A 135910-nucleotide genomic window follows, 5' to 3' on the forward strand; every position below is an offset into this window, starting at 1 on the left:
AGACCCTTCATCATTTTTGTTGCCCTTCGCTGAACCTGCTCCAGCAAATCCACATCCTTTTTATACTGGGGGGCCCAAAACTGGACACAATATTCCAGATGTGGCCTCACCAGTGCCGAATAAAGAGGTATAACTACTTCTCTAGATCTGCTCGAAATGCTCCTCCTAACACACCCCCATGTGCCATTAGCTTTCTTGGCTACGAGGGCACAGTGTTTACTCACATCCAGCCTTTCATCCACCATAACCCCTAGGTCCCTTTCCATCGTACTGCTGCTGAGCCAGTCGGTCCCCAGCCTGTAACAATATGTGTACTCGTGTTTGAGTATTAGTGTGTGCGTGTGTTTGTGTGTGTGCTTGTGTTTGAGCATGTTTGTGTGTGAGTGTACATGTTTGTGTGTTTCTAGGAGTATGCATGCTTGTGTGTGTGCTTGTGTTTGAGTGTATGCGTGTGCGAGTGTGCGTCTGTGTGTTTGAGCATTAGTGAGTGTATTTGTGTTTAAATAGTAGTGTTTGTTGATGCGTCTTTATGTGTGTGCCTGTGTTTGGGTGTGTTTGCTTGTGTGTTTGTGTCTGCATGTTTGTGTGTGTTTGAATGTAAGCGTGTGAGTGCGTGTATGTGTTTGAATGTACATGGTTGTGTATGTTTGTGTGTGTTTAAATGTACATGTTTGTGTGTGTTTGTGGGTGTGGGTGTGTTTGAATGTACAAGTTTGTGTGTGTTTGTGTGTATGAGGGTGTGTGTTTGAATGTACGTTTGTGTGTGCATGTTTGTGTATGTTTGAATTGACAGATTTGTGTGTGTGTTTGAGGGCATTTGTGTGTATGCTTCTGTGTTCCATAAAAATAAAACTTCAAAATAATTTTCTTTCCAAACCTGTTCTTGGTAACAGTGTGTGTGTGTTTGTGTGTGTTTGAATGTACATGGTTGTGTGTGTTTGTGTGTGTGTGTTTGTGTACGTTTGAATTGACAGGTTTGTGAGTGTGTGTGCGTGCCTGCACGCGTATTTGAGGGCATTAGTGTGTGTGCTTCTGTGTTCTGTAAAAATAAAACTTCAAAATAAGTTTCTTTCCAAACCTGTTCTTGGTAATTATGTTCGGTTACTGGGAAAAACACTCAGCCTTTAAGGGGGAAATAACTTCTGTTTCAAACAGCTTCTGGAATCAAACATTTCCGTTTTTGCTAAAGGCACTGGTCGTTTGGTAAAAATGTTCCCTTTCGAAACAGTGTCTGCAGTGAAATGTTTCCGGTTTTGGTTAAAATGTCCACTTTGGGCTCAAAAATGCCCAGTGTTCAGTAACAATGCTGGAGGCTCAGCATCTTGATCCTTTCCTGGATCGGGAATTGGTTAAAAGACAGAAAACAAAGGGTGGGAATAAATGGTAAATTTTCACAATGGAAGGGGGTAACTAGTGGTGTTCCCCAGGGGTCAGTCCTGGGACCGAGCCTGTTCAACTTGTTCATCAATGATCTAGAAAATGAGGTAAGCAGTGAGGTGGCAAAGTTTGCAGATGACACCAAGTTGTTCAGGACAGTCAAAAGCAAAAGGGATTGTGAAGAACTACAAAAAGATCTCAGCAAACTGAGTGATTGGGCAGCAAAATGGCAAATGAAATTTAATGTGGGTAAGTGTAAGGTAACGCACATTGGAAAAAATAACCCAGATTACACGTACAACATGATGGGGTCAAATTTAGCTACGACAGATCAGGAAAGGGATCTTGGAGTTATAGTAGATAGTTCTCTGCAGACATCCACGCAGTGTGCAGCGGCAGTTAGTAAAGCAAATAGGATGTTAGGAATTATTAAAAAAGGGATCGATAATAAGACAAAAGATATCATACTTCCTCTATACAAAACTATGGTACGCCCACATCTTGAGTACTGCGTGCAGATGTGGTCTCCTCACCTCAAAAAAGATATATTGGCATTAGAAAAGGTTCAGAAAAGGGAGACTAAGATGATTAGGGGTTTGGAATGGATCCCATATGGGGAGAGGCTAGAGAGACTGGGACTTTTCAGTCTGGAAAAGAGGCGATTGAGGGGCGATATGATAGAGGTATATAAAATCATGAATGGTGTGGAGAAAGTGAATACAGAAAAATTATTTACCTTTTCCCATAATACAAGAACTAGGGGACACCAAATGAAATTGATGGGTAGTAGGTTCAAAACTAATAAAAGGAAATTTTTCTTCACACAGCGCACAATCAACCTGTGGAACTCCTTGCCGGAGGAGGCGGTGAAGGCCAGGACTCTATTAGGGTTTAAAAAAGAGCTTGATAAATTTTTGCAGGTTAGGTCCATAAATGGCTATTAGCCAGGGGTGAAGTATGGTGCCCTAGCCTTTGGTACAAGGGCAGGAGATGGATGGCAGGAGATAAATCACTTGATCATTGTCTTCTGTTCTCCTTCTCTGGGGCACCTGGCATTGGCCACTGTCGGCAGACGGGATACTGGGCTGGATGGACCTTTGGTCTGACCCATTATGGCCATTCTTAGCTGCGTCTACACGTGCACGCTACTTCGAAGTAGCGGCAGTAACTTCGAAATAGCGCCCGTCGCGGCTACACGTGTTGGGCGCTATTTCGAAGTTGAAATCGACGTTAGGCGGTGAGACGTCGAAGTCGCTAACCCCATGAGGGGATGGGAATAGCGCCCTACTTCGACGTTCAACATCGAAGTAGGGACGTGTAGACGATCCGCGTCCCGCAACATCGAAATAGCGGGGTCCTCCATGGCGGCCATCAGCTGGGGGGTTGAGAGATACTCTCTCTCCAGCCCTTGCGGGGCTCTGTGGTCACCGTGTGCAGCAGCCCTTAGCCCAGGGCTTCTGGCTGCTGCTGCTGCAGCTGGGGGTCCGTGCTGCATATACAGGGTCTGCAACTAGTTGTTGGCTCTGTGTATCTTGCACTGTTTAATGAAAGTGTGTCTGGGAGGGGCCCTTTAAGGGAGCGACTTGCTGTTGAGTCCGCCCCGTGACCCTGTCTGCAGCTGTGCCTGGCTCCCTTATTTCGATGTGTGCTACTTTGGCGTGTAGACGTTCCCTCGCTGCGCCTATTTCGATGTTGGGCTGAGCAACGTCGAAGTTGAACATCGACGTTGCCGGCCCTGGAGGACGTGTAGACGTTATTCATCGAAATAGGCTATTTCGATGTCGCTACTTCGAAATTAGCTATTTCGATGTAGCGTGCACGTGTAGACGTAGCCCTTATGTTCTTATGTTCTTGTAGGATAAAAGCACCACTTTTGAAACTGGAACGGTTTAAAGAGGTGTTTTTCCCAAAACTGAGAAATGTTCAGCTTCTGTATTTCCACGGGGAAACTGGAAATTGTTCACTCACAATAGGGTATTGTCCTGCAGCCATTCCTGAGCTGGTTAAAGAGCTGGTTGAGAGTAGGTCATTTCCATTGTTAATTATTGCTTATTGGCTTGGCTCTTCCCCTGTGAAGCAGAGTCAGACTGTGCTGAGTGTTGTACAGATATGACAGAAGAAAGATTCCTGCCCCCAGAAGGGTGAGTGTGTCCCCTGCCCATTGCCTGCAATGACTCTCTGGGTTCACCTGTTGCAAGGGTCTTGACCTTGTAATTGTGGGGAGGGTTTGCCCCGGACCATTGCACAATGAACCCTAAAAAACCCCCTTGGGATGGAGATCCCACCCCCTCTTGGCTAACCCCTGTTACAGCATCACCATCTTCCCAGGGAAATAGCTTTTCCTCATACCCGACCTAGACCTCCCTCTCCCCTTCTGTCTCCCTGCACAGGCCCTCCACCAGCCCGTCCGCCAGCGCCACCGGGGTGAGGAGGAGGAAGCAGGGGACCTGCCCACACCGCAGCACTGGGGGACCTTTCCAGCGTGCTGCAGGAACGGCTGGCCATGGAGTGGCAGGCCTGGGACCGGGCGGTGGCCAGCCTAGATGCCCTGACCCAGGCCATAGCCAGCAACCTGGCCCTGACTACCACCCCATCGCCACCCACTCCCCCATCCGCCCTTTACCCAGCTGCCCTCCACCCTCCCCTCCTCCCTGGTCCACCCCCCAGCCCCATCCCCGGCAGGGAACACCCCCCACCCAAAAGGCCAACCTCGCTGCACTGGTCCCGACCCACCTGCCCCTGGCTGACCTCGTCCAGCTGGCCCACATGCTGCTGGCCAGGGCCGGCCAGGAGGAGGCTGCACCCCCCCCCGTCCCCCACACTGACCCCCGGAGAGCCCAGAGGGACCTCACACCAGCTGCACCCCTCCCTGCCCATGCTGCCAGCCCCAGCCCGGCCCTGACGGGACCCCCACACGGGCGACAGGGATCCCACCTATCGAGCCCCCTGGAGGGCTAATGCCGCCCCCCTCCATGGAGGCCCCCAAGGGCTCCCAGGAAGCCCACTTGAGATCATGCCACCCTAAATGGTTACCCCAGCTCCCCTTACCTGTTCCACCCTGCCCATAAATAGTTGCTGCAAAAACAGGGTGATGCACAGTTTTGTTCAGTAAGGAGTTTTTGTTTTCTGTCCCATGTCCCCTGTGCATACGTGTGTGTGTGTGTGCGCGTGCGCATGCGCACAGGGTGGTGGTTTGTGTGTGCAGGGTGGGGGGTCACAGTGGCCCATGCTTGAAGGTCTGGGACAGGGCCTCCTGGATGCATACCCCATCCTGGTGGGCCTGGAGGCACAGGGCGGCAAGGGGCTGGTCAGACCCATGCCCTGCCTCGGCGGCCCACCCATGCACAAATGGCTCTTGCTTGGCCTCAGCGAGGTTGTGCAGGGCGCAGAAGGCCCCGACCACTGCCAGGACATTGGCCAGGCCCTCCTCCCGCCTCGTGTGGAAGCACGTAAAGCGGCCGACTGCTCGGTTCAGCCGCTCGTTAAACAGGTCCTGGCTCGGCTAGGTGTGCCGTGTATGGCCTCATGAGCCAGGCCTGCAGGGGGCAGGCCGCGTCCACCACAATGCAGGGTGGCATTGTGCTGATTAGCAAAGCCGGCCAGGTGGGTTTCTACTGGTGGTACCCATCACGCAGGCCTCGGTGCACATAAAAAAATTATTCTGCCCACGGATGTCAAAACATCGACGCCTCCGCCAAATCAAAACCACCCCAAGAAAGTAATCAACCCACCGGGGCGTCTGGCAGCGGCTGTACAAAGGATGCCGCAGGCGGTATCATGTTAAGCCGTCGGGGTCGGCCCAATGCAGTTCCCCAGCTGGACGGCGAGCGCGGCCCCGGCTCGGAAAGTTGTGTGGGGAACACGCCCGCCTGCACCCCCAGCCCCTGCGAGGGGGCAGGGCCAGGACAGGGAGGCTGGTGGGGAGCAGGAGAAAGAGGAACTGGGGCAGCCCACCAGAGCTGTGGGCCGGGAGACTCGGGGCTCGGCAGTGGATGGGGGATTCTGGGAGGGAAAGGTCTGAGGGGCTGGGTCGCTGGAGATGTGGGCTGAGGAGTGGGGCATTGGGCTTACGCAGCATAGGGCACTGCCTAAGTCGGGGTGGCCCAGCAGCACCCCAAACATAGCAGCGCCCGGCACCGGAGTGTGCGTGAAGACACCCCTGACCTTGTGTGGTCCCTTGTCCGGCCCGGCCGGACTTTTTCCGTGTTGTCCTGCTTTTCGTCCCCCCCACACAGCCGTGTAGGCTCCCCCCGGCGACAGAAATGTCGCTTACGTTCACATGACAAACCCCCTCCCGGCGCGGGGAAGAAAACCAGGCCGGAGCGCCCCACATCGTCCCCCGTCGGCCTCGCACTGCGCTGGCCAGACAGAAAACCGGTCGCAGCTTTCCCCCTTGGCGAGGGAAGGGTTGCGCCCCAGCAGCCGATCTTGCCGCGCCCCCGTTCGGGGATTTCACCCCCACCCCGCTACTTAGTGCGCTTCTGACCGAGAGAGTCGCCCCTCCCCAGGGGTGTCACCCCGGGGTCCATCTCCTGGGCCAGAGAGGGGAAGCGGGGGGAGCTCTGAACTCCTGTGCGCGTGAGGCTGACAGACCCCACGCGGTGGCAGGAGGGGCTGAACCTGTGACCTGCAGGGCTACAGCCATGGGCTCGACAGCACGAGCAACGTGGCTGCACAGCTGGGACTTCCCTCTCCCTGTTGCGGCCTCCGGGTTCCTCCCAGGGACCTGCACCAAGCAGCCGGGGCTACAAGGGCTCTGCCCTGCAAGCCCCTGAAGTGGCATTCCCGGGGGGGCAGGCCAGCTGGGGCTCTGGGCTGCTGCAGGTCACCTCTCTGCGCATACACCAAGCTTCTCTAACGGGGGCTATTGAAGAGCTGGTCGGACAGACGCCGAGCGGGATGACCTAGGTGGCACTGCCGCGAGGGCAGGGAGCTGGGCTCAGTGGCCTCCCGAGGTCCCCTCCTGTTCTGGTGTGCGAAGCAGCAGCCCTGGGGCACCCCAGCGACGACCACATTTCTTAGGGCAGGAGCCTTCTCAGCCACTTCCCCTGGGACCTCGGCTCTGCCAAGGGCCCTTCCTCTGGGCAGCTGGGGCGGGGCGGGTTAGTTTGCTCAAAGGCGAGGCCAGAGCTGGGCTCGCAGCCCCAGAGCCTGGATTCATCAAAGCAAAGGCAAGCACAGCCTGGGCTGGGATGCGGCTGGAGCCTGCGCGAACCAGGAACAGGTCTAAAGTCGGAGGTGCCTTTCAGTCCCTGGCTCCAGGCAGCCCAACGCTGCTTGGCCAAGCCTGACTATGCCAGGGAGCCGGGGGTGGAGCCCGCTGGTCCGGGACTGAAGAGAGACCCAGCACGGGCCGTCAAGGAGCACCTCAAAGGCTGATGGAAAATGCAGTCGTGGAGAAATGAGATAGCACCAAACGGTCCTGGGATAGATAGATAGATAGATAGATAGATAGATACGGTGTACAGGGATAGATAGATAGATAGATAGATAGATACGGTGTACAGGGATAGATAGATAAATAGGTAGATTGATAAATACGGTGTATGGGGATAGATAGATAGATAGATAGATAGATAGGTACGGTGTATGAGGATGGATAAATAGATAGATACGGTGTATGGGCATAGATAGATAGATACGGTGTATGGGGATAGATAGATATGGTGTATGAGGCTGGATAGATAGATAGATAGATAGAAAACCAATGATTCCAAGTACCGGAGGCTCAAATTCATCCCCAGCTGGGCCATATCCCATGAAGACCAAGATGGTAAGTTTGCTATTTTCAATTAAATATGCTGGCACATGACTGTGCAGGGCTGGTTTGAGACCATTGATGTGAAGTTTGCTGGTCACTCCTCACGGCTTTCAGGCTCAGGTCAGTGAAACCTCTGGTGCCCGTTGGATTTTATTTTAGATGGGGGGTGCAGAGCCATAGAGCCTTTTACCAGGTGGGGAAAAGCTGACCAGCATGGAGGAGAAGTGATGCAGGCTGAGGCGTTCCTGACACAGCCCTCCAGCACCAGGGGTGAAACTAGATGCTGGGCTCTGGTGACGAGAATCGCGTGCTAGGGAGATAGTCCCGACGCCAGCCCGGGCCAGTGGTAGTGACTGTGAAATGCTCAGGGAGGTTAGTGAGGCTATCAAAATAACAACCTCAGTAATCATGGGGGATTTCAGACATCCCCATATTGACCGGTTAGACGTCACCTTGCTAAGCGAGGGGGACAGGCAGATACACGGGGGGGTGGATGTACGTCTAGTTGGCAGTTGGTTTCAAGCGGAGTGCCCCAAGAATCATTTCTAGGGCTGGCATTGTTCAGTCTCTTTATTAATGACCTGGATGAGGGGATGGATTGCACCCTCAGCAAATATGCAGATGACAGTGAGCTAGGGGGACAGGTAGGTACTTTGGAGGGTGGGGACAGGGTCCAGAGTGACCTACATAAATTGCAGGATTGGGCCAGAAGAAATCTGATGAGGTTCAGCAAGGAGGCGTGCGGAGTCCTGCCCTCGGGATGGAAGAATCCCGAGCACTGTTACAGGCTGGGGACCGACTGGTTAAGCAGCAGTGCAGCAGAAAGGGACCTGGGGACTATAGTGGGTAAGAGGCTGGATATGAGCCAACAGTGTGTCCTTGTAGCCAAGAAGGCTAACAGCATATTGGGGTGTATTAGGAGGAGCATTTCCAGCACCGCTAGAGAAGTTATTAGTCCCTCTACTCAGCACTGGTGAAGCCTCTTCTGGAGTATTGCGTCCAGTTCTGGGTCCCCCAGTTGGAGAGGGTTCAGCAGAGAACAATGAAAATGATTCAGGGTCTGGAGCACATGACCTGAGGAAAGGCTGAGAGAGTTGGGCTGATTTAGTCTGCATTAGAGAAGATCAAGGGGTGATTTAATAGCAGCCTTCAACTTCCTGAAGGGGGGGGCTCTAAAGAGGATGGAGAGAGGCTGTTCTCAGTGGTGACGGACGGCAGAACAAGGAGCAATGGTCTGAAGTTGAAGAGGGGGAGGTGTAGGTTAGATGTTAGGAAAAACTACTTCACCAGGCGGTTGGTGAAGCACTGGAATGTGCTGCCTAGAGAGGTGGTGGATTCTCCATCCCTTGAGGTTTTTAAGTCCCGGCTGGACAAGGTCCTGGCTGGGATGACTTAGTGGGGGTCGATCCTGCTTGAAGCAGGGGGCTGTGTGATGGGGTTCTGGGGTCCCCCAAGCTCTGCACCTGTCCGCAGGCAGGAGAGTCTCTCACTCAGCAGGAGAACAGCGGGTTTATTAGCCGACAGGACACAGCATCGTACAGAGGAGTCAGTGCAGCCGGCAGAGACAGCCAGTCCAATTCATGTTGGGGAGAGGAGGCCCCTCGGGGCCCCCAGAGCTGGGGCCTGGCCCCCTCCTTTGTCTCTCTCTCCCCCAGCCCAGACTAACTGCTTCCAACTCCCAGTTCCAATTCAAACCCCTCAGGCTCCACCTCCTCCTTTGTCTGCAGTACAAAGGTGTTACCTGGTCGTCAGGGTTACCCTCAGCAGGAGCCCCCCACCCTCTGTGAGCCACTCACACACACGCAGGTATCCCCCACTCCATCACATCTCTCCCCCCTTCCAGACCGAACTGAGCGGGGTCACTCAGCCAGTGACCTGGGGAAGTTCGGGGCCCTCCCCTCGTGATCGGGCATCAGCTGTACCCTCTGTTCTTCCCTCGATGTGCACCACCTCCATGTCATAATCCTGCTGGGGGAGGCTCCAACTCAGGAGCTTGGTATTGGCCCTTTTCATGTGATGCAGCCGGACAAGTCCCTTTAGTTCCCTCGGGCTGGTCGGTCTCCCTGCTTCAGCCCCGGTCCGTCAGCCACGTTCTCAAGTCGGGCAGGCAGAGCCCATACAGATGCTGCAGCACCAACAAATCAAATAGTTCTTTTCTGGTCTGGGCCGTGCCCTGTCTGACCACCAGCCCATACAGCTGCTCCGGCCAATGTCTGGAATTCAGTTACAGTCCAGTAAAAGAGGGTACAAATGCTTCCACCCTTGGCATTTAGCCAGACCACCACAATGGCTGTGTGCCTCAGTTTCCCCTTCCATGCCACACAATAGGTTTGGAATGTTCCTCCTCATGTGAGAGGTTGCAAGACTAGTTACAGGGAACAATGGTGACATTTCAGAGTTACAGACTCCTTCAACATACAATTCATGCTTCTACATCAATGTCATCATGTCACATGGCTCTTTCCAAACCTTCAGTACATGGTACAATTCTACAGCTTTTGGTAGCAGCACCCCTTGGTTACAGCAGTCAGCGTGAGTAACAGAACAAACCCATTGCAACTGCACATTTACGTTGCTCTTTGGTAGACCACAACCTTTGTGCAACATCCTCGAGAATCTGGTATTTTGGGGATAAATGGCTGAGGCCTTTCTTAGCACCATCAAGTTCTAATCTTCTCTCTTGCCCCCTGGGGTGGAAATTTGATCTCTCTGGCTGTGCCCTCCCTTCTAACAAGAGCTGGGCCATTGATGATCTCAGGGAGACGGCCCCCTTCCAGCCAGTCTGGAAATTTGCAAACCAAACTGCTTTTTGAGAGTTGTTTTGTGATTCCCAGACGCAGAATCCACATGAAGGAATCCCTGTTTATCCCTTACTGGCCCACCAGGCCCACAGCTCCTTCATCCTTCCACCTCCAACTATTGCCTCCCCATGGAATTAGAAGTTGAATCCAGTATGAGAATATAAGTGTTTTCACCATCTGGAGATGGGGAATTGCTGGTGCTCTCCTGCATCCTACAGAGATTGGCTGTGCAGCTGTTTTACTTGGTTCTCACAGGGCTGTTCACATTCCCTGATAGTTTTTACTTTACTTGCACCAGCTTCCAATTCCTGAGAAACTTTTACACTGTCTGCTTTGGACCCTTGCAGAGCACAGCCAGTGGTTTCACACTCAGGCAGGTCCTGGCCATCAGGGGCTGAAACAAACTTCTCCCCAGGCAAAGGGCTGCTCTGGCTCTTACAGACATGCACCTTTCCTGTTCACTCTCCTTCACCTTACTCCCATTTTCTGCAGTCCCCACAGACGGGTCAGGAAAAGTTTCAGGGAAATTCTCTTCCTTAAGAGCTTCCCCAAACAATAACTCACCCCTGTCTGCCTCCACGGGGGCACTGCTCCCTTGAGCCACAACCAGCTCCTGGGGTTCACCTACACCCAGGATCACTTCTGGCCCATTAGGCAGATTCCCACGTAATCCCCCTCCAGGCAGACAGCCAGTACCACCGGACAGAAGGTTAGGGTCCCTTTCCTCCCTTCTGCTACCAGCTCCTTTATCTTCATCAGTCAGCGTAACTCCATTGCCCGTCTGTTCTTGTGTCCTGGCTAGAGGATGACTCTGGTAGGACAGAGTCCTCTCACCCCCTCCCAATAACACCTCAGCATCAGGCAAAGAACAAGTACCAGAATCGTCTGGTCTCTGGGATTCCCTGATGATACTAACTGGATCAGACCGAGTTAAAGCATCATCCCCCCTGAGAGACACAGAGGTAGGCCCACTTCCCATCTGGGCTTCAGCTGCTCTCAGATCCAGCTCTGGGATCTTGGCTCCATCTGGAGCCCCCACAGGCTCAGGCAAAGGATTCACTTCCCCAGAAGCAGAAGCACTTTTCTTGCACCAAGGACCAGTGTCCTTAGCAGGGATACCACTGCCCATCCCAGAGCCATTTCCTCTGCTCCAGCCCCCATGGCTGGATTCAGAGTCACACCTGGAATGCTCTTTCCTGGTGGATCCTTCTCCAGCCACCCCAGGCTGGGGAATCTTCCTCAGACAATGGGCTAGTTTCCTCATTGGCACCTTTTCCAAACGCAGGCTTTGCGCTCTCCCCAGGCTGCTGCTGCTGCTGTTTAACACAGACAGACAATGGGAGACACTTTCTCCTTTGTCCCAGCCCCCCGGCTGGTCTCCACACACACACAGAAGGTGAAGCAGCTTCTCTCACAGACAACTTGCCATTCCCAGTGGACAAGCTGTTTTCCTGCACAGACACACAGGCACCTTCCTCGGCCCAGGCCTGGAAAACTCTTCGCAGGTCTGTCTTGGCCACTAGTAGATGATGGGTTGGAATCGCTCCTTCCCTCCTTGAGCTGTGGCAGGCCACTCGGTTCAGAGCTCCAGGCAGTCCAGGGTTCCCTGCCCCGATCCGGGCTCACCTCTGCAGGATTTTCCTTAACCCTCAGCTCCGCCACTGCACATCCACGCTGCCTTGTCCAGCTTTTTTAATCTCGATTCGGTTTCCAGGTGCTGCCACTTCACAGCGGAGTTGCTCAGCGTGGTTGCAGGCTCTCAGGTTGATGCCCTCTGCACCCCACGATTCCTGGAAGAATCCCTTCAGTGTGCCAGGCTTCTTGCGGGTCACAAGCTGCCCGGGGTTAGGCCATAGGCCCCTCTGCCCTCTGGGACCGACTCCAACAGACTCCCAGAGGAACCCCTTCTTCAGTGCGACACCCGCTCTCAGGGACCATGAGCACCCTGTCTTGGGAAGAACTCATTCAGCGTCAGCCTCCTCAGGGGTCACTTGTTCCTGGGGGTTGGGCTCTCGGCCCCTCCACCTTCTGGGACCGACTCCAACAGATTCCCAGGAGTAACCCCTCCTCGGGTGTGACACCCCCTCTCGAGGACCACAACCGCAGTTGCTTGGGTTCGGCCGCAGGCCCCTCCGCCTTGGGGAACTGCACCTCACTGCCCTTTAGCACACCTGGGTCTCGCAGGCCCCACTTCTTCCGGGGCCCCGGTCACTTACTGCTGGATGCTCCATCCTCGGGGTGCAGAACATCCCACTTCTGACACCAGTGTGATGGGGTTCTGGGGTCCCCCAAGCTCTGCACCTGTCCGCAGGCAGGAGAGTCTCTCACTCAGCAGGAGAACAGCAGGTTTATTAGCCGACAGGACACAGCATCGTACAGAGGAGTCAGTGCAGCAGGCAGAGACAGCCAGTCCCATCCATGCTGGGGAGAGGAGGCCCCGAGGGGCCCCCAGAGCTGGGGCCTTGCCCCCTTCTTTGTCTCTCTCTCCCTCAGCCCAGACTAACTGCTTCCAACTCCCAGTTCCAATTCAAACCCCTCAGGCTCCACCTCCTCCTTTGTCTGCAGTACAAAGGTGTTACCTGGTCGTCAGGGTTACCCTCAGCAGGAGCCCCACACCCTCTGTGAGCCATACACACACGCAGGTATCCCCCACTCCATCACAGGCTGGGCTAGATGACCTCCTGAGGTCCCTTCCAGCCCTAGGAGTCTAGGATTCTATCACAGAATCAAAGGGCTGGAAGGGACCTCGGGAGGTCATTGAGTCCAGCCCCCTGCTTCAAGCAGGATCGACCCCCACTAAGTCATCCCAGCCAGGGCCTCGTCCAGCCGGGACTTCAAAACCTCAAGAGATGGAGAATCCACCACCTCTCTAGGCAACGCATTCCAGTGCTTCACCAACCGCCTGGTGAAGTAGTTTTTCCTAATATCCAACCTACCCCTCTCCCTCTTCAACTTCTGACCATTGCTCCTTGTTCTGCCATCTGACACCACTGAGAACAGTTTCTCTCCATCCTCTTTAGAGCTCCCCTTCAGGAAGTTGAAGGCTGCTATTAAATCACCTCTCAGTCTTCTCTTCTGTAAACTAAACAAACCCAAATCCCTCAGCCTCTCCTCATAGGTCTTGTGCTCCAGACCCTTCGTCATTTTTGTTGCCCTTCGCTGAACCTGCTCCAGCAAATCCACATCCTTTTTATACTGGGGGGCCCAAAACTGGACACAATATTCCAGATGTGGCCTCACCAGTGCCGAATAAAGAGGTATAACTACTTCCCTAGATCTGCTCGAAATGCTCCTCCTAACGCACCCCAGTATGCCGTTAACCTTCTTGGCTACGAGGGCACAGTGTTTACTCACATCCAGCCTTTCATCCACCATAACCCCTAGGTCCCTTTCCATCGTACTGCTGCTGAGCCAGTCGGTCCCCAGCCTGTAACAATGCTTGGGATTCTTCTGCCCCAGGTGCAGGACTCTACACTTCTTATTGAACCGCATCAGATTTCTTTTGGCCCAGCCCTCCACTTTATCTATGATGAGCAAAGTTGCTCAACACCAGAAACGCTCGCTTCTTGGAGCAGCTAGGTCTGGCACCCACAGGGGGGAGAGGCAATGCTTGACTGAGTCCTCAGCAGAGTGCAGGATCTGGCCCAAGAGATGCCTGTAGCTGGGCTGCTTGGAAACAGCAGCCACAACAGAGTTATATCTCATGTCCCTGTGGTGGGGAAAGCACCCCGGCAGCCCCCCGGGGTAGGGCTGTATTCCAGGAAAGGGAACTGCCATGAAACGAGGAACTTAGGGAGACAACGCAGGAGGGGGAATTCACTCACTGTCTTATGTACCCTGTGGGTTGTTCTGGCCAATAGAAACCCCGCGTGTGCCTAGGTTTCCCTGGCACTACACCAGAGCGTAGACAGTGACGGGATGGTGGAGCGTGACTTCCACTGAGAGAGAGACGACCCCAGCCGTGGGCCGCGGCCCTTGTTAACCAGATCCCGGGGAGGTGAGGGGGGGAACCAGGTGAGAGCTCTCTCCCAGGAAGCAGGATGAGTCTGGCTGAGGGCTGGGACCAGGCGGTGGGGAGGGGGGTCAGTCTGACCTGGCTGGGGGCTCTCCCCAGGATGGATTGTCTTGACGGCTTCTGGTTTCTCTGCTGGCAAGTCTGATTGGACATTAGCTGCGGCCCTCTCACCTAATAACTCTCCGGTTTTTCAGCTCAGTGAGAGTGACCTCTGCCTGCAGCTGGTGGGGGGGGTTGCACGTCCTGGTACCCCCCCACTTTGGTGACAGTTAGTTACATGGAAATGCAAAGGTACAGCAGATAGTTCTCTGAAAGCAGCCATGGGCACCGGCCATGAGAAAAGCGACCAAAGAGCTGGGAATCATTATGAACAGGCAGAGAACCAGACGGAAAATATCAGAGCAGTCAGGCTGGAAGGACATAACAAGTGGGGCTCTGCGGGGGTTGGTTTGGGAGCCAGTTCTGTTCAGTATCTTCACCACCGATTCAGCTAATGGCCTAGGGAGTGTGTTGATCAAGTTGACGGATGATGCTCAGCTGGGTGGGGTGGGAAGTGCACTGGAGGACAGGATTAAAATTCAGAATGATCTGGACAAACTGGAGGGAAACAGAATGAAGTTCAGTAGGAACAAATGCAAAGTGCTCCATGTCGGGAGGAACAAAGTTTCATGCGTTAAGCATGGGAAGGGACTCCCGCTGCAGAAAGGGATCTGGGGTCGTAGTGGACCATCAGCTGACTTTGAGTCAACATCGGGACACGGCTGCGAAAGAAAACAATTATTCTGGGTTGCATTGACAGGAGTGGGGTGAACAGAACACGAGAAGTCATTCTTCTGCCCTGATTAAGCCAAAAACTGGAGTCTTGTGTCCAGTTCTGGGCGCCACGTTTCCAACATCATGTGGAGAAATTGAGAAGTCCAGAGAGGAGCCATGAAAATGATGAACGGTCTGGAGAACACGAGCTCTGAGGGAGGGTGGAAGGAACTGGGTTTATTGAGGCTGGGAAAGAGAAGGCAGAGAGGCGACATGATAGCAGCTTTCAAGGACCTAAAAGGGTGTAACAAGGAGGAGGGAGAAAAACTATTCTCCTTAGCATCTGAGGATAGGACCGGACGCAGTGGGGTTGAACTGCAGCAAGGGAGGTTTAGGTTGGACGTTAGCAGACGGCTTATTTCAAATTCTGCAAACCTCATTCGAGGAGGAAGAGCGCCTGCTCGGAAACAGCAGGACGGCCTGTGGCCCCTTAGAGACTAACAGATTGTTTAGAGCATGAGCTTTCGCTGGCAAAGAGCCGCTTCGTCTAGACAAAGCGGGTCTTTGCCCGTGACGGCTTCTACTCCAAAATATGTTAGTCTATCGGGGGCCACAGGACGTCTTGCTGTTCTCGAAGCTACAGACTGACGCAGCCCTGTTATGGCTCCTTCCCCACTCTAGCAAGATAAATGCAGAAGTGGGGGCCAGCAAAAGTGTGATGGAGTTGGGGGAGTGCATGTGTGAGACTCAGGCTGGATGCGTGTGTGACAGGCAGAGCAGCTCCCAGCGGCTAAGGATGACCCCTGGGCTGTACCCCAGGCTGGCAGGTAACACCTCTGCCCTGAGCACAGAGCAGGGAGGAGCCGAGCTGGGTTGGAATCGGAGGCAGCAGTTGGAAGCTGGGGGAGAGGGAGCTGGAGGGCAGCCAGCCTGGCGAGGGAGGAAGCTGCACCCCAGAGGGGCCCCCCTCGGGCTCCTCTCCCCAGGACGGGTTGGAATGACTGTCTCTGCCGGCTGCACTGACCCCTCTGTGCTGAGCTGGGCTCTGTCGCCTCACAAACCTCCTGTTCTACCTGCTGGGTGAGAGTCACTCCTGCCTGCAGGCGGGGGGGCAGCGCTTGGGGACCCCTAAACCCCATCACACAAAGTACCTCCAAAACCTTATTTACCAGGTTCTGGTATAAACTTTCCCCCAGAAATCCTAAAAACCTTAGATTTGATTTCTGATGCTCGGAAATAGACTCTCGGGAACAGGGGCTGTGTAAACAGCAGGGAGGGGCTATTTCGAAATCAGCTGTTCCACAATAGCTTTTCCTGAAATAACGCTGCTGGGTGGCATAGGGCACTGGTGGCTCCCTTTTATGTGCTTCCAGGGGCTCTGATCCGGCAGAGGCTGCACGGTGTGGGGACTCACTATGTCGGCATAAGTTTTGCTGATTCCTGGACTTCTCTGCAGTGTGGACTTGTTATTCCGGACTAGCTCGTTTTGGAATAACACCTCTGAAACAAGCTATTCCGCAATAACTCTGATGTGCGGACATGCCCCGGCTGCGCTGGTTCCAGTCCCTCTGGTCATCAGCGTGCCAGCTTGGTTAGTCCGTGCCTGGAGCATTACGGTCCTGCCAAGGTCCAGCCGAGTTTGGCTCCTACCGTTAGGGATGCATTGGGTGCTCCAGCCAGGTCTAGGCTGACAGCAGCTGACCCTTGAGCCCCGTCTTTGTCCTTCTGCCCACAGGCAATGCACAATGCACCATGGAAGGAAATGTCCAACGGCACCTCGGTGACTGAGTTCCTTCTCCTGGCATTCCCTGAGGTTCGGGAACTGCAGATTCTGTACTTTGTGGGCTTCCTAGCCGCTTACCTGGCAGCCCTGGTGGGGAACCTCCTCATTATGAGCGCCATCACCCTCGACCGCCGCCTCCACACCCCCATGTACTTCTTCCTGGCAAACCTGTCCCTCCTGGACCTCGGCTCCATATCTGTCATCGTCCTCAAGTCCATGGCCAACGCCCTCACCAACACCAGGCGCATTTCCTACCACAGCTGCATGGGCCAGGTCTTCTTCTTCCTTCTCTTTGCTACCACCGAGCTTCCCTTGCTGACTGTCATGGCCTACGACCGGTACGTGGCCATCTGCCGGCCGCTGAACTACACGAGGGTGATGAACAGCAGGGCGTGTGCCCAGATGGCGGCCGGTACCTGGCTCAGCGGGGTTCTCAACTCTGCCCTCCACACCGGGAACACGTTCGCCATCATCTTCTGTGGAGACAATGAGTTAGGCCAGTTCTTCTGTGAAATCCCCCAGCTCCTCAGGCTGGCCTGCTACGACTCCTACCTCGGCGAAACGGGGGCGATTGTGGTTAGCGTCTGCTTTGCTTTAACCTGTTTTGCTTTCATAATTGTGTCATACGTTCTGATCTTCAGAACGGTGCTGGGAATCCCCTCGGAGCACGGCCGGCGTAAGGCCTTCTCCACCTGCCTGCCTCACCTCGCGGTGGTCTCCTTGTTCGTTTGCACTGCTAGTATCGCCTACATCAAACCCACTTCCAGCTCTGGCTCAGAGCTGGATCTCGTGGTGGCAGTCCTGTACTCGGTGGTGCCTCCCATGATGAATCCCATCATCTACAGCATGAGGAACAAAGACATCAAAGCTGCCTTGCGGAAGATGTTTGGGCCAAGGCTATTCTCCAGCTAATAACACGGCCGTCTCTCTCCCATGGCCGGCGTCTCATTCTGTGCTCCTTTGTGAATGAAATCGACTGACTGCTCGTTTATGCACAGAAGTATTTACACAGGTAAAGGGCGAGAAAAACTCCACTGAGGTCAATGGAGTTGCTGTAAATTGTGTTGAGCGAATTGGGTGTTTCCGTTGAGTAACTCCTGCTGCCCACAGAATAACGTTAACGATTGCGAGCGTCGCCTGTCTTCTGTGGCGTCATTGCCTGGTCTCTAGGGGGTAGCTCTGTAGCACGATCGAGCAATTCCTGAGTGATTTGGCAGCATCAGTAGAATGGTCCCAAACCATCTGCTGAAGCACTTCAATCATTTCATATCAACAGAGCAACTCGCGAGCATCAATTTGGGAAGGCCAGAGTCCTCCCAGGAGCAACCGAGAACCAAAGTTGTCTCCAAGTCTTTCATTCATTTCCTGAGAGTCATCCAGTAATTAAAAGTGAGAAAGACTCTTGGCAGTTCATTGTACAGGCTGAACCCCTCTAATCTGGATCACTCTCCGGCAACATCCATACTCTGGCATGGTTTTAGTTAGCCGGATGACCACTGATCATGGGCGTGTCCAAGTTTCCTGCGGTCCCAGAAAGTTTGTTTCCAGCCAGCAGTCCTGGCTCTCAGGGTCCTGTGCTGTTATTTTTCTGTAATTTACCCTTATATTTCTTCTAAGAACACAGTGAGCAGTGGAACTTGGTAATGCTGCTTGACAATATTGACCTCCCATGGTCCAGCAAATTCTCTTGTCCAACACCGGTCAGGTCCCGACTGTGCTGGATTGGAGAGGCTCAGCCTGTAGGTAAAGCACCAAAGGAAACATGGGGCCAGACCTTCAGTCCTTGCACTTATACTGAGTCTTAATGACACTGGCCAAGCTTGCAGATGGGCATCAGCCGACGAGAAAAACTACAAAACTTAAGTAAAACTGACCAATTGTCATCCCAGTCGAGCGAAATGTAAAACCCGGATACAATAGAAATTAGACGTTTTAAATTGTTTCATTTTAATCGTGGAAAGCAGCGTTAGTCCTTTAACACAAGTTTCACACTGACATCCCATTAAATACCTCTTTTGTTATAAAGCGCAGAATGTTCATGTAAATCCGAGCAGAGGTTCATACAAGTGCTTGTAATGTTCATACAGATCTCAGCCGACAAGCCCGGAGCGGCGAAATGGCTTACATGAGGCCAGTAGGGATGGCTTAATGGAACTAGGCGTGATAGAAGGCAGTTCTCCGGGGCTCTAGTCCAAGGTGTTATCCAACGGGTTACCCTTTTTGCTGAGGGACGGGTCGGTGGTTTGAGCATTGGCTTGCTGAACCCAGGGTTGTGAGTTCAACCCTTGAGGGGGCCATTTAGGGATCTGGGGCAAAACAGCCTTGCTGTGAGGGCAGAAGATGGCTTGGTGGCCTCTGAAGGTCCCTTCCGGCTCTACGAGATAGGTCACGCAGACACTTGGCCCTTGGGGTCATGCACCTGAACTGCACAGGGGGGCTGGAAGAAAGTTTCACAAGGGGTGGCTTACCTTGGAACCGCTGGGTTTGTCACTCCTTCTCTGAACCAGCTGGCACAAGCTAAGGGCAGAGACCAGGCTCCGGACTAGAGGGCCTGGAAGGACTCCAGATCCTGTGTGATGGGGTTCAGGGGTTCCCAGGCTCTGCACCCCGTCCCCAGGCAGGAGTGACTCTCACTGGCAGGAGAACAGCGGGTTTATGAGCCGACAGGACACAGCGTCGTACAGAGGAGTCAGTGCAGCCGGCAGAGACAGCCAGTCCCATCCATGCTGGGGAGAGAGGGGCCCCCGGAGCTGGGGTCTTGCCCCCTCCTTTGTCTCTCTCTCCCAGCCCAGACTCACTGCTTCCAACTCCCAGTTCCAATTTAACCCCCTCGGGCTCCACCTCCCCCTTTGTCGGCAGCCCAGAGGTGTCACCTGGGCGCCAGGTTACCCCCAGCAGGAGCCCCCCACCCTCTGTGAGCCCCCCACATACACACAAGTATCCCCCACTCCATCACATCCTGTTTCTTGCCCTCTGAGTCAACCAGTCCCCAAGCCTGAGGCCAGAGCAGCGCTGGCCCCCAGCTAGAGGGGAAAGACCCCATCGTCCCTATGGTCGCGTGCGGGGTACTACGTGAAGCACACCAGAAGGCAGGCTCCGTGTCCACGTGGCTTCTCGCACACATCCATGACTCCTCGCACGTGGCCAGCATGTTCCCAGGCGACTGGAGATTCTGGGGCTCCCCCGTTTTTCGGCACCTCCCCCCAGGCCAGAGTGGTGGTGGTAGCCCTTCACAAGGTGGGCTCAGCCTCCCCTCCCCCCCGATGGGAAAATAACCCAGGGCGATGACCCAGGGCCGAGAGTTTTAGCCAGAACTTTTGGCCATTGTGAGCAGGTTTCCCCAGCTTCTATCTTTACTCTCCGGGGGTGTGGGGGGCGGGGTTTGGCCTCTGTAATGGAGTGTGGGGGGTGCATGTGTGAGTCAGGCTGGATGTCCGAGGCAAGCAGCAGCTCCCAGTGGCTAAGGATGACCCTGGGGCTACAACTGGCAGGTGACACCTCTGCCTGAACAAAGAGCAGGGAGGAGCTGAGCTGGGTTTTGAATCGGGGGCTGCAGTTAGAGGCGAGGGAAAGGGAGAGCTGGAAGGCAGCCAGCCTGAGGAGGGGGAAGCTACACCCCAGAGGGGCTCCCCTCGGGGTCTTCTCCCCAGGATGGGTTGGAAGGACTGTCCCTGGCTGCTGTGCTGTCGCTTCTGTGAGAAACTGGGCATCTGTTGCCTAATAAACCTGCTGTTGTACCTGCTGAGTGAGAGTCTCTCCTGCCAGCGGACGGGGTGCAGTGCAGGGGGACCCCTGAACCCCATCACAGCCTCTGCAAAGGGAAGCCGCATCCCTGAGCAAATCCAGGCTGTCTCAAGCTGAGCACCCAAAACTAGAGGACCAAACCCAGGGGAAACCCTTATACGCATACATCCTGACCCAGGAGCCTGCAGCCCCACAACTGGGGTTAATCCCTTGTCTTTCACCCTTGCCCTGGGGTTTTAAGCCCACTGTTCTCACGCGAGGGACCTTAGCCCACTTAGGCTACATCTACACTTACTAAAAACTGCAAAATGGCCATGCTCGTGGCCACATGGAAGAATAATAATGAGGCACTGAAATGCATATTCAGCACCTCATTAGTATTCTTCGACTTGGCCATTAGCATGGCCATTTCAAAGTTTTTGGTAGGTGTAGCCACGGCTCTAAAATTACAACATGGCCTGATTTTTACCAGGACAATCTCAGATTAATGTACCATTTCCCAGTATCATCAAAGTTTGTCTTATGATGTCTCAATGTCTCTAGGTGGTTGGTTGTTTCATCGATTGCTTCATTAGTTGGTTAGATGGTTGGTTTCTTAGTTGATTAGTTGGATGGTTGGCTGGTTAGATGTCTGATTAGCTAGTTGGTGAGATGGGTGGTTTGTCAGTTGATTAGATGGTTGGTTGGTTTGTTAGTTGATTAGTTGGATGGTTGATTGGTTAGATATCTGATTAGCTAGTTGGTTGGTAGGTTAGATGGTTGGTTTGTTAGTTGATTAGATGGTTGGTTGGTTAGATGGTTAGTTTGTTAGTTGATTAGTTAGATGGTTGGTTGGTTAGATGGTTGGCTTGTTAGTTGATTAGTTAGGTGGTTGGTTGGTTAGTTGGTTGGTTTGTTAGTTGATTAGTTGGATGGTTGATTAGCTAGTTAGTTGGTTGATTGGCTAGATGGTTGGTTGGTTGGTTTGTTATTGATTAGTTGGATGGTTGGTTAGTTGGATGGTTGATTAGCTAGTTAGTTGGTTGATTGGCTAGATGGCTGGTTGGTTAATTAGTTGGTAAGACAAATGCTGTTTTTTCATTTCATCCTTCAACCCATTTGGGCTAAGACTTTCTAAACCCATAAAAGATTGGTGTACCTGTTTCCCATTGCAATCACTTTCTATTGGCCACCCATAGCCCCCAGCATCTCAGCTTTGCCAGGTGTTCATAGAGCTACACGATGTTTGGTCAGGACATGGCTCTTTCACCACGTAGAACTTGCCGAAGTGAAGCAAGACAGAAAGTTTGAAGTGAGTGAAGACAAAAATGATCACCACCATAATAAAGGTTCATCTTTTGCCCCAAAGTTAGTAGCTAGTTCTGGTTGGAAAATGGAGTTCCCCATGGGTGGGAAATTCATAGAGTTCAACACTCCTTTTCATGTTGAATGAGGACAAAGAGGATGTTTGTTTTGATTCTCCCGGCAGGAATTTTTAAAACGAGTCGGACCTGACAGTCGCAGAGATAACGTCTGACTATTGTACACTCAGCGCACAGGCACGGCCCTTGACTGAGCAGCAGTCACGTGGCTGGGACAATTGGAGATGGTTGGGACAGGAAAAAGGAGCTCCCTTTGGTGATTTGTTTCTGTGAGAGTCACAAGGACCAACCCCAGACAACAGTCATTGGCCTGTGGTGCTAGGTGTTGGACAAGCCATCGGGAGCCATTTAGCTGACCAAGACTGGACTGAGTGGTGCGGTCTTAGGCCATTCTCATCCTTCTCCAATCTAGCGTCACTATCAACGTGCGACGCACGCGGACCGAGACGCTCCTGAGCACACAGCCTTGTGTGTCCCATGTGTTGTGTAAGAGTCACAGGCCAGGGTGTGATCAGCCAGGCAGCTAGCATGCCTGCCAATGTCAGCGCGCTCGTTATCAACAGAGCCGTTCCTCCAGCCGACTGGGGCGTGCTTACAGTTCACTTGCTTGTCAACGTACTACGCGTGGCCAACAGTTTTTGGGCTAATTATCTGGGAAAGCGATCAATCCAACTGATGTACTGCTCCGGTTCCCAAAAGCCCCCCACCCCAGAGCCCCTCCAAAAATGGGGCTGAGGGTGTCCGTGCCCAGCTCACCCCACCAAGCAGCCCAGGTTCCTCCACACTGTGACAAGGTGCCTCTCCTTACCTCCCGCAGCCAAGGCTAGGGCTGCAGAGGCCAGCCCAGCCAAAGCCTTCTCCCCAGAGACCCTGGCACTGGGAGCCACAGCATGGACCCCCACCCTGCAGCCCCAGAGGAGATGCCAGGGCCGAGCAGCAGAGCCCTGACCCCATCACGGACCAGCTCAACCTTCTCCTCTGCGGCCGACCCAAGTGACCTCCTGGGACCTCCCATCCCCCTGTCCTGCCACCCCCATCCTCCAGCTGGATCCCCACATGCACACCCCGAAGCCTCCACCCTGACGCCCCCACACCAAAGCCTGCTGCGACATCCCCACTCCCGCCCGCTGCCAGGGCCTCCGCACACCAAACTCTGTGCCAACGTTTCAGGCACTTGAGCCTGAGGGCCACGGAGAAACTCGAAGGACGAACTCGCTGGTGTTTCTCACAGCAAACGCCTTTACTCCCTCATTTCCCAAAAGTACAATCATTGACAGAAACCAGACATGTTTTCCGGACGTGGAAAAAAACCCACCACCCCACCTGGCTCACGCCCACGAGCAGCGCGGGGGAGATTGGCTCGTGAGACAATGAATGCAGAGGAGCAGAGCCACCTTCATCGCCCCGGCAGACAGCGAGGGAGACGGGCCGGGAACGGTGCCATACGTCCCAGCGTCTTCTCCTGCTCGCCGGTGGGGAATGGCACGAGGAACACCCTTGTTTCCTCTTTGGCAGCTTGGTGCGAGGACGGGCTGAGGTGCGGTCCTGGGGAACAGACTTGGGCCTGGGCGGTGGAGCCGTGGAACATTAAACCGTGGCCTTCTACGGGCGTAGGCTGCTGGAGCTGGAAGAGACCTTGGGAGGCCATCAGGTCCAGGTCCAAGCAGGACCAACCCCAACTAAATCATCCCAGCCAGGGCTGTGTCCAGCCGGGACTTAAAGACCTCCAGGGATGGAGATCCCACCACCTCTCTAGGTAACACATCCCAGTGCTTCCCCTCCTGCCTGGGGACAGAGTTTTTCCTAATATCCAACCTACACCTCCCCCTTGGTAACTTCAGACCATGGCTCCTTGTTCTGCCGTCTGCCACCCCTGAGAACAGCCTCTCTCCAGCCCCATGTCAGGAGGTTGAAGGTGGCTATCAAATCGCCCCTCGGTCTCTTCTTCTGCAAACTAAACAAGCCCAAATCCCCCAGCCTCTCCTCATAGGCCATGTGCGCCAGCCCCCTCATCAGCTTGGTTGCCCCCCAACGCACCCACCTCCTTCCTGCAGTGGGGGGCCCAGGACTGGACGCACCGCTCCAGCTGTGGCCTTCTCTGCCAAAGGGGCCGGAGCGCTCTCGGCTCACGCGGCCATGGGGTGGTTTGGTATGTGCCTTTGCGATGGGGGGGCCTGCCTGCCCGGCGAGTCACAGCCATGCAGAGGGTTGCAGTGCCAGCCCTGCCCTCGCCGGGGTCTGGGAGCCGCGCACAGGCACAGCCTGACGTCTGCTCAGCTCCTGGCTCCAGAAAGGCCTTAGCTTGGGCCTCACCCCGTGCCCTTGAGACAAGGCCCCCTTTTCGGGGCTCTCTTTGTGTGACCCCTGGGATGCCTGGTTCCCGGCCCTCCTGCTCTAACCTCTGCACCCCACTGCCCTCCCACAGTCACAGAGAGCACCCAGGAGTCCTGGCTCCCGCCCGCTGCTCTAACCACCAGCCCCCACTGCCCTCCCAGAGCTGGGAGAGCCCAGGAGCCCTGGCTCCCGCCCGCTGCTCTAACCACCAGCCCCCACTGCCCACCCAGAGCTGGGAGAACCCAGGAGTCCTGGCTCCCTCCCCCTGCTCTAACCACCAGCCCCCACTGCCCAGACAGAACCCAGGAGTCCTGGATCCCGGCCCCCTGCTCTAACCACCAGCCCCCACTGCCCACCCAGAGCTGGGAGAACCCAGGAGTCCTGGCTCCCTCCCCCTGCTCTAACCACCAGCCCCCACTGCCCAGACAGAACCCAGGAGTCCTGGATCCCAGCTCCCTGCTCTAACCACCAGCCCCCACTGCCCTCCCAGAGCTGGGAGAACCCAGGAGTCCTGGCTCCCGCCCCCTGCTCTAACCACCAGCCCCCACTGCCCTCCCAGAGCTGGGAGAACCCAGGAGCCCTGGCTCCCGCCCGCTGCTCTAACCACCAGCCCCCACTGCCCTCCCACAGTCACAGAGAGCACCCAGGAGTCCTGGCTCCCAGCCCTCCTGCTCTAACCACCAGCCCCCACTGCCCTCCCAGAGCTGGGAGAACCCAGGAGTCCTGGCTCCCTCCCCCTGCTCTAACCACCAGCCCCCACTGCCCAGACAGAACCCAGGAGTCCTGGATCCCGGCCCCCTGCTCTAACCACCAGCCCCCACTGCCCAGAGAGAACCCAGGAGTCCTGGCTCCCAGCTCCCTGCTCTAACCACCAGCCCCCACTGCCCAGAGAGAACCCAGGAGTCCTGGCTCCCAGCTCCCTGCTCTAACCACCAGCCCCCACTGCCCAGACAGAACCCAGGAGTCCTGGATCCCGGCCCCCTGCTCTAACCACCAGCCCCCACTGCCCAGAGAGAACCCAGGAGTCCTGGCTCCCAGCTCCCCCTAGCTTTGCCCCACCAGGGTCTAGTCTTTAGAAGGGAGCTGAGAGCCAGGGGGTGGCCGGAGCTCCCAGGATGGGTCCTTCCCCAGCTCCCCCCACCCCCAGTGTTGCAACCCTGGAGCGTGGCTGGAGCTCTTACAGTGACAGGACCTGCTTTCTGTGGGCCCCTCACCCGCTGAGCGCCAACCAGCCCAGGCTGCAGGTCCGAGGCACGCAGGGCCAGCCACGGTCTGCCCGGGCCGGCTGGCACTCAGTGGGCCGAGGGCTTTGGGGCTCTGACGTTTGCATGTGTCCGCAGGAGCCTGGCTCAGAGCCGTGCAAGCTGTTCCGGGCGGGCCTTTCTCTCCCTGCCCCAGGCTCAGCAGCCGCCCCATGACCCCAGTCCGTGGGGCCGGGCCGCTGAGGGCACCCAGGAACCCCGCCCAACGATGCCCCAGACACGCTGCGTCGCCGACTGCAGAGCCACGGAAGGACGGGGCTGAAACCTGGCTCTGGGGGTGGTCCCTGCGGCGCCCACGTAACCCACGCACCTGGGGGGGCACTGAGCGAGCCTGAGTCTGCTCTGCTGCCCTTGCTGGGAGCCGGCCCAGCCGTCAGCTCATGGGCGCCCAGAACCACGTTCCCGAGGTCCCCGGTTTGAGGCCACCCGTCAGCTCAGGGGCCCAGCGCCACGTTCCAGAGGTCCCTGGTTTGAGGCCACCCGTCAGCTCAGGGGCCCAGCGCCACGTTCCAGAGGTCCCTGGTTCGAGGCCACTGAGGCACAGTTACATAGGAGCAAGCTGACCCTTCAGCTCGCTCGCTCTGAGCTGCGGGGGGATCTCGGAGCCTGGCCAATCCCCTGCCCCTGGGGGCTCCAGGCCCCATGGCTGCCTGTTAGCGAAAGGAGCCTCGTTTCCCACGGCCGTGGGGCTCCTCACAGCCCCCCTGGACTTCCCAAGCACAAGGCCCCAGGCTGGGTCTGGCCCTGGCCCTGGGCTGCCCAGGTGGTGGGGGGGCAGCTCTGTGATCCCACCAGGCAGGGGGCAGGGGAGAAAATACCTCCCCCAGGAGCCATGGTGGGCTGGAGGGTGGCAGCTGGGAGTAGACAGGCGGGTCCCTGGGGCATGAACGAGCCCTGGACACTTGTGTCACATGTGCTGGGGGCTGATGCTAGGTGCCCCAGCCCTGCCCCGGGCTGGGGGGAGCTGGCACCCCTAGAGGGGCCAGACCCTGCCCCACAGCCAGCCAGTCCTGCCCTGGGCTGGGGGCAGTCGGTGCCCCTAGATGGGCCAGGCCCTGCCCCATTCCCTGCCCCACAGCCAGCCAGTCCTGCCCCGGGCCGGTGGCAGTTGGCGCCCCTAGATGGGCCAGGCCCTGCCCCATTCCCTGCCCCACAGCCAGTCCTGCCCCGGGCGGGGGAAGCCGGAGGCCCTAGGCCGTGGCGGTCAGTCGAGGGGGCCCCGGCCCCAGCCCCTCAGGCCCAGACTGCGATGACGGCCATGACGGCGAAGCCCAGGGCCACGCAGGAGAACTTGGCCAGGGGCGGCTCGGGGGCGCTCAGCTCGTGGGGCAGGATCTCCAGGAAGGTGATGTAGAGGAAGGTGCCGGCGGCCAGCCCCTCCAGCAGCGCCACGGCCAGCCCCCCGCCGCCGGTCGTGCTGCCCGACAGCGAGAGCCCGATGCCCACCGCCAGGCCGGCGGGAGACATGAGGGCGAAGACGGCCAGGTAGAGCAGACGCCAGCGCGGGCCGACCCCACCCTGGGCCAGCCGCAGCCCCAGGCCGAAGGCGATCACGGCCTTGTGGGCCAGCACGGCCAGGCAGAGCTGCAGGGCGCCCTCCTCCGCCGGCTGCACGCCCACCGCCAGCCCCTCGAAGACGGCGTGCAGCGCCAGCGTGGCAAAGAGTGCCAGGGCCCGGAAGGAGCCGGCCGAGGGGTCGCCGGGCGCCGGGGCCCCGTGGGAGTGCAGGTCGGGGTCCGGCTCCTTGCCCGGGGACCCCGCCGGCCGGCACTGCAGCACCAGGCTCTCCGTCAGGAACACCAGGAAGAAGCCCAGGGCGATGACGAGCTCGGGCAAGGGGTAAGCCAGCTGTGGGGAGAGACGAGACGGGGGTGAGAGGGAGTCGGGCACCCCCAGGCAGCAGCCCCCCCCCGCCACCAGCACAGCGTGACCTGATGGCAGGAGAGAGAGTGGGGGGCCAGGAGCCAGGACTCCTGGGTTCTCCCCGGCACTGGGAGGGCAGGGGGGGCTGGTGGTTAGAGCTGGGGGCCGGGAGCCAGGACTCCTGGGTTCTCCCCGGCACTGGGAGGGCAGGGGGGGCTGGTGGTTAGAGATGGGGGCCGGGAGCCAGGACTCCTGGGTTCTCCCCGGCACTGGGAGGGCAGTGGGGGCTGGTGGTTAGAGCAGGGGCTGGGAGCCAGGACTCCTGGGTTCTCTCCGGCACTGGGAGGGCAGTGGGGGCTGGTGGTTAGAGCAGGGGCCGGGAGCCAGGACTCCTGGGTTCTCCCCGGCACTGGGAGGGCAGTGGGGGCTGGTGGTTAGAGCAGGGGCCGGGAGCCAGGACTCCTGGGTTCTCTCCCTGGCTCTGGGAGGGCAGTGGGGGGCTGGTGGTTAGAGCTGGGGGCCGGGAGCCAGGACTCCTGGGTTCTCTCCCTGGCTCTGGGAGGGCAGTGGGGGGCTGGTGGTTAGAGCAGGGGGCCGGGAGCCAGGACTCCTGGGTTCTCCCCCAGCTTGGGGAGGGGAGGCCAGACAAGGGCCAGTCGCTCTCGCAGCCCTCAGGCCACAGCTGCACTCTTCCCGGGGGGTGGGGGGCTCTCACCTCAGCCACACAGGCGCCGGCCCTGGACGAGTTGTTCTGGGACCCTGTCAGGTTCTGCCCCAGGCCGGCCTGCCAGGAGACAAGGGGTTAGAAGCCATGCGGGGTAGCAGGCGCTGCGCCAGCCCCTTGACAGCTGGGGTCCCCACACCCCCAGTGCTGTAGGGGGGTGCGTGCTGCCCCCCATGGCAAACTGGGTGTGGGGGGGGCAGGGCTTGCACCCAGCGACTGGTGCCCGACACAGCCAGCCAGGGGGCACCGGCCCAGCTCCTTCCCGCCGGGGTGCAGGGGAGAGGCGCTGCTGGGGGTTGCTGGGGGCTTGGACCCCGGTGGGGATGTGCCCCTGGGTGTCCTGCGCCCCCTACTGGTGGGGATGGGCCCAGCTCTGTGTGTGTGTGTGTGTGTGTGTGTGTGTGTGTGTGTGTGTCCTGTACCTCCTACTGGCGGGGATGGGCCCTGCTCTGTGTGTGTCCTGCACCCCCTACTGGTGGGGATGGGCCCTGCTCTGTGTGTGTGTCCCGCACCCCCTACTGGCGGGGATGGGCCCTGCTCTGTGTGTGTGTGTGTGTGTGTGTGTGTGTGTGTGTGTGTGTGTGTCCTGTACCCCCTACTGGTGGGGATGGACCCTGCTCTGTGTGTGTGTGTGTGTGTCCTACGCCCCCTACTGGTGGGGATGGGCCCTGCTCTGTGTGTGTGTGTGTGTGTGTGTGTCCTACGCCCCCTACTGGTGGGGATGGGCCCTGCTCTGTGTGTTTGTGTGTGTGTCCTACGCCCCCTACTGGTGGGGATGGGCCCTGCTCTGTGTGTTTGTGTGTGTGTCCTACGCCCCCTACTGGTGGGGATGGGCCCTGCTGTGTGTGTGTGTGTCCTGCGCCCCCTTGTGATGGAGTGCGGGATACCCGTGTGTGTGTGTGTGTGTGTGTGTGTGTGTGAGGGGCTCACAGAGGGTGGGGGGCTCCTGCTGAGGGTAACCTGGCGCCCAGGTAACACCTTTGTACTGCAGACAAAGGGGGAGGTGGAGCCGGAGGGCTTTGAATGGGAACTGGGAGTGGGAAGCAGTGAGTCTGGGCTGGGGGAAGAGAGAGAGACAAAGGAGGGGGCCAGGCCCCAGCTCTGGGGGCCCCTCAGGGCCTCCTCTCCCCACGTGGATGGGACTGGCTGTCTCTGCCGGCTGCACTGACTCCTCTGTACGACGCTGTGTCCTGTCGGCTCATAAACCTGCTGTTCTCCTGCTGAGTGAGAGTCACTCCTGCCTGCGGATGGGTGCAGAGCTTGGGGGACCCCGAACCCCATCACCCTGGTCTCAGCAGTGGGATGTTCTGAACCCTGAGGATGGAGCATCCAGCAGTAAGTGACGGGGGCCCCAGAAGAAGAAGGGGGGCCTGTGAGACCCAGGTGTGCTGAAGGGCAGTGAGGTGCAGCACCCCCAGGCGGAGGGGCCTACGGCCAAACACGAGAAACTGCGGTCGTGGTCCTCGAGAGGGGGTGTCACACCCGTGGAGGGGTTACTCCTGGGAGTCTGTTGGAGTCGGTCCCAGAGAGCGGAGGGGCCCACGGCCTAACCCTGGGCAGCTTGTGACCCGCAAGAAGCCTGGCACACTGAAGGGATTCTTCCAGGAATCGTGGGGTGCAGAGGGCATCAGCCTGAGAGCCTGCAACCACGCTGAGCAACTCCGCTGTGAAGTGGCAGCACCTGGAAACTGAATCGAGATTAAAGAAGCTGGACAAGGCAGCGTGGATGTGCAGTGGCAGAGCTGAGGGTTAAGGAAACTCCTGCAGGGGTGAGCCCAGATCGGGGCAGGGAACCCTGGACTGCCTGGAGCTCTGAACCGAGGGGCCTGCCACAGCTCAAGGAGGGAAGGAGCGATTCCAACCCATCATCTACTAGTGGCCAAGACAGACCTGCGAAGAGTTTTCCAGGCCTGGGCCGAGGAAGGTGCCTGTGTGTCTGTGCAGGAAAGCAGCTTGTCCACTGGGAATGGCAAGTTGTCTGTGAGAGAAGCTGCTTCACCTTCTGTGTGTGTGTGGAGACCAGCCGGGGGGCTGGGACAAAGGAGAAAGTGTCTCCCATTGTCTGTCTGTGTTAAACAGCAGCAGCAGCCTGGGGAGAGAGCAGAGCCTGCGTTTGGAAAAGATGCCAATGAGGAAACTAGCCCATTGTCTAAGGAAGATTCCCCAGCCTGGGGTGGCTGGAGAAGGAACCACCAGAAAAGAGCATTCCAGGTGTGACTCTGAATCCAGCCATGGGGGCTGGAGTAGAGGGAATGGCTCTGGGATGGGCAGTGGTGTCCCTGCTAAGGACACTGGTCCTTGGTGCAAGAAAAGTGCTTCTGCTTCTGGGGAAGTGAATCCTTTGCCTGAGCCTGTGAGGGCTCGAGATGGAGCCAAGATCCCAGAGCTGGATCTGAGGGCAGCTGAAGCCCAGATGGGAAGTGGGCCTACCTCTGTGTCTCTCAGGGGGGGTGATGCTTTAACTTGGTCTGATCCAGTTAGTATCATCAGGGAATCCCAGAGACCAGACGATTCTGGTACTTGTTCTTTGCCTGATGCTGAGGCGTTACTGGGAGGGGTGAGAGGACTCTGTCCTACCACAGTCATCCTCTCGCCAGGACACAGGAAGAGCAGACTGGCAATGCAGTTACGCTAACTGATAAAGATAAAGGAGCTGGTAGCAGAAGGGACGAAAGGGATCCTGACCTTCATTCCGGTGGTACTGGCTGTCTGCCTGGAGGGGGATTACGTGGGAATCTGCCTGATTGGCCAGAAGTGATCCTGGGTGTAGGTGGAACCCAGGAGCTGGTTGTGGCTCGAGGGAGCAGTGCCCCTGGGGAGCCAGACAGGGCTGAGTTGTTGTTTGGGGAAGCTCTAGAGGAAGAGAATTTCCCTGAAACTTTTCCTGACCCGTCTGTGGGGACTGCAGAAAATGGGAGTGAGGTGAAGGAGAGTGAACAGGAAAGGTGCTTGTCTGTCTGTAAGCGCCAGAGCAGCCCTTTGCCTGGGGAGAAGTTTGTTTCAGCCCCTGATGGCCAGGACCTGCCTGAGTGTGAAACCACTGGCTGTGCTCTGCAAGGGTCCAAAGCAGGCAGTGTAAAAGTTTCTCAGGAACTGGAAGTTGGTGCAAGTAAAGTGAAAACTATCGGGGAATGTGAGCAGCCCTGTGAGAACCAAGTGAAACAGCTGCACAGTCAGTCTCTGTAGGATGCAGGAGAGGTTCAGCAATTCCCCATCTCCAGATGCTGGAAACACTTATATGCTCACACTGGACTCCACTTCTGATTCCATGGGGAGGCAGTAGTTGGAGGTGGAAGGACGAAGGAGCTGTGGGCCTGGTGGGCCAGTAAGGGATAAACAGGGATTCCTCCATGTGGATTCTGCGTCTGTTACTCACAAAACAACTCTCAGAAAGCAGTTTGGTTTGCAAATTTCCAGGCTGGCAGGGAGGGGGCCGTCTCCCTGAGATCATCAATGGCCGAGCTCTTGTTAGAAGGGAGGGCACAGCCAGAGAGATCAGATTTCCACCCCAGGGGGCAAGGGAGAAGATTAGAACTTGATGGTGCTAAGAAAGGCCTCAGCCATTTATCCCCAAAATACCAGATTCTCAAGGATGTTGCACAAAGGTTGTGGTCTACCAAAGAGCAACGTAAATGTACAGTTGCAATGGGTTTGTTCTGTAACTCACACTGACTGCTGTAACCAAGGGGTGCTGCTACCAGAAGCTGTAGAATTGTACCATGTACTGAATGTTTGGGAAGAGCCGTGTGACATGACGACATGGATGTAGAAGCATGAGTTGTATGTTGAAGGAGTCTGTAACTCTGAAATGTCACCATTGTTCCCTGTAACTAGTCTTGCAACCTCTCACATGAGGAGGAACATTCCAAACCTATTGTGTGGCATGGAAGGGGAAACTGAGGCACACAACCATTTGCGTGGTCTGGCTAAATGCCAAGGGTGGAAGCATTTGTAGCTTCCCTTACTGGACTGTAACTGAATTCCAGACATGTGCCAGAGCAGCTGTATGGGCTGGTGGGCAGACGGGGCAGGGCCCAGACCAGAGAAGACCTGTTTGATCTGCTGGTGCTGCTGCATCTGTATGGGCTCTGCCTGCCCGACTTGAGAACGTGGCTGATGGACCAGAGACAGAAGCAGGGAGACCAACCAGCCTGAGGGAACTAAAGGGACTTGTCCGGCTGCATCACATGAAAAGGGCCAATGCCAAGCTCCTGAGTTGGAGCCTCCCCCAGCAGGATTATGACATGGAGGTGGTGCACATCAAGGGGAGCACTGAGGGTGCAGCCGATGCCCGATCACGAAGGGAGGGCCCCGAACTTCCCCAGGTCAGCAGCTGAGTGACCCCGCTCAGTTCGGTCTGGAAGGGGGGAGAGATGTGATGGAGTGGGGGATACCTGTATGTGTGGGGGGGGCTCACAGAGGGTGGGGGGGCTCCTGCTGGGGGTAACCTGGCGCCCAGGTGACACTCTGGGCTGCAGACAAAGGGGGAGGTGGAGCCCGAGGGGGTTAAATTGGAACTGGGAGTGGGAAGCAGTGAGTCTGGGCTGGGGGACAGAGAGACAAAGGAGGGGGCCAGGCCCCGGCTCTGGGGGCCCCTCGGGGCCTCCTCTCCCCAGCATGGATGGGACTGGCTGTCTCTGCCGGCTGTACTGACTCCTCTGTACGACGCTGCGTCCTGTCGGCTAATAAACCCGCTGTTCTCCTGCCGAGTGAGAGACTCTCCTGCCTGGGAATGGGGGCACAGCCTGGGGGACCCTGAACCCCATCACACTCCTGCCTGCAGACTGGGGCAGATCCTGGGGACCCCAAACTCCATCACACCCCTACTGCCACGGATGGGCCCTGCTCTGTGTGTGTGTGTGTGTGTGTGTGTGTGTGTGTCCTGCACCCCCTACAGGCGGGGATGGGTCCTGCCCCCTGCCCCAGCCGGGGAACGGGATTTTAAAGGGAAGACACCCCTCTCCGCGCTGGCCGGCCTGGCGTCGCCCCACCTGCTGGGGCCCGGGCGGCGTGTGGAGCCTGGGCCTTTGGCAGCTGGGTTTGTGCTGCTCGTAGGCCTGGCCCGGGCTGCAGGCGCTGTTACGCTTCTCGGCTGCAGGCTCGTGCGGCCGGTTTCATTCCTGGGAGGCCCATGGGAGCCGAGGCCACCTCCTGGGAAAGGGGAGTTGGATCCCCAGCCAAGGCCCCAGGCTGTGAGGCTTCAGCCAGCAGCCGTAACGGCTCAGCCGGGTGCCGTGGGACAGGCTGCAGCTCGGAGGTGCACCCGCCAAGCCACAACATGAATTCCCACCACCCGCCGGGGACCCTCCCTCCTGGCCTGCAAACAGCCTGAGCGTCTCTGCTCCAGCCACAGCCTGGCTCCCGGAGCCGGCTGGGCAGGCACGGAGGCCAGGGCCGAGCCGGCCGGGCAGGGGGGACGCCAGGGCCGAGCCGGCCGGGCAGGGGGGACGCCAGGGCCGAGCCGGCCGGGCAGGGGGGACGCCAGGGCCGAGCCGGCCGGGCGGGGGGACGCCAGGGCCTTTCCACCTGCTGCAGCCCGGGCCAGGAGCTGTGTGCCGGCGGAGGGCAGCTTGACGCCAGCCTTGGGCTGCAGGCTCCCGGCAGCCTGGCCAGGCGCTCTGGGCACCGGGGGGTTTTCCTATGCTGCCGTCTGGGCTGATGCCCAGCACAGGCCCCCCGGCTGGGTTGCGATTCGCCCCCGTGGGGCCGGCTCAGCAGCGCCCAGGAGCATCCCCTGTCTCCCTCCCCAGCACCGTCTCACCGGCTGCAGCCACTGGGCCACCTGCTCCTGGAGGTCCGTCAGCGCGTTGGCCACCGTGTGCATGAGGCAGGCACCCAGGAAGATCCCCCCGGCCATGCAGCCGATGAAGCTGAGCAGGCGCCGGTGCCATCCTGCGGGAGAAGAGGGCCGGGGTGAGGCCATGGGGCGGGGGGCAGTGGGACAGGGACAAGGGGCCACCTGAGCTGGCGGACGGACAGGGTGAGGGCATTTGGGAAAGGCCGGGAATGCTCCCGCCCCCACCGCAGGAAGGGCTGGGCACAGACAGGAAGGAAAAGGGGGGACAGGCAGTGCCTCGGTTTCCCCAGCCTGCGCGGGGCTGTCACCTGTCTTACAAAGAGGGATGGCCTGGCCCTGGGGACAAGGAAAGGAGAGAAAGGACAGACAGACGGAAGGAGGGGTGCAGGGGGCAGACGGACAGAAAGGGGGCGGGTGGAGACGGAAAGCCAGAGGAGCGCATGGTGACAGAGGGCTGTAGGGACAGACACACAGATTGGTGGGGGGATAGACAGATGGACAGAGCATGGCTGGGGCAATAAAGATGGACGGAGGTTGCGGAGACAGATGAGGTGGCTGGGCAGATGGATACGGGAGGGGTGGGACAGACAGACGAAGGGGTGTGGGGACAGACCCATGGACAGAGGAGGGGCTGGGTAGATAGATACAGGGTGGATGGTGTGATGCGGGGGGTACATGTGAGACTCAGGCTGGATGTATGTGAAAAGCAGAGCAGCTCCCAGGGCTAAGGATGACCCCTGGGCTGTACCCCAGGCTGGCAGGTAACACCTCTGCCCTGAGCACAGAGCAGGGAGGAGCTGAGCTGGGTTTGAATCGGGGGCGGAAGTTAGAGGCTGGGGGAGAGGGCGCTGGAAGGCAGCCAGCCTGAGGAGGGGGAAAGCTGCACCCCAGAGGGGCCCCCCTCGGGCTCCTCTCCCCAGGACGGGTTGGAAGGACTGTCTCTGACTGCTGTATTGTCGCTTATGTGAGAAACTGGGCATCTGTTGCCTAATAAACATCCTGTTGTACCTGCTGAGTGTCACTCCTGCTAGTGGACGGGGTGCAGTGCAGGGGGACCCCTGAACCCCATCACACTGGTGTCAGCAGTGGGATGCACTGCACCCACGGATGAGCTCCCAGCAAGGGCTGACTGAGCGCAGGAGGAGGGAGGAGCCTCACAAGAGCCAGAGCGGGAACAGAGCAATTCCTGCAGCTGCTGCTGGTGAGTGGATACCCCAGGAGATAGCGGGGAGATGGATTATACCCGACTCCTGAACGCAGAGCTAGTGGGGCTGTGCAGAGAGAGGGGCCTGACCGTGGGGAAGGCGACCAAGGCCCAGCTGATTGCCCAGCTGGAAGAGAGTGACCGATCCGGGGGGGCAGAGCCTGTCCCGGCAGAAAGTGGCCGGTCAGCCTCGGGAAGCATTTTGGATTCTCCGACAGGAGCCGGGGCTCAACGCCATCAGACACACATGGTGCCCGCCAGGTCGCGCTCAGCTAGCGGTGGTCCATTGCGGGCAGAGTCCCCCACCGCAGAGCTGCGACAGCTGGAGCTCGAGGTGAGATTAAAGGAACTGGAAGCCCAGGAACGGCACAGGGAGAACTTGGTGCTGGCCGTGTGCAGACACTGGGAGGGGCAGGGGGATGATCCCTTGGTGGATTTACTCACAAGGACTGGAGCCGGCTCCTTGCTGGAGTCTATTCCCCTCTCAGACCAGCTGACCCCTGCCCAGCAGACGGAGATCAAGGAGGTGCTGCATTCGCACCAACAGCTGTTCTCGGACAGACCCGGACGCACTGACCTGGCTGTCCACCGGATAGAGACAGGCACCCACGCCCCTATCAAGTGTGTGCCATTCAGAGCCACAGGGAGGACGGCTCAGGACATAGAGCGGGAGGTTGAAGACATGCTGGCTCTGGGGGTGATCCAACCCTCGTCCAGCCCCTGGGCCTCTCCCGTGGTGTTAGTCCCTAAAAAAGATGGGTCTGTTCGGTTTTGTGTGGACTATCGCAAGCTTAACGCCATCACTGTCTCGGACGCCTACCCCATGCCCAGGCCTGATGACCTTTTAGACAAGCTGGGGGGAGCCCGTTACCTCACCACCATAGACCTCACCAAGGGGTACTGGCAAGTGCCATTAGACCAGGATGCCCGGCTGAAGTCAGCTTTCATCACTCCTGTGGGGCTCTACGAGTTCCTGGTCCTGCCCTTCGGGGAGAGATGTGATTGAGTGGGGGGATGGATGTAGGGATGGGCCTGGAATGGGAGTCCCAGATCTTTGTTCCCCAGGAAAGACGAAGGAGGGAGCTGGAGCCGGGCTGGTGTGAAGTGGAAGCTGGGTGGCTGGAGGGGGGTTCGTCTTCAGGCTGGAGCGGAACAAGGGAGTCAGGCCTCCGGGGTCAGGGCCGCCCCCGTGGCCCCGCTCCCCCAGGGGGATGGTACCGACGAGTCCTGGTTCCCGAGCTGACCAGTCTGTTCTGCGCTGTGTCCATCGCCCCCTCTCCCTCCTGTTCTCCCGGCTGCGTGAGAGTCACGTCTGCCCACGTCCAGGGGAACAACAACACCACAGCCGGTGCCCTGTTACGCAGGGAGGGCCCCCAACTTCCCCAGGTCACTGGCTAAGGGACCCTGCTCAGTTCGGTCTGGAAGGGGGGAGAGATGTGATGGGGTCGGGGATGCGTGTGAGACTCAGGCTGGATGTGTGAGACGGGCAGAGCAGCTCCCAGCGGCTAAGGATGACCCCTGGGCTGTACCCCAGGCTGGCAGGTAACACCTCTGCCCTGAGCGCAGAGCAGGGAGGAGCCGAGCAGGGTTGGAATCGGAGGCGGCAGTGAGAAGCTGGGGGAGAGGGAGCTGGAGGGCAGCCAGCCTGGCGAGGGGGGAAGCTGCACCCCAGAGGGGCCCCCCTCGGGCTCCTCTCCCCAGGACGGGTTGGAATGACTGTCTCTGCCGGCTGCACTGACCCCTCTGTGCTGAGCTGGGCTCTGGCGCCTCATAAACCTCCTGTTCTACCTGCCGGGTGAGAGTCGCTCCTGCCTGCGGGGGGCAACCCCATCACACTGGGTAGATGGACACAGGCTGGACGAGGACAGACGGACAGACAGGTGAGTGAGACAGACCCACGGACAGAGGAGGGGCTGGGTAGATGGGCACGGGGTGGATGAGGACAGACGGGTGAGAGACAGACCCACGGACAGAGGAGGGGCTGGGTAGATGGACACGGGGTAGACGAGGACAGACGGGTGAGAGACAGACCCACAGACAGAGGAGGGGCTGGGCAGATGGGCACAGGGTGGACGAGGACAGACAGACGGACAGAGGGGTGTGAGACAGACCCACAGACAGAGGAGGGGCTGGGCAGATGGGCACAGGGTGGATGAAGACAGACGGACAGAGGGGTGTGAGACAGACCCACAGACAGAGGAGGGGCTGGGCAGATGGGCACAGGGTGGATGAAGACAGACGGACAGAGGGGTGTGAGACAGACCCACAGACAGAGGAGGGGCTGGGCAGATGGGCACAGGGTGGATGAAGACAGACGGACAGACAGGTGCGTGAGACAGACCCACGGACAGAGGAGGGGCTGGGTAGATGGGCACGGGGTGGACGAGGACAGACGGACAGACAGGTGTGTGAGACAGACCCACGGACAGAGGAGGGGCTGGGTAGATGGGCACAGGGTGGACGAGGACAGACGGACGGACAGAGGGGTGTGAGACAGACCCACGGACAGAGGAGGGGCTGGGTAGATGGGCACGGGGTGGACGAGGACAGACGGACAGACAGGTGCGTGAGACAGACCCACGGACAGAGGAGGGGCTGGGTAGATGGGCACGGGGTGGATGAGGACAGACGGACAGAGGGGTGTGAGACAGACCCACGGACAGAGGAGGGGCTGGGCAGATGGGCACGGGGTGGATGAAGACAGACGGACAGACAGGTGCGTGAGACAGACCCACGGACAGAGGAGGGGCTGGGTAGACGGGCACGGGGTGGATGAGGACAGACGGACAGACGGGTGAGAGACAGACCCACGGACAGAGGAGGGGCTGGGCAGATGGGCACAGGGTGGATGAAGACAGACGGACAGACAGGGGTGAGAGACAGACCCACGGACAGAGGAGGGGCTGGGTAGATGGGCACGGGGTGGATGAAGACAGACGGACAGACAGGGGTGAGAGACAGACCCACGGACAGAGGAGGGGCTGGGTAGATGGGCACGGGGTGGATGAGGACAGACGGACAGACAGGTGCGTGAGACAGACCCACGGACAGAGGAGGGGCTGGGTAGATGGGCACGGGGTGGATGAGGACAGACGGACAGACAGGTGCGTGAGACAGACCCACGGACAGAGGAGGGGCTGGGCAGACGGGCACGGGGTGGACGAGGACAGATGGACAGACAGGTGCGTGAGACAGACCCACGGACAGAGGAGGGGCTGGGTAGATGGGCACGGGGTGGATGAGGACAGACGGACAGACAGGTGCGTGAGACAGACCCACGGACAGAGGAGGGGCTGGGTAGATGGGCACGGGGTGGACGAGGACAGACGGACAGACGGGTGAGAGACAGACCCACGGACAGAGGAGGGGCTGGGCAGATGGGCACGGGGTGGATGAGGACAGACGGACAGACAGGTGCGTGAGACAGACCCACGGACAGAGGAGGGGTGTGGGGACAGACCGATGTGTGGGAAACAGCTCAAGAGGAAAGCTGGGGACAGCCAGACAGCGGAGGGGAGGGGACAGCCCAGGGGACCACGGGGACAGGCGGACAGAGGGGCGGGCACAGCCCCGGGGTCCGTGGGGAGCCGGATGGGGGGCGGGCACAGCCCCGGGGTCCGTGGGGAGCCGGATGGGGGGCGGGCACAGCCCCGGGGTCCGTGGGGAGCGGGATGGGGGGCGGGCACAGCCCCAGGGTCCATGGGGAGCCGGATGGGGGGCGGGCACAGCCCCGGGGTCCGTGGGGAGCCGGATGGGGGGCGGGCACAGCCCCAGGGTCTGTGGGGAGCCGGATGGGGGGCGGGCACAGCCCCGGGGTCTGTGGGGAGCTGGATGGGGGGCGGGCACAGCCCCAGGGTCCGTGGGGAGCCGGATGGGGGGCGGGCACAGCCCCGGGGTCCGTGGGGAGCCGGATGGGGGGCGGGCACAGCCCCGGGGTCCGTGGGGAGCCGGATGGGGGGCGGGCACAGCCCCGGGGTCTGTGGGGAGCGGGATGGGGGGCGGGCACAGCCCCAGGGTCCGTGGGGAGCTGGATGGGGGGCGGGCACAGCCCCGGGGTCCGTGGGGAGCTGGACAAGGCAGGGCTGGGCACAGCCCCGGGGTCCGTGGGGAGCTGGATGGGGGGCGGGCACAGCCCCGGGGTCCGTGGGGAGCTGGACAAGGCAGGGCTGGGCACAGCCCCGGGGTCCGTGGGGAGCTGGATGGGGGGCGGGCACAGCCCCGGGGTCCGTGGGGAGCCGGATGGGGGGCGGGCACAGCCCTGGGGTCCGTGGGGAGCCGGATGGGGGGCGGGCACAGCCCCGGGGTCCGTGGGGAGCTGGACAAGGCAGGGCTGGGCACAGCCCGGGGTCCGTGGGACAGTGGGGAGCTGGCACAGCCCCGGGGTCCATGGGGAGCCGGATGGGGGGCGGGCACAGCCCCGGGGTCCGTGGGGAGCCGGATGGGGGGCGGGCACAGCCCCAGGGTCTGTGGGGAGCTGGATGGGGGGCGGGCACAGCCCCAGGGTCCGTGGGGAGCTGGACAAGGCAGGGCTGGGCACAGCCCGGGGTCCGTGGGACAGTGGGGAGCTGGCACAGCCCCGGGGTCCATGGGGCGCCCTGGGGCCGTCCCCCCTACCTGTGGCGGCGGCCCGGTGGAACCAGCGGAGCTGGACGGGCAGGAGGCCGCAGAGGAGGGTGAGCAGCAGGAGGGCCAGCAGGCAGCCGACCTTCACTGCCAGCAGCGGCTCCATGGGCGCCTGGCGGGTGCCCCCCCCGTGCGGCTCCGGCCTCCCACTCACTCCGTGGCCGCTGCAGCGGCTGCTTCCCCCACCAGCCTGGAGTGAGCTGCTGCCAGGCTGAGCCAGCCCCACACCTGGCCCTGCCCTGCCCTGCCCTGCCCGGCGGGGCCCCACCCTCCTAATTACACCCCACTCAAGGCTGGCCTGGCCAGGCACGTGGGCCCCGCGCCCGGCACTGGATACGGGGCACCAGCCGGGGCAGATCTCGGCACGGACCCTCTGCCCGGCCCCACGGGACAGACACCCCAGCCAGCAGCCCCCACCACCTGCTGCAGCCACAGCCCTGCCTCAGTGTCCCCCAGCAGGCAGCGGGGGGGCCGCCCCTGGTAGGGGCCTGGGCCGGGGGTGGACAAGGCTGCAGGGTGGGGGCTCCCAGGGAGCAGGGGGACATGCAGTGCCGCATGGGGGCAGTCCCACTGAGAGCCCAGCCCCACCCAAGGGGCCGGGGGCCGAGGGGGTCCCGGCCCGGGGCTCCAGGGAAACGGTGGAGCCAGTTCCCAGCCTGCGTAGGCAGGAACCATCACTGCCCCAGGCACACGCAGGGCAGGCGGCCATCAAGGGGAAACTGAGGCAAGCGGGGGAGGGAGACCGTGACAGAGCAGAACACCGACATCCTGGCTCCCAGCCCTGCCTGACCACTGCCTACGCCCTCCCCAGAGCTGGGGAGAACCCAGGAGTCCTGGCTCCCGGCCCCCTGCTCTAACCACCAGCCCCCACTGCCCTCCCGGAGCCGGGGAGAGAACCCAGGAGTCCTGGCTCCCGGCCCCCTGCTCTACCCACCAGCCCCCACTGCCCTCCCGGAGCCGGGGAGAGAACCCAGGAGTCCTGGCTCCCGGCCCCCTGCTCTACCCACCAGCCCCCACTGCCCTCCCGGAGCCGGGGAGAGAACCCAGGAGTCCTGGCTCCCGGCCCCCTGCTCTAACCACCAGCCCCCACTGCCCTCCCGGAGCCGGGGAGAGAACCCAGGAGTCCTGGCTCCCGGCCCCCTGCTCTAACCACCAGCCCCCCCTGCCCTCCCGGAGCCGGGGAGAGAACCCAGGAGTCCTGGCTCCCGGCCCCTGCTCTAACCAGCAGCCCCCCCTGCCCTCCCGGAGCCGGGGAGAACCCAGGAGTCCTGGCTCCCGGCCCCCTGCTCTAACCACCAGCCCCCACTGCCCTCCCAGAGCCGGGGAGAGAACCCAGGAGTCCTGGCTCCCGGCCCCTGCTCTAACCACCAGCCCCCCCTGCCCTCCCAGAGCCGGGGAGAGAACCCAGGAGTCCTGGCTCCCGGCCCCCTGCTCTACCCACCAGCCCCCCCTGCCCTCCCAGAGCCGGGGAGAGAACCCAGGAGTCCTGGCTCCCGGCCCCCTGCTCTACCCACCAGCCCCCCCTGCCCTCCCGGAGCTGGGGAGAGAACCCAGGAGTCCTGGCTCCCGGCCCCCTGCTCTACCCACCAGCCCCCCCTGCCCTCCCAGAGCCGGGGAGAGAACCCAGGAGTCCTGGCTCCCGGCCCCCTGCTCTACCCACCAGCCCCCCCTGCCCTCCCAGAGCCGGGGAGAGAACCCAGGAGTCCTGGCTCCCGGCCCCCTGCTCTAACCACCAGCCCCCCACTGCCCTCCCGGAGCCGGGGAGAGAACCCAGGAGTCCTGGCTCCCGGCCCCTGCTCTAACCAGCAGCCCCCCCTGCCCTCCCGGAGCCGGGGAGAACCCAGGAGTCCTGGCTCCCGGCCCCTGCTCTAACCAGCAGCCCCCCCTGCCCTCCCGGAGCCAGGGAGAGAACCCAGGAGTCCTGGCTCCCGGCCCCCTGCTCTAACCACCAGCCCCCCCCCCCCCCCGCCCTCCCAGAGCCAGGGAGAGAACCCAGAAGTCCTGGCTCCCAGCCCCCCTGCTCTAACCACCAGCCCCCACTGCCCTCCCGGAGCCGGGGAGAACCCAAGCGTCCTGGCTCCCGGCCCCTGCTCTAACCACCAGCCCCCACTGCCCTCCCAGAGCCAGGGAGAACCCAGGAGTCCTGGCTCCCAGCCCCTGCTCTACGCACCAGCCCCACTGCGTGCGGAGAACCCAGGCGTCCCGCCGTGGCGAAGTCCAGTAGGACACAACCCGAGTGATCTCTGCGAGGTCGGGCTTCCAGAGCGGCCGAATGGCTGCGCCGGGCTCGGGGGGGGCACCCCACAGACGGGCTCCCAGGCGCCCGCGGGAACAGGCACGGCCAGGTCCTCCAGGCTCTTTATTGCACACAGGTGGGGAGGGACCCAGGAGTCCGGCTCGCTCCCTCGCGGTCACCCTGTGGGGGCAGCCGACCCGGCCCCGATCCCTGGGGGGCCCCTCCGGCAGCCCCCCCCGTGGCCTCCTCTGCAGGCGTCGTCACAGGCAGCCGGTCGCCCCAGTGGCTCAGCCGGGCACAGCGATACAGATCCCTGCGGGGAGACACGAGTGAGGGGTCGGCCCCGAACCACAGCCAGTCCCCTCTGCCTGCCCCACAGCCAGCTGGTCCTGCCTGGGCTGGGGGAAGGCGGCGCCCCTAGGGGGGACGGGCTCTGCCCCATTCCATGCCCACAGCCAGTCCTGCCCTGGGCCAGGGAGCCAGCGCCCCCAGAGGGCCGAGGCCCTGCCCCGCTCCCTGCCCCGGGCCGGGGGGAACCGGCGCCCCCGGAGGGCCCAGGCCCTGCCCCGCTCCCTGCCCCGGGCGGAACCCCCGAAGGGCCCAGGCCCTGCCCCGCTCCCTGCCCCGGGCCGGGGGGAACCGGCGCCCCCGGAGGGCCCAGGCCCTGCCCCGCTCCCTGCCCCGGGCCGGGGGGAGCCCTGCGGCGGGAGCGGCCCGTACCTGCCGTGCCGGCGGGCGGTGACGAGGGCGTGCTGGAGCTGCCCGTCGGGACAGCAGAGGTGACAGTGGACGTGGCGGGCACGGGCCAGCACGGTCTGGGTGATGCGGGGCCAGGGCTCCCCGCCAGGCCCCCGGCCCCGCCGCAGCACCAGGAACGAGAACAGCTCCCCCCGGGGCGCCGGCGGGTTCTGCAACCAGAGGGGTCAGCTGGGGGGCAGGCTCCCCGTGGGGCCCAGTGGGGGGGGTCCCAGGTTCCCTGCAGGGCCCAGCTGGGGCGGGGGGCGGGCTCCCAAGTTCCCCGTGGTGCCGGGGGGGGGGCCCCAGACTCCTCATAGGGCCCAGTGGGGGGGTCCCAGGTTTCCCGTGGTGCCGGGGGGGGGTCCCCAGACTCCTCATAGGGCCCAGTGGGGGGGGGTCCCAGGTTTCCTGTGGTGCCGGGGGGGGGGGTCCCAGACTCCTCATAGGGCCCAGTGGGGGGGTCCCAGGTTTCCCGTGGTGCCGGGGGGGGTCCCCAGACTCCTCATAGGGCCCAGTGGGGGGGGTCCCAGGTTTCCCGTGGTGCCGGGGGGAGGGTCCCAGACTCCTCATAGGGCCCAGTGGGGGGGTCCCAGGTTTCCCGTGGTGCCGGGAGGGGGGGTGTCCCAGGTTTCCCATAGGGCCCTGTGGGGGGAGGGGGGTCCCAGACTCCTCATAGGGCCCGGTGGGGGGGTTCCCAGGTTTCCCGTGGTGCCCGGGGGGGGCTGGCAGGCGGCACTCACCCAGCGGAAGGGCAGCGGGTGGTACTTCTGGAGGTAATTGCAGGGCAGGGGGCGCTCGGGGTTCAGCCGTGGGCAGGGCAGGTGGTGCGGGCACTAGCGGGCACAGACCAGCGTCAGGGGACCCTGCGTGGCCCCCTCCCAGCCCCCTGGCCAGGCGCCCCCTGGCCTTGGCCTGACCCCAGTGGCCTCAGCCACCCACTGGTACTCACTGGGGCGAAGACGTGAGCCTCCCGCGGGTCGTGGGTCACCTTGTCGCCCCCCTGCGGCCAAGGGGAGAGTTACAGCCAGGCGACGGGGCTGCTCCCCCACGCGGCCGGCCCGGATGCCTGGGTCCCGTCCCATCCCCTCCCACCTGAGCCCTCCCCCTGGGGGCACAGCCCCGCACGGCCAGCCCGGACGCCTGGGTCCCCTCCCACCCGAGCCCTCCCCCCGGGGTCACAGCTCCACGCGCGGCCGGCCCGGACGCCTGGGTCCCTTCCCGCCTGAGCCGTCTCTCTGGGGGCACAGCCCCACATGGCCGTCCCAGATGCCTGGGTCCCGCTGTCCCTCCCGGGGAGCTGGGGGCCCTGGCACTGTGGCTGGGGAGAGATGGGGGGCAAAGGGGGCTGGCACCCCAGCCCAAAGAAGGAGCAGGGTCCACGCACCCCCAGGACGATCTCTCGGGCTTCCATGAGGATCTGGTGCCCCTCCTTGGTCCCGTTCTCCACCAGCACCTGCACAGGACAGGGGCTGAGAGCGGCCACGCTGGGGAAGGCGGGGGGGGGGGTCGCTGGCCGGGCTGGGGGCAGAGGGTTGCAGGCTGGGCTGGGGGACTGACCCGGCACAGGGGGAGCCGACCCAGCACAGAGGGAGACCCGGGATGGGCAGGGGGGGCCGACCCAGCACAGGGGCAGATCCGGGCGGGCAGGGGGTCGCTGGCCGGGCTGGGGGCAGAGGGTTGCAGGCTGGGCTGGGGGACTGACCCGGCACTGGGGGAGACCCGGGCGGGCAGGGGGTCGCTGGTTGGGCAGGGGGACCGGCCCGCAGGGGAGGGGGAAGGTGTGGGTTGTGGGTGCGGGGTCCCTCACCAGGAAACCATCCGTCTTCCTCCACAGGGTGCGTACGGTGTCCCGGCGCTCGGCCAGGCTGGGCAGCTCTTGCAGGGAGAAGGCCGAGACCACCAAGTCGAACCGCACCTGCCGCGCCGGGGGGAGACCCGGGAAGTCGGCAGGGAGCAGCCGGGCTTGGCCCCTCGCCGTGCTGTCCTCGTGGGGCCAAAGCGACGGACCAGAGCCAGCCGCACCGACTCCGCCACCCCCCAGAGCCAGCCGCACCCACGTCTACCCTCACACGGCCACCGCATCGCCCCAGAGCCAGCCGCATCCACGTCTACCCTCACACGGCCACTGCATCGCCCCAGAGCCAGCTGCACCGACTCTGCCACCCCCCAGAGCCAGCCGCATCCACGTCTACCCTCACACGACCACCGCGCCCAGAGCCAGCCGCACTCCGGCTCTGGCCCCAACACAGCCACAAGGCAGGGTGGAAGGGTGCCAGGCAGGTAGCCCAAGCCCTCCCCCAGGTCCCCGGACCCTGAGTGCCTGCAGCCCCTCACCTTGGGGGAGACGGGCAGGAACTGCCGGAAGTGGACGCCCCCGAAAAGCGGCGCCTGCGACTTGGAGCCACCTGCAGCGCAGAGGGACAGACACACGGACGTCAGGGCAGGCGGATCGGCCAGGCCCATGAAGTGGCAGCCCGGACTCCTAGGATCTCTTCCAGGTGAGAGAGGGGGGATGGCGTGATGGGGTTCAGGGGTCCCTGAGCGCTGCCCCCTCCCCCCCCCACAGGCAGGAGTGTGATAGAGTTCAGGGGTCCCCAAGCTCTGCCCCCCACCCCCACCCGCAGGCAGGAGCGACTCTCACCCAGCAGGTAGAACAGGAGGTTTGTGAGGCGACAGAGCCCAGCTCAGCACAGAGGGGTCAGTACAGCCGGCAGAGACAGTCATTCCAACCCGTCCTGGGGAGAGGAGCCCGAGGGGGGCCCCTCTGGGGTGCAGCTTCCCCCCTGGCCAGGCTGGCTGCCCTCCAGCTCCCTCTCCCCCAGCTCCTAACTGCCACCTCCGATTCCAACCCCGCTCGGCTCCTCCCTGCTCTGTGCTCAGGGCAGAGGTGTTACCTGCCAGCCTGGGGTACAGCCCAGGGGTCATCCTTAGCCGCTGGGAGCTGCTCCGCCTGTCACACACATCCAGCCTGAGTCTCACACGCACCCCCCCATCACAGGTGGCAGAGACCTCCACTGGTTAGAGCAGAGGGTGGGGACTCCTGGGTTCCCCGCGGGCGGCAGAGGGGAGCAGTGGTTAGTGCGGGGGCCGGGCGCCAGGACTCCTGGGTTCCCCGCGGGTGGCAGAGGGGAGCAGTGGTTAGTGCGGGGGCCGGGCGCCAGGACTCCTGGGTTCCCCACGGGCGGCAGAGGGGAGCAGTGGTTAGAGCAGGGGCCAGGTGCCAGGACTCCTGGGTTCCCCACGGGCAGCAGAGGGGAGCTGTGGTTAGCGCGGGGGCCGGGCGCCAGGACTCCTGGGTTCCCCACGGGCGGCAGAGGGGAGCTGTGGTTAGCGCGGGGGCCGGGCGCCAGGACTCCTGGGTTCCCCACGGGCGGCAGAGGGGAGCTGTGGTTAGCGCGGGGGCCGGGCGCCAGGACTCCTGGGTTCCCCGCGGGCGGCAGAGGGGAGCTGTGGTTAGCGCGGGGGCTGGGCGCCAGGACTCCTGGGTTCCCCGCGGGCGGCAGAGGGGAGCTGTGGTTAGCGCGGGGGCCGGGCGCCAGGACTCCTGGGTTCCCCACGGGCGGCAGAGGGGAGCTGTGGTTAGCGCGGGGGCCGGGCGCCAGGACTCCTGGGTTCCCCGCGGGCGGCAGAGGGGAGCTGTGGTTAGAGCAGGGGCCAGGCGCCAAGACTCCTGGGTTCCCCGCGGGCGGCAGAGGGGAGCTGTGGTTAGCGCGGGGGCTGGGCGCCAGGACTCCTGGGTTCCCCGCGGGCGGCAGAGGGGAGCAGTGGTTGGAGAGGGGGCCTTACCTTGTAGCAGCCTCTCGGCAAGCGCCAGCATGGGAGCCGAGGTGTCCACACACACGTACTCTCGCAGGCTCTGGCCCCAGATCTCACGCGCCGACCTGTGGGGATGGCAGGGTGAGCCAGCCACAAGGCCAGGCCCCCTGGCCCCCAGGAAACCCCCCACTCACCAGCTGACGGAGCCCGTCCCCGAGCCAAAATCCAGCAGCGTGCGCGGGGCGAAGGCCGGCTCCCGCTTCCGGATCTGGGGCAGAGAGAGACCATCAGCCCCCTGCAGAGCCCGGACGCCTGGGTTCTCTGCCAGGGCAGTGGAGCTGGTGGTTGGAGTGGGGCAGGGCTGGGGGACCGGGGAGCAGTGGTTAGAGCAGGGGCCGGGCACCAGGACTTCTGGGTTCCCCGCAGGTGGCAGAGGGGACCAGTGGTTAGAGCAGGGGCCGGGCACCAGGACTTCTGGGTTCCCCGCGGGCGGCAGAGGGGACCAGTGGTTAGAGCAGGGGCCGGGCACCAGGACTCCTGGGTTCCCCGCAGGCGGCAGAGGGGACCAGTGGTTAGAGCAGGGGCCGGGCACCAGGACTCCTGGGTTCCCCGCAGGCGGCAGAGGGGACCAGTGGTTAGAGCAGGGGCCGGGCGCCAAGACTCCTGGGTTCCCCGCGGGCGGCAGAGGGGACCACTGGTTAGCGCGGGGGCCGGGCGCCAGGACTCCTGGGTTCCCCGCGGGCAGCAGAGGGGAGCAGTGGTTAGAGCAGGGGCCGGGCGCCAGGACTCCTGGGTTCCCTGTGGGCAGCAGAGGGGAGCAGTGGTTAGAGCAGGGGCCGGGCACCAGGACTCCTGGGTTCCCCACAGGCGGCAGAGGGGAGCAGTGGTTAGCGCGGGGGCTCAGGGACAGGAGTGAGGCCTAGTGGTTAGAGCAGAAGCAGCTGGTTAACCAATTAAAGTGGGGGCGCCTGGGCTGCTGCAGATGTGGGCCCCATGGGGCTGGAGCAGCGCCCCCCAGGCAGCCGGCCCACGGTTCCCAAGCCAGGCGCTGAGTGGGCGGCTCACCTCATGCAAGGCTCTGGACACCGCCGCAAAGCCCCCGGCCAGCCGAGCGGCCATGTACACCAGGCTCAGCTCCTCCGTGTACCTGGGAGGGGAGGGACAGGTCAGCCGGGGGGCAGCGCTGACCTCCTTCACTGCCTGCCTAGAACTGGGGCCTTGCGCCCCACCCCAGAGCTGGCTGCACCTTCCTCCCTCGGGCAGCAGCGCTGCCCGGCCATTCCCCAGCGGCCCCACCCCAGAGCTGGCTGCATCTCGGCGCCAGCTGAGCCACTCCTGTGACCTCCTCCCTGTCTGCCAAGGGCCAGGGCTGGTAAATAGCCGCTCCACCCCTCCCCAGAAGTGGTTGCATCTTGGCGCTGGGTGAGACATAAGTGGGTGGCTGTCCCCAGCTGTCCCTCCCCAGAGCTGGCCGCATCTCAGCGCTGGCTGAGCCAGTCCTGCGACCTCATTGCTGTCTGCAAACGTTCTGGGCTGGTAAACAGCCGCTCCACCCCTCCCCAGAGCTGGCTGCATCTTCGCGCTGGGTGAGACATAACTGGGTGGCTGTCCCCAGCTGTCCCTCCGCAGAGCTGGCTGCATCTCAGCGCTGGCTGAGCCAGTCCTGTGACCTCGTTGCTGTCTGCAAACGTCCTGGGCTGGTAAACAGCCGCTCCACCCCTCCCCAGAGCTGGCTGCATCTTCGCGCTGGGCGAGACATAAGTGGGTGGCTGTCCCCAGCTGTCCCTCCCCAGAGCTGGCTGCATCTCCGCACTGGGCGAGACATAACTGGGTGGCTGTCCCCAGCTGTCCCTCCCCAGAGCTGGCTGCATCTCCGCACTGGGCGAGACATAACTGGGTGGCTGTCCCCAGCTGTCCCTCCGCAGAGCTGGCTGCATCTCAGCGCTGGCTGAGCCAGTCCTGCGACCTCATTGCTGTCTGCAAACTTGCTGGGCTGGTAAACAGCCGCTCCACCCCTCCCCAGAGCTGGCTGCATCTTCGCGCTGGGCGAGACATAACTGGGTGGCTGTCCCCACCTGTCCCTCCCCACAGCTGGCTGCATCTCCGCGCTGGCTGAGCCTCTCCTGTGACCTACTCCCTGTCTGCCAAAGTCCAGGGCTGGGAAACAGCTGTTCCACCCAACCCCAGAGCTGGCTGCATCTCGGCGCTGGGCGAGACATCACTGCCTGGCTGTCCTCAGCTGTCCCTCCCCAGAGCTGGCTGCATCTCCCAGCCCACGAGGGCCTCACCTCAGCGCCTCCCAGTGGTAGGTGGTTTTTCGGAGCCTGCTCAGCACCTTCTGCTGCAGCCGCTGCTCTTTGCTGTCGGTCCAGGGGCTGCGGAGGTCTGAGGGAGGGAAAGGGAGAGTCGGCTGGCGCACCATGGAGCAGAGCCCCGCCACCGCCTGCCCCCCGCGCACTCACCTGCAGCCTGGGCTTGGATTTCCTCCCTCAGCCGCTGCTCCAGGTCCTGCCCCCTCTGCTGCAGCTCCCGGGCCTCCGGGGGGCGCTTCCGGCTCCACAAGTAGTTGGTCAGGGCCACAACCTGCTCCTTCAGCCCGCGCACCGAGGACTCTGGTAGCAGGGAAGGAGGAGACACAATGGGCCCAGAGAGGAGTCCCTCACACTGAATAGAGCGGGGGTTACCTGGTGCTGCGATGCAGCCAGCTCTGGTGCGCAGCCGCTGGGTAACAGCCACACATAACACCACCTGAGAATGGCTCTCCTGGCCCTGAGATGCAGCCAGCTCTGGGGCAGAGCCGCTGGGTAACAGCAACACACAACGCCACATAGGGACAGCTCTCGTGGCCCTGAGATGCAGCCAGCTCTGGGGCACAGCCACTGGGTACCAGCCACACAACACACCACATACGGACAGCTCTCCTGGCCCTGACATGCAGCCAGTTCTGGGGCACAGCCGCTGGGTAACAGCCCCATCTAACGTCACATAGGGATGGCTCTCCTGACCCTGAGATGCAGCCAACTCTGGGGCAGAGCCACTGGGTAACAGCCACACATAATGCCACATAGGGCGGCTCTCCTGGCCCTGAGATGCAGCCAGCTCTGGAGGTGCAGCATCTGGGTAACAGCCACATATAACATCAGATGGGGATGGCTCTCCTAGTGCTGAGATGCAGCCAGCTCTGGGGCACAGCCACTGGGTAACAGCCGCACATAACATCACATGGGGATGGCTCTCCTAGTGCTGAGATGCAGCCAGCTCTGGGGCACAGCCACTGGGTAACAGCCACATGTAACATCAGATGGGGATGGCTCTCCTGGCCCTGAGATGCAGCCAGCTCTGGAGGTGCAGCATCTGGGTAACAGCCGCACATAACATCACATGGGGATGGCTCTCCTAGTGCTGAGATGCAGCCAGCTCTGGGGCACAGCCACTGGGTAACAGCCGCACATAACATCACATGGGGATGGCTCTCCTCGCGCTGAGATGCAGCCAGCTCTGAGGCAGGACTGCCGAATAACAGCCATGCATAACTCCACATGGGGCCTGGCAGCAGTTACTTACGCTCCACCAGCAGCTGGGCAGCCTTCACCAGCTCAGCCGGGAGCTGGACGCTCTTGAGATGCAGCACTCCAGGGTGCCGGCGGTGGGGGACATTGCCCAGAAAGTCAGAGGAGTTGTCCACCTGGGAAACCTTTGGGATGATGGTGGCGAAGGCCTGAGCAGGGAGAAAGCTGTCATGAGAGCAGGGCCCGACAACCAGTCCATACAGCCCCGTATGGCCTAGGTGGGAGGGCCCATACAGGGCTGTATAGCCCAGCAACTAGCCAGGGAGGCGGCAGGGACATAGGGGGCTGTGGCCCTGGCAGGATGCACAGCCATGCAGCCTGCATTGGGGCTGGGCGTTCTCAGGTGATGGGGGCAGCGTGCTCTGAGGGAGAGGGGGCGGATCGGAGCAGGGTTACGCCCTACGAAGAGGGCCGGCCCCACAGCACTGCTCTGGTCCGTATAGGGCTGTACGGCCCAGGAGAGGCCAGTCATAGGGGCAGGGCCATGCAGCCTGCGGGGCTGTGTCGCTGGGGTCAGAGCCCGTCGACGGCTGGTTTCACAAAGAGGCAGTGGAAGGACTGAGAACAGCCTGTACCTCCCCGGGCCATCGCGGGGACCAGTCTGCAGCAGGCGTATGGCCCAGCGGGGTCCCCCCAGCCCGCTGGCACAACTCTCTCTCCCTCCCTCGCAGCTCACGGCCCAGCTTATCTTATCAGGCGCTCCCTTCTCTCGGCCGGCCCCGACTCGGCTCCCAGCCCCAAATGGGACCAAGGTCCGCTGGGCGCGTGCTCTTGACTGCCACCGCCACATCCTTCCCAAGCCCCGGCTTGCCCACCGCCCCTTGCGTGGCTGCTGGCCCCCACAGGGCGGCCACAGCCCGGGGAGGAAGAGCCCTCTCCACGGGCCCTGCGGGACCCAGCGCCCGCCTGCTCCACAGGGGGTGGTCGGCCCCTCCAAGCGGGCTGGTCAGATGGCGGGCGGGAGGGGCTGGTCCACACGCAGAAACAGACCCGCGACGACACAGGCCCAGCCAGAGACGCTCAGACCGAACCCAACCCAGCATCCCGCCTTCTGACGGGGCCCAGAGGGAGTCAACAGCCCGAGGAATCTGCCACCCATCTCCAGCCGCGGACCAACACGGCCCAGGGACCCGTTCCTACCCGGCTGACGAGCCATGCATTTAGCGAGCTCTTTTCCGGACCCTGGTAAAGTCCTGCTCTCTGCCCGGGAGCCACACAGGCCGCCCACGCACTGCGTGAAGGACAGCCTCCCCGGTCAGCTCTCACCCCGCTGCCCCGTCGCTGCATTCGGCAACACCCCCAGGTCTCCTCGGAGGAGGAGCACACAGCCCCTCCTTAGCCCGTCTCCCCACCAGGCCTGGCCTCGCCGACCCCCACAAGGCCTCCTCGGCCACCTCTGTTCCACGCCCACAAGGCCCCCCTCTTCGGACGGATCCTGCCCCAAGCCCCGAATCTCTTCTCATCCTCAACCGAGCTCTGCCCAAGGCCAAGCGCCCCTTGCGCAGATGAGGCGACCGCATCTGGACGCAGCTGTAATACTCTGGGCACAGCTGGAGAAATCGATCCACGGTCACTTCGCTTAAATCCGGGCCGCTCGCAGCCCCAGGCTGGGATTTCCTGCTCACCACGGCCGATCCAACCAGCCACCACAGCGCCTCCACCAGCCCCACTGGCCGGCCAGAGCCACACAAGCAAACCACAGACTGCCCAGCTGCTCTGCCAGCCCAGAGCAACAACCCCCAACTTCAGGTGAACAACAAAAAGTCCTGGGGCACCTCACAGACCAACAGATATTTTGAAGCATGAGCTTTGGTGGGCAAAGCCCCCTTCGTCAGATGCAGGAGTCTTTGCGCCCACAAAAGCTCATGCTCTAAAATATCTGTCAGCCTACAAGGTGCCACAGGACTTCTTGTTGTTCTCGAAGACACAGACTAACTCGGCTCCCTCTCTGATACTAACTCAGGTGAGAGGCTCTTCAGCCTGTTTCACCAAACACCGCACAGACTCTTCCAGACCCCGCAGGGCCCAGCCCCAGACCCCGGTCAATATAGACTTGGATCTTCCCCAAACAACCCGCTCACCAGTTCTTTCGCTCTAACAGCTAAGGGTTTAGTAATACCAAGGGAAGAACAGGGCCGGCGATGCTATTTGCTGATTCTTGAAAAATCTTTGGAAGTTCATTTCAGGTTTGAAGCGCTGTGGATCCGGCCCGCTGGGGTCCACGTGCTGGACACGGACCCTTGGAGGCCACAAGACAAAGGATCCCAGATGGACCCTGCTAAATCCACATCATTCCTCTGAGGGACAGGCCCCCACAGCTATCTCTGTTACTTTCCATCGGCGGAGGGAAAACCCCATTACCCCCCACAGGCCGTGGCCCACCGCCTACCCGTTAGGTCTCTGGGCTGAGTTTCCATTTGTCGCAGTCCCAATAGGAAAACCTCCCATCACACAGTGGGTGTTGGCCGTCCAGGCCTTTGCTCAGTCCGTCTTCCTGGCTGGGGTGGAGCCTCCCCTCCGTCTGTGAACCTCAGCGTTGGAACCTTTCTCACCCCGCTGCAGAGCTAAACCTCTATAACTCCACCTACACGCATGATACAGACACCCAAGTAACCCACATAGACCCAGGGCATCGTCAGCGCCCCTTGACACCTCACAGGGCACACCAGCACACCACTTGGGGCCAATCGCCCCACTGGCCACAGGAACGGTTTCCGGACCCAATATAAAAGTCCAGCCCTGCGACAGCAGTATTCAAGCTGGGGCGCAGCACGCAGTTACCCAGAGGCAATAAGATATTCTCGGTCTTAGTCTCCACCTCTTTCGGGATGAGCCCTAACGTCATGTTGGTGTTTCCGGCTGCTGCGGCGCATTGAGGGGATGTTCTCGGAGAACTCTCTCCCATGACTCCAAGATCTCTCTGGAGTGCAGACAGGTAGTTCAGGGCCTGTCACTTCGGGCGTGATCTTTTTTAACGCACGTTACTTTACATCTATCCAGGCTCAAGTCCATCTGCCAGTTGGTTGCCCAGTGGCCCAGCTTGGAGAGATCCTTTGCAGCTCTTTGCCCCATGCCTGGGACCGCTCTCTTGGGTGCTTTGGTATCACCTGCAAATGTTGCCACCTCACTGTCTAAACTTTGCTCTAGACCAGTTATAAATGGTTGAATAGGATTGGTCCCAGTACAGACCCTTAAGGGACACCACTAGTTACCTCTCTCCTTTGTGAGCCTCACCATTTTATTCCTACCCTTTGTTTCCTGCCGTTTAACCAGTTACCGATCCCGGAGTGGTTTATCCCAGGACAATGGACTTTACTTAAGAGCCTTGTTATATCTAGGTACACAAGAGTCACTGGCTCCCCCATTCGCCACATGCTTATTGACCCCGGCAGAGAACTCTAGTAGATTGGCGAGGCATGATTTCCCTTTACAAACAACATGTTGAATCTTGCTCAGCAAATTATGCTTTTAAAAATCGATATGCCATTAGTTATCAGGTACCGACTGAAAGGGCAAACTACAAACCACAGGTTGTAGTTCTGCAGTTTCACACGCGAGTTCCTGCAGGACTCTTGGGTGAGTGCCATCTGCTCCCGGTGAGTCATTAAACAAAACAACCTGAAATTGATAAATGTATTAATCTGTTGCAAAACCACGTCAATCTGGGGCACCTCCTCAGATTTGTCATCTACAACAGCAGGTCGGGTTTGGGGATCTCCCTGGCACCCTCAGCCATGAAGACCGAGGCAAAGAATCGATTTACGGCTAGATCATGTTTGAAGTCTCCAGGACCGGACGGCATTCACCCAAGGGTTCTGAAAGAACTCAAATGTGAAATTGCGGAGTTATTAACAGTGGTTTGTAACCTATCCTTTAAATCCACTTCGGTACCCAATGACTGGAAGACGGCCAATATAACACCAATATTTAAAAAAGGCTCTAGAGGAGACCCTGGCAATTATAGACCGATAAGTTTAACATCAGTACCAGGCAAATTAGTAGAAACACTAGTAAAGAATAAAATTGCAAGGCACGTAGAAGAGCACGAATTGTTGGGCAAAAGTCAGCATGGTTTCTGCAGAGGGAAGTCGTGTCTAACTAATCTATTAGAATTCTTTGAAGGGGTTAATAAACATGCGGACAAGGGGCACCCAGTGGACATAATATACCTAGATTTCCAGAAAGCCTTTGACACGGTCCCACACCAAAGGCTTTTATGTAAATTAGGTGGTCATGGGATAGGAGGAAAGATCCTTTCATGGATCGGGAATTGGTTAAAAGACAGAAAACAAAGGGTGGGAATAAATGGTAAATTTTCACAATGGAGGAGGGTAACTAGTGGTGTTCCCCAGGGGTCAGTCCTGGGACCGATCCTGTTCAACTTGTTCATCAATGATCTAGAAAATGAGGTAAGCAGTGAGGTGGCCAAGTTTGCAGATGACACCAAGTTGTTCAGGACAGTCAAAATCAAAAGGGATTGTGAAGAATTACAAAAAGATCTCAGCAAACTGAGTGATTGGGCAGCAAAATGGCAAATGAAATTTAATGTGGGTAAGTGTAAGGTAATGCATGTGTGATGGGGTTCAGGGGTCCCCCTGCACTGCACCCCGTCCGCTGGCAGGAGAGACTCTCACTCAGCAGGTACAACAGCAGGTTTATTAGGCAACAGATGTCCAGTTTCTCACACAAGCAACAGCACAGCAGCCAGAGACAGTCCTTCCAACCCGTCCTGGGGGGAAGACCCCGAGGGGTGCCCCTCTGGGGTGTAGCTTCCCCCTCCTCAGGCTGGCTGCCTTCCAGCTCTCCCTTTTCCTAGCCTCTAACTACCACCCCCGATTCAAACCCGTCTCAGCTCCTCCCTGCTCTTTGTTCAGGCAGAGGTGTCACCTGCCAGTTGTAGCCCCAGGGTCATCCTTAGCCACTGGGAGCTGCTGCTTGCCTCGGACATCCAGCCTGACTCACACATGCACCCCCCCCCCATTCCATCACATCTCTCCCCGCTTCCAGACCGCACTGAGCGGGGTCACTCGGCCAGTGACCTGGGGAAGTTCGGGGCCCTCCCTGCGTGACAGGGCATCGGCTATGGTGTTGTTGCTCCCCTTGACGTGGACCACCTCCATGTCGTAGTCCTGCAGGAGCAGACTCCACCGCAGGAGCTTGGCGTTGGCCCCTTTCATGTGATGCAGCCAGGTCAGGGGTGAGTGATCGGTGTACACGGTGAAACGCCATCCAAACAGGTACGGCTGCAGCTTCCCCAGCGCCCACACCATGGCCAGACATTCCTTCTCTATGGCCGCGTAGTTCTGCTCCCGGGGCAGCAGCTTCTTACTCAGGTACACAATGGGGTGTTTCTCCCCTTTGTCAGTCACCTGCATTAGCACCGCCCCCAGCCCCATGTCTGAGGCATCGGTGAACACCAGGAAGGGCTTGTTGAAGTCTGGATTTGCCAGCACTGGGGCCCTGACCAGAGCCTCCTTCAGCGCGCAGAGGGCCTCTTGGCACTGCTCGGTCCAGACCACCTTGTCAGGCTTTCCCTTTTTACACAGCTCCGTGAGGGGGGCTGCGATGGAGCTAAAGTGGGGCACAAACCTCCGGTAGTACCCCACCATCCCAATGAAGGCCTGGACCTGCTTCTTAGTCTGGGGTGTGGGCCAATCTCTGACAGCCTCCACTTTAGCTGGCTCCGGCTTTAAGCAGCCGCTGCCCACCTTGTGGCCCAGGTAGGTCACCTCAGCCATTCCCACCTTGCACTTCCCTGCCTTGATAGTCAGACCGGCCTTCTGGAGTCGGTCCAGCACCTGCTCGAGTTGGGACACATGGTCCTCCCACGTCTGACTGAAGATGCAAATGTCGTCCATGTAAGCCAGGGCAAAGCTCTCCATCCCTTTCAGTAGCTGGTCCACCAGACGCTGGAAGGTAGCAGGTGCCCCCTTGAGGCCAAAGGGCAGGACCAGGAACTCGTAGAGCCCCACAGGGGTGATGAAAGCCGACTTCAGCCGGGCATCTTGGTCTAATGGCACTTGCCAGTACCCCTTGGTGAGGTCTATGGTGGTGAGGTAACGGGCTCCCCCTAGCTTGTCTAAAAGGTCATCAGGCCTGGGCATGGGGTAGTCGTCCGATACAGTGATGGCGTTAAGCTTGCGATAGTCCACACAAAACCGAACAGACCCATCTTTTTTAGGGACTAACACCACGGGAGAGGCCCAGGGGCTGGACGAGGGTTGGATCACCCCCAGAGCCAGCATGTCTTCAACCTCCCGCTCTATGTCCTGAGCCGTCCTCCCTGTGGCTCTGAATGGCACACACTTGATAGGGCCGTGGGTGCCTGTCTCTATTCGGTGGACAGCCAGGTCAGTGCGTCCGGGTCTGTCCGAGAACAGCTGTTGATGCGAATGCAGCACCTCCTTGATCTCCGTCTGCTGGGCAGAGGTCAGCTGGTCTGAGAGGGGAATAGACTCCAGCAAGGAGCCGGCTCCAGTCCTCGTGAGTAAATCCACCAAGGGATCATCCCCCTGCCCCTCCCAGTGTCTGCACACGGCCAGCACCAAGTTCTGTCTGTCCCAGTAAGGTTTCATCATGTTCACATGATAGACCCGGTGGCTGTGGGCCCGGTTCGACAGTTCCACCACATAATTCACGTCATTTAGCTGTTTGACGACCCTGAAGGGCCCATCCCAGGCCGCTTGCAGCTTGTTCCGCCGCACAGGTATAAGGACCATCACTTGATCCCCGGTGGCATAGGCTCGGGCCCTGGCGTTACGGTCATACCAGACCTTTTGCTTCCTTTGGGCCATGGAGAGGTTCTCCCTGGCCAGGCCCATGAGCTCGGTGAGTTTTTCCCGGAAGGTCAGTACATACTGTACCACTGACTCCCCTTCAGGAGAGGCCGTCCCCTCCCACTCTTCTCTGAGCAAGTCCAAGGGTCCCCGTACCCTCCTTCCATACAGCAGCTCAAACGGGGAGAACCCCGTGGATTCCTGGGGCACCTCCCTGTATGCAAACAGCAGGTGGGGTAAGTACTTGTCCCAGTCATGGGGGTATTGATTCATGAAGGTTCTCAGCATCTGCTTCAGAGTCCCATTGAACCTCTCCACCAGCCCATTGGTCTGCGGGTGGTAGGCTGTGGCCCAGGTGTGCCGGACCCCACACTTGTCCCACAAGCTTTGCAGTAGGGCCGACATGAAGTTGGACCCCTGATCTGTGAGGACCTCCTTGGGGAACCCCACTCTGCTGAAAATGGACAGCAGTGCATCCGCCACGGTGTCAGCGTCGATAGAGGTCAAGGCCACTGCTTCTGGGTATCACGTGGCAAAATCTACCACCACCAAAATATATTTCTTCCCCGAACGCGTTGCCTTGCTGAAGGGGCCCACTATGTCTATAGCCACTTTCTGGAAAGGCTCCTCTATGATGGGCAGTGGCCTCAGGGCAGCTTTCCCCTTATCTTGGGTCTTCCCCACCCTCTGGCAGGGATCGCAGGACAGGCAATACAGACGGACAGCTGCAAAGATCCCTGGCCAGAAAACGTTCTGTAACAACCTTCTCCTGGTGCGGTGGATCCCCTGGTGTCCTGCGAGCGGGACATCATGAGCTAGGTACAGCAGCCTGCGCTGGTACTTTTGGGGAACCACCAGTTGCCTCTGGACCTTCCATGGCTCCGCTTTGCGTCTGGGAGCCCATTCCCGGTACAGGAATCCCTTTTCCCACAGGAATCTCTCCCTGCAGCCCTCCCCCAGCTGTGGAGCTGGGCTGAGACTGGCCAGTTCCCTCAGCTTCTGCAAGGAGGGGTCTCTCTGCTGCTCTGCCTGGAATTCTTCCGCTCGGGCAGGAGCGGAGGCTACTTCCCCATCCCTGCCTGGCTCCAGCACTCCTGGCCTGTGAGATCTGGTTTTTGGGGGCCCCCTTTCTCTCAGGGTTGGCCCCTGTGGCTTTGGCTGGGCCTGTACCCCTGAATCTGGGGAGCGCACCCCTCGTTTTCTTTGGCTACGGGTCAGGACCAGGGCACGAGGGCGTTCACCTTGCCAGTTCTTCAGGTCAGCCCCCATCAGTACATCCGCCGGCAAATGGCTGTGCACGCCCACTTCCCTGGGGCCTTCCTTATCCCCCCATTTCAGGTGCACCCTCGCCATGGGCACCTTGAAAGGGGTCCCATCAATTCCTGTTATCGTCAGGTGGGAATCGGGTATCATGCAGCCCGGTGCCACCACCCCGGGTCGGGCCAGCGTCACGTCAGCTCCTGTGTCTCAGAACCCCGTGACCTTTTTCCCGTCTACCTCGAGGTGTTTGAGACACTTGCTCCACAGAGGTAGCGCTGCCCCCACTCTGTAAACTGGCCTCTGAGCATTTGGTCCCCCTGAGGAGCTGGTCTGTGGGGCGGACTTGGCCCAATCCGAGTGCCCATTGTCAGCACCACCCGCCTTAGCCGCCAGCCCCTCTGGCTTCTGGGACCCCACCCAGTTGACTCCATGACCCCCCGGCCTGCTCAACCTGTCTGGGAGCCTGGGGCACTGGGTTGCTCTATGCCCCTTTCGTCCACAGCGGTAACAGCCTGGGTCTTGTTGTGTCCCTCGGGCCGGCTGCTTTGTCCGGGTTCTGTTTGGCTCTCTGGGGGGTGGGTGGCTGGCCCCTCTTTCCTGGGCTTGCCCAAGAGGTGGTCCCCTCTGTCGTACAGTTAGGGACCGGTCTCTCTGAGATTCTCGGTTTCTCCAGGACTCCCTCTCCCTCCGGGACTCCCTCTCTCTCCGAGACTCCCTCTCTCTCTGAGACTCCCTCTCTTTGTGGGGCTCACTTTCAAACCTGGCCCGGCTGTTTGTGAAGTCATCTGCCAGTTTCCCTGCATCATGTGAGTCCCCCGGCTTCCGGTCCACGAGCCACACCCTCAGGTCAGGTGCGCACATCTCGTAGAATCGCTCCACGACCGCCAGCTCGATCAGGTCCTCTACGGACTGGGCTCCCATTCCGAATGCCCACTTCTGGTAGTATTGCTTCAGGCGGGCGGTTGTATCTACGTGGGTTTCCTCTGGCCTCTTCTGCGCCTCCTGGAACTTCTTCTTGTACATCTCCGGAGTCAGCCCGAACTTATGCAGCAGGGCCTGTTTGAACCGTTCATAGTCCCCAGGCTGCAGCCCCACCAGCTGGCTGAGCACCGCTGCGCCCTTCCGGCCCAGCAAGGGGGTGAGGTGCCGGAGCCACTCATCTGGGGGAACCTCATGCAACTCACAGGCTCGCTCGAAAGCGGTAAGGAACTCGTCCATGTCCCCTGGGTCCTGACACTGGGCCAGCACACGCGTCTCCAAGTGACTGGCCACCCCGAGCCGTCTGGCCCTCTCCCCGCTTACCGCAGCTGGGGCTTCTTGGCGTCTCGCCTCTGCCATGGCCCGCTCATGCTCCCGCTCTCGCTCTCGCTCTCTCTCCTTCCGTTCTCGTTCTTTCTCCTCCCGCTGTGTCTCTTGTAGCTGGCGCTCGTGCTCACGCTCTCTTTCCCGTTCCTGGCGCTCGTGCTCACGCTCTCTTTCCCATTCCTGGCGCTCACGCTCTCTTTCCCGTTCCTGGTGCTCCAGTTCCTTTAATTTCACCTCGAGTTCCAGCCGTTGCAGCTCTGCGGTGGGGGACTCTGCCCGCGATGGACCACCGCTAGCTGAGCGCGACCTGGCGGGCACCGCGTCTGTCTGACGGCGTCGAGCCCCCGCTCGTGTCGGAGAATCCGAAATGCTTCCCGAGGCTGACCGGCCACTTTCTGCCGGGACAGGCTCTGCCCCCCCGGATCGGTCATTCTCTTCCAGCTGTGCAATCAGCTGGGCCTTGGTCGCCTTCCCCACGGTCAGGCCCCTCTCTCTGCACAGCCCCGCTAGCTCTGCCTTCAGGAGTCGGGTATAATCCATCTCCCCGCTATCTCCCGGGGTATCCACTCACCAGCAGCAGCTGCAGGAATGGCTCTGTTCCCCCTCTGACTCTTGTGAGACTCCTTCCTTCTCTGGTGCTCAGTCAGCCACTGCTGGGAGCTCATCCGTGGGTGCAGTGCATCCCACTTCTGACACCAGTGTGATGGGGTTCAGGGGTCCCCCTGCACTGCACCCCGCCCGCTGGCAGGAGAGACTCTCACTCAGCAGGCACAACAGCAGGTTTATTAGGCAACAGATGTCCAGTTTCTCACAGAAGCAACAGCATAGCCGCCAGAGACAGTCCTTCCAACCCGTCCTGGGGGGAAGACCCCGAGGGGTGCCCCTCTGGGGTGTAGCTTTCCCCCTCCTCAGGCTGGCTGCCTTCCAGCTCTCCCTTTTCCTCGCCTCTAACTGCCGCCCCCGATTCAAAACCCAGCTCAGCTCCTCCCTGCTCTTTGTTTAGGCAGAGGTGTTATCTGCCAGTTGTAGCCCCAGGGTCATCCTTAGCCACTGGGAGCTGCTGCTTGCCTCGGACATCCAGCCTGACTCACACATGCACCCCCCCCACTCCAATTACACGTACTACATGATGGGGTCAAATTTAGCTACGACAGATCAGGAAAGGGATCTTGGAGTTATAGTGGATAGTTCTCTGAAGACATCCACGCAGTGTGCAGCGGCAGTTAGTAAGGCAAATAGGATGTTAGGAATTATTAAAAAAGGGATCGATAATAAGACAAAAGATATCATACTTCCCCTATATAAAACTATGGTACGCCCACATCTCGAGTACTGCGTGCAGATGTGGTCTCCTCACCTCAAAAAAGATATATTGGCATTAGAAAAGGTTCAGAAAAGGGCGACTAAGATGATTAGGGGCTTGGAAAGGGTCCCATATGGGGAGAGGCTAGAGAGACTGGGACTTTTCAGTTTGGAAAAGAGGCGATTGAGGGGCGATATGATAGAGGTATATAAAATCATGAATGGTGTGGAGAAAGTGAATATAGAAAAATTATTTACCTTTTCCCATAATACAAGAACTAGGGGACACCAAATGAAATTGATGGGTAGTAGGTTCAAAACTAATAAAAGGAAATTTTTCTTCACACAGCGCACAGTCAACCTGTGGAACTCCTTGCCAGAGGAGGCTGTGAAGGCCAGGACTCTATTAGGGTTTAAAAAAGAGCTTGATAAATTTTTGCAGGTTAGGTCCATAAATGGCTATTAGCCAGGGGTAAAGTATGGTGCCCCAGCCTTCAGAACAAGGGCAGGAGATGGATGGCAGGAGATAAATCACTTGATCATTGTCTTCTGTTCTCCTTCTCTGGGGCACCTGGCATTGGCCACCGTCGGCAGATGGGATGCTGGGCTGGATGGACCTTTGGTCTGACCCAGTATGGCCATTCTTATGAATGCTCCTTGAGTGCCTTGATCATCCAGTGGCCCCTCTCTGCCTCACTCTTCCTTTCACCTGGTTGTTCGGCTCTTGTCTGGTTTTCGTTGTGCGCTTTTCAACTTGGGGTACATACGTAAGTCGAGTCTCTGTGATCAGGTCTGCGAAAAGTTTCTGTGCAGCTCACAGGGATTTTACTCTTGACAACGCACCTTTTCGTTTCTGTCTAGCAGACCTCCTCAGTTTTGTGGGGTTCCCCTTTTGGGAATGAAATGCCATGGGGCTGGGCGGCTGTACCACATTTTCTGCCACAGGCATGTTAAATTTAATTCTGTTCTGGTCATGAGTTCCAAGCGGTCCAGCTGCACTCACCTCTTCAACCCCATCCTGTGCTCCACTTAGAACTAAAGCCAGAATTTCCTCTCCCCCCGGTGGGCTCCAGAACCCGGTGCTCGAAAAAGCCGACATTTCAGGTACCGAGAGGCGTTCTCTCTATCTCCCATCCTGAGGGGACGTGTCCCCAGTCAGTACGGGGACAGCTCAAAGCCCCCAGCATTACTGAGTTTTGTGTTTTCGTAACGTCTCGAATCTCCCTGAGCAGTTCACAACCGCTGGTCCTGTCCCGGGCAGATGGTCGGTAACGTGCCCTCCTGCTATCCTCTCACAAGAGCGTGGAATTTCTCGCCACTGAGCTGCTCTGGAACGTTCTGGTTCACTGAGATCTTTACGCCATTCGATCCTCCCTAGCCCAGCCCAGCCCAGGTAAATAAGCACTTAAAACCCGGGTCCCTTTCCAGCAGCCTAAGAAATCGTTTCTGTTCTGACACGGCCTGTAAGGTTCCCTTTCCCACGCTGCCCTCTTTACTAGGCTGCAGAGAGTCTCTGGGAACGTCCAGGACCGGGCCTCGGGGGGCGCCAAGCCACACGGCTTGGGTCTGGCGGGCGGGAGAGGCTGGCACTAGAGCACAGCACCGATAGGGCGTATCCATCATCCTTCCTCCGCAAACCAGACCTGGCTACTTGCTCCGGGGGTCTCTGGTCAGTACAGGGTTATATGGCCAGAGTCCATAGGGGGCTTTAGGACTGCCTGGGGGAGGTCTGACCCATACAGGGTTATATGGCTAGGGGGTCCACAGGGATCTTTATGGCCCAGGAGTGACTGGTCCCTACAGGGTTATATGGCCTGGGGGGGCATATGGGATTATACAGCCCAGCAGTCTCTGGTCCTTATGGGGTTATACGGCCCAGGGGGAGGCTGGTGCCTGTGGAGTTATACGGCCTGGGGGTGTCTAGTCCCTATGTGGTTATAGTGCCGGGGGGTGTCTAGTCCCTATGGGGTTATAGCGTCTGGGGGGTGGGGCATACGGGATTATACAGGCCAGGAGTCTCTGGTCTACACAGGGTTGTATGGCACAGGGGAGGGGTCCATACAGGTTACATGGCCCAGAAGGCAGGGTCCCTGCAGGGTTATATGGCCTGGGGGGTGGCGCATATGAGGTTAAGAGGCCAGGAATCTTTGACTCATATAGGGTTATACAACCCAGGGGAGACCAGTCTCTAGGAGGTTATAGGTCTAGGTGTGTCTGGTCCCTACGGTGTTATATGGCCTGGGGGGTGGTGCATATGGGACTATACAGCCCAGGAGTCACTGGTCCCTACGGGGTTATATGGCCCAGGGGAGTCTGGTCTCTAGGGGGCTATAGGGCCCAGGAGTCACTGGTCCCTACAGGGCTATATGGTCTGGGGGGAGCATATGGGGTTATACAGCCCAAGGGTCACTGGTCCCTATGGGGTTATATGGCCTGGGGGTCACTGGAACCTATGGGGTTATAAGGACTGGGGGAGAGGCCCATACAAGTTACATCTCTCAGGGGTCACTGATCATACAGGTTATACAGCCCTGGGGTCACTGTTTCCTATGGGATTACATGGTCTGGGGAGGGGTCCAGGCAGGTTATAGAGCCCGGGGGTCACTGGTCCCTATGGGGTTACAAGGCCCAGGGAAGGAGTCCATACAGGTTATAGGGTCTGGGGGCCTCTGGTCCCTAGAGGGTTATACGGCCCAGGGGAGGGGCCCATACAGGTTACAGGGCCTGGGGGTCTCTGGTTCCTATGGGGTTACAAGGCCCGGGGGAAGGGCCCATACAGGTTATAGGGCCCAGGAGTCTCTGGTTCCTATGGGGGTATATGGCCCGGGGGTAGGGGCTCGTACAGGTTATAGGGCCCTGGGGGGGTCTCTGGTCCCTATGGGGGTATATGGCCCAGGGGGAGGGGCCCGTACAGGTTATAGGGCCCGGGGGGGGGGGGAGTCTCTGGTCCCTATGGGGGGTATATGGCCCGGGGGAGGGGCCCATACAGGTTATAGGGCGCGGGGGGTCTCTGGTCTCTATGGGGGTATATGGCCCGGGGGGGAGGGGCCCGTACAGGTTATAGGGCCCGGGGGGGGGCCTCTGGCCCCTGTGGGGGTATATGGCCCGGGGGGAGGGGCCCATACAGGTTATAGGGCCCGAGGGGGGGATCTCTGGTCCCTATGGGGATATATGGCCCGGGGGGAGGGGCCCGTACAGGTTATAGGGCCCGGGGAGGTCTCTGGTCCCTATGGGGGTATATGGCCTGGGGGGGTCCTCGGGTCCCTGTGGGGGGTATATGGCACGAGGAGGGGGTCTCTGGTCCCTGCGGGGGGTATATGGCCCCGGGGGAGGGGCCCGTACAGGTTATAGAGCCCCCGGGGGGGGTCTCTGGTCCCTGTGGGGTCACATGGCCCGGGGAAGGGGCGGGGCCATGTCGGGGGGTTCCCAAGAGCGGGGCTCGCGGCGGTCACGTGCTCTCCCCCACTCACCCGGAGGGGGGACGGGCCGCCGCGAGGGTCCCAAAACCTCCGCCCGCGCCGCGCCGCCACGGAGGCCGCCATCTTGGAGCGTCCTCGGCCCCGCCTCCGGCGCCCAGCCAATCGGGGGCGACCACGCAAATTACGTACGTTCGAACCGGGCGGCGGGAGCGCCGATTGGGCCAGGCCCGTCCCGCTCTCCCTCTCCTCTGATTGGTCCGATCTCCGCTCGTCCCGCCCCCACGCCGGCGTTCCACGGCTAATTTGCATACTCGCCTGCCATTGGCCGCGCGGCTCAGTCGTCCCCGGGGTGGGGGGAGAGGGAGGCTTGAGGAGGAGCTCGCCCGCGCGGTGTCGGGACATTCGCCTCCAGTCCCGATAGTCGCGATTATTTTTGCGCCGGAGGGGGGGTTCCCGGCGGCCGTGTCCCGCCTGGGGGGGCGGAGTCCAGCCCCGTGCTACACCGACCTGCTGGGGGGCGGGGATAATCCGGACCCAGGTGTGGAGGGGCTAGTCCGGATTAAGGAATGAATCCGGATTAAGGCTGGGGTCTGTGGGGGTTCTGGTGGGCGGGGGGTGCTGGGGGGGCGGGGTGGAATGAATCTGGATTAAGGCTGGGGGCACCTGGGGGGTGCATCACCGGCTGCTTTTGGTGATCCCCCTTGCAAAGACTAACTTGGGGGCCCCCCTTGGGGCAGGGGGTGGGGCCGAGTTCCAGCTCTGCCCCCCTACACCTTTCCCCAGGCGGGGGCATAGCTACGCACGCTGGTGCAATGCTTCGGGGGCCTCTTGCTGCGCCCCGGTGACTGAGAAACTGAGGCAGGGCCCCAGGGAGAAAGGGGGATCTCTGGGCTCCACCCCCTGGGGCCCTGGCCATGGCACAGGCTCCTTTCAGTGGGGCTGGGTGTGCAGGACTGAGTTCTACCCCACAGCAGTGGGGCCCAGCCCCAGTCGCTGCAAATTCACCCCAGCGGGCAAAGAACCCGAGGGGCACATGGCCTGCAGCTGCCCCACGGCCCCTCTGAAATTCAGCCTCCAGACCCCCTGGTGGACAGCACCTAACTCCCCTGCAGGCGCCTCCGGTGGGGCGCCCGCGGCTGTGCCCTGGAGCAGCTCAGCTGGCAAAGCCCCTCGGGGGTTCGGGCCCCAGACTGGAGCAGCTGGTCCAGCCCCGCCACAGTTGTGGTCGGTGCCAAGTCAAACCTGTTCCAGACTTGGCCGCGTGTTACATCAGCACTTTTGTGGGCAAGACCTGTGCCCGAGCTCGTTAAGAACCCGTGCCGTTGGCAGGGCCTAGTTTCAGCTAAATCGGGCTAATTATGGGACTGTTTGTAAGTGATCAATCAGATCTGTTATCAGCTCTTTCAGGATCTTGCTCTGGATCAAGGTCAGGCTGATGGGCCTCTCATTACCATGGGCGTCCTCTTTACCCTTTGCTAAAATCGGCACACCCTTCGTTTTCTGCCAGACTCCCGAAACGTCGCCCGTCTTCCACGAGTTATTGAAAAGCAACAGGAATGGGTTGGCTGGCCCCTGAGGCAGCTCTTTTAAAACTCTTGGAAGCAAGTTGTCTAGACTGGCTGATTTAAAAATACCGGCCCCCCCCATGACCCCCCGAAGCAGATGCCTGCCTCCAAAGGAAGGCGTCGAGGGAATGCAAGAAATGTCGGGCTGGATGGGACTCTGGGAAGCCATTGAGTCCAGCCTGACAGTGGAGAGGAGGGAGGACAGAGGCTCAGGTCTCTCCCCCAGGCCAGATTAACTCTTCTGGGGATGGGGGGGTTCACTAGATTTTGAGCCCCCCCCAGACTCTGGGGGAGACCATAGATTAAGGGTGCAGGAGCTGGCTGGGGTGGCTCTGGGCAGGAGGGGTGCAGGAGCAGGCTGGGGGTGCAGGGGCTGGGTAGGGGGAGGAGGAGTGTGGGGATGCAGGAGGGGTTGGGGGTGTGGGTCTGGGTGGGAGGGGCACAAGAGGGGGCTGCATGTGGGTGCAGGCTCACTGCAGGGGCTGGGTAGAGGACACAGGGCCTGGGTGGGGTGGGTCTGGGCGGGAAGGGTACGATAGGGTCCTGGGTGGGGGTGCAGGAGGGAGCCAGGATGCAAGCTCTCTGCGGGGGGCATGTGGGTCTGGGGGGCAGGGGTGCAAGAGGAGGCTGGGTGGGAGAGCGGGAGGGGGCCGGGCCGCAGGCTGTCTGTGGGAGGGGGTGTCTGGGCGGAAGGGGGCTGGGTGGGTTTGCCAGTGGGGGCTGGGGCGCAGGCTCTCTGCTGGGGGGCCGGACGGTAGGTCACTGTCGGGCGATTCTCTGGCCAGCTCCCTGGGGCACAGGCGCCCCCCACCCAGCCACGGGGAGCAGCCCCCAGGCCCACGGGCCCGAGCCCGATCCGGCCAAGGGCTCCCCTCTGCCCCACTCCCTGCCCCGCAGCGCCCCCTCGTGCACCACTGGAGCCAGCCCCACCGGCCAGGGGAGAGCGCCCCTTGCTTGACCCCTGCCCCGCAGCGCCCCCACGTGTAGCAGGGCAGGAGCTGGGGCTCACGCCCCCTGGAGGTAGCGGGCCTGGTAGAGGCAGGCATTGAGCGCCAGGGGCGCCGTGCCGGAGCAGCCCAGCCCCGGGGGGCCACGATCAGCCCCCAGCAGGAGTTGGGCCTGGCCGCGCTACATGGCTCCTCCTGGGGCACCCACCGCCACCTGCAGCCCCTGCCAGCGAGGGAGAAGGGAAGGGAAACTGAGGCACGGGGTAGCCCAAGCTCCCGGGCAGGCACAGAGGTGGCGCCAAGGACTTTAGCCCATTGTGTGAATCTCACGGGGCAACAATGTGGGGGGGGCCTGGCTCCCAGCCCCCTAACTCTAACCACTGCACCCCACTGCCCTCCCAGAGCTGGGAGAGAACCCAGGAGTCCTGGCTCCCAGCCCCCCAACTCTAACCACTGCACCCACTGCCCACCCAGAGATGGGGAGAGAACCCAGGAGTCCTGGCTCCAAGCCCCCTGCTCTAACCACCAGCCCCCACTGCCCTCCCAGAGCTGGGAGACAACCCAGGAATCCTGGCCCTGGCCCCACCTGCCCCTCTGGAGGAGCTGCGAGGGGAGACGCTGGGACACCTGGGGGGCAGGGGTGTGGCTCTGGGGTGCACAGGGGCCGGGTAGGGGTGGGAGTTCTGCCCCCCTTAGCTGTACCCATTGCGTCTCTCCCCAGCCGGTGCCCCAGCACAGCCCAGCCCTGCCTTACCTGGGGCCTGGCTCCCTCTGGAGCACAGGGGCAGTGCCAATGCCCGAGCCTCCAGCCGGCCTGGCCCTTATATGCGCCCAGCTGGTGGGGCAGGCAGCAGGGGGGCGCCCAGCCCTGAACCCAGCTCAGTGGGGAGCCCAGAAACCTGGCACACTGGGGCAGGGTGGGTGGGGTGAGCGCATGGCTCCCACAGTGCCCCCCAGGGCATGACAGGGCCCTGATCTTGGCCGGGGTCTGGGCAGCTCCCGGCACGATGGCAACCAGCTGCCATGGCGGGGAACTGAAAATGCATCTCAGTGCCAGGAGAGCCATCCATGTGCAGTGTTACATGTGGCTGGTACCCAGCAGCTGCGCCCCAGAGCTGGCTGCATCTCTGTGCCAGGAGAGCTGCCCCATATGGTGGTATGTGTGGCTGCTATCCAGCGGCTGCGCCCCAGAGCTGGCTGCATCTCAGCGCCAGGAGAACCGTTCTCAGGTAGGGTTATGTGTGGCTGTTACCCAGCGGCTCTGCCCTAGAGCTGGCTGCACCTCAGCACCAGGAGAGCCCTTCTCAGGTGGCTTTATGTGTGGCTGTTATCCAGTGGCTGCACCCCAGAGCTGGCTGCACCTCAGAACCAAGAGAGCCATTCTCAGGTGGTGTTATGTGTGGCTGTTACCCAGTGGCTGCGCCCCAGAGTTGGCTGCACCTCAGCACCAGGAGAGCTGTTCTCAGGTGGGGTTATGTGTGGCTGGTACCCTGCGGCTCTGCCCCAGAGCTGGCTGCACCTCAGAACCAACAGAGTCATTCTCAGGTGGCGTTATGTATGCCTGTTAGCCAGCGGCTGCGCCCCAGAGCTGGCTGCACCTCAGCGCCAGGTGGGTTTAGCTGCAGGGGTCGGATCTTGCCGGCTCCGAGGCCCACACAACCCCCATGCAATGCCGTCTCTGGGGCAGCCCCACGGCAATGGCTGGGAACAATTTCCTGGGGCTGTGCGGCCCACGGCGCCGCTGCAGCTCAGCCCAGGTGTGGGGAGGCCCCAGCCGCTGCTCACTGGTGACTGCGGAAACCGCAAGTAGGGCCGAGCGTGTGGGGTTGGGCGGGGCAAGGCAAGGGGGCACCGCCTGCCACTTTAACCCCTCCATTCCCCGGACCCCACGGGGAAAGGGGCCTTGGGGGGGGCTGGCCCTAGACAGCCACCCCTGACCCACAGCCCCCTGCCCACCACCCCTAGAGAGCCACCCCTGACCCACAGCCCCTGCCCTGCAAGCCCTAGAGAGCCACTCCCGACGACAGCTCCTGCCCCACTGGTGCCCCCCACGCCTGACCCACAGCCCCCTGCCCACCACCCCTAGACAGCCACCTCTGACCCACAGCTCCCGCCCCACCAGTGTTCCCCACCCCTGACCTACAGCCCCTGCCCTGCAGGCACTAGAGAGCCACCCCTGACCCACAGCCCCCGCCCCACCAGTGTTCCCCATCCCAGACCCACAGCCCCTGCCCCACCAGTGTTCCCCACCAGTGGGGGCTGGTGGTTAGAGCAGGGGGCTGGGAGCCAGGACTCCTGGGTTCTCCCTGGCTCTGGGAGGGCAGTGGGGCTGGTGGTTAGAGCAGGGGGGCTGGGAGCGAGGACTCCTGGGTTCTCTCCCGGGCTCTGGGAGGGCAGTGGGGGCTGGTGGTTAGAGCAGGGGGGCTGGGAGCCAGGACTCCTGGGTTCTCTCCCCGGCTCTGCGAGGGCAGTGGGGGCTGGTGGTTAGAGCAGGGGGCCGGGAGCCAGGACTCCTGGGTTCTCCCCGGCTCTGCGAGGGCAGTGGGGGCTGGTGGTTAGAGCAGGGGGCCGGGAGCCAGGACTCCTGGGTTCTCCCTGGCTCTGGGGGGGCAGTGGGGGCTGGTGGTTAGAGCAGGGGGCCGGGAGCCAGGACTCCTGGGCTCTCCCCGGCTCTGGGGGGGCAGTGGGGGTTGGTGGTTAGAGCAGGGGGCCGGGAGCCAGGACTCCTGGGTTCTCCCCGGCTCTGGGAGGGCAGTGGGGGCTGGTGGTTAGAGCAGGGGGCCGGGAGCCAGGACTCCTGGGTTCTCTCCCGGGCTCTGGGAGGGCAGTGGGGGCTGGTGGTTAGAGCAGGGGGGCCGGGAGCCAGGACTCCTGGGTTCTCCCCGGCTCTGGGGGGGCAGTGGGGGCTGGTGGTTAGAGCAGGGGGCCGGGAGCCAGGACTCCTGGGTTCTCCCCGGCTCTGCGAGGGCAGTGGGGGCTGGTGGGTAGAGCAGGGGGCCGGGAGCCAGGACTCCTGGGTTCTCCCCGGCTCTGACTCCTGACACCCTGCCGAGCCTCCCGGTCCTCCCCCCAGCCCCTCCTCCAATCCTCTGCCCCCTTCCGGCCCTGCGCTGACCGAGCCCCGTGTGCCCGCAGCCCGGCCCGGGGTGCACGTGTCGCTGGGGCGGCGGAGTCGCGGCGGGCGGCGGCTGCTGCGCCTGGGGAGCGGCTCCCACCCGCCGCAGACCGAGGCGCGCCGGGAGCCGGGCGGCAGCGGGGTGCGCCCCCACGGGGACCCCACCTGCCAGCCGCGCCCCTGGCTGGAGCTCGCCCTCCGCCACGCCAGCCTGGGGGGCGCGTCCCGTGGGGTGAGGCCGCTTGGGGGGGGTGGGGGGTTCAGTCCTGTCTCGTTGGCAGAGCCCGAGGCCCGAACCCCCGCTGGACCCTCAGCGGCCTCGCCGCGCCGCCTGCCGCCCCCGGTTACTGCGGGCCGAGCCCCCCAAAGTCCCCCCAGCGCCCCACGGGGATGTCCCCTGCACCACAGCCCCCCAGTGCCCCCAGCCTTGCACCACAGCCCCCTAGTGCCCCCAGCCCCGCACCACAGCCCCTAGTGCCCCCTAATACTCCCAGCCCCGCACCACAGCGCCCCCTCGTGCCCCCAGCCTTGCACCACAGCACCCCCCAGAGCCCCCTAGTGCCTCCTAGCGCCCCGAGCCCCGTGCCACGGCCCCTAGTGCCCCCAATAGCCCCAGCCCCGCACCACAGCCCCCAGTGCCCCCAGCCTTGCACCACAGCCCCTAGTGCCCCCTCGTGCCCCCAGCCCCGCACCACAGCACCCCCACAGAGCCCCGAGCCCCGTGCCACGGCCCCTAGTGCCCCCAATAGCCCCAGCCCCGCACCACAGCCCCCAGTGCCCCCAGCCTTGCACCACAGCCCCTAGTGCCCCCTCGTGCCCCCAGCCCCGCACCACAGCACCCCCACAGAGCCCCGAGCCCCGTGCCACGGCCCCTAGTGCCCCCAATAGCCCCAGCCCCGCACCACAGCCCCCAGTGCCCCCAGCCTTGCACCACAGCCCCTAGTGCCCCCTCGTGCCCCCAGCCCTGCACCACAGCACCCCCACAGAGCCCCGAGCCCCGTGCCACGGCCCCTAGTGCCCCCAATAGCCCCAGCCCCGCACCACAGCCCCCAGTGCCCCCAGCCTTGCACCACAGCCCCTAGTGCCCCCTCGTGCCCCCAGCCCTGCACCACAGCACCCCCACAGAGCCCCGAGCCCCGTGCCACAGCCCCTAGTGCCCCCAATAGCCCCAGTCCCACATCACGGTGCCCCCAGCCCCACACAACAGCCCCTAGTGCCCCCAGCCCTGCACCACAGCCCCAAGTGCCCCCAAATAGCCCCAGCCTTTCACCACAGAGCCCCCTGGTGCCCACAGCCCCTACCAATCAACCAATCTGCACATCTACCAATATAATTTATGCCATCGTGTGCCAGCAATGCCCCTCTGCCATATACATCGGACAAACTGGACAGTCTCTACGGAAAAGAATAAGTGCACACAAATCAGACATCAGAAATGGCAATACACAAAAGCCCGTAGGAGAGCACTTCAATCCCCCGGGCCACACGGTAGCAGAGTTAAAAGTAGCTATCCTGCAGCAAAGAAATTTCAGGACCAGACTCCAGAGAGAAATTGCCGAGCTACAATTCATCTGCAAATTCGACGCCCTCAGCTCTGGCTTAAACAAAGGCTGCGAATGGCTGGCTCAATACAGAAGCAGCTTCCCCTCCCTTGGTGTTCACACCTCCAGATCAACTGCTGGTAGTAAACCTCACCCCTCCTGACTGAGCTAACCTTGTTATCCCCACCCTTGCTCTGGCTTATTCATACCCGGCCCTGCAGCTTTCCAAGACCAGCATCTGATGAAGTGAGTCTGTGCTCACGAAAGCTCATGCCCAAAACTTTTCTGTTAGTCTATAAGGTGCCACAGGACCCTTCATTGCTGTCACAGCCCCTAGTGCCCCCAGCCCCACACCACAGCCCCCAAGTGCCCCCAGCCCTGCACCACAGCCCCTAGTGCCCCAGCCTTGTAGCACAGCTCCCTAGTGCTCTCAGCCCTGCACCACAGCCCCAAGTGCACCAACCTACCCCACAGCACCCCCTGGTGCCCCCAGCCTTGTGCCACAGCGCCCCCTAGTGCTCCAGCCTTGTACCACAGTGCCCCCTTGTGCCCCAGCCCCGCACCACAGTCCCCCAGTGCCCCAGCCCTGCACCACAGTGCCCCTTAGTACCCCCTAGTGCTCCAGCCTTGTACCACAGTGCCCCCTTGTGCCCCAGCCCCGCACCACAGCCCCCAAGTGCCCCCAGCCCTGCACCACAGCCCCTAGTGCCCCAGCCTTGTAGCACAGCTCCCTAGTGCTCTCAGCCCTGCACCACAGCCCCAAGTGCACCAACCTACCCCACAGCACCCCCTGGTGCCCCCAGCCTTGTGCCACAGCACCCCCTAGTGCTCCAGCCTTGTACCACAGTGCCCCCTTGTGCCCCAGCCCCGCACCACAGTCCCCCAGTGCCCCAGCCCTGCACCACAGTGCCCCCTAGTGCCCCCAGCCCCGCACCACAGTGCCCCCTCGTGCCCCAGCCCTGCACCACAGTGCCCCTTAGTACCCCCTAGTGCCCCCAGCCCTGCACCACAGCCCCTAGTGCCCCAGCCTTGTAGCACAGCTCCCTAGTGCCCCAGCCCCACATCACAGCACCCCCTGGTGCCCCCAGCCCTGCACCATAGCCCCTAATGCCCCCTAGTGCCCCAGCCCTGCACCACAGCCCCCTAGTGCCCCAGCCCCGCACCACAGCACCCCCTGGTGCCCCCTGCCCCCGGGTGTCCGGCTGATGCTCGCCCGCTTGGTCCCCCGCAGGCTGCCCGGCGCGGCCGCACCGCCCAGCCCCGAGCCCCCGCCGCCCGCCGGGATGCGGCTGCCGCGGGAGAGCCCCCGGCTCCGTCTCACCCTTGAGCGCCCCAGTGCTTTGGGGGGTTACCCCGCCCGCCTCTGGCCTGTGTCCCCAGGGCTGTTGTGAGCTCACATACACGTGTAACCCTCGCCCAGCTTTTCACCCTGGTTTGCACCGGTGCTGCCTCCGGCTGTTCTGGGCCCCTGGCTTCAGGGGTGGGGCTGGTCCCAGGACACCTGGGTTCCCTTGGCCATCTAGGGCAGGGCTGGGGCCAGGATGCCTGGGTTCCCTTGGCCATCTAGGGCAGGGCTGGTCCCAGGATGCCTGGGTTCCCTTGGCCATCTAGGGCAGGGCTGGGGCCAGGATGCCTGGGTTCCCTTGGCCATTGGTGGCACAGCTGGGAACAGGGCACCTGGGCTCCCTTGGCCATGGGTGGCACGCCTGGGACCTGGACGCCTGGGTTCCCCTGACCGTCAGGGGTGGGGCTGGGCCCAGGACGCCTGGGTTCCCCCGGCCGTCGGGGGTGGGGCCGGGCCCAGGACGCCTGGGTTCCCCTGGCCGTCGGGGGTGGGGCCGGGCCCAGGACGCCTGGGTTCCCTTTCTGGTCGCGCGCATTCTCTCCCCCACTGGTGGGACTCACCCCTTGATCCTTCCCTGCTGCCCTCACCTTGCCAGCCCGGGCTCCAGACTCCCCATCTGCGACAGCAGGAAAGCAAGTGACGGCCTCAGCTCCCCCCGCCTCCCCCCGTGCCCTGAGAGGCACGACACCCAGCAGCCTGTCAGAGCGGCCTGTTGTGTATGAGTGTTAGTGGTGCCCCCCTGGGGAACTCTGGTTTGCGGGAGATGGGCCAGTGAACGCAGGCACCGGCTGCAGCTGTGCACGGGGAAACAGGCTGACATGCGTCCCAGCCAATGCCCCTCGCGGATGGCAGCAGGGGGGGCAGAGTTGCGGCCCTCCTCCAGTCACTGTCATAGCGCAGGGGCTGGGGGACAACCAACAAGAATCCCCTTAACGCCCAGGGGCACAGTCATGCACGTCAGGGAAAGTGGCAGCAATTGTGAGCCTGTCTGCAGCAACACCCCCCTTTGGGGCTGGGTGGACCACGTGTAAAGAGCAGGTTCCTGCTGGGCAGGGGGGACAGGAGGAGGTGGGATGAGAGCCAGACCAACGAGAATCCCCTTAACACCCAGGGGTGCAGTCATGCACGTCGCGGGAAGCTGCAGCAATTGCAAGCCTGTCTGCAGCAACACCGCCTTTTGGGGCTGGGTGGACCACATGTAAAGAGCAGGTTCCTGCTGGGCAGTGGGGACCAGCGGAGGTGGGACGTGAGCCAGACCAACAAGAATCCCCTTAATGCCCAGGGGCGCAGTCATGCACGTCGGGGGAAGCAGCAGCGACTGTGAGCCCATCTGCAGCAACACCCCGCTTTGGGGCTGGGTGGACCACATTTGAAGAGCAGGTTCCTGCTGGGAAGTGAGGACTGGCGGAGGTGGGGCGTGAGCCAGACCGCTCCCCAGAGCTGGATGCATTTTAACACTGGGGAGTAGAGTCAGATGTTTGGCCGCAGAGCAGTGCCAGCAGGACCACACGAGAGCAGGCTGTCATGCTCCCTCGGGAGTAACCTATCCCCCTGCAGACTCCCCCACAGCGCTAGGGGGCTCGTGGTGCTCCCCACAGCCCAGCCAGCCCCTCTCTGCCTATGGCTCAGCCCGTACAGCAGCCCCGGCGTTGGGCTTGGACCCTTGGGCTCCCTGCCCCACATGCGCAGTGCCCGCTTGGACACCTGGGTCCCTTTCCACGCTCCCTGATTGAGCCCCGGGGGCAGCCCCCACTTCCCCCAAACTCCAGCATCTGTCCCAGCAGCTGTTTATTGCAAACTGAACAAGGCTGTAAACTTGGAGGAAGCCAGGGAGGCCCAACAGAGGGAGCAGCCGAGTTCACCCAGTGACCGGCGGGAGGGGTGACCCCAGGCGCAGGGCCCAGCCCCTCTCAGGACAGGGCGTCCCGCAGGGCGGCGGGCAGCTCGGGGAACTGGAAGCGGTAGCCACTCTCCAGGGTGCGCCGGGGCTCCACCCGCTGCCCCTCCAGCACCAGCACGGCGCGCTCGGGCCCCAAGACGCCCCGCACGGTCCAGGCGGGCAGCGGCAGCCAGGCCGGGCGCCCCAGGGCCACACCCAGCGCCCGGGCGAAGTCGGCGTTGCAGGTGGCAGGCGAGGCCGGGGAGACGCCGTTGAGGACCCCGTGGACACCCTCCGTCTCCAGGGCGTGGCACAGCAGGCCAGCCGCGTCGCGGGCGTGGATCCAGGGGAAAGGCTGCAGGCCGGTGCCCACGGGGCCGCCCAGGCCTAGCCAGAAAGGCCACAGCAGCTGGGAGAGCAGCCCGCCGGCCCGGCCCAGCACCACGCCTGCCGGGAGAGCAGAGTCAGAGACACGCCCCGTAACCCATACCCCAGCCTTACGCCTGCCGGGAGAGCAGAGTCAGAGACACGCCCCCGTACCCCGTACCCCAGCCCCACGCCTGCCGGGAGAGCAGAGTCAGAGAGACGCCCCTGTACCCCGTACCCCAGCCCCACGCCTGCCGGGAGAGCAGAGTCAGAGAGACGCCCCTGTACCCCGTACCCCAGCCCCACGCCTGCCGGGAGAGCAGAGTCAGAAACACACCCCCTCATACCTGATACCACTGCCCCTGAGCCAGCCAGTCCTGCCCTGGGGCCGGGGTAGCTGGCGCCCCTAGAGGGGACAGGCCCTTCCCCATTTCCTGCCCCACAGCCAGTCCTTCCCTGGGCGGGTGCCCCGACGCACCAGATCTCACCACCACCTGGCGGGTGCGGTCCCCAGGGATTTTGGCCGCTGCCTCCCAGGCGGTCACCAGGCGTGAGAAGAAGTCGAAGTCGCCGCCGGGACTCTCCTCGGTGTACTTGGCCGTGGGGCTGGGCCGATAATACCCTGCCAAGAGTGAAGTGCCACCCAGATATCCCTCCGCCCCGCAGGCACCGCGCCAACGAGGGACTACTTTTCCTCCTGGTGGCGGAAGCACATCGACCCTATCAGGTGGCTGGGCTCCATTCCCTCCCCAGGCACGTCTTCCCGCCCCGGTGGCGAAAGGATACAGCACCCCAAGGGACCCCATTTCGCCAGGGACTATTTGTCCACGTCATGGCCCAATGGCGGAAGAACACCAGTGTCACCAGCCGGTGCTCTGTGCCCATTAGGCTGTGCTTGGTCTTGTGCTCTTGGGCAGGGAGGGACTAGCGGTGCAGCAGGGGAAGGACACAGTTTATGAACCGTGTGCGCCACCCAGGGCCTACTTTTTCCAAGGTCCGTGCTGTGGCAGAAGTACGTTCCTTCCACAACATGCAGTGAGCCTCCCTCTCACCCACAGGGACTCTTTTCTCTCCGGGGCGGAAGCACACCAGTGCACGAGGAGGCTGGGACGGGGACTATTTTCTCTCCGGGGTGGAAGAACACAGTGATTTTATGGGCAGCTGTGAGGCTGCACCCTGCCCAGGAACTATTTCCCCCGCTGGAGGGATACCCCAGGACGGCACAAGGTGGCCATGCGCAGTAAATACCTACGCCCGTGACGACGACCCAGGCGCGGGGCGGCCGATCAGCCTCGGCTATAGCCTTGGCCAAGGCCTTGGTGGTCTCCACCCGGCTGGCGACCACTTCCCGGCGGAAGGAGTCATCCCACCTGCAGGAGAGGCAGCACAGAGGAGTCAGACCCAGCCACCCTCCAGGTCTCCTCTACCTGACTCCACCCACCCAGCCGCTATTTATATCCAGCTGCGCATCCCACTAAGCCTTCCCCCGGAAACAAGGGCCTGGCGGGAGAAAGATTCCTAGCGGGAGTCTCATATCCCAGCCTGACCATGGGGCTGCGTAACACAAATCCCCGTCCCCACCCCACAGCTATGGGAAGCAGGATCCTCCCCCCACCCCACAGTGCCCTGCCAGAGTGGGGAAACCCCCCCAATCCCAGGGACAGTTGGGAGTATCTATGGGGTGCCGGGATACAGCCAGGGGGCTGCCCCAGGGAGGTGTGATGGGGCTGGTAGCATCTGCACCTCTCGGGGCTGGGCTTGGGAAACCCCATTTGTACCCCACAAGTGTGCTTTCCTGAGCCTCCCCCTGGAAACGAGACCCCCCCCAAAGAAAGGCTCCTAGTGACGTTTATGTCTCAACCCCCAGGTGGGAGACCCCGTCCCGGTCCCACCCCGGCTGCCTCATGGGAAGGACAGAGGACCAGGGAGGGACTGAGTCACCCCCTGGAGGGACCCCCCCAGGATGGTCCCACCTGCGAAAGGGGTTGAGGACGTTCTCCCCGGCCACGTTCAGCACAGCCTCGCAGGGGGGCAGGCCGCAGCGGGCCAGCTCGTCCTGGGGAGAGAGGAGCGACGTGGGGCCCCCCGAGCTGTGCCATCCCAGGCCCCCCCAGCCGGTCGCTCCCGGTCCCCGTACGGCTGGGCGGGGGGCGCGTGGCCGAGAGACGGTCTCCCCGCTTGGGCAGCCAGCCGGGCGCGGAAGTGCCCCCTTCGCTCGGGTCCCCTTCGTGCCCCCCCGGGCCGGGTAACCCCCCGAACGGGCACTGGGGCGGCTGGACCCGTTCACACTGCTCGTGTGCGTGGGAATTAGACACCGGCTCTGCCCCTCCTCCGGGACCCCCTTAGGGCGTCGGAGTGCAGCCGGGTGAGCCGGGCTCACCAGGGGCGCCAGCCGAGGAGGTTGGCGGAGAGGTGCTGGCCGAGTACGGCAGAGCGCCCGGGCCGGTGACCCTCCGTCGCCTCCGGAGGTGACCCACCCCCTAGGACCAGCCGGCCCTCGCTGCCGGCGCTCAGCCCCGGCCGCGCCACGTGGGTGACCGGGCGCAGCCGCGAGAAAACCCGGCAGCTGGCAAAGAGCCACGTGGAGCTGGCTGCCCCCTGCCCGGGGGAGTGAGGGGTGGCGGGGGGGGGTCACAGGGGGGCCGGGGGCTCCTGGCTTGCGGGGGGGGGCCGGAGTGAGGCGGGGACAAGCGCCCGGCTGCGGGAGAGCGGAGGGGCTCGGGGGCCGGGGCTGGCGGGTGGGTGGCTGGGCTGGCACTGCAGGGACCAGGCGGCTGGGAAGCGGCTGGCGCCTCGAAGCATCAGCCCGGCCACGGGAACCCCGGCCACCTACCCAGCTGATCCGGCCGGGCCCCGGGCGCCGCGACAGGTGGGTCACCTCGTGCCCCCGGCTCCGCAGCAGCTGGGTCACGGCGCCGCCCACGAAGCCGGTCCCGCCGCCTGCGGCAAAGCAGCGCTGAGCCGAGGGGTCCTGGACTGCGACCCCCGGAGCCCCGGCTCTGCCCCCCGCCCAGCGCCCCAGGCCCCGCCCCCAGAACCTCCCAGCCCGGCTCTGCTCCCCGCCCCGCCCCCAGCGCCCCCCCAGCCCGGCACTGCCCCCCCCGCCCCCCCAGCCCGGCTCTGCTCCCCGCCCCGCCCCCAGCGCCCCAGGCCCCGCCCCCAGAACCCCCCCAGCCCGGCTGTGCTCCCCGCCCCGCCCCCAGAACCCCCCCAGCCCGGCACTGCCCCCCCCGCCCCCCCAGCCCGGCTCTGCTCCCCGCCCCGCCCCCAGCGCCCCAGGCCCCGCCCCCAGAACCCCCCCAGCCCGGCTCTGCTCCCCGCCCCGCCCCCAGAACCCCCCCAGCCCGGCACTGCCCCCCCCGCCCCCCCAGCCCAGCTCTGCTCCCCGCCCCGCCCCCAGCGCCCCAGGCCCCGCCCCCAGAACCCCCCCAGCCCGGCACTGCCCCCTCCCGCCCCCAGCGCCCCAGGCCCCGCCCCCAGAACCCCCCCAGCCCGGCTCTGCCCCCCCCGCCCCCAGCGCCCCCCCAGCCCGGCTCTGCTCCCCGCCCCGCCCCCAGAACCCCCCCAGCCCGGCTCTGCTCCCCGCCCCGCCCCCAGCGCCCCCCCAGCCCAGCTCTGCTCCCCGCCCCGCCCCCAGCGCCCCAGGCCCCGCCCCCAGAACCCCCCCAGCCCGGCTCTGCTCCCCGCCCCGCCCCCAGCGCCCCAGGCCCCGCCCCCAGAACCCCCCCAGCCCGGCACTGCCCCCCCCGCCCCCCCAGCCCGGCTCTGCTCCCCGCCCCGCCCCCAGCGCCCCAGGCCCCACCCCCAGAACCCCCCAGCCCGGCTCTGCTCCCCGCCCCGCCCCGCCCCCAGCGCCCGAGGCCCCGCCCCCAGAACCCCCCCAGCCCGGCTCTGCTCCCCGCCCCGCCCCGCCCCGCCCCCAGCGCCCCAGGCCCCGCCCCCGTACCTGGCCCCGCCCCCGTACCCCTGGCTCCGCACTCACCCACCAGCACCCGCATAGCCGGGCCTGGCGCATGCGCTGGGTGTGCGGGGTGGGGGGGGTGCGAGCCCGGATGCGCATGCGCAGGGCTCTGGGCCGGGCAGGGAGGGGGGCCCCCAGGAGCGCGGCGGGATTTAAAGGGACCGCGTCCCCATTCCGGGTTAACCCCTTGGCGGCCAGGCGCAGCCCCCGGGACCGGGCGCGGGGGGCGGCGCAGGTGGCTGGTGGGCGGGTTACAGACGGTTCCCCTCTCAGCGCCCGCATCGGGCCTGGCGGAGCCCCCCGGGGGCTAAATTCCGCTCTGCCCCCCACCCCCGCAGGGCGAGACCCCCAACGCCCCCCAGGCTCCCCAGGGGTGCGGGGTGCGTGGATGTCAGTCCCGGGCAGTGCGGCCTAGTGGTCAGGACACCTGGGTTCCCATCCCGGCCCGGCTGCTGGCCAGCCGGGGTCCAGTGAGTTGCCTGCTGCGTGCCTCAGTTTCCCCATGCGGCGCGGGGGAGCGGCTCTGAGCTGCGCGCCGGGGGCCGGTCTGAGCCGGGGCCGCTGGTTCCAAGCACATTCTCGCCCTAAGCCTTGTTGGAATTGTCTTTTCCCCAAGTTCAGCCGCCTCCGAGCCCGGGTCCGATCCTTCCCCGGCCCCGTTCCCCCTGAGCTGTCCCCGGCAGGCGCCTTAGGAGGCAAGGGGAAGTGCCCTCGCACTCCGGGACCCCCGGGAGGAGCCGGTCAGGGGTCGCCATTGGCCCAGGGGAGCCGGAGCCAGGCCAGGAAACCTCAGGCCGTGCTCAGCGCGGATGGGAGCAAGGCCCCCGCACCCACATCCTCCCATGGCCAGACGGGGGACCCCGTGGGAGAGGGCAGCTACTGGCCCCCCACATCCACTCACAGCTGCCTCCGGCCGAGTGGAGCCCCTCCACAAGGTGCTGCCTGGGGGGCCCTAGCCACACACGGTGGGGGGTTCTCCGGAGGACCCACTGAGATGCTGGCCCAAGAGCGCATGGAGCTGAACTGGCCGGCAGCCGACCCAGGCCGCAGCCGACTCTGGAATCATTCACTGGCCCGCACCGGGGGCGCAGGCGTCTGTCGGCCTCCCAGGGTCAAAAGTCCAGAGCCGCCCCCAGAATCTCAGAGGGGCCCCAGCACCAGCACTGGGGTCTGCGCCCGGCAGGGGGGGCCTGTGTGATGGGGTTCAGGGGTCCCCCTGCACTGCACCCCGTCCGCTGGCAGGAGAGACTCTCACTCAGCAGGTACAACAGCAGGTTTATTAGGCAACAGATGTCCAGTTTCTCACAGAAGCAACAGCATAGCAGCCAGAGACAGTCCTTCCAACCTGTCCTGGGGGGAAGACCCCGAGGGGTGCCCCTCTGGGGTGTAGCTTCCCCCTCCTCAGGCTGGCTGCCTTCCAGCTCTCCCTTTTCCTAGCCTCTAACTGCCGCCCCCGATTCAAAACCCAGCTCGGCTCCTCCCTCCTCTTTGTTCAGGGCAGAGGTGTCACCTGCCAGTTGTAGCCCCAGGGTCATCCTTAGCCACTGGGAGCTGCTGCTTGCCTCAGACAACCAGCCTGACTCACACATGCACTCACTCCCCCCACTCCATCACATCTCTCCCCGCTTCCAGACCGCACTGAGCGGGGTCACTCAGCCAGTGACCTGGGGAAGTTCGGGGCCCTCCCTGCGTGACAGGGCATCGGCTATGGTGTTGTTGTTCCCCTTCACATGGACCACCTCCATGTCGTAGTCCTGCAGGAGCAGACTCCACCGCAGGAGCTTGGCGTTGGCCCCTTTCATGTGATGCAGCCAGGTCAGGGGTGAGTGATCGGTGTACACGGTGAAACGCCGTCCAAACAGGTACGGCTGCAGCTTCCCCAGCGCCCACACCATGGCCAGACATTCCTTCTCTATGGCCGCGTAGTTCTGCTCCCGGGGCAGCAGCTTCTTACTCAGGTACACAATGGGGTGTTTCTCCCCTTTGTCAGTCACCTGCATTAGCACCGCCCCCAGCCCCACGTCCGAGGCATCGGTGAACACCAGGAAGGGCTTGTTGAAGTCTGGATTTGCCAGCACTGGGGCCCTGACCAGAGCCTCCTTCAGCGCGCAGAGGGCCTCTTGGCACTGCTCGGTCCAGACCACCTTGTCATGCTTTCCCTTTTTACACAGCTCTGTGAGGGGGGCTGCGATGGAGCTAAAGTGGGGCACAAACCTCCGGTAGTACCCCGCCATCCCAATGAAGGCCTGGACCTGCTTCTTAGTCTGGGGTGTTGGCCAATCTCTGACAGCCTCCACTTTAGCTGGCTCTGGCTTGAAGCAGCCGCTGCCCACCTTGTGGCCCAGGTAGGTCACCTCAGCCATTCCCACCTTGCACTTCCCTGCCTTGATAGTCAGACCGGCCTTCTGGAGTCGGTCCAGCACCTGCTTGACCTGGGACACATGGTCCTCCCACGTCTGGCTGAAGATGCAAATGTCGTCCATGTAAGCCAGGGCAAAGCTCTCCATCCCTTTCAGTAGCTGGTCCACCAGACGCTGGAAGGTAGCGGGTGCCCCCTTGAGGCCAAAGGGCAGGACCAGGAACTCGTAGAGCCCCACAGGAATGATGAAAGCCGACTTCAGCCGGGCATCTTGGTCTAATGGCACTTGCCAGTACCCCTTGGTGAGGTCTATGGTGATGAGGTAACGGGCTCCCCCTAGCTTGTCTAAAAGGTCATCAGGCCTGGGCATGGGGTAGTCGTCCGATACAGTGATGGCGTTAAGCTTGCGATAGTCCACACAAAACCGAACAGACCCATCTTTTTTAGGGACTAACACCACGGGAGAGGCCCAGGGGCTGGAGGAGGGTTGGATCACCCCCAGAGCCAGCATGTCTTCAACCTCCCGCTCTATGTCCTGAGCCGTCTTCCCTATGGCTCTGAATGGCACACACTTGATAGGGGCATGGGTGCCTGTCTCTATTCGGTGGACAGCCAGGTCAGTGCGTCCGGGTCTGTCCGAGAACAGCTGTTGATGCGAATGCAGCACCTCCTTGATCTCCGTCTGCTGGGCAGGGGTCAGCTGGTCTGAGAGGGGAATAGACTCCAGCAAGGAGCCGGCTCCAGTCCTCGTGAGTAAATCCACCAAGGGATCATCCCCCTGCCCCTCCCAGTGTCTGCACACGGCCAGCACCAAGTTCTCTCTGTCCCAGTAAGGTTTCATCATGTTCACATGATAGACCCGGTGGCTGTGGGCCCGGTTCGACAGTTCCACCACATAATTCACGTCATTTAGCTGTTTGACGACCCTGAAGGGCCCATCCCAGGCCGCTTGCAGCTTGTTCCGCCGCACAGGTATAAGGACCATCACTTGATCCCCGGTGGCATAGGCTCGGGCCCTGGCGTTACGGTCATACCACACCTTTTGCTTCCTTTGGGCCATGGAGAGGTTCTCCCTGGCCAGGCCCATGAGCTCGGTGAGTTTTTCCCAGAAGGTCAGTACATACTGTACCACTGACTCCCCTTCAGGAGAGGCCGTCCCCTCCCACTCTTCTCTGAGGAAGTCCAAGGGTCCCCGTACCCTCCTTCCATACAGCAGCTCAAACGGGGAGAACCCCGTGGATTCCTGGGGCACCTCCCTGTATGCAAACAGCAGGTGGGGTAAGTACTTGTCCCAGTCATGGGGGTATTGATTCATGAAGGTTCTCAGCATCTGCTTCACAGTCCCATTGAACCTCTCCACCAGCCCATTGGTCTGCGGGTGGTAGGCTGTGGCCCAGGTGTGCCGGAGCCCACACTTGTCCCACAAGCTTTGCAGTAGGGCCGACATGAAGTTGGAACCCTGATCTGTGAGGACCTCCTTGGGGAACCCCACTCTGCTGAAAATGGACAGCAGTGCATCAGCCACGGTGTCAGCGTCGATAGAGGTCAAGGCCACTGCTTCTGGGTATCGCGTGGCAAAATCTACCACCACCAAAATATATTTCTTCCCCGAACGCGTTGCCTTACTGCAGGGTCCCACTATGTCTATAGCCACTTTCTGGAAAGGCTCCTCTATGATGGGCAGTGGCCTCAAGGCAGCTTTCCCCTTGTCCCGGCTCTTCCCCACCCTCTGGCAGGGATCGCAGGACAGGCAACACAGACGGACAGCTGCAAAGATCCCTGGCCAGAAAAAGTTCTGTAACAACCTTCTCCTGGTGCGGTGGATCCCCTGGTGTCCTGCGAGCGGGACATCATGGGCTAGGTACAGCAGCCTGCGCCGGTACTTTTGGGGAACCACCAGTTGCCTCTGGATCTTCCATGGCTCCGCTTTGCGTCTGGGAGCCCATTCCCGGTACAGGAATCCCTTTTCCCACAGGAATCTCTCCTTGCAGCCCTCCCCCAGCTGTGGAGCTGGGCTGAGACTGGCCAGTTCCCTCAGCTTCTGCAAGGAGGGGTCTCTCTGCTGCTCTGCCTGGAATTCTTCCGCTCGGGCAGGAGCGGAGGCTACTTCCCCATCCCTGCCTGGCTCCAGCACTCCTGGCCTGTGAGATCTGGTTTTTGGGGGCCCCCTTTCTCTCAGGGTTGGCCCCTGTGGCTCCTGTGACTTTGGCTGGGCCTGTACCCCTGAATCTGGGGAGCGCACCCCTCGTTTTCTTTGGCTACGGGTCAGGACCAGGGCACGAGGGCGTTCACCTTGCCAGTTCTCCAGGTCAGCCCCCATCAGTACATCCGCCGGCAAATGGCTGTGCACGCCCACTTCCTTGGGGCCTTCCTTCCTCCCCCATTTCAGGTGCACCCTCGCCATGGGCACCTTGAAAGGGGTGCCGTCAATTCCTGTTATCGTCAGGTGGGAATCGGGTATCATGCAGCCCGGTGCCACCACCCCGGGTCGGGCCAGCGTCACGTCAGCGCCTGTGTCCCAGAACCCCGTGACCTTTTTCCCATCTACCTCGAGGTGTTTGAGACACTTGCTCCACAGAGGTAGCGCTGCCCCCACTCTGTAAACTGGCCTCTGAGCATTTGGTCCCCCTGAGGAGCTGGTCTGTGGGGCGGATTCGGCCCAAGCCGAGTGCCCATTGTCAGCACCACCCGCCTTGGCCGCCAGCCCCTCTGACTTCTGGGACCCCACCCAGTTGACTCCATGACCCCCCGGCCTGCTCAACCTGTCTGGGAGCCTGGGGCACTGGGCTGCTCTATGCCCCTTTCGTCCACAGCGGTAACAGCCTGGGTCTTGTTGTGTCCCTCGGGCCGGCTGCTTTGTCTGGGTTCTGTTTGGCTCTCTGGGGGGTGGGTGGCTGGCCCCTCTTTCCTGGGCTTGCCCAAGAGGTGGTCCCCTCTGTCGTACAGTTAGGGACCGGTCTCTCTGAGATTCTCGGTTTCTCCAGGACTCCCTCTCTCTCCGAGACTCCCTCTCTCTCTGAGACTCCCTCTCTTTGTGGGGCTCACTTTCAAACCTGGCCCGGCTGTTTGTGAAGTCATCTGCCAGTTTCCCTGCATCATGTGAGTCCCCCGGCTTCCGGTCCACGAGCCACACCCTCAGGTCAGGTGCGCACATCTCGTAGAATCGCTCCACGACTGCCAGCTCGATCAGGTCCTCTACGGACTGGACTCCCATTCCGAATGCCCACTTCTGGTAGTATTGCTTCAGGCGGGCGGTTGTATCTACGTGGGTTTCCTCTGGCCTCTTCTGCGCCTCCTGGAACTTCTTCTTGTACATCTCCGGAGTCAGCCCGAACTTATGCAGCAGGGCCTGTTTGAACCGTTCATAGTCCCCAGGCTGCAGCCCCACCAGCTGGCTGAGCACCGCTGCGCCCTTCCGGCCCAGCAAGGGGGTGAGGTGCCGGAGCCACTCATCTGGGGGAACCTCATGCAACTCACAGGCTCGCTCGAAGGCGGTAAGGAACTCGTCCATGTCCCCTGTGTCCTGACACTGGGCCAGCACACGCGTCTCCAAGTGACTGGCCACCCCGAGCCGTCTGGCCCTCTCCCCGCTTACCGCAGCTGGGGCCTCTTGGCGTCTCGCCTCTGCCATGGTTCGCTCATGCTCCCGCTCTCGCTCTCTCTCCTTCCGTTCTCGTTCTTTCTCCTCCCGCTGTGTCTCTTGTAGCTGGCGCTCGTGCTCACGCTCTCTTTCCCGTTCCTGGCGCTCGTGCTCACGCTCTCTTTCCCATTCCTGGCGCTCACGCTCTCTTTCCCGTTCCTGGTGCTCCAGTTCCTTTAATTTCACCTCGAGTTCCAGCCGTTGCAGCTCTGCGGTGGGGGACTCTGCCCGCGATGGACCACCGCTAGCTGAGCGCGACCTGGCGGGCACCGCGTCTGTCTGACGGCGTCGAGCCCCCGCTCCTGTCGGAGAATCCGAAATGCTTCCCGAGGCTGACCGGCCACTTTCTGCCGGGACAGGCTCTGCCCCCCTGGATCGGTCATTCTCTTCCAGCTGTGCAATCAGCTGGGCCTTGGTCGCCTTCCCCACGGTCAGGCCCCTCTCTCTGCACAGCCCCGCTAGCTCTGCCTTCAGGAGTCGGGTATAATCCATCTCCCCGCTATCTCCCGGGGTATCCACTCACCAGCAGCAGCTGCAGGAATGGCTCTGTTCCCCCTCTGACTCTTGTGAGACTCCTTCCTTCTCTGGTGCTCAGTCAGCCACTGCTGGGAGCTCATCCGTGGGTGCAGTGCATCCCACTTCTGACACCAGTGTGATGGGGTTCAGGGGTCCCCCTGCACTGCACCCCGCCCGCTGGCAGGAGAGACTCTCACTCAGCAGGCACAACAGCAGGTTTATTAGGCAACAGATGTCCAGTTTCTCACAGAAGCAACAGCATAGCCGCCAGAGACAGTCCTTCCAACCCGTCCTGGGGGGAAGACCCCGAGGGGTGCCCCTCTGGGGTGTAGCTTTCCCCCTCCTCAGGCTGCCTGCCTTCCAGCTCTCCCTTTTCCTCGCCTCTAACTGCCGCCCCCGATTCAAAACCCAGCTCAGCTCCTCCCTGCTCTTTGTTCAGGCAGAGGTGTTATCTGCCAGTTGTAGCCCCAGGGTCATCCTTAGCCACTGGGAGCTGCTGCTTGCCTCGGACATCCAGCCTGACTCACACATGCACCCCCCCCACTCCAATTACACGTACTACATGATGGGGTCAAATTTAGCTACGACAGATCAGGAAAGGGATCTTGGAGTTATAGTGGATAGTTCTCTGAAGACATCCATGCAGTGTGCAGCGGCAGTTAGTAAGGCAAATAGGATGTTAGGAATTATTAAAAAAGGGATAGAGAATAAGACAAAAGATATCATACTTCCCCTATATAAAACTATGGTACGCCCACATCTCGAGTACTGCGTGCAGATGTGGTGTCCTCACCTCAAAAAAGATATATTGGCATTAGAAAAGGTTCAGAAAAGGGCAACTAAGATGATTAGGGGCTTGGAACGGGTCCCATATGGGGAGAGGCTAGAGAGACTGGGACTTTTCAGTTTGGAAAAGAGGCGATTGAGGGGCGATATGATAGAGGTATATAAAATCATGAATGGTGTGGAGAAAGTGAATATAGAAAAATTATTTACCTTTTCCCATAATGCAAGAACTAGGGGACACCAAATGAAATTGATGGGTAGTAGGTTCAAAACTAATAAAAGGAAATTTTTCTTCACACAGCGCACAGTCAACCTGTGGAACTCCTTGCCCGAGGAGGCTGTGAAGGCCAGGACTCTATTAGGGTTTAAAAAAGAGCTTGATAAATTTTTGCAGGTTAGGTCCATAAATGGCTATTAGCCAGGGATAAAGTATGGTGCCCCCAGCCTTCAGTACAAGGGCAGGAGATGGATGGCAGGAGATAAATCACTTGATCATTGTCTTCTGTTCTCCTTCTCTGGGGCACCTGGCATTGGCCACCGTCGGCAGATGGGATGCTGGGCTGGATGGACCTTTGGTCTGACCCAGTATGGCCATTCTTATGAATGCTCCTTGAGTGCCTTGATCATCCAGTGGCCCCTCTCTGCCTCACTCTTCCTTTCACCTGGTCGTTCGGCTCTTGTCTGGTTTTCGTTGTGCGCTTTTCAACTTGGGGTACATACGTAAGTCGAGTCTCTGTGATCAGGTCTGCGAAAAGTTTCTGTGCAGCTCACAGGGATTTTACTCTTGACAACGCACCTTTTCGTTTCTGTCTAGCAGACCTCCTCAGTTTTGTGGGGTTCCCCTTTTGGGAATGAAATGCCATGGGGCTGGGCGGCTGTACCACATTTTCTGCCACAGGCATGTTAAATTTAATTCTGTTCTGGTCATGAGTTCCAAGCGGTCCAGCTGCACTCACCTCTTCAACCCCATCCTGTGCTCCACTTAGAACTAAAGCCAGAATTTCCTCTCCCCCCGGTGGGCTCCAGAACCCGGTGCTTGAAAAAGCCGACATTTCAGGTACCGAGAGGCGTTCTCTCTATCTCCCATCCTGAGGGGACGTGTCCCCAGTCAGTACGGGGACAGCTCAAAGCCCCCAGCATTACTGAGTTTTGTGTTTTCGTAACGTCTCGAATCTCCCTGAGCAGTTCACAACCGCTGGTCCTGTCCCGGGCAGATGGTCGGTAACGTGCCCTCCTGCTATCCTCTCACAAGAGCGTGGAATTTCTCGCCACTGAGCTGCTCTGGAACGTTCTGGTTCACTGAGATCTTTACGCCATTCGATCCTCCCTAGCCCAGCCCAGCCCAGCCCAGGTAAATAAGCACTTAAAACCCGGGTCCCTTTCCAGCAGCCTAAGAAATCGTTTCTGTTCTGACACGGCCTGTAAGGTTCCCTTTCCCACGCTGCCCTCTTTACTAGGCTGCAGAGAGTCTCTGGGAACGTCCAGGACCGGGCCTCGGGGGGCACCAAGCCACACGGCTTGGGTCTGGCGGGCGGGAGAGGCTGGCACTAGAGCACAGCACCGATAGGGCGTATCCATCATCCTTCCTCCGCAAACCAGACCTGGCTACATGCTCCGGGGGTCTCTGGTCGGTACAGGGTTATATGGCCAGAGTCCATAGGGGGCTTTAGGACTGCCTTGGGGAGGTCTGACCCATACAGGGTTATATGGCTAGGGGGTCCACAGGGATCTTTATGGCCCAGGAGTGACTGGTCCCTACAGGGTTATATGGCCTGGGGGGGCATATGGGATTATACAGCCCAGCAGTCTCTGGTCCTTATGGGGTTATACGGCCCAGGGGGAGGCTGGTGCCTGTGGAGTTATACGGCCTGGGGGTGTCTAGTCCCTATGTGGTTATAGTGCCGGGGGGTGTCTAGTCCCTATGGGGTTATAGCGTCTGGGGGGTGGGGCATACGGGATTATACAGGCCAGGAGTCTCTGGTCTACACAGGGTTGTATGGCACAGGGGAGGGGTCCATACAGGTTACATGGCCCAGAAGGCAGGGTCCCTGCAGGGTTATATGGCCTGGGGGGTGGCGCATATGAGGTTAAGAGGCCAGGAATCTTTGACTCATATAGGGTTATACAACCCAGGGGAGACCAGTCTCTAGGAGGTTATAGGTCTAGGTGTGTCTGGTCCCTACGGTGTTATATGGCCTGGGGGGTGGTGCATATGGGACTATACAGCCCAGGAGTCACTGGTCCCTACGGGGTTATATGGCCCAGGGGAGTCTGGTCTCTAGGGGGCTATAGGGCCCAGGAGTCACTGGTCCCTACAGGGCTATATGGTCTGGGGGGAGCATATGGGGTTATACAGCCCAAGGGTCACTGGTCCCTATGGGGTTATATGGCCTGGGGGTCACTGGAACCTATGGGGTTATAAGGACTGGGGGAGAGGCCCATACAAGTTACATCTCTCAGGGGTCACTGATCATACAGGTTATACAGCCCTGGGGTCACTGTTTCCTATGGGATTACATGGTCTGGGGAGGGGTCCAGGCAGGTTATAGAGCCCGGGGGTCACTGGTCCCTATGGGGTTACAAGGCCCAGGGAAGGGGTCCATACAGGTTATAGGGTCTGGGGGCCTCTGGTCCCTAGAGGGTTATACGGCCCAGGGGAGGGGCCCATACAGGTTACAGGGCCTGGGGGTCTCTGGTTCCTATGGGGTTACAAGGCCCGGGGGAAGGGCCCATACAGGTTATAGGGCCCAAGAGTCTCTGGTTCCTATGGGGGTATATGGCCCGGGGGTAGGGGCTCGTACAGGTTATAGGGCCCTGGGGGGGTCTCTGGTCCCTATGGGGGTATATGGCCCAGGGGGAGGGGCCCGTACAGGTTATAGGGCCCGGGGGGGGGGAGTCTCTGGTCCCTATGGGGGGTATATGGCCCGGGGGAGGGGCCCATACAGGTTATAGGGCGCAGGGGGTCTCTGGTCTCTATGGGGGTATATGGCCCGGGGGGAGGGGCCCGTACAGGTTATAGGGCCCGGGGGGGGGCCTCTGGCCCCTGTGGGGGTATATGGCCCGGGGGGAGGGGCCCATACAGGTTATAGGGCCCGAGGGGGGGATCTCTGGTCCCTATGGGGATATATGGCCCGGGGGGAGGGGCCCGTACAGGTTATAGGGCCCGGGGAGGTCTCTGGTCCCTATGGGGGTATATGGCCTGGGGGGGTCCTCTGGTCCCTGTGGGGGGTATATGGCACGAGGAGGGGGTCTCTGGCCCGGGGGGGGGTCTCTGGTCCCTGCGGGGGGTATATGGCCCCGGGGGAGGGGCCCGTACAGGTTATAGAGCCCCGGGGGGGGTGGGTCTCTGGTCCCTATGGGGGTATATGGCCCGGGGGAGGGGCTCGGGGGGGATCTCTGGTCCCTATGGGGGGTATATGGCCCCGGGGGAGGGGCCCGTACAGGTTATAGAGCCCCCGGGGGGGGTCTCTGGTCCCTGTGGGGTCACATGGCCCGGGGAAGGGGCGGGGCCATGTCGGGGGGTTCCCAAGAGCGGGGCTCGCGGCGGTCACGTGCTCTCCCCCACTCACCCGGAGGGGGGACGGGCCGCCGCGAGGATCCCAAAACCTCCGCCCGCGCCGCGCCGCCACGGAGGCCGCCATCTTGGAGCGTCCTCGGCCCCGCCTCCGGCGCCCAGCCAATCGGGGGCGACCACGCAAATGACGTACGTTCGAACCGGGCGGCGGGAGCGCCGATTGGGCCAGGCCCGTCCCGCTCTCCCTCTCCTCTGATTGGTCCGACCTCCGCTCGTCCCGCCCCCACGCCGGCGTTCCACGGCTAATTTGCATACTCGCCTGCCATTGGCCGCGCGGCTCAGTCGTCCCCGGGGTGGGGGGAGAGGGAGGCTTGAGGAGGAGCTCGCCCGCGCGGTGTCGGGACATTCGCCTCCAGTCCCGATAGTCGCGATTATTTTTGCGCCGGAGGGGGCGTTCCCGGCGGCCGTGTCCCGCCTGGGGGGGCGGAGTCCAGCCCCGTGCTACACCGACCTGCTGGGGGGCGGGGATAATCCGGACCCAGGTGTGGAGGGGCTAGTCCGGATTAAGGAATGAATCCGGATTAAGGCTGGGGTCTGTGGGGGTTCTGGTGGGCGGGGGGTGCTGGGGGGGCGGGGTGGAATGAATCTGGATTAAGGCTGGGGGCACCTGGGGGGTGCATCACCGGCTGCTTTTGGTGATCCCCCTTGCAAAGACTAACTTGGGGGCCCCCCTTGGGGCAGGGGGTGGGGCCGAGTTCCAGCTCTGCCCCCCTACACCTTTCCCCAGGCGGGGGCATAGCTACGCACGCTGGTGCAATGCTTCGGGGGCCTCTTGCTGCGCCCCGGTGACTGAGAAACTGAGGCAGGGCCCCAGGGAGAAAGGGGGATCTCTGGGCTCCACCCCCTGGGGCCCTGGCCATGGCACAGGCTCCTTTCAGTGGGGCTGGGTGTGCAGGACTGAGTTCTACCCCACAGCAGTGGGGCCCAGCCCCAGTCGCTGCAAATTCACCCCAGCGGGCAAAGAACCCGAGGGGCACATGGCCTGCAGCTGCCCCACGGCCCCTCTGAAATTCAGCCTCCAGACCCCCTGGTGGACAGCACCTAACTCCCCTGCAGGCGCCTCTGGTGGGGCGCCCGCGGCTGTGCCCTGGAGCAGCTCAGCTGGCAAAGCCCCTCGGGGGTCCAGCCCCGCCACAGTTGTGGTCGGTGCCAAGTCAAACCTGTTCCAGACTTGGCCGCGTGTTACATCAGCACTTTTGTGGGCAAGACCTGTGCCCGAGCTCGTTAAGAACCCGTGCCGTTGGCAGGGCCTAGTTTCAGCTAAATCGGGCTAATTATGGGACTGTTTGTAAGTGATTAATCAGATCTGTTATCAGCTCTTTCAGGATCTTGCTCTGGATCAAGGTCAGGCTGATGGGCCTCTCATTACCATGGGCGTCCTCTTTACCCTTTGCTAAAATCGGCACACCCTTCGTTTTCTGCCAGACTCCCGAAACGTCGCCCGTCTTCCACGAGTTATTGAAAAGCAACAGGAATGGGTTGGCTGGCCCCTGAGGCAGCTCTTTTAAAACTCTTGGAAGCAAGTTGTCTAGACTGGCTGATTTAAAAATACCGGCCCCCCCCATGACCCCCCGAAGCAGATGCCTGCCTCCAAAGGAAGGCGTCGAGGGAATGCAAGAAATGTCGGGCTGGATGGGACTCTGGGAAGCCATTGAGTCCAGCCTGACAGTGGAGAGGAGGGAGGACAGAGGCTCAGGTCTCTCCCCCAGGCCAGATTAACTCTTCTGGGGATGGGGGGGTTCCCTAGATTTTGAGCCCCCCCCCAGACTCTGGGGGAGACCATAGATTAAGGGTGCAGGAGCTGGCTGGGGTGGCTCTGGGCAGGAGGGGTGCAGGAGCAGGCTGGGGGTGCAGGGGCTGGGTAGGGGGAGGAGGAGTGTGGGGATGCAGGAGGGGTTGGGGGTGTGGGTCTGGGTGGGAGGGGCACAAGAGGGGGCTGCGTGGGGGTGCAGGCTCACTGCAGGGGCTGGGTAGAGGACACAGGGCCTGGGTGGGGTGGGTCTGGGCGGGAAGGGTACGATAGGGTCCTGGGTGGGGGTGCAGGAGGGAGCCAGGATGCAAGCTCTCTGCGGGGGGCATGTGGGTCTGGGGGGCAGGGGTGCAAGAGGAGGCTGGGTGGGAGAGCGGGAGGGGGCCGGGCCGCAGGCTGTCTGTGGGAGGGGGTGTCTGGGCGGAAGGGGGCTGGGTGGGTTTGCCAGTGGGGGCTGGGGCGCAGGCTCTCTGCTGGGGGGCCGGACGGTAGGTCACTGTCGGGCGATTCTCTGGCCAGCTCCCTGGGGCACAGGCGCCCCCCACCCAGCCACGGGGAGCAGCCCCCAGGCCCACGGGCCCGAGCCCGATCCGGCCAAGGGCTCCCCTCTGCCCCACTCCCTGCCCCGCAGCGCCCCCTCGTGCACCACTGGAGCCAGCCCCACCGGCCAGGGGAGAGCGCCCCTTGCTTGACCCCTGCCCCGCAGCGCCCCCACGTGTAGCAGGGCAGGGGCTGGGGCTCACGCCCCCTGGAGGTAGCGGGCCTGGTAGAGGCAGGCAGTGAGCGCCAGGGGCGCCGTGCCGGAGCAGCCCAGCCCCGGGGGGCCACGATCAGCCCCCAGCAGGAGTTGGGCCTGGCCGCGCTACATGGCTCCTCCTGGGGCACCCACCGCCACCTGCAGCCCCTGCCAGCGAGGGAGAAGGGAAGGGAAACTGAGGCACGGGGTAGCCCAAGCTCCCGGGCAGGCACAGAGGTGGCGCCAAGGACTTTAGCCCATTGTGTGAATCTCACGGGGCAACAATGTGGGGGGGGCCTGGCTCCCAGCCCCCTAACTCTAACCACTGCACCCCACTGCCCTCCCAGAGCTGGGAGAGAACCCAGGAGTCCTGGCTCCCAGCCCCCCAACTCTAACCACTGCACCCACTGCCCACCCAGAGATGGGGAGAGAACCCAGGAGTCCTGGCTCCAAGCCCCCTGCTCTAACCACCAGCCCCCACTGCCCTCCCAGAGCTGGGAGACAACCCAGGAATCCTGGCCCTGGCCCCACCTGCCCCTCTGGGGGAGCTGCGAGGGGAGAGGCTGGGACACCTGGGGGGCAGGGGTGTGGCTCTGGGGTGCACAGGGGCCGGGCAGGGGTGGGAGCTCTGCCCCCCTTAGCTGTACCCATTGCGTCTCTCCCCAGCCGGTGCCCCAGCACAGCCCAGCCCTGCCTTACCTGGGGCCTGGCTCCCTCTGGAGCACAGGGGCAGTGCCAATGCCCGAGCCTCCAGCCGGCCTGGCCCTTATATGCGCCCAGCTGGTGGGGCAGGCAGCAGGGGGGCGCCCAGCCCTGAACCCAGCTCAGTGGGGAGCCCAGAAACCTGGCACACTGGGGCAGGGTGGGTGGGGTGAGCGCATGGCTCCCACAGTGCCCCCCAGGGCATGACAGGGCCCTGATCTTGGCCGGGGTCTGGGCAGCTCCCGGCACGATGGCAACCAGCTGCCATGGCGGGGAACTGAAAATGCATCTCAGTGCCAGGAGAGCCATCCATGTGCAGTGTTACATGTGGCTGGTACCCAGCAGCTGCGCCCCAGAGCTGGCTGCATCTCTGTGCCAGGAGAGCTGCCCCATATGGTGGTATGTGTGGCTGCTATCCAGCGGCTGCGCCCCAGAGCTGGCTGCATCTCAGCGCCAGGAGAACCGTTCTCAGGTGGGGTTATGTGTGGCTGTTACCCAGCGGCTCTGCCCTAGAGCTGGCTGCACCTCAGCACCAGGAGAGCCCTTCTCAGGTGGCTTTATGTGTGGCTGTTATCCAGTGGCTGCACCCCAGAGCTGGCTGCACCTCAGAACCAAGAGAGCCATTCTCAGGTGGTGTTATGTGTGGCTGTTACCCAGTGGCTGCGCCCCAGAGTTGGCTGCACCTCAGCACCAGGAGAGCTGTTCTCAGGTGGGGTTATGTGTGGCTGGTACCCTGCGGCTCTGCCCCAGAGCTGGCTGCACCTCAGAACCAACAGAGTCATTCTCAGGTGGTGTTATGTATGCCTGTTAGCCAGCGGCTGCGCCCCAGAGCTGGCTGCACCTCAGCGCCAGGTGGGTTTAGCTGCAGGGGTCGGATCTTGCCGGCTCCGAGGCCCACACAACCCCCATGCAATGCCGTCTCTGGGGCAGCCCCACGGCAATGGCTGGGAACAATTTCCTGGGGCTGTGCGGCCCACGGCGCCGCTGCAGCTCAGCCCAGGTGTGGGGAGGCCCCAGCCGCTGCTCACTGGTGACTGCGGAAACCGCAAGTAGGGCCGAGCGTGTGGGGCGGGGCGGGGCAAGGCAAGGGGGCACCGCCTGCCACTTTAACCCCTCTGTTCCCCAGACCCCACGGGGAAAGGGGCCTTGGGGGGGGCTGGCCCTAGACAGCCACCCCTGACCCACAGCCCCCTGCCCACCACCCCTAGAGAGCCACCCCTGACCCACAGCCCCTGCCCTGCAAGCCCTAGAGAGCCACTCCCGACGACAGCTCCTGCCCCACTGGTGCCCCCCACGCCTGACCCACAGCCCCCTGCCCACCACCCCTAGACAGCCACCCCTGACCCACAGCTCCCGCCCCACCAGTGTTCCCCACCCCTGACCTACAGCCCCTGCCCTGCAGGCACTAGAGAGCCACCCTGACCCACAGCCCCCGCCCCACCAGTGTTCCCCACCCCTGACCTACAGCCCCTGCCCTGCAGGCACTAGAGAGCCACCCCTGACCCACAGCCCCCGCCCCACCAGTGTTCCCCATCCCAGACCCACAGCCCCTGCCCCACCAGTGTTCCCCACCAGTGGGGGCTGGTGGTTAGAGCAGGGGGCTGGGAGCCAGGACTCCTGGGTTCTCCCCGGCTCCGGGAGGGCAGGGGGGGCTGGTGGGTAGAGCAGGGGCCGGGAGCCAGGACTCCTGGGTTCTCCCCGGCTCCGGGAGGGCAGTGGGGGCTGGTGGTTAGAGCAGGGGGCTGGGAGCCAGGACTCCTGGGTTCTCCCCGGCTCTGGGAGGGCAGTGGGGGCTGGTGGTTAGAGCAGGGGGCCGGGAGCCAGGACTCCTGGGTTCTCCCCGGCTCTGGGAGGGCAGTGGGGGCTGGTGGTTAGAGCAGGGGGCCGGGAGCCAGGACTCCTGGGTTCTCCCCGGCTCTGCGAGGGCAGTGGGGGCTGGTGGTTAGAGCAGGGGGCCGGGAGCCAGGACTCCTGGGTTCTCCCCGGCTCTGGGGGGGGCAGTGGGGGCTGGTGGTTAGAGCAGGGGGCCGGGAGCCAGGACTCCTGGGTTCTCCCTGGCTCTGCGAGGGCAGTGGGGGCTGGTGGTTAGAGCAGGGGGCCGGGAGCCAGGACTCCTGGGTTCTCCCCGGCTCTGGGAGGGCAGTGGGGGCTGGTGGTTAGAGCAGGGGGCCGGGAGCCAGGACTCCTGGGTTCTCCCCGGCTCTGCGAGGGCAGTGGGGGCTGATGGTTAGAGCAGGGGGCCGGGAGCCAGGACTCCTGGGTTCTCCCCGGCTCTGCGAGGGCAGTGGGGGCTGGTGGTTAGAGCAGGGGGCCGGGAGCCAGGACTCCTGGGTTCTCCCCGGCTCTGCGAGGGCAGTGGGGGCTGGTGGTTAGAGCAGGGGGCCGGGAGCCAGGACTCCTGGGTTCTCCCCGGCTCTGCGAGGGCAGTGGGGGCTGGTGGTTAGAGCAGGGGGCCGGGAGCCAGGACTCCTGGGTTCTCCCCGGCTCTGGGAGGGCAGTGGGGGCTGGTGGTTAGAGCAGGGGGCCGGGAGCCAGGACTCCTGGGTTCTCCCCGGCTCTGCGAGGGCAGTGGGGGCTGGTGGTTAGAGCAGGGGGCCGGGAGCCAGGACTCCTGGGTTCTCCCCGGCTCTGGGGGGGGCAGTGGGGGCTGGTGGTTAGAGCAGGGGGCCGGGAGCCAGGACTCCTGGGTTCTCCCCGGCTCTGCGAGGGCAGTGGGGGCTGGTGGTTAGAGCAGGGGGCCGGGAGCCAGGACTCCTGGGTTCTCCCCGGCTCTGGGAGGGCAGTGGGGGCTGGTGGTTAGAGCAGGGGGCCGGGAGCCAGGACTCCTGGGTTCTCCCCGGCTCTGCGAGGGCAGTGGGGGCTGATGGTTAGAGCAGGGGGCCGGGAGCCAGGACTCCTGGGTTCTCCCCGGCTCTGCGAGGGCAGTGGGGGCTGGTGGTTAGAGCAGGGGCCGGGAGCCAGGACTCCTGGGTTCTCCCCGGCTCTGCGAGGGCAGTGGGGGCTGGTGGTTAGAGCAGGGGCCGGGAGCCAGGACTCCTGGGTTCTCCCCGGCTCTGGGGGGGCAGTGGGGGCTGGTGGTTAGAGCAGGGGCCGGGAGCCAGGACTCCTGGGTTCTCCCCGGCTCTGGGAGGGCAGTGGGGGCTGGTGGTTAGAGCAGGGGCCGGGAGCCAGGACTCCTGGGTTCTCCCCGGCTCTGACTCCTGACACCCTGCCGAGCCTCCCGGTCCTCCCCCCAGCCCCTCCTCCAATCCTCTGCCCCCTTCCGGCCCTGCGCTGACCGAGCCCCGTGTGCCCGCAGCCCGGCCCGGGGTGCACGTGTCGCTGGGGCGGCGGAGTCGCGGCGGGCGGCGGCTGCTGCGCCTGGGGAGCGGCTCCCACCCGCCGCAGACCGAGGCGCGCCGGGAGCCGGGCGGCAGCGGGGTGCGCCCCCACGGGGACCCCACCTGCCAGCCGCGCCCCTGGCTGGAGCTCGCTCTCCGCCACGCCAGCCTGGGGGGCGCGTCCCGTGGGGTGAGGCCGCTTGGGGGGGGTGGGGGGTTCAGTCCTGTCTCGTTGGCAGAGCCCGAGGCCCGAACCCCCGCTGGACCCTCAGCGGCCTCGCCGCGCCGCCTGCCGCCCCCGGTTAGTGCGGGCCGAGCCCCCCAAAGTCCCCCCAGCGCCCCACGGGGATGTCCCCTGCACCACAGCCCCCCAGTGCCCCCAGCCTTGCACCACAGCCCCCTAGTGCCCCCAGCCCCGCACCACAGCCCCTAGTGCCCCCTAATACTCCCAGCCCCGCACCACAGCGCCCCCTCGTGCCCCCAGCCTTGCACCACAGCACCCCCCGGAGCCCCCTAGTGCCTCCTAGCGCCCCGAGCCCCGTGCCACGGCCCCTAGTGCCCCCAATAGCCCCAGCCCCGCACCACAGCCCCCAGTGCCCCCAGCCTTGCACCACAGCCCCTAGTGCCCCCTCGTGCCCCCAGCCCCGCACCACAGCACCCCCACAGAGCCCCGTGCCACAGCCCCTAGTGCCCCCAATAGCCCCAGTCCCACACCACGGTGCCCCCAGCCCCACACAACAGCCCCTAGTGCCCCCAGCCCTGCACCACAGCCCCAAGTGCCCCCAAATAGCCCCAGCCTTTCACCACAGAGCCCCCTGGTGCCCACAGCCCCTACCAATCAACCAATCTGCACATCTACCAACATAATTTATGCCATCATGTGCCAGCAATGCCCCTCTGCCATATACATCGGACAAACTGGACAGTCTCTACGGAAAAGAATAAGCGCACACAAATCAGACATCAGAAATGGCGATATACAAAAGCCCGTAGGAGAGCACTTCAATCCCCCGGGCCACACGGTAGCAGAGTTAAAAGTAGCTATCCTGCAGCAAAGAAATTTCAGGACCAGACTCCAGAGAGAAATTGCCGAGCTACAATTCATCTGCAAATTCGACGCCCTCAGCTCAGGCTTAAACAAAGACTGTGAATGGCTGGCTCAATACAGAAGCAGCTTCCCCTCCCTTGGTGTTCACACCTCCAGATCAACTGCTGGTAGTAAACCTCACCCCTCCTGACTGAGCTAACCTTGTTATCCCCACCCTTGCTCTGGCTTATTCATACCCGGCCCTGCAGCTTTCCAAGACCAGCACCTGGTGAAGTGAGTCTGTGCTCACGAAAGCTCATGCCCAAAACTTTTCTGTTAGTCTATAAGGTGCCACAGGACCCTTCGTTGCTGTCACAGCCCCTAGTGCCCCCAGCCCCACACCACAGCCCCCAAGTGCCCCCAGCCCTGCACCACAGCCCCTAGTGCCCCAGCCTTGTAGCACAGCTCCCTAGTGCTCTCAGCCCTGCACCACAGCCCCAAGTGCACCAACCTACCCCACAGCACCCCCTGGTGCCCCCAGCCTTGTGCCACAGCGCCCCCTAGTGCTCCAGCCTTGTACCACAGTGCCCCCTTGTGCCCCAGCCCCGCACCACAGTCCCCCAGTGCCCCAGCCCTGCACCACAGTGCCCCCTAGTGCCCCCAGCCCCGCACCACAGTGCCCCCTCGTGCCCCAGCCCTGCACCACAGTGCCCCTTAGTACCCCCTAGTGCCCCCAGCCCTGCACCACAGCCCCTAGTGCCCCAGCCTTGTAGCACAGCTCCCTAGTGCCCCAGCCCCACATCACAGCACCCCCTGGTGCCCCCAGCCCTGCACCATAGCCCCTAATGCCCCCTAGTGCCCCAGCCCTGCACCACAGCCCCCTAGTGCCCCAGCCCCGCACCACAGCACCCCCTGGTGCCCCCTGCCCCCGGGTGTCCGGCTGATGCTCGCCCGCTTGGTCCCCCGCAGGCTGCCCGGCGCGGCCGCACCGCCCAGCCCCGAGCCCCCGCTGCCCGCCGGGATGCGGCTGCCGCGGGAGAGCCCCCGGCTCCGTCTCACCCTTGAGCGCCCCAGTGCTTTGGGGGGCTACCCCGCCCGCCTCTGGCCTGTGTCCCCAGGGCTGTTGTGAGCTCACATACACGTGTAACCCTCGCCCAGCTTTTCACCCTGGTTTGCACCGGTGCTGCCTCCGGCTGTTCTGGGCCCCTGGCTTCAGGGGTGGGGCTGGTCCCAGGACACCTGGGTTCCCTTGGCCATCTAGGGCAGGGCTGGGGCCAGGATGCCTGGGTTCCCTTGGCCATTGGTGGCGGGGCTGGGAACAGGGCACCTGGGCTCCCTTGGCCATGGATGGCACAGCTGGGAACAGGGCACCTGGGTTCCCCTGACCGTCAGGGGTGGGGCTGGGCCCAGGACGCCTGGGTTCCCCTGGCCGTCGGGGGTGGGACCGGGCCCAGGACGCCTGGGTTTCCCTGGCCGTCGGGGGTGGGACCAGGCCCAGGACGCCTGGGTTCCCCTGGCCGTCGGGGGTGGGGCCGGGCTCAGGACACCTGGGTTCCCTTGGCCATGGGTGGCACGCCTGGGACCTGGACACCTGGGTTCCCCTGACCGTCAGGGGTGGGGCTGGGCCCAGGACGCCTGGGTTCCCCTGGCCGTCGGGGGTGGGGCCGGGCCCAGGACGCCTGGGTTCCCCTGGCCGTCGGGGGTGGGGCCGGGCCCAGGACGCCTGGGTTCCCTTTCTGGTCACGCGCATTCTCTCCCCCACTGGTGGGACTCACCCCTTGATCCTTCCCTGCTGCCCTCACCTTGCCAGCCCGGGCTCCAGACTCCCCATCTGCGACAGCAGGAAAGCAAGTGACGGCCTCAGCTCCCCCCGCCTCCCCCCGTGCCCTGAGAGGCACGACACCCAGCAGCCTGTCAGAGCGGCCTGTTGTGTATGAGTGTTAGTGGTGCCCCCCTGGGGAACTCTGGTTTGCGGGAGATGGGCCAGTGAACGCAGGCACCGGCTGCGGCTGTGCACGGGGAAACAGGCTGACATGCGTCCCAGCCAATGCCCCTCGCGGATGGCAGCAGGAGGGGCAGAGTTGCGGCCCTCCTCCAGTCACTGTCATAGCGCAGGGGCTGGGGGACAACCAACAAGAATCCCCTTAACGCCCAGGGGCACAGTCATGCACGTCAGGGAAAGTGGCAGCAATTGTGAGCCTGTCTGCAGCAACACCCCCCTTTGGGGCTCGGTGGACCACGTGTAAAGAGCAGGTTCCTGCTGGGCAGGGGGGACAGGAGGAGGTGGGATAAGAGCCAGACCAACGAGAATCCCCTTAACACCCAGGGGTGCAGTCATGCACGTCGCGGGAAGCTGCAGCAATTGCAAGCCTGTCTGCAGCAACACCGCCTTTTGGGGCTGGGCGGACCACATGTAAAGAGCAGGTTCCTGCTGGGCAGGGGGGACCAGCGGAGGTGGGATGTGAGCCAGACCAACAAGAATCCCCTTAACGCCCAGGGGCGCAGTCATGCACGTCGGGGGAAGCAGCAGCGACTGTGAGCCCATCTGCAGCAACACCCCGCTTTGGGGCTGGGTGGACCACATTTGAAGAGCAGGTTCCTGCTGGGAAGTGAGGACTGGCGGAGGTGGGGCGTGAGCCAGACCGCTCCCCAGAGCTGGATGCATTTTAACACTGGGGAGTAGAGTCAGATGTTTGGCCGCAGAGCAGTGCCAGCAGGACCACACGAGAGCAGGCTGTCATGCTCCCTCGGGAGTAACCTATCCCCCTGCAGACTCCCCCACAGCGCTAGGGGGCTCGTGGTGCTCCCCAGAGCCCAGCCAGCCCCTCTCTGCCTATGGCTCAGCCCGTACAGCAGCCCCGGCGTTGGGCTTGGACCCTTGGGCTCCCTGCCCCACATGCGCAGTGCCCGCTTGGACACCTGGGTCCCTTTCCACGCTCCCTGATTGAGCCCCGGGGGCAGCCCCCACTTCCCCCAAACTCCAGCATCTGTCCCAGCAGCTGTTTATTGCAAACTGAACAAGGCTGTAAACTTGGAGGAAGCCAGGGAGGCCCAACAGAGGGAGCAGCCGAGTTCACCCAGTGACCGGCGGGAGGGGTGACCCCAGGCGCAGGGCCCAGCCCCTCTCAGGACAGGGCGTCCCGCAGGGCGGCGGGCAGCTCGGGGAACTGGAAGCGGTAGCCACTCTCCAGGGTGCGCCGGGGCTCCACTCGCTGCCCCTCCAGCACCAGCACGGCGCGCTCGGGCCCCAAGACGCCCCGCACGGCCCAGGCGGGCAGCGGCAGCCAGGCCGGGCGCCCCAGGGCCACGCCCAGCGCCCGGGCGAAGTCGGCGTTGCAGGTGGCAGGCGAGGCCGGGGAGACGCCGTTGAGGACCCCGTGGACACCCTCCGTCTCCAGGGCGTGGCACAGCAGGCCAGCCGCGTCGCGGGCGTGGATCCAGGGGAAAGGCTGCAGGCCGGTGCCCACGGGGCCGCCCAGGCCTAGCCAGAAAGGCCACAGCAGCTGGGAGAGCAGCCCGCCGGCCCGGCCCAGCACCACGCCTGCCGGGAGAGCAGAGTCAGAGAGACGCCCCCGTACCCCGTACCCCAGCCCCACGCCTGCCGGGAGAGCAGAGTCAGAGACACGCCCCGTAACCCATACCCCAGCCTTACGCCTGCCGGGAGAGCAGAGTCAGAGAGACGCCCCCGTACCCCGTACCCCAGCCTTACGCCTGCCGGGAGAGCAGAGTCAGAGAGACGCCCCTGTACCCCGTACCCCAGCCCCACGCCTGCCGGGAGAGCAGAGTCAGAGAGACGCCCCTGTACCCCGTACCCCAGCCCCATGCCTGCCGGGAGAGCAGAGTCAGAAACACACCCCCTCATACCTGATACCACTGCCCCTGAGCCAGCCAGTCCTGCCCTGGGGCCGGGGTAGCTGGCGCCCCTAGAGGGGACAGGCCCTTCCCCATTTCCTGCCCCACAGCCAGTCCTTCCCTGGGCGGGTGCCCCGACGCACCAGATCTCACCACCACCTGGCGGGTGCGGTCCCCAGGGATTTTGGCCGCTGCCTCCCAGGCGGTCACCAGGCGTGAGAAGAAGTCGAAGTCGCCGCCGGGACTCTCCTCGGTGTACTTGGCCGTGGGGCTGGGCCGATAATACCCTGCCAAGAGTGAAGTGCCACCCAGATATCCCTCCGCCCCGCAGGCACCGCGCCAACGAGGGACTACTTTTCCTCCTGGTGGCGGAAGCACATCGACCCTATCAGGTGGCTGGGCTCCATTCCCTCCCCAGGCACGTCTTCCCGCCCCGGTGGCGAAAGGATACAGCACCCCAAGGGACCCCATTTCGCCAGGGACTATTTGTCCACGTCATGGCCCAATGGCGGAAGAACACCAGTGTCACCAGCCGGTGCTCTGTGCCCATTAGGCTGTGCTTGGTCTTGTGCTCTTGGGCAGGGAGGGACTAGCGGTGCAGCAGGGGAAGGACACAGTTTATGAACCGTGTGCGCCACCCAGGGCCTACTTTTTCCAAGGTCCGTGCTGTGGCAGAAGTACGTTCCTTCCACAACATGCAGTGAGCCTCCCTCTCACCCACAGGGACTCTTTTCTCTCCGGGGCGGAAGCACACCAGTGCACGAGGAGGCTGGGACGGGGACTATTTTCTCTCCGGGGTGGAAGAACACAGTGATTTTATGGGCAGCTGTGAGGCTGCACCCTGCCCAGGAACTATTTCCCCCGCTGGAGGGATACCCCAGGACGGCACAAGGTGGCCATGCGCAGTAAATACCTACGCCCGTGACGACGACCCAGGCGCGGGGCGGCCGATCAGCCTCGGCTATAGCCTTGGCCAAGGCCTTGGTGGTCTCCACCCGGCTGGCGACCACTTCCTGGCGGAAGGAGTCATCCCACCTGCAGGAGAGGCAGCACAGAGGAGTCAGACCCAGCCACCCTCCAGGTCTCCTCTACCTGACTCCACCCACCCAGCCGCTATTTATACCCAGCTGCGCATCCCACTAAGCCTTCCCCCGGAAACAAGGGCCTGGCGGGAGAAAGATTCCTAGCGGGAGTCTCATATCCCAGCCTGACCATGGGGCTGCGTAACACAAATCCCCGTCCCCACCCCACAGCTATGGGAAGCAGGATCCTCCCCCCACCCCACAGTGCCCTGCCAGAGTGGGGAAACCCCCCCAATCCCAGGGACAGTTGGGAGTATCTATGGGGTGCCGGGATACAGCCAGGGGGCTGCCCCAGGGAGGTGTGATGGGGCTGGTAGCATCTGCACCTCTCGGGGCTGGGCTTGGGAAACCCCATTTGTACCCCACAGGTGTGCTTTCCTGAGCCTCCCCCTGGAAACGAGACCCCCCCCAAAGAAAGGCTCCTATTGACGTTTACGTCTCAACCCCCAGGTGGGAGACCCCGTCCCGATCCCACCCCGGCTGCCTCATGGGAAGGACAGAGGACCAGGGAGAGACTGAGTCACCCCCTGGAGGGGCCCCCCCAGGATTGTCCCACCTGCGAAAGGGGTTGAGGACGTTCTCCCCGGCCACGTTCAGCACAGCCTCGCAGGGGGGCAGGCCGCGGCGGGCCAGCTCGTCCTGGGGAGAGAGGAGCGACGTGGGGCCCCCCGAGCTGTGCCGTCCCAGGCCCCCCCAGCTGGTCGCTCCCGGTCCCCGTACGGCTGGGCGGGGGGCGCGTGGCCGAGAGACGGTCTCCCCGCTTGGGCAGCCAGCCGGGCGCGGAAGTGCCCCCTTCGCTCGGGTCCCCTTCGTGCCCCCCCGGGCCGGGTAACCCCCCGAACGGGCACTGGGGCGGCTGGACCCGTTCACACTGCTCGTGTGCGTGGGAATTAGACACCGGCTCTGCCTCTCCTCCGGGACCCCCTTAGGGCGACGGAGCGCAGCCGGGTGAGCCGGGCTCACCAGGGGCGCCAGCCGAGGAGGTTGGCGGAGAGGTGCTGGCCGAGTACGGCAGAGCGCCCGGGCCGGTGAGCCTCCGTCGCCTCCGGAGGTGACCCACCCCCTAGGACCAGCCGGCCCTCGCTGCCGGCGCTCAGCCCCGGCCGCGCCACGTGGGCGACCGGGCGCAGCCGCGAGAAAACCCGGCAGCTGGCAAAGAGCCACGTGGAGCTGGCTGCCCCCTGCCCGGGGGAGTGAGGGGTGGCGGGGGGGGGTCACAGGGGGGCCGGGGGCTCCTGGCTTGCGGGGGGGGCCGGAGTGAGGCGGGGACAAGCGCCCGGCTGCGGGAGAGCGGAGGGGCTCGGGGGGCCGGGGCTGGCGGGTGGGCGGCTGGGCTGGCACTGCAGGGACCAGGCGGCTGGGAAGCGGCTGGCGCCTCGAAGCATCAGCCCGGCCACGGGAACCCCGGCCACCTACCCAGCTGATCCGGCCGGGCCCCGGGCGCCGCGACAGGTGGGTCACCTCGTGCCCCCGGCTCCGCAGCAGCTGGGTCACGGCGCCGCCCACGAAGCCGGTCCCGCCGCCTGCGGCAAAGCAGCGCTGAGCCGAGGGGTCCTGGACTGCGACCCCCGGAGCCCCGGCTCTGCCCCCCCCCAGCGCCCCAGGCCCCGCCCCCAGAACCTCCCAGCCTGGCTCTGCTCCCCGCCCCGCCCCCAGCGCCCCCCCAGCCCGGCACTGCCCCCCCCGCCCCCCCAGCACGGCTCTGCTCCCCGCCCCGCCCCCAGCGCCCCAGGCCCCGCCCCCAGAACCCCCCCAGCCCGGCTGTGCTCCCCGCCCCGCCCCCAGAACCCCCCCAGCCCGGCACTGCCCCCCCCGCCCCCCCAGCCCGGCTCTGCTCCCCGCCCCGCCCCCAGCGCCCCAGGCCCCGCCCCCAGAACCCCCCCAGCCCGGCACTGCCCCCTCCCGCCCCCAGCGCCCCAGGCCCCGCCCCCAGAACCCCCCCAGCCCGGCTCTGCCCCCCCCGCCCCCAGCGCCCCCCCAGCCCGGCTCTGCTCCCCGCCCCGCCCCCAGAGCCCCCCCAGCCCGGCACTGCCCCCCCCCGCCCCCAGCGCCCCCCCAGCCCAGCTCTGCTCCCCGCCCCGCCCCCAGCGCCCCAGGCCCCGCCCCCAGAACCCCCCCAGCCCGGCACTGCCCCCCCCCGCCCCCCCAGCCCGGCTCTGCTCCCCGCCCCGCCCCGCCCCCAGCGCCCCAGGCCCCACCCCCAGAACCCCCCCAGCCCGGCACTGCCCCCCCCGCCCCCAGCGCCCCCCCAGCCCGGCTCTGCTCCCCGCCCCGCCCCCAGAGCCCCCCCAGCCCGGCACTGCCCCCCCCCCGCCCCCAGCGCCCCCCCAGCCCAGCTCTGCTCCCCGCCCCGCCCCCAGCGCCCCAGGCCCCGCCCCCAGAACCCCCCCAGCCCGGCACTGCCCCCCCCGCCCCCCCAGCCCGGCTCTGCTCCCCGCCCCGCCCCGCCCCCAGCGCCCCAGGCCCCACCCCCAGAGCCCCCCCAGCCCGGCACTGCCCCCCCCCGCCCCCAGCGCCCCCCCAGCCCAGCTCTGCTCCCCGCCCCGCCCCCAGCGCCCCAGGCCCCGCCCCCAGAACCCCCCCAGCCCGGCACTGCCCCCCCCGCCCCCCCAGCCCGGCTCTGCTCCCCGCCCCGCCCCGCCCCCAGCGCCCCAGGCCCCGCCCCCAGAACCCCCCAGCCCGGCTCTGCTCCCCGCCCCGCCCCCAGCGCCCCAGGCCCCGCCCCCGTACCTGGCCCCGCCCCCGTACCCCTGGCTATTCACTCACCCACCAGCACCCGCATAGCCGGGCCTGGCGCATGCGCTGGGTGTGGGGGGGGGGGTGCGAGCCCGGATGCGCATGCGCTAGGGCTCTGGGCCGGGCAGGGAGGGGGGCGCCCAGGCGCGCGGCGGGATTTAAAGGGACCGCGTCCCCATTCCGGGTTAACCCCTTGGCGGCCAGGCGCAGCCCCCGGGACCGGGCGCGGGGGGCGGCGCAGGTGGCTGGGGGGGCGGGTTACAGACGGTTCCCCTCTCAGCGCCCGCATCGGGCCTGGCGGAGCCCCCCGGGGGCTAAATTCCGCTCTGCCCCCCACCCCCGCAGGGCGAGACCCCCAACGCCCCCCAGGCTCCCCAGGGGTGCGGGGTGCGTGGATGTCAGTCCCGGGCAGTGCTGCCTAGTGGTCAGGACACCTGGGTTCCCATCCTGGCCCGGCTGCTGGCCAGCCGGGGTCCAGTGAGTTGCCTGCTGCGTGCCTCAGTTTCCCCATGCGGCGCGGGGGGCGGCTCTGAGCTGCGCGCCGGGGGCCGGTCTGAGCCGGGGCCGCTGGTTCCAAGCACATTCTCGCCCTAAGCCTTGTTGGAATTGTCTTTTCCCAAGTTCAGCCGCCTCCGAGCCCGGGTCCGATCCTTCCCCGGCCCCGTTCCCCCTGAGCTGTCCCCGGCAGGCGCCTTAGGAGGCAAGGGGAAGTGCCCTCGCACTCCGGGACCCCCGGGAGGAGCCGGTCGGGGTCGCCATTGGCCCAGGGGAGCCGGAGCCAGGCCAGGAAACCTCAGGCCGTGCTCAGCGCAGATGGGAGCAAGGCCCCCGCACCCACATCCTCCCATGGCCAGACGGGGGACCCCGTGGGAGAGGGCAGCTACTGGCCCCCCACATCCACTCACAGCTGCCTCCGGCCGAGTGGAGCCCCCCCACAAGGTGCTGCCTGGGGGGCCCTAGCCACACACGGTGGGGGGTTCTCCGGAGGACCCACTGAGATGCTGGCCCAAGAGCGCATGGAGCTGAACTGGCCGGCAGCCGACCCAGGCCGCAGCCGACTCTGGAATCATTCACTGGCCCGCACCGGGGGCGCAGGCGTCTGTCGGCCTCCCAGGGTCGAAAGTCCAGAGCCGCCCCCAGAATCTCAGAGGGGCCCCAGCACCAGCACTGGGGTCTGCGCCCGGCAGGGGGGGCCTGTGTGATGGGGTTCAGGGGTCCCCCTGCACTGCACCCCGTCCGCTGGCAGGAGAGACTCTCACTCAGCAGGTACAACAGCAGGTTTATTAGGCAACAGATGTCCAGTTTCTCACAGAAGCAACAGTACAGCAGCCAGAGACAGTCCTTCCAACCTGTCCTGGGGAGAAGACCCCGAGGGGTGCCCCTCTGGGGTGTAGCTTCCCCCTTCTTAGGCTGGCTGCCTTCCAGCTCTCCCTTCTCCTCGCCTCCAACTGCCACCCCCGATTCACAAACCCAGCTCAGCTCCTCCCTGCTCTTTGTTCAGGCAGAGGTGTCACCTGCCAGTTGTAGCCCCAGGGTCATCCTTAGCCACTGGGAGCTGCTGCTTGCCTCGGACATCCAGCCTGAGTCTCACACATGCACTCCCCCCACTCCATCACATCTCTCCCCCCTTCCAGACTGAACTGAACGGGGTCACTCAGCCAGTGACCTGGGGAAGTTCGGGGCCCTCCCTGCGTGACAGGGCATCGGCTATGGTGTTGTTGTTCCCCTTCACGTGGACCACCTCCATGTTGTAGTCCTGCAGGAGCAGACTCCACCGCAGGAGCTTGGCGTTGGCCCCTTTTATGTGATGCAGCCAGGTCAGGGGTGAGTGATCGGTGTACACGGTGAAACGCCGTCCAAACAGGTACGGCTGCAGCTTCCCCAGCGCCCACCCCATGGCCAGACATTCCTTCTCTATGGCCGCGGAGTTCTGCTCCCGGGGCAGCAGCTTCTTACTCAGGTACACGATGGGGTGTTTCTCCCCCTTGTCGTTCACCTGCATTAGCACCGCCCCCAGCCCCACGTCTGAGGCATCGGTGAACACCAGGAAGGGCTTGTTGAAGTCTGGATTTGCCAGCACTGGGGCCCTGACCAGAGCCTCCTTCAGCGCGCAGAGGGCCTCTTGGCACTGCTCGGTCCAGACCACCTTGTCAGGCTTTCCCTTTTTACATAGCTCCGTGAGGGGGGCTGCGATGGAGCTAAAGTGGGGCACAAACCTCCGGTAGTACCCCGCCATCCCAATGAAGGCCTGGACCTGCTTCTTAGTCTGGGGTGTTGGCCAATCTCTGACAGCCTCCACTTTAGCTGGCTCCGGCTTTAAGCAGCCGCTGCCCACCTTGTGGCCCAGGTAGGTCACCTCAGCCATTCCCACCTTGCACTTCCCTGCCTTGATAGTTAGACCAGCCTTCTGGAGTCGGTCCAGCACCTGCTTGACCTGGGACACATGGTCCTCCCACCTCTGGCTGAAGATGCAAATGTCGTCCATGTAAGCCAGGGCAAAGCTCTCCATCCCTTTCAGTAGCTGGTCCACCAGACGCTGGAAGGTAGCGGGTGCCCCCTTGAGGCCAAAGGGAAGGACCAAGAACTCATAGAGCCCCACAGGAGTGATGAAAGCTGACTTGAGCCGGGCATCTTGGTCTAATGGCACTTGCCAGTACCCCTTGGTGAGGTCTATGGTGGTGAGGTAACGGGCTCCCCCCAGCTTGTCTAAAAGGTCATCAGGCCTGGGCATGGGGTAGGCGTCCGAGACAGTGATGGCGTTAAGCTTGCAATAGTCCACACAAAACCGAACAGACCCATCTTTTTTAGGGACTAACACCACGGGAGAGGCCCAGGGGCTGGACGAGGGTTGGATCACCCCCAGAGCCAGCATGTCTTCAACCTCCCGCTCTATGTCCTGAGCCGTCCTCCCTGTGGCTCTGAATGGCACACACTTGATAGGGGCATGGGTGCCTGTCTCTGTTTGGTGGACAGCCAGGTCAGTGCATCCGGGTCTGTCCGAGAACAGCTGTTGATGCGAATGCAGCACCTCCTTGATCTCCGTCTGCTGGGCAGGGGTCAGCTGGTCTGAGAGGGGAATAGACTCCAGCAAGGAGCCGGCTCCAGTCCTTGTGAGTAAATCCACCAAGGGATCATCCCCCTGCCCCTCCCAGTGTCTGCACACGGCCAGCACCAAGTTCTGTCTGTCCCAGTAAGGTTTCATCATGTTCACATGATAGACCCGGTGGCTGTGGGCCCGGTTCGACAGTTCCACCACATAATTCACGTCATTTAGCTGTTTGACGACCTTGAAGGGCCCATCCCAGGCCGCTTGCAGCTTGTTCCGTCCACCAGGCCGGATGATACCCAATTCCCACCTGACTGTAACGGGAATTGATGGGACCCCTTTCAAGGTGCCCATGGCGAGGGTGCACCTGAAATGGTGGGGAAAGGAAGGCCCCAAGGAGGTGGGCGTGTACAGCCATTTCCTGCCGGATGTACTGATGGGGGGTGATCTGGAGAACTGGCCAGGTGAACGCCCTCGTGCCCGGGTCTTGACCCAGAGCCAAAGAAAACGAGGGGTGGTGGCTAAGGGACCCCGCTCAGTTCGGTCTGGAAGGGGAGAGAGATGTGATGGGGTCGGGGATGCGTGTGAGACTCAGGCTGGATGTGTGAGACAGGCAGAGCAGCCCCCAGGGCTAAGGATGACCCCTGGGCTGTACCCCAGGCTGGCAGGTAACACCTCTGCCCTGAGCACAAAGCAGGGAGGAGCCGAGCTGGGTTGGAATTGGAGGCGACAGTTAGAAGCTGGGGGAGAGGGAGCTGGAGGGCAGCCAGCCTGGCGAGGGGGGAAGCTGCACCCCAGAGGGGCCCCCCTCGGGCTCCTCTCCCCAGGACGGGTTGGAATGACCGTCTCTGCCGGCTGCACTGACCCCTCTGTGCTGAGCTGGGCTCTGGCGCCTCATAAACCTCCTGTTCTACCTGCTGGCTGAGAGTCCTGCCTGCAGGAGGGGGGCAGAGCTTGGGGACCCCGAACCCCACCACGCACACATCCAGCCTGACTCACACGCACCACCCCCCATCACAACACCCTTCGATCGCACCCCGGTCGCCCCACTGGGCCGAGCCTCCAGCACGTAACACAGGCGGGCGGGTTTGGAAGGAGGAAAGAAGAGGATGAGCGAGAAGCTGGTTGACGTGGTACATTGCGCTCGTGCGTTACAGCCGCGGGTGCACGGGGGGCAGGGGGCGGGGGAGGGGAAGGGGCGGCTGTGCTGTATAATGGGCACAGGGGGGCAGGGGGCGGGGGAGGGGAAGGGGCGGCTGTGCTGTATAATGGGCACTAGGGGGCGGGGGAGGGGAAGGGGCGGCTGTGCTGTATAATGGGCGCTGGGGGGCAGGGGGCGGGGGAGGGGAAGGGGTGGCTGTGCTGTATAATGGGCGCTGGGGGGCAGGGGGCGGGGGAGGGGAAGGGGCGGCTGTGCTGTGTAATGGGCACTGGGGGCAGGGGGCGGGGGAGGGGAAGGGGCGGCTGTGCTGTATAATGGGCACTGGGGGCAGGGGGCGGGGGAGGGGAAGGGGCGGCTGTGCTGTATAATGGGCACTAGGGGGCGGGGGAGGGGAAGGGGCGGCTGTGCTGTATAATGGGCACTGGGGGGCAGAGGGCGGGGGAGGGGAAGGGGCGGCTGTGCTGTATAATGGGCACTAGGGGGCGGGGGAGGGGAAGGGGTGGCTGTGCTGTGTAATGGGCGCTGGGGGGCAGGGAGCGGGGGAGGGGAAGGGGCGGCTGTGCTGTATAATGGGCACTGGGGGCAGGGGGCGGGGGAGGGGAAGGGGCGGCTGTGCTGTATAATGGGCGCTGGGGGGCAGGGGGCGGGGGAGGGGAAGGGGCGGCTGTGCTGTATAATGGGCACTGGGGGGCAGAGGGCGGGGGAGGGGAAGGGGCGGCTGTGCTGTATAATGGGCGCTGGGGGGCAGGGGGCGGGGGAGGGGAAGGGGCGGCTGTGCTGTATAATGGGCACTGGGGGCAGGGGGCGGGGGAGGGGAAGGGGTGGCTGTGCTGTATAATGGGCGCTGGGGGGCAGGGGGCGGGGGAGGGGAAGGGGCGGCTGTGCTGTGTAATGGGCACTGGGGGCAGGGGGCGGGGGAGGGGAAGGGGCGGCTGTGCTGTATAATGGGCGCTGGGGGGCAGGGGGCGGGGGAGGGGAAGGGGCGGCTGTGCCGTACGGCGCGACGGGCCCTAGCGCAGCACCCGGCGCGGCCCTAGAGGGCGCGGTCGTAGTGCACGGGCAGGCCCCTGACGCAGGCCACGCGGATGCGCTGGGTGGTGCTGCTGCCCCGGTAGTTGCAGGGGGGGCGGGAGGAGCCCCCGACCTGCCGGCAGGTGGTGAGGCGGTAGCGGCTGTTGCTGTCGTGCAGGTTGCGGCCCACGGGCCGCCCCCCGGGGCCGCAGATCGTCTGGAGCTGGCTGGCCGGCGCGTGGACAAAGGTGTTGATGCGCTTGCAGGGGCTGGTCATGCCCCGCCGGCGCATCATCATGTTGCAGTAGATCCGGTTGTTCTGGGCTGGGGTCTTGGGGTGGTCCACGTGCTGCCGGAGGAACTGAGCGTAGCTGGAGCCTTCGCCGAGTCGGGCCAGCCCGCCGAGCAGCACCGCCAGCGCCAGCAGCAGCAGCAGCACGGGGCCCCGCACAGCCATCCTTGGGCTCTCCGGGTGCCCACCTGCAGCTGGGGGGAGAGGACGAGGGATGGTCGGACTGGAGGGACCATTGGGGTCTCCGTGCAGCCCAGCCCCTCGCCAGCTGGGCTCGACACATATCTGCTCTCCCCCAGCCACGCCCACGGCCAGCTGCCCCCTGTGCTATGATACCGGCTGTAATAGCTCCTTTCTGCGCCTGGCACAATGGATGCGATTCCCCCCGGAGCTCTGCCCCAGCCCCCGAGCGCCCTCACGGCCCCTGCCTGCTCCCGTTGGCAGCCCCCGCTGCTGAACAAGGCTGGTCTGACTCAGCCGGGGAATCAAGGCGGACATTAACCTTTCCCTGTGCCCACTGGAAAGGCCTCACCCCATCCGTCCCTGGCACCTGCCTGCCCTGCAAAGTCCAAGCGCCTCAGCCGTCCTCCCCATCCTCCTCCTCCCTTCTTTGCAGGGTGAGACGTGTAAATCCCACCCCAGGAACTGGGCTACCCGTGCGCCTGTCGGGGAACTCTTTCACCGCCGTGGACGGTCCGGCCCGGATTCCAAAGCAGCCGTCCCTCTGTGCAAGGGCTTTAGCCCAAGGCTACGGGGAGCCGCTGCAACTGGAATTCATTTGCGGGTTTGACGCTTTGAAATTCGGCCGTAAGAGGGATCTCGGCTATCTGAGGCATTGCAAGGGCCATCCCCCACCTGTGATCGGCGCCCGTCCCGCCTCATTTAATTGGCTTCACCTGCTGGTTCTGTAAGTGACAGGTCGCCCCTTTTCCCCTCACCCACCCCCTCGCTAGGCCCTGGAGCTTGATTGCTCCGAAATCGGAGGAAGTGGCTCGGACCCACGGCGGCGCCTGGCCCCATAGCTGTGCTTGTCTCCGAGGTGCCGCAGGATGGCTCGTTACTGGAGACGCTATGGAGTAACCCGGCCGCCCCGCAGAGGCCACGCTTCTCTCCAGGGTCATCCTTGCACCCCCGCCCCACTGCGCACCCACCCTGGGCGAAGGGCGCCCCTTCTCCGACTGCGCCGGGGCTCCGTCCTGACGAGATCGGCCCTCGGTCCGGTCCAGCTCGGTTCATAGCAGCTCCCGTCTGGCACCGTTCCGCGCCACATCTCTCTCTGTACCGGTGCCCGACTCCCCGGGAGCGTCGCGGTTCCCACCCTGGCCCCAGGCGGGTCCTGCTCCCCTTGGCCTCTGGCCCGGGGGTCTCCCTGCCTCAGCCACGGCACTGCCCACAGCCTTCCCCCCAGTTCTAGCCCCACCAGTGACCACAGCCACCCACAGACGCTTCCAGCTTGGCAAATCTCGGCACCAATCCCGCTGGGCTCCCAGATCCCCTGGCCCTCCTGGGCCGCCCCTTGGCTCCCCCCGTTCCCCCAGCCCCTCTGATCATCTCACCGACTCTGCTCTCCCTGTGCCTTCGCCTCCGGAGGCAGAGAGGGACCCAGTGCACCTGGGAGCTGCAGCTGCTCCGGGCTCTGTTATATGGGCCCAGAGAGGGTGTGGGGGGGGCTGACCCAGCCACACCTGTGCCTACGTGGCAGCGGAGAGCCCTGCCTCCCCCATTGTCCTGGCCCAGGCACCGGAACAGACCGCACAGCGACCTGCCCCGCTCACCTGGGTTCTCTTGGGCCTGGAGCCAGCGGGGCAGGTCGCCCTGCGAGGCAGCAGAGGCTCTGGGTTCGGGAGCGGGGGGGCTGGGCCGGACAAGGGCTGGGCACCATCGGGACAGGCCAGGGAATTAGTGGGGGACAGGGCTGAGCAGTGGGGAGCTGCGAGACATCCCAGGCACTTTGCACCCAGCTCCTGAGCACAGGGAGCTCCCCGGCCACGGCCCAGCAGGCTGGGACGCCCCGGCTGGGGGCATCTTCCACGCTGATCTGGCCGGGGCAAAAGTTCGCCCTGGGTCTTCTGGGGGGTCCCTCTGGCTTTGGGACCCTGACCCTGCGCTCAGCCCGGTCTGTCGGGGCCACGGGGCTCCCAGCACCTCCGCTTAGCCTGCAACGCCCCAGAAAACTCACACCGCGGCGCTGAGGTCACTGCCCACCCGCAGGCTCCAGGGCTGCAGCCGGCAGGGGTCAGGAAGGACTCCCTCCCAGCAGCGCACAACGGCGTGGTGGAGCCTGGGGGTGTATGGGTGTGGGTCGGGCTGCTCCTGCCACATCAGGGCTCTGTCCTGGCTGCAGAAGGGCCGTCGGATGACACCGGAGGTGCCTGGCTGGCAGGGGGGTCAGCTGAGGGCGGGTGTGCAGCGGGGGAGGAAAAGAGGCTGTGGGTCTCCTGCTGGGAGCATCGGGGCACGTCTCAGCCACCATCTCCCTGCCCCAGGGGTCTGCCCGGCCCAGCCCCAAGGCCTCTGGCTGAGGGACCCAGGTCCTCGCGCCGGGGGCGTAGCCGTGACGCTACAGAAAACGCCCCGTTTACCACGCGCGAAACCTGGCGGAGTCGGGAGGGCCCAGGTCCCCTGTCCCGTCCCCCTGCGGCCTTGGCCCGGTCCCACATGCACCCCCCTGCCTGAGCCGGAGAGACGGCTGCTCCGGGGGCTGTGCTTTGGCCCTGGGCTGGAGGGCAGGACCTCTGGCTATGGGCGGCAGGGCTCCAGGGCTCCCGGGTCCCTCCAGCGGTGGGGCTGAAGGTGGGGCTTCAGTGGGTCTCCCTGCCACCAGCAGGGCCACGCTGCATCCCACGTAGGTGGAGCTCCCTCCTGCAGCAACATCTCTGGCCCTGCTGCACTCGCAGGGGCTGGGGGGGACATGGCGTTGCACGGATTTCACGCTCTTGTGACGCCTCCCGGCTCCTCCCTCGCACGGGGCAGAGCCCTCGGGACAGGGTCCCCGCGCGCCGACCCCGGCCCCCCCCCCGAGTCCAGCACTCGGCTCAGCCGATCTCGCGCGTTTATTCGTTGCGTGGGGAGGGCGCCCGGGGAGCCAGACACGGCCCTGCGTGCCGGAGGTATCCCGGCCCCGCACCCTGGCGACGGTGGGAACGACGGGAGGAGCCGGAGCCACGAGGCGCTGCCAGGCCAGCGGTGGAGAAACTGAGGCACGGTGTCACGGGAGGGGCGCAGGGCCGCAGAAGCGGAGCAGGGAGCAGGAGTCAGGTCCCCCGAGGGCGCGGCCGGTGTCCGAGCGGCAGACGCAGCCGGGAGGCGAAGGGGCGGCTATACTGTATAATGGGCACGTGGGCGGCAGCGGGGAGTGGCCTAGGGGATTTAGGCCCCAGTTGTGCCAGCAGGGCCCCCGGCTCCCCTAGGCACGGCAGGAGCCCGGCCCTAGAGCTGGCCCTTGAAGTGGACGGGCACGCCCCGGATGCAGGCCAGGCGGACGCGCTGGGTGGTGACCCGCCCACGGTAGCTGCAGGGGGGGCTCGGGCGGCCCCCATCCAGGCGGCAGACGGTGAGGAGGAAGGCGGCAGTGCTGTCGTGGAAGTTCTCGGTGCTGGGGCTGCCCCCCGCCCCGCAGACGGCGTCCACGGCCGCGGCCGGGGCATGCAGGAAGGTGTTGGTGGGCTTGCAGGCTGGGGCCGTCAGGTTGCGCCTCGCCATCAGCAGGTTGCAGTAGCGCCGGGCGTCCGGGGCGCGGGTCTGGGGGAAATCCACGTGCTGGCGGAGGAACTTCTCGTGACGCGTCTCCCTCTGCGCCTCGGCCGGCCAGGCCAGCAGCGCCACCAGCAGCGCCACCAGCAGCAGAGCTGGGCGGGGTCCCGGCGCGGCCATGGCTCTCTGCGGGGAAGGCACAGGCAGTGGTGGGGGAGCACCGGGCTGGGAGCCAGGACTCCTGGGTTCTCCCCTGGCTCTGGGAGGGCAGTGGGGGCTGGTGGTTAGAGCAGGGGGGCTGGGAGCCAGGACTCCTGGGTTCTTCCTGGCTCTGGGGGGCAGTGGGGGCTGGTGGTTAGAGCAGGGGCCGGGAGCCAGGACTCCTGGGTTCTCCCTGGCTCTGGGAGGGCAGTGGGGGCAGGTGGTTAGAGCAGGGGGGCTGGGAGCCAGGACTCCTGGGTTCTCCCCGGCTCTGGGAGGGCAGTGGGGGCTGGTGGTTAGAGCAGGGCCGGGAGCCAGGACTCCTGGGTTCTTCCTGGCTCTGGGGGGCAGTGGGGGCTGGTGGTTAGAGCAGGGCTGGGAGCCAGGACTCCTGGGTTCCCCCTGGCTCTGGGGGGCAGTGGGGGCTGGTGCTTAGAGCAGGGGGCTGGGAGCCAGGACTCCTGGGTTCTCCCCAGCTCTGGGAGGGCAGTGGGGGCTTGTGGTTTAGAGCAGGGGGCCGGGAGCCAGGACTCCTGGGTTCTGTGCCTTCGTGGGGCAGGCCTTTCTGAGGCATGTTTTAATCTGTCTCCCTGCTGTGCATTGCCTCTGGGTGCCCTCCCCGAGCTGTCCTGCCTGCACACACCAGCCTCAGTGCACCCCAGCCTTCAACTCACCACAGTCCCCGTGCCTCGGTTTCCCTGGGCCTCCCGATCCAGCTGCTGCAAAGCTGAGCACAGCTCTGGCGGAGATCGTTTGCAGAGCCCTGCGGCCGAGGACGCAGACTCAGAGAAACACCCTGCCTCGGTGGTTGTGTAATCCTGGCCCTGGGAACCACTGAGGCAGCAGCCCGGGGGGGAAGCCGAATAAACACCACAGCTAACGAGGGTCACATTCTTCCGCCTGTTAGATTGGAATCAGCCTTTGGCAGCACACGAGGGCCTCCGGCTGCAGCTGCCTCTGGGATGGGGCCCTGCAAACAGGAAACAGCTGCCTGGACTGGGCCGGAGGGAAGGGATGCTCTTGGCAGGGGCGTGGGGGTGGGACGCTGGACAGCCCCGAGCTGGCTGGATTTGTCTTTTCCCCTGAGTGATTTGGGCTGATTTCTGCCTAGGTGGTTCGGGACCCCAGATCTCATTTGCTGTTTGGGCTCTAAATCCTCGGAGCAGCGTTGGAAAGTGCCGGAATGACTGTGCCTCAGCGTCCCCACCGACCGCAGGCCATGGCTGTCCGGCTCTTGAAAAGGCCAGGCAGGGGCCCGGGGGTCAGCGCCGATTGTGAGGGACACGACAGGACCCCACCTTCTTCTGCTGGGCTCCCGGCCTGGCCGGCCTGAGAACTGACCCAGCGGAAGAGACGTCCCACCAGACCTCCGGCGGCTGGGGTGAGTCCCCGGCCGAGAGATGCCCAGCCGGGAACCAGCGGCCTGGGAAAGTCGAGATAACTCCACCTCGACTCCCCAGGGCTGGGAGCAGTGCAGGAGAGGGGCACAGCTCGGGGGGGGGGGGCTCCCCACCAGCAGTGGGGCACTAGGGGTGCTGTGGGGCAGGGCTCAACAGGGGGCACCTACGGCCAGGCTGTGCTAGAGCAGGGAGCTCCCAGCACTGTCACCTATGGCCAGGCTGTGCTAGCCAAACGGCTAAAGGTCTTTCGATTGTGCCGGCTGTGTTGCAGTGACAGAGAGTCACAGCAGTCAGGCTCAGAGCTTAACTAGTTACAAGTTTATTAAGCTACAGTTATAAGCTTGCGGTTACAAAAGGCTATTGTCTACTTCGCATATGCTAGCAGAGTACAGGTGTTAACAGGTTACGTTACAATTCAATACCACAATGTCTTAATACGGCGACATCTGTCTATAGAGCTCTAATTCTTTATCTGTGCGCACCAAAAGGAGACCTTAATGTGGGTGTATCTCACCCTCCTTGCGTCTCTCGATACCAGCGTAGCCAAGCCAGGATCGGTCACTCAATTCCGCGGAAAGACCAATACGAGGTTGGGCGTCCCCAGTTGCGGACCTCGGGAGGAAATCGCCTGACCCGACCAGCAGGTAGTCGGTGAAGATGCACTCAGAGTCAGAGTGCTGCTGGGCCCATCTTTATACCCCTGGGTCACGTATTCTCTTTCTTATCTATGGTGCCAGAACGTACTGGTCTGTCTTTTGTGACGCCAGTTTTCACAGGGGCAATTCTGACTTAATTTGCACTTGTAAGACAGGAGATAAGCCATTTGGGAGTACAGGACATTCTTTTGCAAGGGCGGAGATTTCTCTTCTGGGACGGCTGCGTGGGCGCATCACTCCATTAATGCCAGCCAAGGGCAGTTCTCTGCGGCCCTTGGTTAACGGTTAGCCTGCTCGCCCTCTCTCTGTGTTTCAGTTCCTCAGGGTCACCATGAGCCAGCACATCTGGGCCCCTTTAGGAAGGCATCAAAGACTCTGCTGTTTAACTGCTCTTCAGTGCCCTGTGTGCTCTGAGGCACCTTAGAGGGGAGGCAAAAGCTGGTCTGTAGTGGGGAGATTTTGTCTGGCTACGCACCAGTGGGGCACTGGGGGCCCTGTGGGGCGGGGAGGGGGCAGGGGGTGCTCTACCCCAGTGTTTGTCAGTGTCGGGGTGCACCTGCCGCCCCCTCCCTTCCAGGCAGGCAGCTCGCCCCTGCGTGGCCCATGCCAGCTCCAGGCCTGGGCCCCCCCCGTGGCGCGACGGGCTCGAAGGCAGCCAGGACGCCCCGTTTGTGCCCTGAGGTTGCCCCAGGCCCTGCGCCCGGGGGGCACCAGGAGCGGGGACGAAAGCTGGGGCTCCCCCCCGCCCCCCGGCCTTTGTGCATCCGGTCCCGGCGCTGCACCAGCCTGGGGAGCGCCGAGCGCCGCGGGACCCCCTCCCCGCGCAGGCGGCACGGCCCAGGCTGGGAGGCGCTGTCCGACCCGCGGCCGACGGCGCAGCGCCCCCGGGCCATGGCCGACCCATGGAAAGTCCGTGAAGCGCAAAGGGGTCGTGCGCCCCACGGGGCACGTCGGGACCCCTGTGCCGGGCGGCGTTCGGAGATACTTGAGCGCGGCCTTTCTGTGGCCGGCCGTGCCCTGCCCCGACAGCCCTCCTTCGGGCGCGGCGTGCGCCCCTGAGCGGTTCTGTCCGTCACCCCCCACCCGGCCCTGCCCCACGCCCCCACGTCCCAGCCCTCCACGGGCCTTCCATTGCCCCCCACCTGACCCTGCCCCACGCCCTGCCCCGAGAGCCCTCCTTCGGGCGTGGCGTGCGCCCCTGAGCGGTTCCTTCCGTCGCCCCCCACACGGCCCTGCCCCACGCCCCCCACATCCCAGCCCTCCACGGGCCTTCCCTTGCCACCCACCAATCCCTGCCCCACGTCCCAGCCCTCCATGGACCTTCCATCGCCCCCCACCCGGCCCTGCCCCACGCCCTGCCCCGTTACCCGCCCATGTCCCAGCCCTCCAAGGGCCTTCCATCGCCCCCCACCCGTCCCTGCCCCATGCCCTGCCCCATTACCTGCCCATGTCCCAGCCCTCCAAGGGCCTTCCATCGCCCCCCACCCGTCCCTGCCCCATGCCCTGCCCCATTACCCGCCCATGTCCCAGCCCTCCAAGGGCCTTCCATCGCCCCCCACCCGTCCCTGCCCCATGCCCTGCCCCATTACCTGCCCATGTCCCAGCCCTCTAAGGGCCTTCCATCGCCCCCCACCCATCCCTGCCCCATGCCCATGCCCCATTATTCCGTCCCCCCATGTCCCAGCCCTCCAAGGACCTTCCATCTTCCCCCACCCGTCCCTGCACCACACCCCTGCCCCATTACCCCCCCACATCCCAGCCCTCCAAGGAGCCCCTCACTGAGGCACACCCGGGGTGCGAGAGAAGCTGCCAGCTGCTTTCCCACGGGCAGGCGTGAGGATGTACCTGCTCAGGGGCCCAGCAGGCTGGGGCAGGTGACGGATGGGAAGGGGCAGGTGACTCCCCCCAGCCGGGTTCCCCCATCCAGCTGTGGGAACCCGTGAGCCGGGGGCCGTCCCCGTCCCCCCAGCACTAGAGCACCTGCCTCCAGCTGCCTGCACCGAGTGTGGCCTGAGGTTTCCTGGCCCGCTCCGGCTGCCCGGGGCTGACACTCACACTCCTTCCCCAGCCTCGGCCGACGGTGCTGCAGCTGCTCCTGCTGTGCCTGGCCGCCCCCCTGCCCCCCAGCGCCCAGGCGGGCAAGTGCTGTGGGGCCTGGGGGAGCTCAATGGGGGAGCTGGGGGGCAAGCCGGGCCTTGCTCCCCTTGGGGGTTCCTGGAGGGCAGGACTCCCCCCGCAGCTGCTCTGGGGAAGGCCGGGGCTGTCGGTGCCGTGGGACCAGGGATGCAGGGGGCTGGGAGGGGCGCCCTAGCTTTGGGAGGCAGCTGCCATGAGGGAGGGGCCGGGGAAATGGATGGGGCAGGGCTGCACCTTGTCTCCCCTCGCCTGGCCTTCCCCCACCTCCATGAAGAGCCAGATGTGCGCCCCCCCCCCGCCGCGTCCCCATCCCAATCCCACGGCTGGAGTCCGTCCGGCGGCTGGTCACACCGCACCCGAGGGAGGAGCTGGCTCTGTCGCTCGTGAGCTGACCCCCTGGCCCTGCACACACAGCCCGTCCCCATCCCACAGCTGAGCCCCTCCTGCCCCTCCCCTTCCCATGGGCTGGAGACCCGTGGGAGTCCAGGCACTTCCCACTGTCCAGGCAGAGCCGCGCCCGGACCCGGGATGAAGCGAGGCTCGGAGGAAGCTGGAGGACAAGCGCAGCGGGGGAAGCTTGCACGGCTTAGGAGGAGTTCTGGACCAACCGTAGCGCAGACGGGAAAATGCCCAGAGAGAGGCGGCGCGCACGGTTGCCGAAAGCCTTACGGAGCTGGTTCGTATCGCCGGCAAGCAGCTGCACTTCACTCGGAAGGTTAACAAGAAGAAGGATCTCAGAGCGAAATCGCCCTGGTGACCATCGTTGTCAGAGAGTCAGACTCCCAGGGCGGGAAGGGACCTCAGCAGATCACTGAGTCCAGCCCCTGCCCAGAGCAGGACCAACCCCAACTCAATCATCCCAGCCAGGATGTGTCAAGCTGGGACTTAAACACCTCTAAGGATGGAGAATCCACCACCTCTCTAGGTAACAGATCCCAGTGCTTCACCACCCCCCTGGGGAAAGATTTTCCCCAATATCTAACCTACATCTCCCCCTCTTCAACTTCAGGCCATTGCTCCTTGTTCTGCCATCTGACACCCCTGAGAACAGTTTCTCACCCACCTCTTTAGAGCTCCCCTGCAGGAAGCTGAAGGCTGCTATTAAATCACCTCTCAGTCTTCTCTTCTGTAAACTAAACAAGCCCAAATCCCTCAGCCTCTCCTCATAGGTCTTGTGCTCCAGCCACTTCATCATTTTTGTTGCCCTTCTCTGAACCTGCTCCAGCAAATCCACATCCTTTTTATACTGGGGGGCCCAAAATCGGACACAATATTCCAGATGTGGCCTCACGAGAGCCGAGTAGAGGGGAACAACCACTTCTCTAGACCTGCTGGAAATGTGCCTCTTATTACACCCCAATACGCTGTTGGCCTTCTCGGCTACAAGGACACACTGTTGATTCATATCCAACCTCTCATCCGCTGTAATCCCCAGGTCCCTTTCTGCTGCACTTAGCCAGCGGGTCCCCAGCCTGTGACAGTGCTTGGGACTCTTCCATCCCTCGGGCAGGGCTCTGCTCTTCCCCACGATGAACCTCATCCGATTTCTTTTGGGCCAGTTCTCCAGTTCATCCCATCCCCACCCTCCAGCAGATCTGTCTCCCCCTCTAGCTGAACGTCACCTGCAAATTTGCTGAGGGTGCGATCGGTCTCCTCGCCCAGGTTGTTTGTAAAGAATTTGAATCACAGCAGCCCTAGACCGATCCTTGGGGCACCTCACTTGAAACCGGCCACCAAGCAGACACTGAGTCACTGACCACTACCCGTTGGGCCCGACCATCTAGCCAGCCTTCTACGCACCTTACGGTGCACGTGTCCAATCCACACTTCCTCAGCTTTTGGACAAGAGTGTTGCGGGAGACCGTATCAAAAGCTTTGCTGAAGTCAAGGTCTGTCACATCCACTGACCTCCCCCATCCACAGAGCCTGTTACCTCGTCACAGGAGCTGATCAGATTGGCCAGGCACGACTTGCCCCAGTGAATCCACGTTGGTTACTCTTGATCACGACTGATCATTGCACTCTTAGAGCCACGTGAAAATACGACACTGACTGGCACACGTCCTCTGTTCTTCTTGTGACCCCCAGCGCTTGTGCACGGAAAAGGAGTAAATCACACGTCCTTTCGTAGTGTCTCCTCACCAGGCACAGGCTCGAGAGACCTCCACAACCGCACTCTTCGGCATCCGCCTTCTGTCCGGAAAGGCTCCGTCCTTACTAACCTCCCCTGGAACGGCAGCCGCTCCCCAGACCTTCCTCGGTTTTGCAGATCATCTAGGGGAGTGTCGCTCAGCAGCAACGGCAAACAGCTTGGTCCCCACGTGGGACATACCTTGGAAATCCATCCTCGACAGCACGTGTCTGTCTGTCTGCCCACCCCTCACATATCTATATACCTACTTATCCATCCCCATGCACCGTATCTATCTACTTATCTATCCATCCCCATGCACCATATCTCTCTACTTATCTATCCCCATGCACCGTATCTACCTACCTATCTATCCATCCCCATGCACCGTATCTATCTACTTATCTATCCCCATGCACCGTATCTATCTACTTATCTATCCATCCCCATATACCGTATCTATCTACTTATCTATCCCCATGCACCGTATCTATCTACTTATCTATCCATCCCCATGCACCGTATCTATCTACTTATCTATCCCCATGCACCATATCTACCTACCTATCTATCCATCCCCATGCACTGTATCTATCTACTTATCTATCCCCATGCACCGTATCTATCTACTTATCTATCCCCATACATGCTATCTATTATCTATCCATCCCCATGCACCGTATCTATCTATTTATCCATCCTCATACACCGTATCTATCTATCTACCTATCCCCATACACCATATCTATCTACTTATCTATCCCCATGCACCGTATCTATCTATCTATCCCCACACTCTGTATCTATCTATCTATCTATCTATCCATCCCCATACACCGTATCTATCTATCTATCTACCTATCTATCTATCTATCCTCATACACCATATCTATTGTCAAAGTTTGACTCAGACTCACAATTTATCAGACCACTCTGTTTTATTAGCAAAGCCGCTCTGCTAATACATTTAGAAGTGAGCCCCCCGAGTGGGGCTTGTGTCTCTTAATTTATCCAGTTTTTTGGAGAACAAGTTACAGAGAAGTTACAGACAAAAGAAGAAAAAGATTTTAGTCACCACCCTTCGAGATCCCTGAGACCAGTCACGTATCTTCAATTACCTGCCACCCTTAACAATCTCCTTTAACAGCTTCCAGTTAACTTAACTAATTGCCCTTCACACCTTCCATTCTGATGCCTGCTTCTTAGACGTGCTGGCTCCATCTTAATTGCTTCTCCATTCAAAAGCTAACTGTCCCTACGTGTGCTCCCTCAGATACTTTGTAACATGTTCTGGCATGTCCTCTCATATACAATGTATCCAGCATGTCCCCTTATACAACGTTATACTTATACAATGTTATACTTCCACACTATCTATCCATTTATCTATCCATCCCCATACACCGTATCTATCTACCCATCCCCATACACCATATCTATCTGTCTATCTATCCCCATACACCGTATCTATCTATCTATCTATCTATCTCTCTGCCCCAGACTACCACCCCATGCAGATGGTTGTAACAATCCTTGCACACCGCGGGATTTCTCAGGGACCATCCAAAGTCCCAGCACTTGCTGTTCATTGTTGCACTACTTCAAAGCAGGTGGCAGCCGGGTCAGTAAAGTGACAAGACTGGGCAGTCTGGTGCTGCTGAAATGCTGTGGTGGGGTTCAGGGGTCCCTGAGTGCTGCCCCCCACCCACAGGCAGGAGTGTGATGGGGTCAGGGGTCCCCAAGCTCTGCCCCCCTCCCGCAGGCAGGAGCGACTCTCACCCAGCAGGTAGAACAGGAGGGTTATGAGGCGACAGAGCCCAGCTCAGCACAGAGGGGTCAGTACAGCCGGCAGAGACAGTCATTCCAACCCGTCCTGGGGAGAGGAGCCCGAGGGGGGCCCCTCTGGGGTGCAGCTCCCCCCCTCGCCAGGCTGGCTGCCCCCCAGCTCCCTCTCCCCCAGCTTCTAACTGCTCCCATTCCAACCCAGCTCGGCTCCTCCCTGCTCTGCGCTCAGGGCAGAGGTGTTACCTGCCAGCCTAGGGTACAGCCCAGGGGTCATCCTTAGCCCTGGGAACTGCTCTGCCCCTCACACACATCCAGCCTGAGTCTCACACGTCCCCCCTCCCCCCAGCCCCATCACACTGCACACGGCCAGCACCAAGTTCTCCCTGTCCTGCCAAGGTTTCATCACGTTGACGTGTGCGCCTGGTGGCTGGGAGCCCGGCTGCACGGCTCCACCCCATAGTTCAGCTCAGGTAGCAGTTTGCTGACCTGGAAGGGACCGTTGCAGGCTCGTCTCTGGCCACGAAACCATCTCCAGGAGACTCCGGTGTGTTTGCACCGGCTCTAAAGCAGAAGTTGTAGAGCTGGTATCGTCCCGTCTCCGCTCGGCCGCTCTTCTCTTCCGCTCTGGGTGGAGAGGTCCGTTGGCGCTGTGTGGCGTATGCCACCGTTGAGCGAAACCTCAGCGGCAGGCTGGCAGCCCTACCCAGGGCAGGTCCACAACCCAGGCGGGCCGAAAGGCAAGCCGCCCATCCCGGCCCTGGGCTGGTGTCTGGCCGAGGGAGCAGGACGGGCAGGGTTCAAGGGGACGCGGGGCTGTGTTAGCCGGTGGCCAGGTAATGTGCGGTGAGGTACTCCACTGGGTCCTAAACAACCCAGTTTTTTACTGTTAGAGCAGGCAGCTCCTAGCACACTCACCCACCGCCAGGCTGTAGTAACCAAACGGTTAAAGTTCTTTTGTTGTGCCGGCTGTGTTGCAGTGACAAAAGGGTTAACAAAATGGTTAGGCTCAGAGCTTAACTAGTTACAAGTTTATTTAAGCTACAGTTATAAGCGTGCGGTTACAAAAGGCTATTGTTTACTTCTTATATGCTAGCAAAGTACAGGTGTTAACAAGTTACGTTACAATCCAATACAAAGATATCTGTTTCCATCTAACACAATGATATCTTGGCACTAGTTACAGAGCTCTAATTCTTTAGCTGTGCACAAAAAAGTCAGAGACCTAGCATGGGTGTATCTTACCCTCTCTGCGTCTCTCGATACCAGCGTAGCCAAGCCGGATCGGTCACTCAGTTCCGCGGAAAGACGAATACGAGGTTGGGCGTCCCCAGTTGTGGACCTCGGGAGGCGATCACCTGACCCGACCAGCAGGAAGTTGGTTGAATGCACTCAAAGTTAGAGTTCTGCTGGACCCATCTTTTATACCCCTTTTGGGTTACATATTCTCTTTCTTATCTATGGTGCCAGATCATACTGGTTTGTCTTTGTGACTCCAGTTTGTTACAAGGGCATTTCTACTTAGTTTGCACTTGTAAGACAAGAGATAAACAATTTAGGAGTACAGGACATTCTTTTGTGCGGGCGGGGCACGTCCCCTTCTGGGTGATTGTGTGTGTGCATCATATTGATCAATGCCAGCTGGGGTGATTTCTGAGGGTCCCCCCCCACCCCTCTCATGTTGACAGTCTGGCCTGTTAGCCTTCTAGCTGTACTTTCTGCTTCTCAGGGTCACGATAAGCCAGCATATCTGGGCCTCAATGAGGGCATCAAAGACTGCGCTGTCAGCAGCCGTTTCCGTGCCCTGTGTGCTCCTCAGTGGGGCGGGGGGGCAACGAGCAAGCTGGCTTGTAAGGGGGAGACTGTCTGGCTACAGGCTGGAGGGGAACTCTCGGCGCGCAAAGGCTCCTCATCGGAAGCCTCAAAGCCAAGGTGCAAAGGGGGGACTTTCTCCCATCTCCGCCCCCGGAGCTGGAGCGCTGCAGTGAGCTGTTCGCCCTGTTCCAGCTGGGGGGCAGAGGAGCAGGTCAGCTGCGGGGGGGGGGGCGGGTCTGGTGCAGGAGAAGCACGTGGGGGAGGGGAGAAGACTCGGGGGAGGGCACAGGTGGAACCCCAGGGGGACTGCTCGTGCAGTGTGGAGCTGCGTCTACACGTGCACGCTACTTCGAAGTAGCGGCAGTAACTTCGAAATAGCGCCCGTCGCGGCTACACGTGTTGGGCGCTATTTCGAAGTTGAAATCGACGTTAGGCGGCGAGACGTCGAAGTCGCTAACCCCATGAGCGGATGGGAATAGTGCCCTACTTCGACATTCAACATCGAAGTAGGGACGTGTAGACGATCCGCGTCCCGCAACATCGAAATAGCGGGGTCCTCCATGGCGGCCATCAGCTGGGGGGTTGAGAGATACTCTCTCTCCAGCCCTTGCAGGGCTCTGTGGTCACCGTGGGCAGCAGCCCTTAGCCCAGGGCTTCTGGCTGCTGCTGCTGCAGCTGGGGGTCCGTGCTGCATATACAGGGTCTGCAACTAGTTGTTGGCTCTGTGTATCTTGCACTGTTTAATGAAAGTGTGTCTGGGAGGGGCCCTTTAAGGGAGCGACTTGCTGTTGAGTCCGCCCCGTGACCCTGTCTGCAGCTGTGCCTGGCTCCCTTATTTCGATGTGTGCTACTTTGGCGTGTAGACGTTCCCTCGCAGCGCCTATTTCGATGTTGGGCTGAGCAACGTCGATGTTGAACATCGACGTTGCCGGCCCTGGAGGACGTGTAGACGTTATTCATCGAAATAGGCTATTTCGATGTCGCTACTTCGAAATTAGCTATTTCGATGTAGCGTGCACGTGTAGACGTAGCCTGGGTGAGTCCCCCAGTGAAGTGAGGCCCAGTAGGGAAACAAACCAGCGACCTGGAAAACCGAAATAATTCCACTGCAAATCCCAGGGCCGGGAGGCAGGATCTGTGCAGGACACAGAGGAAGAGGTGTAGCAGGGGCTGCAGTGGGGCAGGGAGCAGGGCGGGAGAAGGTGAAATAGGGAAAGGGAGGTTGTTCTGTACTCGGGCAGCAGTGGGGGAGGGGGACCGTTCTGTACTTGGGTTCTGGTGGGAGCGGTGGGATTGGGCAGGACGGGTGGGTCATGGGCATGGCGGCTACCGGGGGAGGGCCCGGTAACATTCTCAGCCGTGTGGTGCCATTGCTGTTTCCGGGCACTCATCGTCCCCCGGCTGGGTGGCACTAGATGCGCCGGACGTACTGGACGGGCACCCCGTCACGGCATCGCAGGCGGATGCGGGCTGTGACCGAGCTGCCCCGGTACAGGCATCGGCCCTTGGGCAGGCGGGTGCAGACGGTGAGTGGGAAGGTGCCCAGGCTGTCATGGGTGTCCCCGTGGCTTGTCCCCGAGCTGCAGACGGCTCTCAGCTGGGCCTCGCTGGCATGGACAAAGGTGTTCCTGCCCTGGCAGCGGATGCTCCGTCGCCCCATCATGGTGGTGCAGTACAGCTGGTCGTTCTCAGCCCACGTCTTGGGGAAGTCGAGATGGTGCTTCAGGAATTTGCTGTGCTGGCTGCTCGCCATTGACAGTGGGAGGCAGGCTGCTGCCAGGAAGCAGAACAGGGACACAAGAGCCAGGCGGGTTCCCTTCGGGGCCATGGTGGGGCAGCTGTGGGTCTGTCTGTCGGGGGGAATAGTGAGCGGTGTGGTAAGACCCTGTCGTGCGCTGCTCAATATGCGCCTTTGGTGCCGATATGGGGTCCCTGTGGCTGTGGGAGGGGGTCTCCGTAGCATGTGCTGCTCCTCACTATACCCTCACCGGGGGGGCGGGGCGGGGCTGGGGATGTCCTTGCTCAGCGTGGGGCAGGGGGGATGAAGGGGGCCTCCGCAAGACCCTCCCCCAAGCAGCCCCCCTCGGGCAGCAGTGAATCCAGCACAAAGTCACAGAATCCCAGGGCTGGAAGGGACCTCAGGAGGTCATCTAGTCCAGCCTCCTGCTTCCAGCAGGATCAACCCCCAACTAAGTCATCCCAGCCAGGACCTTGTCAAGCCGGGACTTAAAAACCTCGAGGGATGGAGAATCCACCTCCTCTCTCGGCAACGCATTCCAATGCTTCACCACCCGCCTGGGAAAAGCGTTTTCCTTATATCCCACCCACACCTCCCCCTCTGTCACTTCAGGTCGTTGCTCCTTGGTCTGCCGCCCGTCACCACTGAGAACAGCCGCAGAGAGGCAGCCGTGTGAGTCTGGAGCTCCGAGAACAACAGAACTTGGAGCTGAGCGAAACGCCAATGTCTGGAATGTGGGGAATGCCAAGTTAAGGATGCCCGTGTAACCTTAACTGGGCCCGCTGTGCCACGCCCGTTCCATGTGCGTGGGGCACATGCCTGTTGAAAACTACATATGCAGAGGGGTGTGTCTGCCCCAGACCCTGCTTTACATGAGGGGGGGTGGTCACACCCATGTGGGAGGGACCGGAGCCCCACAGATGATGGTGGCATATACAAGGAGGGTAATATTGGCCTGCCTGGAACCTCTGCCCCCATGGTTCCCCAGTCCCCGCTTAAGGGATTCTTCTCTGTGCCCCACCCTTTCACCCCGACACCCCCCACCATCTTCCAGGCAGTGCAACGTCCCCTCACACCCTGCCAAAGCCCTGGGGTAGGGACTGAACCGGGGGTCCCTCTTGAGCTCCTTCCCCCAGCCGGCCGAGGGGGACTAGCACCCAGCACCCTTCCCTGGGCTCTGTTCACTGGGCGTGGGTCCAATCCTGCCCCACAGGCTCAGTACTGAGCCCACGGAAAACGACAAGAGGAGAGACCCAGGGACAGCCCCACTTTTCTGCAGGCGGGACCCACCCCAGCCTGGTAAGGGGCTGACCTCAGGGCCATGGGGCTCTGGGGAATTAAACCCCTAGTGCTGAGCCACTTCCGCCCAGCCAGGCGCAGGGTTGAGGCTTCCGGCCTCCCAGCTCAACCCCACCGTAGCCAGGAGGACGCCCACCCCCTTGCCCCACCACAGCCACCTCACCTGGTGCCAGGCACGTCCCGGAGCAGGATGTGCAAGGAAGGGGTCGGAGCTGCCACCTGCGCTGGGAGATGTAACAGGCCCTGTGGGGTGGGACTCTGCAAACACAGGTGGGGCAGAGTCAGGGGCCATAAACCCCACCTAATGCTGGTCAATATTTGCCTTCAACTCTCCGCTCACCTTCTGCCTGTGCCCCACGGCGCCTGCTGCCCCGGCTCTGCCCCCCAACACGGCGTTACCGGCACCCCTCTGCCTGACCCACAGCGCCTGCTGTCCTGGGTCTGCCCCCAACACGGCGTTACCGGCACCCCTCTGCCTGACCCACAGCGCCTGCTGCCCTGGGTCTGCCCCCCACACGGCGTTACCGGCACCCCTCTGCCTGACCCACAGCGCCTGCTGTCCCGGCTCTGCCCCCCAACACGGCGTTACCTGCACCCCTCTGCCTGACCCACAGCGCCTGCTGTCCTGGGTCTGCCCCCCAACACGGCGTTACCTGCACCCCTCTGCCTGACCCACAGCACCTGCTGCCCTGGGTCTGCCCCCCACACGGCGTTACCGGCACCCCTCTGCCTGACCCACAGCGCCTGCTGTCCCGGCTCTGCCCCCCAACACGGCGTTACCTGCACCCCTCTGCCTGACCCACAGCGCCTGCTGTCCTGGGTCTGCCCCCAACACGGCGTTACCGGCACCCCTCTGCCTGACCCACAGCACCTGCTGCCCTGGGTCTGCCCCCCACACGGCGTTACCGGCACCCCTCTGCCTGACCCACAGCGCCTGCTGTCCCGGCTCTGCCCCCCAACACGGCGTTACCTGCACCCCTCTGCCTGACCCACAGCGCCTGCTGTCCTGGGTCTGCCCCCCAACACGGCGTTACCTGCACCCCTCTGCCTGACCCACAGCACCTGCTGTCCCGGCTCTGCCCCCCAACACGGCGTTACCGGCACCCCTCTGCCTGACCCACAGCGCCTGCTGTCCTGGGTCTGCCCCCAACACGGCGTTACCGGCACCCCTCTGCCTGACCCACAGCGCCTGCTGTCCTGGGTCTGCCCCCAACACGGCGTTACCGGCACCCCTCTGCCTGACCCACAGCGCCTGCTGTCCTGGGTCTGCCCCCAACACGGCGTTACCGGCACCCCTCTGCCTGACCCACAGCGCCTGCTGTCCCGGCTCTGCCCCCCAACACGGCGTTACCTGCACCCCTCTGCCTGACCCACAGCGCCTGCTGCCCTGGGTCTGCCCCCAACACGGCGTTACCGGCACCCCTCTGCCTGACCCACAGCGCCTGCTGCCCTGGGTCTGCCCCCAACACGGCGTTACCGGCACCCCTCTGCCTGACCCACAGCGCCTGCTGTCCTGGGTCTGCCCCCCAACACGGCGTTACCGGCACCCCTCTGCCTGACCCACAGCGCCTGCTGCCCCGGGTCTGCCCCCCACACGGCGTTACCGGCACCCCTCTGCCTGACCCACAGCACCTGCTGTCCTGGGTCTGCCCCCCAACACGGCGTTACCTGCACCCCTCTGCCTGACCCACAGCGCCTGCTGTCCCGGCTCTGCCCCCAACACGGCGTTACCGGCACCCCTCTGCCTGACCCACAGCGCCTGCTGTCCCGGCTCTGCCCCCCAACACGGCGTTACCTGCACCCCTCTGCCTGACCCACAGCGCCTGCTGCCCCGGCTCTGCCCCCCAACACGGCGTTACCGGCACCCCTCTGCCTGACCCACAGCGCCTGCTGTCCTGGGTCTGCCCCCCAACACGGCGTTACCTGCACCCCTCTGCCTGACCCACAGCACCTGCTGCCCTGGGTCTGCCCCCCAACACGGCGTTACCTGCACCCCTCTGTCTGACCCACAGCGCCTGCTGTCCTGGGTCTGCCCCCCAACACGGCGTTACCTGCACCCCTCTGCCTGACCCACAGCACCTGCTGCCCTGGGTCTGCCCCCCAACACGGCGTTACCTGCACCCCTCTGCCTGACCCACAGCGCCTGCTGTCCTGGGTCTGCCCCCCAACACGGCGTTACCTGCACCCCTCTGCCTGACCCACAGCGCCTGCTGCCCCGGCTCTGCCCCCAACACGGCGTTACCGGCACCCCTCTGCCTGACCCACAGCGCCTGCTGTCCCGGCTCTGCCCCCCAACACGGCGTTACCTGCACCCCTCTGCCTGACCCACAGCGCCTGCTGCCCTGGCTCTGCCCCCCAACACGGCGTTACCGGCACCCCTCTGCCTGACCCACAGCGCCTGCTGTCCCGGGTCTGCCCCCCAACACGGCGTTACCTGCACCCCTCTGCCTGACCCACAGCGCCAGCTGTCCCGGGTCTGCCCCCCAACACGGCGTTACCGGCACCCCTCTGCCTGACCCACAGCGCCTGCTGTCCCGGCTCTGCCCCCCAACACGGCGTTACCTGCACCCCTCTGCCTGACCCACAGCGCCTGCTGCCCTGGCTCTGCCCCCCAACACGGCGTTACCGGCACCCCTCTGCCTGACCCACAGCGCCTGCTGTCCCGGGTCTGCCCCCCAACACGGCGTTACCGGCACCCCTCTGCCTGACCCACAGCGCCAGCTGTCCCGGGTCTGCCCCCCAACACGGCGTTACCGGCACCCCTCTGCCTGACCCACAGCACCTGCTGTCCCGGCTCTGCCCCCCACACGGCGTTACCGGCACCCCTCTGCCTGACCCACAGCGCCTGCTGTCCCGGGTCTGCCCCCCAACACGGCGTTACCGGCACCCCTCTGCCTGACCCACAGCACCTGCTGTCCCGGGTCTGCCCCCCAACACGGCGTTACCGGCACCCCTCTGCCTGACCCACAGCACCTGCTGTCCCGGGTCTGCCCCCCAACACGGCGTTACCGGCACCCCTCTGCCTGACCCACAGCACCTGCTGTCCCGGCTCTGCCCCCCACACGGCGTTACCGGCACCCCTCTGCCTGACCCACAGCGCCTGCTGCCCCGGATCTGCCCCCCAAAACGGCGTTACCTGCACCCCTCTGCCTGACCCACAGCGCCTGCTGTCCCGGCTCTGCCCCCCAACACGGCGTTACCGGCACCCCTCTGCCTGACCCACAGCGCCTGCTGTCCCGGCTCTGCCCCCCAACACGGCGTTACCGGCACCACTCTGCCTGACCCACAGCGCCTGCTGCCCTGGGTCTGCCCCCCAACACAGCGTTACCGGCACCCCTCTGCCTGACCCACAGCGCCTGCTGCCCCGGGTCTGCCCCCCAACACGGCGTTACCGGCACCCCTCTGCCTGACCCACAGCGCCTGCTGCCCTGGGTCTGTCCCCCAACATGGCGTTACCTGCACCCCTCTGCCTGACCCACAGCGCCTGCTGTCCCGGGTCTGCCCCCCAACACGGCGTTACCTGCACCCCTCTGCCTGACCCACAGCGCCAGCTGTCCCGGGTCTGCCCCCCAACACGGCGTTACCGGCACCCCTCTGCCTGACCCACAGCACCTGCTGTCCCGGGTCTGCCCCCCAACACGGCATTACCGGCACCCCTCTGCCTGACCCACAGCACCTGCTGTCCCGGCTCTGCCCCCCACACGGCGTTACCGGCACCCCTCTGCCTGACCCACAGCGCCTGCTGTCCCGGGTCTGCCCCCCAACACGGCGTTACCGGCACCCCTCTGCCTGACCCACAGCGCCTGCTGCCCTGGGTCTGCCCCCCAACACGGCGTTACCGGCACCCCTCTGCCTGACCCACAGCGCCTGCTGCCCTGGGTCTGCCCCCCAACACGGCGTTACCGACACCCCTCTGCCTGACCCACAGCGCCTGCTGCCCTGGGTCTGCCCCCCACACTGCGTTACCTGCACCCCTCTGCCTGACCCACAGCACCTGCTGCCCTGGGTCTGCCCCCCAACACGGCGTTACCGGCACCCCTCTGCCTGACCCACAGCGCCTGCTGCCCTGGGTCTGCCCCCCAACACGGCGTTACCGGCACCCCTCTGCCTGACCCACAGCGCCTGCTGCCCTGGGTCTGCCCCCCAACACGGCGTTACCGACACCCCTCTGCCTGACCCACAGCGCCTGCTGCCCTGGGTCTGCCCCCCACACTGCGTTACCTGCACCCCTCTGCCTGACCCACAGCACCTGCTGCCCTGGGTCTGCCCCCCACACTGCGTTACCTGCACCCCTCTGCCTGACCCACAGCGCCTGCTGCCCTGGGTCTGCCCCACACACGGCATTCCCAGCTCCCCTCTGTCTTACCCCCTCTTCTGTCCCCCATTTCCACCCAGACTCCCCAAAAGGGCCAACTTGTGCCATCCTCAGCCCCTGCTCCCCCAGTTCACACCCCCCAGCCGTGAACACCTCCTCACTCAGAGCTCATGTGGGCTGCACAGCCAGAGGGACCGGCTGTGATGGGGGGCTTGTGTGTGTCAGGCAGAGCAGCTCCCGGAGGGTAAGGATGACCCCTGGGCTGTACCGTAGCACCTCTGCCCTGGGCACAGAGCAGCCAAGCTGGGTTTGAATGGGAGCAGCCAGCCTGGCAAGGGGGGAAGCTGCACCCCAGAGGGGCCCCCCTCGGGCTCCTCTCCCCAGGACGGGTTGGAATGACTGTCTCTGCCGGCTGCACTGACCCCTCTGTGCTGAGCTGGGCTCTGGCGCCTCATAAACCTCCTGGGTGAGAGTCACTCCTGCCTGCAGGCACAGGGCAGCGCTGGGGGACCCCTGAAGCCCATCACACCAGGTAGGGGAGGAAGCAGGGATGGCTGCCCTGGAGAAAGTTTGTGCTGGGTTTATAATTTCACAGCCCAGGGGGGTTTGAACTCACAGCCCTGCTCTATAAGGCCAGCGCTCTAACCCCTGAGCCATGGAGCCAGCTAACAGGCAGGGCTGGGGTGTGAGTCCCCCCGCCTGTTACTGCCATTGTCCAGGGCGCCTGCCGCCAGCCGGCTCAGCTGTCAGAGACGGACACAGACGCAGACACTCCCTGGGGGTGATATTCCCCCTGGGCTCCCTGGCCAACGCCCCCAGTTGACCTGGGCTGCAGGGCTGGTGGCTTGGCCCACGGGCTTGCGGCTGGGTGAAAGGGGGGAGCGGACAGACACACAGACAGACACAAAATCTCCATCTTCAGACCCGCACGGCCTCAGCGTCCCCCTCCCCACGGCTAACGCCCTGGAGCCAGGCGCTGCCGGCCAGCCCCACACGCCCGGGGACAGGGGCTCTCTGATCCCTCCCTCTCTCATCCGCTGGTGGCTGCAGGAACAGACACAGCCGTGCCTGCAAACTCCTCCGTCCAGGCCCCAGCAGCTGGCTCCCAGCCCAGGGGACCCAGCACCTTTCAGCCTCCGAGCGGTGCCCGGTCTAGGCCTGGGGCCTGTTTGCACGCCCCCGGCTCCTGTGCCCCCATAGCCACCTTCCCAGCCGGGAGCTCAGAGCAGGGGTGCCGGCCCCCCTCTGCTCCTGGGGGGCCCCCAGCCCTGCCCCTCCTGTCTCCACAGGGGTGCCGAGCACCTCCTCAGGTGCCCTGGGCCAGCTGGAGGGCAGGGGGCTTTCCCACCCCGGGGGCCCAGCTCCACCGCACACCAGCACGAAGCTGGGTCTGTAGCCCCATCTCGGGAGCCGAGACCCACCACGCAGCAGAACCGGCCCCTCCCTCGTGCTCTTTGCACCGTGGCCCAGAGTGGGGGGCCCCAGCCCTGCCCCCACCCGCAGGCGGACGGGGCTCTCGCTCGGCAGGAGAACAGGAGGGAGATGGGGTGACGGACACAGCGCAGAACAGACTGGTCAGCTCAGGAACCAGAACCCGTCGGTACCATCCCCCTGGGGGAGCGGGGCCCAGAGGGGTCCCCGAGCCGGGCCCTGGCCCCTCCCTCCCGCCCTCCCTCTCTGCCACACCCAGTTAGCTTAGAGATGTCAGTTCTTTTCCCAGGCCCTTTCCAGCCGCCCGGCGCTGCCTCCGGACGCTCTGGGGCGCGCGAGGTTCACCTGAACGGCTCCCGGAAGGGCCCGTTGAACCGAGCGCTGGTGGCTTCCCTGCTGGGGCGCGAGGAGCAAAGGGGCTGATGGGAGCGGTTCTCCCGGCCACCTTTGTGATGGGGTTCGGGGTCCCCAAGCACTGCCCCCGGCCCGCAGGCAGGAGTGTGTTGGGGTTCAGGGGTCCCCAAGCTCTGCCGCACCCCCCCCACAGGCAGGAGTGACTCTCACCCAGCAGGCAGAACAGGAGGTTTATGAGGCGCCAGAGCCCAGCTCAGCACAGAGGGGTCAGTGCAGCCGGCAGAGACAGTCATTCCAACCCGTCCTGGGGAGAGGAGCCCGAGGGGTGCCCCTCTGGGGTGCAGCTTCCCCCCTCGCCAGGCTGGCTGCCCCCCAGCTCCCTCTCCCCCAGCTTCCAACTGCTCCCATTCAAACCCAGCTCGGCTCCTCCCTGCTCTGTGCTCAGGGCAGAGGTGTTACCTGCCAGCCTGGGGTACAGCCCAGGGGTCATCCTTAGCCGCCGGGAGCTGCTCTGCCTGTCACACACATCCAGCCTGAGTCTCACACATGCACCCCCCACACTCCATCATAGCCTCCCACGGTGAGGACGCTTCAGAAATGTCAGCCCCAGGGGCTCTTTCTGCATCTCCTAGGCCGACGCAGGGTTTGGGACGGACTCACAGCAGGACAGACAACCAGGCGCCTGCTCTAGGCATGTTAAACTTTGTAAGGAGGCGCAATGTCCCCAGGGGTTCAGCTCTAGTTTTGAGCTTACCAGCGTGTATGTGTGGTGGGGTTCGGGGGTCCCCAGGCTCTGCACCCCGTCCCCAGGCAGGAGTGGCTCTCACTCGGCAGGAGAACAGCGGATTTATTAGCCGACAGGACACAGCGTCTTACAGAGGAGTCAGTGCAGCCGGCAGAGACAGCCAGTCCCATCCATGTGGGGAGAGGAGGCCCTGAGGGGCCCCCAGAGCCAGGGCCTGGCCCCCTCCTTGGTCTCTCTCTCTACCCCCAGCCCAGACTCGCTGCTTCCAACTCCCATTTCCAAGTCAAACCCCTCAGGCTCCACCTCCCCCTTTGTCTGCAGCCCGGAGGTGTCACCTGGGCGCCAGGTTACCCCCAGCAGGAGCCCCCCACCCTCTGTGAGCCCCACACACACACACGTATCCCCCACTCCATCACAGCCTGTCACCACTAGGACCTGCTTCAAATGTAGAACACACAAGCCAAAGGCAGTGACCACGCAGAGGTTCACCACTTCGCCCGTTTTGCCAAGCGGGGTCCGCGTTACCGTGAAAATTACGCTGCCCCGAGCACTCGGCAATCCTGCACAGACCTACGCGGGTTACCCTGGGGGGAGACGGCCGTACAGCCTCCGCTGTGCCCCCGGCATGGGAACCTGCAAGCCAAGCAGCAGATTCCTCGTGGCTTGGGCGATCAGGGCCCTGAGCAGGCACACCTCAGTGCCGTGGGAACGTACAGGTGCCGGGGCTGGCGTCCCAGAAGCCAGGGGTGGCAAACAGCTGCTCTGCCAATCACCAGCTGCTTCTGTAAGGAGCCGGACGCCCTCCGGCGCCGGGAGCTGGAGGTGGGGAGCGGCTGGAGGCACCGAGGAAGATGTGGTGGAGTTGGAGGATGAGGTGAGGCAGGGGACGAGACAGGAGCTCCTGAGGGTTTGGCCCCAGCTCCCCCTTGGTGGAGCACACGTTGCAGGACAGAGGAGGCTGGTCAGTGCTCCATTCGGGTCGATGCAGCTCGGTGCGAAGAGGTGGCACGTCCTTCTCTTCAGTGCCCACTAACAGGCAGTCCGGCGCGCCCGACAACGACGCCTTGAGCTCGCGCGGGCTCATCGGCTGTGGACTCGCAGGAGGCTGAGCGCTGCTGGCCCTAGGGAGGCCTGCTGAGTCGCCGCAGGGCTTTGGGGTAGACGGGAGCGATGAGAACGTGCAAGGAACCTGCGCGGGAGACGGTTTCACGCGGAAAAGCCGCTGCACGGGGGCAGCTCCGCGCTCTTGACCTCGGCAGCCTGGTTCTCGTGGTACGAAAAGAAAGTCGTCCCGGCTGGGACTTCCCAGGCTGCAGTGGACGGCGGGGCCGGCTTCGGTGCCTCGTCGTGCCCTTCCTGGTGATCTCATCCGCCCAGGCCCCCGGGGCCGACTTTGCACGAGGACACACTAGAAGTGGGTTACAGGGGCCGAGAGGCGCAAGACAAGCCACGTGTGCGTCTGCTTCACGCTCCCCTGAGCATTTACACACTGGAGGCCCTGTGGGGCGTCGGCCGATGCTTCCATGGGAGTCTTCCGGAGGAAACATCCCTGGGCACTCCTCTGCTTTCCCTGCGTGACCGGCACCGGGGCCCAGTCAGCAGCCCCCTGACCCAATAAATGGACGCGTTAGTCTGCAAGGTGCTGCGGGGCTGCTTGTGGTGTTTCCTTCCACGGCCTGCAGCAGGGCAGGGGCTGCGGATTCCAGCTCGCATTTGCAGCTCACGAGACCGGAGAGCGGGGCAGGATCCGCGGCGCAGGCAGTTTGCAGGGGCTGCTGAAAAATGAAGCCAAACGCAGTTGGAGCGCATGGCATGAGAGCCCAGAGCCTGGTTTCTCTTGGGGCTCTGAGCCCACCACGCACTCGGGTCCATTCCCGCAGCGCCGAGCGCCTGAAGGTGGAGAGTTACGCAATGAGACCGCTGCCCACGGCCCCCCACTCCCTCTCGGGGATCAGCAGCGCCTCCACCAACGTGTCGTTGGGCACAAGCGGCGTCATCGTGGAGCTCAACCTTGGTCGCTATAACTTGCAGTCAACCTAAGAGCGTGAGAACAGCCACGCTGGGTCAGATCAAAGGCCCCTCCAGCCCAGGGCCCGACAGAGGCCAAGGCCAGGAGCCCCAGAGGGACAGAACCGAACAGG

The 135910-nt window shown here is 63.0% G+C and overlaps 7 protein-coding genes across 17 annotated transcripts; 1 reads left to right on the top strand and 6 right to left on the bottom strand.

The window, feature by feature from the left end:
* The first annotated feature begins 16469 nt into the window (after positions 1–16469).
* LOC142004519 (olfactory receptor 14J1-like) lies at positions 16470–17402 on the top strand. Its single transcript, XM_074982164.1, has one exon. The coding sequence runs from the start codon at positions 16470–16472 to the stop codon at positions 17400–17402; it is 933 nt and encodes a 310-aa protein (XP_074838265.1).
* A 9022-nt stretch (positions 17403–26424) lies between these two features.
* Positions 26425–39508, bottom strand: SLC39A2 (solute carrier family 39 member 2). Its single transcript, XM_074982344.1, has 4 exons — positions 39394–39508; positions 33540–33670; positions 27770–27838; positions 26425–27039 (listed from the first exon to the last, which is right to left on the bottom strand). Exons 1-4 carry the CDS (start codon positions 39506–39508, stop codon positions 26425–26427), a joined length of 930 nt encoding a protein of 309 aa, XP_074838445.1.
* A 2238-nt stretch (positions 39509–41746) lies between these two features.
* Positions 41747–63907, bottom strand: METTL17 (methyltransferase like 17). 2 transcript variants are annotated; one of them, XM_074982342.1, is made up of 14 exons: positions 63815–63907; positions 49697–49850; positions 48595–48744; positions 48421–48517; positions 47198–47279; positions 46327–46400; positions 46163–46257; positions 44711–44781; positions 44184–44291; positions 43761–43829; positions 43326–43376; positions 43117–43209; positions 42359–42546; positions 41747–41951 (listed from the first exon to the last, which is right to left on the bottom strand). In XM_074982342.1, exons 1-14 carry the CDS (start codon positions 63884–63886, stop codon positions 41762–41764), a joined length of 1494 nt encoding a protein of 497 aa, XP_074838443.1. In that variant the 5' UTR covers positions 63887–63907; the 3' UTR covers positions 41747–41761. The 2 variants fall into 2 exon arrangements, with proteins under 2 accessions (XP_074838443.1, XP_074838444.1); XM_074982343.1 differs by lacking the exon at positions 43117–43209.
* A 10123-nt stretch (positions 63908–74030) lies between these two features.
* On the bottom strand, positions 74031–78573 carry LOC142004709 (epimerase family protein SDR39U1-like). 7 transcript variants are annotated; one of them, XM_074982370.1, is made up of 6 exons: positions 78504–78550; positions 77400–77461; positions 76495–76577; positions 75770–75891; positions 75000–75218; positions 74031–74602 (listed from the first exon to the last, which is right to left on the bottom strand). In XM_074982370.1, the coding sequence occupies exons 1-6, from the start codon at positions 78517–78519 to the stop codon at positions 74187–74189; spliced, it is 918 nt and encodes a 305-aa protein (XP_074838471.1). In that variant the 5' UTR covers positions 78520–78550; the 3' UTR covers positions 74031–74186. The 7 variants fall into 7 exon arrangements, with proteins under 7 accessions (XP_074838471.1, XP_074838469.1, XP_074838467.1 ...); XM_074982368.1 differs by having other exon boundaries at positions 78468–78534; XM_074982366.1 differs by having other exon boundaries at positions 74032–74602; positions 77355–77461; positions 78468–78534.
* A 21307-nt stretch (positions 78574–99880) lies between these two features.
* On the bottom strand, positions 99881–104641 carry LOC142004718 (epimerase family protein SDR39U1-like). 4 transcript variants are annotated; one of them, XM_074982382.1, is made up of 6 exons: positions 104593–104641; positions 103243–103349; positions 102383–102465; positions 101658–101779; positions 100888–101031; positions 99881–100433 (listed from the first exon to the last, which is right to left on the bottom strand). In XM_074982382.1, the coding sequence occupies exons 1-6, from the start codon at positions 104606–104608 to the stop codon at positions 100018–100020; spliced, it is 888 nt and encodes a 295-aa protein (XP_074838483.1). In that variant the 5' UTR covers positions 104609–104641; the 3' UTR covers positions 99881–100017. The 4 variants fall into 4 exon arrangements, with proteins under 4 accessions (XP_074838483.1, XP_074838481.1, XP_074838482.1 ...); XM_074982380.1 differs by having other exon boundaries at positions 100888–101106; XM_074982381.1 differs by having other exon boundaries at positions 100888–101106; positions 103288–103349; positions 104593–104631.
* A 5162-nt stretch (positions 104642–109803) lies between these two features.
* On the bottom strand, positions 109804–110416 carry LOC142005021 (ribonuclease-like). Its single transcript, XM_074982699.1, has one exon. It carries the CDS (start codon positions 110236–110238, stop codon positions 109804–109806), a length of 435 nt encoding a protein of 144 aa, XP_074838800.1. The 5' UTR covers positions 110239–110416.
* Positions 110417–113111: 2695 nt separating this feature from the next.
* On the bottom strand, positions 113112–114802 carry LOC142004773 (ribonuclease-like). The gene is made up of 2 exons (XM_074982456.1): positions 114642–114802; positions 113112–113952 (listed from the first exon to the last, which is right to left on the bottom strand). The coding sequence occupies exon 2, from the start codon at positions 113944–113946 to the stop codon at positions 113503–113505; it is 444 nt and encodes a 147-aa protein (XP_074838557.1). The 5' UTR covers positions 113947–113952; positions 114642–114802; the 3' UTR covers positions 113112–113502.
* Between the last annotated feature and the right edge of the window lie 21108 nt (positions 114803–135910).

Source organism: Carettochelys insculpta, chromosome 32, assembly GCF_033958435.1.
Source record: "Carettochelys insculpta isolate YL-2023 chromosome 32, ASM3395843v1, whole genome shotgun sequence".
Classification (NCBI taxonomy): Eukaryota; Metazoa; Chordata; order Testudines; family Carettochelyidae; genus Carettochelys; species Carettochelys insculpta.

What these genes read in the sequence shown, in the direction of transcription:
- METTL17 (XM_074982342.1), bottom strand. Translation starts at nt 63,886, where the DNA reads ATGGCGGCCTCCGTGGCGGCGCGGCGCGGGCGGAGGTTTTGGGACCCT. An exon ending in GGAAGACGGATGGTTTCCTG is followed by an intron (nt 43,830 to 44,183) that starts GTGAGGGACCCC and finishes TGTCCTGTGCAG; the next exon opens with GTGCTGGTGGAGAACGGGAC. An exon ending in ACCCGCTGCCCTTCCGCTGG is followed by an intron (nt 42,547 to 43,116) that starts GTGAGTGCCGCC and finishes CTCTGGTTGCAG; the next exon opens with AACCCGCCGGCGCCCCGGGG.
- LOC142004773 (XM_074982456.1), bottom strand. Translation starts at nt 113,946, where the DNA reads ATGGCCGCGCCGGGACCCCGCCCAGCTCTGCTGCTGGTGGCGCTGCTG.
- LOC142005021 (XM_074982699.1), bottom strand. Translation starts at nt 110,238, where the DNA reads ATGGCTGTGCGGGGCCCCGTGCTGCTGCTGCTGCTGGCGCTGGCGGTG.
- LOC142004718 (XM_074982380.1), bottom strand. An exon ending in GTCCTCAACCCCTTTCGCAG is followed by an intron (nt 101,780 to 102,382) that starts GTGGGACAATCC and finishes CCTCTCCTGCAG; the next exon opens with GTGGGATGACTCCTTCCGCC. An exon ending in CCAGGTGGTGGTGAGATCTG is followed by an intron (nt 100,434 to 100,887) that starts GTGCGTCGGGGC and finishes CTCTCCCGGCAG; the next exon opens with GCGTGGTGCTGGGCCGGGCC.
- LOC142004709 (XM_074982366.1), bottom strand. Translation starts at nt 78,519, where the DNA reads ATGCGGGTGCTGGTGGGTGAGTGCGGAGCCAGGGGTACGGGGGCGGGG. An exon ending in GTCCTCAACCCCTTTCGCAG is followed by an intron (nt 75,892 to 76,494) that starts GTGGGACCATCC and finishes CCTCTCCTGCAG; the next exon opens with GTGGGATGACTCCTTCCGCC. An exon ending in GGTCGTCGTCACGGGCGTAG is followed by an intron (nt 75,219 to 75,769) that starts GTATTTACTGCG and finishes TTCCGCCACCAG; the next exon opens with GAGGAAAAGTAGTCCCTCGT.
- SLC39A2 (XM_074982344.1), bottom strand. Translation starts at nt 39,508, where the DNA reads ATGGAGCCGCTGCTGGCAGTGAAGGTCGGCTGCCTGCTGGCCCTCCTG. An exon ending in CCACCGGGCCGCCGCCACAG is followed by an intron (nt 33,671 to 39,393) that starts GTAGGGGGGACG and finishes CTTCTCCCGCAG; the next exon opens with GATGGCACCGGCGCCTGCTC. An exon ending in CCGGCGCCTGTGTGGCTGAG is followed by an intron (nt 27,040 to 27,769) that starts GTGAGAGCCCCC and finishes CTCTCCCCACAG; the next exon opens with CTGGCTTACCCCTTGCCCGA.
- LOC142004519 (XM_074982164.1), top strand. Translation starts at nt 16,470, where the DNA reads ATGTCCAACGGCACCTCGGTGACTGAGTTCCTTCTCCTGGCATTCCCT.